At 37.0% G+C, this 144,179-nt stretch overlaps 2 protein-coding genes across 2 annotated transcripts; one reads left to right on the forward strand and one right to left on the reverse strand.

Annotated features, from left to right (window-relative positions):
- Nucleotides 1-10,323: 10,323 nt before the first annotated feature.
- LOC132426233 (large ribosomal subunit protein eL19-like) lies at nt 10,324-28,036 on the reverse strand. Its single transcript, XM_060013153.1, has 3 exons — nt 27,984-28,036; nt 10,717-10,859; nt 10,324-10,583 (listed from the first exon to the last, which is right to left on the reverse strand). Exons 1-3 carry the CDS (start codon nt 28,034-28,036, stop codon nt 10,324-10,326), a joined length of 456 nt encoding a protein of 151 aa, XP_059869136.1.
- On the forward strand, nt 22,892-71,299 carry RBM46 (RNA binding motif protein 46). The gene is made up of 5 exons (XM_060011655.1): nt 22,892-22,922; nt 40,027-40,188; nt 41,017-41,484; nt 41,996-42,778; nt 71,100-71,299. Exons 2-5 carry the CDS (start codon nt 40,038-40,040, stop codon nt 71,297-71,299), a joined length of 1,602 nt encoding a protein of 533 aa, XP_059867638.1. The 5' UTR covers nt 22,892-22,922; nt 40,027-40,037.
- Nucleotides 71,300-144,179: the final 72,880 nt, after the last annotated feature.

A 144,179-nucleotide genomic window follows, 5' to 3' on the forward strand; every position in this document is an offset into this window, starting at 1 on the left:
TTGTATGAAAACACAAAAGACCCTGAATAGCCAAAGCAATCTTGAGAATGAAAAATGGAGCTGGAGGAATCAGGCTCCCTGACTTCAGTCTATACTACAAAGCTACAGTAATCAAGAGAGTATGGTACTGGCACAAAAACAGAAAGATAGATCAATGGAACAGGATAGAAAGCCCAGAGATAAACCCACGCACATATGGTCACCTTATCTTTGATAAAGGAGGCAAGAATATACAGTGGAGAAAAGACAGCCTCTTCAATATGTAGTGCTGGGAAAACTGGACAGCTACATGTAAAATAATGAAATTGGAACACTCCCTAACACCATACACAAAAATAAGCTCAAAATGGATTCATGACCTAAATGTACGGCCAGATAGTATCAAACTCTTAGAAGTAAACATAGGCAGAACACTCTATGACATAAATCACAGCAAGATCCTTTGTGACCCACCTCCTAGAGAAATGGAAATAAAAACAAAAATAAACAAGTGGGACCTAATGAAACTTCAAACCTTTTTCACAGAAAAGGAAACCATAAACAAGACCAAAAGACAACCCTCAGAATGGGAGAAAATATTTGCTAATGAAGCAACTGACAAAGGATTAATCTCCAAGATTTACAAGCAGCTCTTGCAGCTCAATAACAAAAAAACAAGCAACCCAATCCAAAATGGGCAGAATATCCAAACAGACATTTATCCAAAGAAGATATACAGATTGCCAAGAAACACATGAAAAATGCTCAACATCATTAATAATTAGAGAAATGCAAATCAAAACTACAATGAGATATCATCTCACACTGGTCAGAATGGCCATCATCAAAAAATCTAGAAATAATAAATGCTGGAGATGGTGTGGAGAAAAGGGATCCCTCTTGCACTGTTGGTGGGAATGTAAATTGATACAGCCACTATGGAGAACAGTATGAAGTTTCCTTATAAAACTAAAAATAGAACTACCATACGACCCAGCTATCCCACTACTGGGCATATACCCTGAGAAAACCATAATTCAAAAAGAGTCATGTACCAAAATGTTCATTACAGCTCTATTTACAATAGCCAGGACATGGAAGCAACGTAAGTGTCCATCAGCAGATGAATGGATAAAGAAGATGTGGCACATATATACAATTGAATATTACTCAGCCTTAAAAAGAAATGAAATTGAGATATTTGTAGTGAGATGGATGGGCCTAGAGTCTGTCATACAGAGAGAAGTAAGTCAGAAAGAGAAAAACAAATACCGTATGCTAACACATATATATGGAATCTAAAAAAAAAAAAAAAAAAGTCATGAAGAACCTAGGGGTAAGATGGGAATAAAGACACAGACCTAGAGAATGGACTTGAGGATATGGGGAGTGGGAAGGGTAAGCTGTGACAAAGTGAGAGAGTGGCATGGACATATATTCACTACCAAACATAAAGTAGATAGCTAGTGGGAAGCAGCCACATAGCACAGGGAGATCAGCTCTGTGCTTTGTGACCACCTAGAGGGTGGGATAGGGAGGGTGGGAGGGAGGGAGATGCAAGAGGGAAGAGATATGGGAACATATGTATATGTATAAATGATTAACTTTGTTATAAAGCAGAAATTAACATATCATTGTAAAGCAATTATACTGCAATAAAGATGTTAAGAAAAAAAAAGAAAAGATGCTTGATATGATTTCAGTTTTTTAAAATTTATTGAGACTTGTTTTGTGGCCTAGCATGTGATATCTCCTGGAGAATGTTCCATATGCACTTGAAAAAATGTGTATTCCACTGCTTTCAGATGGAATGTTCTATATTTATCTATTAAGTCTATCTGCTCAAATGTGTCATTTAAGGCCAGTGTTTCCTTACTGATTTTTGTATCTGGATGATCTGTCCATTGATATAAGTTGGCTGTTAAGGTCCCCTACTATTATTGTATTACTGTCAACTTCTCCCTTTAGTTCTCTTAATATTTACTTTATGTATTTAGATGCTCCTATGTTGGGTGCATATATATTCTTCTTGGATTGATCCCTTGATCATTATATAATGTCCTTCTTTGTCTCTTGTTACAGCCTTTGTTTTCAAGTCTATTTTGTCTGACATACAGCTTTCTTTTGATTTCCTTTTGCATGAAGTACCTTTTTCCATTCCCTCACTTTAAGTCCGTGTGTGTGTTTAGATCTGAAGTGAGTCTCTAAGCAGCACATATATGTGTCTTATTTTTGTATCCATTCAGCTACTCTGTTTCATTTGGTTGGAGCATTTTGTCCATTTACATTTAAAGTAAATATTGATAGGTATGTACTTATTGCCATTTTGTTCACTGTTTTGGGGTTGTTTTGTAGTTTCTTTTTGTTCCTTTCTTCTTTTATTCTCCTCCCTTGAGGTTTAATGACTGTCTCTAGCATTGTTTACATTCCTTTATCATTTTGTGTCTATATCAATTATAGATTTTTGGTTTGTGGATACCATGAGGTTTATATATAGCAATCTATATATATTGCTCTATATCTATAAATATAGCTATGACTATTTTAAGTTGCTGATCTTTTAATTTCAAATGCATTTTAACCATTCTGCATTTTTACTCTCCTCTTATATCTTTTTTTGTGTGTATCTGCTTATTGTAGATATAGAAGATTTTACTACTTTTCTCTCTTAACCTTCCTACTTTCTTTGTGTGTGGCTTACTACCTTTACTGTATTTTGCCTTTACTAATGATCTTTTTTCCTTTTGTAATTTTCATGTTTCAAGTTGTGCCTTTTCTTTTCCTTAGAGACGTGTCTTTAATCTTTCTTGTAAAGCTGGTTTGGTGGTGCTGAACTCTTTCTGCTTTGACTTGTCTGTAGAACTTTTGTTCTCACTATCAAATCTGAATGAAATCCTTGCTGGATAGAGTATTCTTGGTTGTAAGTGTTTCCCTTTTATCATTTTAAATATATAATGCTACTCCCTCTCTCCTGCAGATTTCTGCTGAAAAGTCAGCTCACAGCCTGCTGGAATTCCCTTGTACATAACTTGTTGCTTTTCCCTTGCTGCTTTTAGTATTCTCTATTTTATTATTATTATATCATTATTATTATTATTGCCATCTTAAGTACAATGTGTCTTGGTGTTATTCTCTTTGGGTTGATCTTGTTTGGAATTCTCTTTTCTTCCTGGACCTGGAGGTCTTTTTCCTTTCCCATGTTAGGGACGTTTTCAGCTATTATATATTCAAATATAGTCTCTGCCCTTTTCTCTCTCTTTTCTCCTTCTAGGACCACTATGATGCAAATGTTGGTATGCTTGATGTTGTCCCAGAGGTCTCTTAAACTGTCCTCACTTCTTTTTATTCTTTTTTCTTTTTCTGTTCGGCTTCAGTGATTTCCACTGCCCTGTCTTCCAGATCACTGACCTGTTTCTCTGTATCATTTAATATATTGTTGACTCCTTCTAGTGTATTTTCGTTTCAGTTATTGTATTCTTCATCTCAGTTTGGTTCTTCTTTATATTTTTAAACTCTTTGTTAAAAACTTCTAACTTCTCACTCTATTCATCCAACCTTCTCCTGAGTTCTTTGAACATCTTTATGATCATTACCTTGAACTCCCTATCAGGTATCAGGAGACTGCCTATCTCCACTTCATTTAGCTCTTCTTCTGGGATTTTATCTTGTACCTTTGTTTTGAGCATACTCCTCTGTCACCTCATTTTGCCTAAGTTGGTGTTTTTATTTCCATGTATCTGGTAGGTTGGTTAAGTTTACCAATCTTGGAGAAGTGTACTTTTGTAGAAGACATCCTATGTATCCAGCAGTGTACTCCTCTCTGGTCATCAGAGCTATATGCACTAGTGTTTCCCTCTATGTTGGCTTCATGGGTCCTTCTGTTGTTGTGGGTTCATAGCTGTGGGAAGTCTGGAACGTGTGGCTGGCCCCTGGTCCAGTTGGTTGCCAGGTCCTATTTTATGTGGGGGCTGCTGGCCACTGGTTGGTGAGGCCAGGTCATGAAGTGGCTGACTCTGTAGACCTGGGGTTTCTTAGGGCCAGTGAAGGCCCACTGGTGGGTGGAACAAGCTTCTGGGGTAGGTGGTTGTGGGACTGGGGGTCCCAGATCTACTGTTGGCCTCCTTGTGAGGGGGACTGTATCCTGGGGCAGCTGGCTTATAGGTCTAATGTGTCTTAGAGACAGTATTGGCCTGCTGGTAAGCAGAGTCAGGACCCAGGGGATCGTGTGGCTAGTGCTGGCTCACTGGTGAGTGGAGCCATGTCTTGGGGTCTCTGATTGCAGTGCCCTGGGGATCCTGAAGCTGGTGTCAGCCCACTGGTAGATGAGTCCAGATCCCAGGGCTGCTGGCTGATGGGTTCAGTGTGTCCCAGAGCTGATATTGGCCTATTGGTGGGCAGGGCCAGGGCATGGGGGTCCTGGAACTGGTGCAGGCCTATTGGTTGACTGGCTGGGTCCTAACAAGGCAGGCTGTGAGGTTGCAGTGGTCCAAGGGCTTTTGTCTGCCCACTGTTGGGTGGACCTGTGGCCCAGGGGATCCTGGGTCTGGTGCCCACCCACTGGTGGTTGAAGCCAGGTCCTGGCACTAGTGCTGGACCGCTGGCAGGCAGAGCTGTGTCCTGGGGTCTCTGGATATAGGACCCAGGGTTCCCAGAGCTTGTGTCAGTCCACTGGTGGGTGGATCCAAGGCGCAAGGGGTCCTAAGGCTAGTGCTGGTTTACTGATGAGTGGTGCCAGGTCCCCAAATCTCTGGTTGCAGTGCCCTGGCTGTTGGCCTGCTGGTGGGCAGAACAGGTTTCTGACACAGCTCACTGTAGGGTCTGTGTTTTCCCAAAGCTTGTTTTTGACCAGCTGGTGAGTGGGCCAGATCCTAAGGTGGCTGGTTGAGGGGCCTAAGGTGTCTTAGAACTGGTATTGGCTTGCTGGTGGGTGGGGCTGGGTCCCGGTGCTAGTAAGCTAGATAGAGGATTCCAAAATGGCACTTGCCAGTAGCAGTGTCTATGTGGTAGAACAAGCTCCCCAAAATGGCTGCCACCAATGTCTGTGTCCCCAGACTGAGCTCCAGTTGCCTCCTGCCTCTCCAGGAGGCTCTCCAAGATCAGCAGGTGGGTCTGACCTTCTTCTGTGGGTCCTGGAGCATGTGAGATTTTGTGTACGCCCTTTAAGAGTGGAGTCTCTATTTCCCTCGGTCCTCTGGGTCTCCCAAAAGTAAGCCCTGCTGGCCTTCAAGGCCAAATACTCTGGGGGGTTTGTCTCCCCAATGGAGGACTTCTGGTCTGGGGAGCCCAACATGGGGCTTGAACCTCTCACTCCTTCGGGAGAACCTCTGAAACTGTAATTGCAGTAGCCCCCCTGCCCCAACCAGGGGTACTATATCACAACACTGCCCCTTCTACCTGTCTCTCAGTTCCTTCTTTATATCTTTAGTTGTAGAAGAAGATATTTTCTGATAGATTTCAGTCTTTTCATAGACAGTTGTTCTGTAAACAATTGTAAATTTGGTGTGCTCATAGAGGAAGTGAGCTCAGGGTCTTCCAACTCTGCCACCTTGACCACTCCCCACTCGTGGTTTTGATTTGCATTTCTCTGATGACTAATGACATTCAGCATCTTTTCATGTACCTGTTGGTCGTCTGTATGTCTTCTTTGGAAAAATGTCTATTCAGATCATCTGCAAATTGGACTTTTTTTTCTTTGCTATTGAGTTTATGAGTTCTTCATATATTTTGGGTATTAGCCCCTTATCAGATATATGATTTGCAGATATTTTCTCCCATTCAATAGGTTGCCTTTTCATTTTGTTGATGGTTTCCTTTGCTGTGCAGATGCTTTTTAGTTTGATATAGTCCCATTTGTGGGTTTTTTTTTTTTTTTGCTTTTGCTTTTGCTGCTTATGAATTTTTTAATAAAGGGGGAAAACTGAATCATTTCCCTCAAATTTAGTCATTTTCCACATCCTGCTTCTAACGTCTTCAAAATTAATAACAAAATGGCAACCTAATATTGCCTATGTTTGTCAGGTCAGTTTGTTGGGGCTAGGATCACAAGCCCAAATTCACGGCCAGCCAACTATAGCTGCTGTGACCGTTGCAATGAACATGAAGTTCCAAAGACTTTCTTTTTTAAATTTTTACAATTTTTTTAACATCTTTATTGGAGTATAATTGCTTTACAATGGTGTGTTTCTGCTTTATAACAAAGTGAATCAGCTATACATATACATATATCCCCATATCTCCTCCCTCTTGCATCTCCCTCCCACCCTCCCTATCCCACCCCTCTAGGTGGTCACAAAGCACCAAGCTGATCCCCCTGTGCTAAAAGTTCCAAAGACTTTCTTAACACAGAGGTAACCATAGACAGTTGCACACTCGTTATTACAAACCAGACTTTATCCCTAGTCTCCTATCTTGTGTTTAAAGTAGGTGAGTAGAATGACTCCTCTCATTCTAGCTGAAATCCTGGATTCCTGGACTAGTAGTCAGGCCAGAACTGGCAGCTCCATGCCTTTTATCACTTGGAACCCCACCATGTCAACTTCCTGGTCCTCCAGGATATCCCAGTTACATAACTGGGGAAAGAGAATTCAAAGAAAGAGTAACAGAAATGGCTACAGGAGCTCAGCTCCATTTATAAACCATTTACTTTAATCATTAAACTTCCTCAAAAGGGATGGAGCCATGAAGAAGGAAGCCTTGAGATCTTCCTATAGGCTGGTATATACCATGAACAATAAATTACAAAATAAACTTATTTGATTAAATAAATTTGAAGGGTAATCTTCATTGACATAACGGAATCTGAGTATTTCTATTATATAGAGAACATTTATTTTCCTTTTTCTGTTTTTAATTGATGACTTAATTCAGGCCTTCTGATTCCTCATAAGATGGTTAACTTGTATTGGCTGCAGGCATTTTCCCAGAACCAAACCCTGGAAATGTCATCATAGCAAAAGAGAGGATCTATAAAACTAAAAATAAAAATGTGAGAAACCCTGGAAAGACAGAAACTGTTTTGGGAAAAAAAAAAACAGTAACCCAGATGCAGCATACTTGAAGTCTTGGGAAGAGTTTGTTTGATATCATTTCATTTCCTCAAATGCTATTGGGTGGAAGAGTACCTTCTGCTTTGATACTGTGAGGCAGCAAAATGGCAGGACCACCAGGGCAGTGAGTGGGAGGGTCACACCAGGATGGTGCTGGTGTTGGTGAAGAGTAGATAACAGCAGGTCCTGGAGTTATCCCTTCTTCCTCCTTCACTCCGAGAGCACTGGGTGTGTATAACCAAAACATTAGGAGACTCTGGTCTATGCCCAGCTCTCAACTCCTTAAACTCACCAGGAAGGGTACAATACAGGGACTGGGCTCTCCCCTCCAACCCAAGTTCATATTACTAATGAAGACTGTGAATGTGACTGTGAGCTTACGGGGAACGCTAGATAACTGAGGAGCCCAACAGCTACAAAACAACTAAACAAGATATAGTGGATAACGTTTGATCTTATTTCATTAAGAAATAGATTACAAATTTAAGATAAGCATAATACATGTTCTCTAAGAAAGAAGAAAGCTAGTGGTAACATGAAATAAGAATTAGTAGTTATAAAGGAAAATAAAGAAGAAAAAGCTGAGTATGAAATACATGATTTAAAATAAATAGCAGAATAGAAACAACCAATAAATTAACAAGGAGGTGAAAAAACAGGTCAAAGAACTCCACCAGGAACACCAGGAATAAATAAAGGGAAATCATGTGACAAGTGTGGCTCAAATCTTAGCTCTGCCACTTACCAGCTGAATGACTTTAAGCAAGTCACTTAACTTAAGCGACTTAACTCCCAGCAACCATTTTACCACCTGTAAAATGGATATATTAATAGTACCTACTCTATACATTTATAGTGAGGATTAAATGAGCTAATATATGCAAAGTGCACAGAAGAGTCTTTGGTACCTAGCCAATACTATATACAATAAGCTATTATCATCATTAAGATATAGGATATATAAAAGAACAATTTGTAGGAGATGTAGGAGAGAAGCACACATGTCATCATTCAACTAGTAGGAGTCCTGGGAGAGAAAAACAATTGAGTGGAAAGAAGGTAATGTTTTGTTTTTTGTTTTTTTTTTTGCGGTACGTGGGCCTCTCACTGTTGTGGCCTCTCCCGTTGCAGAGCACAGGCTCTGGACACGTAGGCTCAGCGGCCATGGCTCACGGGCCCAGCTGCTCTGTGGCATGTGGGATCTTCCTGGACCGGGGCATGAACCCGTGTCCCCGGCATCGGCAGGCAGACTCTCAACCACTGCGCCACCAGGGAAGCCCGAAGGTAATGTTTGAAGAAAAGATTGCAAATATTCCAGAATTAAAGAAAGATGAAACATCTCTGATTGAAGGAGCTCACAGAGGAATAAACAAAATGGGTGAGAAAAAATCTATAGCTAGGCACATTATGATAAAGCTTAAGATCGAAGAGTGAGAGAAATTATAAATGATTCCAGAAAGAAAAAATAGAAAACCTTCAAAAGAACAATATTTGATTGACCTCAGACTTCTCCACAATAACATTGGATGCAAGAAGATAATGAAGTAATGTTTCAAGGTGTTGAAGTAAAACAAGTAAAAGAATTGGAAAAGTAGAACTTTGTATCCAGCAAAACTATTATTTAAATACGATGGAGCAAGAACGATGGTGTCAGGCATTCAAGGCTCAGAGGGTTTGTATCCAAAAGCCAACTTTGAAAAGACTATTGGAGGGAATATTCTAAGAAAAATGGAAATAAATTTAGGCAGTCACACTGAGATATATGGAAATAAGAGCTGAGTAAAGAACTTATTAAGTAATTTATAAGAATAATATGCCTGTGTATGTGTGTGTGTGTGTGATGTATGTGTGTGTGTATGGTGATGTGGAACTAAAATTCCATGTAATTGCAACCAAGAATGTGTGTGTAGTTTGGCTGCAGGAGCGGGTGAAAGAAAGAGGGAGCTGAGAGAGTTCTAAAGTCCTTGTCTTAGAGAGAAAATACAAATGTTGGTAAGTATAGGTCTTCATAAGTTAGGCATATAGAATATATAATTTTCACATCAGCAGAAAAATAATCTATCATAGAGGTGGGAAAGGGAAAAAATAAAAGAACCTCATCTTTTAGCTTCTCTCATGGTGTTAAATCCCTACTTCCTTTATTCTTAATTTTGTCATACACAGGTTGAGTTAACAATTGGCCACACACTCATTTGGCTTATTCCATTGTCACTATTAGAGACAGATAATATACTAGCTATAAATTATATACTAATATATCTAAAACCTCATTAATTCATAAGTAATTTGCTAAAATATTAACTTAATAAGTTATATTCTGTGACACGGCTGACAGAGATAGGTTGAGACTTAATTCCACAACAATTTAAGAAAATTAGGAGTGCACCAAGATTACAAGAGAGAATATTTAAATTACTCGAGACAACATTGTAAGGATCCCAAATATTTCCAAAGCAGCCATTTACTCACATCATTTACTTGCAAATATGCTCAGCTAAATCACTCTTATGTATTTATTCAATCTGTTCTCAATTCTTTCAGTCAGTATTTTATCACTCAATTTTCTGTTTAGAATAAATATTTATTATCAGTCTGGACATATAAAACATTTGAATTTTTCTTAAATTAAGACAAAAGCTTTCCTCCTTTTGATCTGAAGGAGTGGGGTAAGTTTCTACTGTAAGGAGAAATCTAGTGTTAAATCTTTACTAAGAGTGCAACACAACACTCGGGCCAACGTCACGTCAACCTTGGGTGGCAGTGTACACCCTCTAGGTAGGAAGCTGACCCATCCATGGGGATTCCAGTTTTCACAGTAAGCAGTATCGAAATTTTTTGTTGTTGTTGGGTTTTGGTTTTTGTTTTTTGTTTTTGGGGTACGCGGGCCTCTCACTGTTGTGACCTCTCCCGTTGCGGAGCACAGGCTCGGGACGCGCAGGCTCAGCGGCCGTGGCTCACGGGCCCAGCCGCTCCGCGGCATGTGGGATCTTCCCGGACCGGGGCACGAACCCGTGTCCCCTGCATCGGCAGGCGGACTCTCAACCACTGTGCCACCAGGGAAGCCCGAAATTTTTTTTTAAAAAAACTTTACACTTACATATACCATGCGGATGCGTTCAGACAAGATAACTGGTGCATAACCAAGTAACACATTCCTGGTTAAAACTACAACACATGTTTCTTTGGCTTATTACTATTATCTATCTTTTTTTTTTTTTTTTAATGGCAGAGAAGACTTGTTTTACTGAGTGGTTGGTCTTCACAATTGCTGAGGCCAAGGAGAGGAAGGGGGGAAGCTTTATTTCGTGGTCTCTGCCTCCTGGCCGGCCTCCAGGAGCTTGGCCTTGGCCAGGAGCAGCTCCCCAGGGCGCTGACGTGCTTCCCGTGTTCGCCCTGAGCTCTCGGCCCTGTCAGCCAGGAGCTCCCTGCGGGCGTTGTCCGTCTGCAGCTCTGATGTGTTCCGTGAGAATCCGCCCTCTCTGGGACACGCTCTCCTTCGCTTGCAGGTATCTGCTGTGATGCGGGCGGTGGTCGCTCGTCTTAGACCCGCGGTGTTCTCTGAGTAGTGGGCAAAGAGTTCTCATCCCCTTCGTCCAGGTTGCCTTCTTGGACATTCGAACGCCCTTTGCTTACTTGTACCCGTGTGCCTGCCCTTTTCCGGCATCCAGCCCGGGAAAGGACAGTCACAAGCTTGCGGCTTGTGATCGGCTCTGGATCTGCCAACGGGAGCCGGCAGTGGCTATTTCATTAGTCTTCTCAGAGTCCAGCCAGGCCTTCTCGACAGAGCGGAGGACGCTGGAGGCGAGCCTCTTTTGAGGCCTGACATTCTCATGGCTGCGGTCCAAGCGCCAAAGAAAAGTTAAGTTATCGGATTTTTTTTTCTCTTAAAAAATGTATTATCTTCTTACAAAATAATTATATTACAAATTCACTGTTGCAAAAACAATATCATCTGTAATCCTTTTGTTAATATTACATAAGAATATTTTACTTTTAATAAAAACAGGACTCTCCTTTTGCCATTAAAATCATAGTAAGGAGTGTTTCCCATGCCATGAATAATCTTCTGTAACAGAATTTTTAATGATTCCAAAGTACTCCACGGTATGGATGCTTTACAATTTATTTAATCAAGCCTGGAATGTTAAATATTTTTCTAGCTGTGCAACCTGTCTTTTCTGCATCTGTAAAATGAGGCCAGTACTCATGCCAGCTTTAAGGGTTGTTATGAGAATTAAATGAATTAACACATGCAAAGTCTTAGAACAGCACTGATTGATATTCCCTGTCTAAACTATGACCATCATCAAGGCAAGGACCATGTCTGCCTTGTTCAATATGGTATCTCTAGGATCTAACATCAACTTGGCACAGAGGAGGTGTTCAATAAATGGGAATCGTAGTGTTGGTTTTAACAGTACTGCTGGTAGAATTAAACTCTCAAGAAATATTTGTTGAATAAAGTAATTAACATTCTTTTACTTATATATTGATAGATAACTATTTTAAAACAATTAACTATACTAGGACACTCTGTAATAAATTCCAGGGTAAGTAACATTCCAGAGTAGCAAACATTTTGTTTTTAAATGCTAAGACCATTTTCGTTGCCAGCTGGAAATTCAGTGCAGTCTTAAATTCATTGGAGCAACATTTTCCAGGAAGTATTCAGTGGATGTTCCACAAGTAATTAATAGCTATTCTATGAATTTGTTGGGTGATTAAAGAAGTTTGTTAAACTTTGGGTTAAACAGAATTAAACAGTTATCTTTGCCACATCTCTGAACATTTTTTTTTTTTTTTTTTTGTGGTACGCGGGCCTCTCACTGTTGTGGCCTCTCCTGTTGCGGAGCACAGGCTCCAGACACGCAGGCTCAGCGACCATGGCTCACAAGCCCAGCGGCTCCGCGGCATGTGGGATCTTCCTGGACCGGGGCACAAACCTGTGTCCCCTGCATCGGCAGGCGGACTCTCAACCACTACGCCACCAGGGAAGCCCATCTCTGAACTTTTATAAAGCTACTGTGCACTGAGAATTTCTGAAAGGGATGTAGTATGTGGTGTTTCTCAAATTAATTTTATCACATAACTTTTTTTCATGGAGCATTTTCTGGTTTAAGTGTTGTACTGAACACAGTTTGGGAATTCAAGGATAATGTTTCTGAGATATAGATCTTTCCATTTTATAAACAAGAACACATATGGGGAGTAGGCTGGAGAGAGGAAAGGGACGAATGTGAAGTGGATGCTATGCTAGACACTTTACATGGAATGTCTGTGGTCATCACTGATGTTGCTTAGTAAACATGCAGGTGCCCACATTTTGGGTGCCGGTAGCATGGTACCTCCTAGACCCCTTTGTTGGTGGCAACCTCCTAGACACTTCTGTTGGTGTCACCATGTGACCAGTCCCAGCTAACGAACTGTGATTGGAAAGAACATGTGGCAATTTGGAACTTAGCATGTAATTGCCCATGTGAGATCACCCAGAGCTCTCCTGTCCCTCTGCCATGGCCACCTACAATGTGACAGGTGGCAGTGCTCTGTCAGTCTGTGCTCCTGAGTAAAGGGAGGAGGAATGGCTGCATGGGAGCAGACCCACAGCTACTGTAGCTCAAGAGAAAAATAAACCTTTGTTATTTTAAGCTGAGATTTGTGGGACTGTTTATTATTGCAGCCTAACCTGGTCTGCCCTGACTGATACAATATCTTATTTAATCTAGACAACCAACATACAAGACAGACAATATTGTTGTAAGTGTAAGTGATGTGAAAGTGGAGACTTTGAGAGCCTAAGTAATTTGTGTCTAAAGTTATGCTGCCAGTATTTGAACTGTCTTATTCCAAAGCCCATTTCATTTCCATCTTATCACTCTGCCTCAAAAAATGTGTTGAAATACAACTCTTAGATTTACTAAAGTACTTAGAAATAAGTAGGAGCTAGACAATTTTTATTGAACAATGTTGCTTATGCCCTTGAATTATTCTTTCACTGGGGTTAGTGAAAGGATGGAGTCCTGTGCAACGGTCCCCAACCTTTTTGGCACCAGAGACTGGTTTTGTGGAAGACAGTTTTTCCATGGATGTGGGGGGTGGGTGGGATGGTTCAGGCGGTAATGCAGGCGATGGGGGGGATGCAAGCAATGGTTTAGGCGGTAAGGCGAGCGATAAGGAGTGATGGGCAGCGACAGATGAAGCTTTCCTTGCTTGCCTGACACTCACCTCCTGCTGTGCGGCCCGGCTCCTAACAGGCCTCAGACCAGTAGTGGCTGGAGACCCCTGCTGTACTGTGCCAGCTAAGTACATTTCTAGAGGCTAAAGTGAAGGCTGGATGTAAAATTTCCTCTGGGGTCAGCAGAAATTTGATTCACCATAATTTCAAATCAAGGGATAAATCAACAGAGCAGCATAAATTGTCCAAAAGCTAATTTTGGAGTAATTTTCATCAGTTTCAAAATATGTTAGTTATAAGTTATCTAACCTTGGCATTATGAAAGCTATTCCATGCATATTTTGAAAATAAGTATTCTGCTTTTTCTATAGAAGCTGGAAGATGGGGATGATATCTTTTTATGTATCAGCAATTTTGAAAATCACATAAATTACACTTTTCTTTCACTAAGTCACTTCAATCATTAAACTTTGAGAGGGAAATAAGCTGCTCTAATTTTTAATCTCTTATTCATTGGTTGGACAAATAATTTTTGAGGGCACTGTGCTAGGCACTGAAGGTAGAGCAATGAATAAAGCAGACCAAAATCTCTGCAGTCTTGGATGCCATATTTTAGTAGGGGAAACAGATAATAACTAGATAATAAAATACAGTGTTAGATGGTGAGAAGCACTATGGAGAAAAATAAAGCAGAGATAGATATAGTTTGTATGTATGATATGGAAGAAGGATATAATTCACACAATAGGGCCTTGGAAGGTCTTACTGAGAAAGTGAAATTTCAAAAAAGCCCTAAAGAAGATAAAATAGCCATCTACCTGGCTTTGTGGAGGGAGCACATTCCAGGGTTATGGAATAGACAGAATAAGAGCTGTGATGCAGAAGTTTGCCTGGTATGGTCAAGAAGGCTGAAAGTCACTGTAGCTGGAGTAAAGTAAAGGGAAGGATTTTTTTAGTTTGGTTCATCATGAATACTGACCCTGGCAACTAGCACTGTACCTAGCACATAGTAGGCACTCCGTAAATGTGTGTTGAATAAATAAATCAACCAATGGGCAAAGGGTGTAAATGGGATTAGCACTGATGGCCAGAGGGATTCTAATTTTATCATATGTGTGCATGTATATACACATTTTTTTAATAAAAAAGGATTAAAGTAAATATGATCAGATCTTAATTAACCCAGTAGTCAATTCTGGGTTGTGAGAAAGTATAATGTAAGAGAAAGTACTCTTTAAATGTCTATTCAAAATTTCTAAAATTATAATAAACAACAAACAAACCATGGCAAACAATCCAAGAGATAATACCAAAAAATCACAAATCCCAAAGTGTCCAGTACAGGGCTTAGCGTTTTCACTTGCTATGTCATGTTATTCTACACACCTGTGAGAAACTTGGTATTATGTCCATTTTACAGCTGTGAAAACTAAAGCTCAGAGAGGTTATATGAGTTATATGAGTTGACCAAGCCTATGTACAACTGGGAAAGAGAAGAGCTGAAATTTTCATATAGGTTTTTATAATTCCAGTGCTTTTTTTTGAACACTATTCTGCATATAAAATATATGAAAATATCTTATATGCAGACATAAAAATATATGTATCTGTGTATAAAAATAGGCTTTCTACAAGTATACACTATAAGATATACTTAACCATTTGTCACATCTAGTAAAAATAAGTAGTAAGAAAAACAAAGGTGTAAAATTTTAATAAGATTTCCTGCTATTAATATTTGTTCATAAAGCAGTCATTCTGATTTTGCATCCTGTAGTCATTCTACTGACTACTCCCCTTCTTTCCTCTTACACCTCCAACTAATTGACATAGACACTACTCACCCACTTCCTAGAACTTAAACACATACTTCAGACTTACTCTATTTCCTAGTTATTCATAGAACTGAAGCCCTGTCTCTGGGTTACAGGGGGCTACTGGACTTAACCAGAGAAGTGGTTCTAATTCAGTCTGGTTAGCCTGCCCCATATTCACAGGACAGAATGAAAATCAGAATTACAGATTGTAGTTGTTTCAATTACATGTTGTATTTCTTTCAAGTTTCCATTTAAATACATTATTCCTACAGAAAAAGATTCCAGTGGTGCTAAGACACAGGTTGAGATGGAAATGTATCTCATTTATTAAGAATGAGAATTGGAATGGAATGACTAAAAGCTGGCAAAACATAAAAGGTCAGTGATTTCAGGGATGCCTTAGAGATTGTACATATAAGCGGATCAATGCAAATTAGAACAGATATAATAATTGCCTAGAAAGATCTGATGCTTTAATTTAAAATGCAAACTATTTCCTTAATTTCATTTTCTGATATTTCTTTGTTAGTGTATAGAAATGCAACATATTTCTGTGTATTAATCTTGTATCCTGCAACTTTAGCGAATTCATTAATGACCTCTAGTAGTTTTCTGGTAGTGTCTGTAGGATTTTCTATGTATACTATCATGTCATCTGCAAACAGTGACAGTTTTACTTCTTCCTTCTCAATTTGGACACCATTTATTTCTTTTTCTTCTCTGATTGCTGTAGCTAGGACTTCCAAAACTATGTTGAATGAAAGTGGCAAGAGTGGGCATCCTTGTCTTGTTCCTGATCTTAGAGGAAATGCTTTCAACTTTTCACCATTGAGAGTGATGTTAGCTGTGGGTTTGCCATATATAGGCTTTATTTTGCTGAGGTATGTCCCCTCTCTGCCCACTTTCTAGAGAGTTTTTTTTTTTAATCATAATTTGATGTGAAGTTTTATCAGAACTTTTTCTGCATCTATTGAGATAATCATATGATTTTTATTCTTCAATTTGTTAATGTGGTGTATCATATTGATTGATTTGCAGATACTGAAGAATGCTTGCATCCCTTGGATAAATCCCACTTGATTGTGGTGTGTGATCTTTTTAATGTATTGCTGAATTTGGTTTGTGAGTATTTTGTTGAGGATTTTTGTATCTATGTTCATCAATGATATTGGGCTGCAATTTTTCTTTATTGTGATATCTGGTTTTGGTATCAGGGTGATGGTGGCCTCATAGAATGAGTTTGGAAGTGTTCCGTCCTCTGCAATTTTTTGGAATAGTTACAGAATGTTAGGTGTTAACTTTTCTCTAAATGTTTGGTAGAATTCACTTGTGAAGCCATCTGGTCCTGGACTTTTATTTTGGGGAGTTTTTTTTTTTTTTTTTTTTTTTTACTGATTCAATTTTGTTACTGGTAATTGGTCTGTTCATATTTTCTATTTCTTCCTGGTTCAGTCTTGGGAAATTGTACCTTTCTAAGAATTTGTTCATTTCTTCTAGGTTGTCCATTTTATTGGCATATACTTACTTGTAGTAGTCTCTTATGATCCTTTCTATTTCAGTGGTGTCTGTTGTAACTTCCTTTTTCATTTCTGATTTTATTGATTTGGGCCCTCTCCCTGGTTTTTTGATGAGTCTGGCTAAAGGTTTATCAATTTTATTTATCTTTTCAAAGAGCCAGCTTCTAGTTTCATTGATCTTTTCTATGATTTTTTTAGTCTCTATTTTATTTCTTCTCTGATCTTTATGATTTCTTTCCTTCTACTAACTTTGGGTTTTGTTTGTTCTTCTTTTTCTAGTCACTTTTGTAAGGCTAGGTTGTTTATTTGAGATTTTTCTTGTTTCCTGATGAGCTTGAATCACTATAAACTTCCCTCTTATAACTGCTTTTGCTGCATCCCATAGGTTTTGGATTGTTGCGTTTTCATTTTCATTTGTCTCTAGGTATTTTTTGATTTCTCATTTGATTTCTTCAGTGATCCATTGGTTGTTTAGTAGCATATTGTTTAGCCTCCATGTGTTGGTGTTTTTTGCAGTTTTTGTCTTTTTGATTTGTAGCCTTATAGCACTGTGGTTGGAAAAGACACTTGATATGATTTCAATTTTCTTTAACTTACTGAGGCTTGCTTTGTGGCCCAGCATGTGATCTATCCTGCAGAGTATTCCATGAGCACTTGAAAAGAATGTGTATTCTGCTGCTTTTGGAAGGAATGCTCTTTAGCTATCAATTAAGTCCATATTGTCTAATGTGTTTTTTTTTGAATTTTATTTTATTTTTATTTTATACAGCAGGTTCTTATTAGTTACCTATTTTATACATATTAGCATATATATGTCAATTTCAATCTCCCAATTCACCCCACCACCAACCTCCCTCCAACCACTTTTCCCCCTTGGTGTCCATATGTTTGTTCTCTACATCTGTGTCTCTATTCCTGCCTTGCAAACTGATTCATTTATACCACTTGTCTAGGTTCCACATATATGTGTTGATATATGATATTTGTTTTTCTCTTTCTGACTTATTTCACTCTGTATGACACTCTCAAGGTCCATCCACATATCTACAAATGACCCAATTTCGTTCCCTTTTAAGGCTGAGTAATATTCCATTGTATATATGTGCCACATCTTCTTTATCCATTTGTCTGTCAGTGGGCATTTAGGTTGCTTCCATGACCTGGCTATTTTAAATAGTGCTGCAATGAACATTGGGGTGCATGTGTCTTTTTGAATTATGGCTTTCTCTGGGTATATGCCCAGTAGTGGGATTGCTGGGTCATGTGGTAATTCTATTTTTAGTTTTTTAAGGAACCTCCATACTGTTCTCCATAGTGGCTTCATCAATTTACATTCCCACTAACAGTGCAAGAGTATTCCCTTTTGTCCACACCCTCACCAGCATTTGTTGTTTGTAGATTTTCTGATGATGCCCATTCTAACTGGTGTGAGGTGATACCTCATTGTAGTTTTGGTTTGCATTTCTCTAATAATTAATGACGTTGAGCAGCTTTTCATACATTGGTTGGCCATCTGTATGTCTTCTTTGAAAAAATGTCTATACAAGTTTTCTGCCCATATTTTGATTGTTTTTTTTTAATATTGAGCTGCATGAGCTGTTTATATATTTTGGAGATTAATCCTTTGTCTGTTGATTCATTTACAAATATTTTCTCCCATTCTGAGGGAGAATTTCATCTTGTTTATATTTCCCTTTGCTGTGCAAAAAGCTCTGAAGTTTCATTAGGTCCCATTTGTTTATTTTTGTTTTTATTTTCATTACTCTAGGAGGTGGGTCAAAAAAAATCTTGCTGTGAATTATGTCAAAGAGTGCTCTTCCTACATTTTCCTATAAGAGTTTTATAGTGTCCGGTTTTACATTTAGATCTTTAATCCATTTTGAGTTTATTTTTGTGTATGGTGTTAGGGAGTGTCCTAATTCCATTCTTTTACATGTAGCTGTCTAGTTTTCCCAGCATCACTTACTGAAGAGACTGTCTTTATTCCATTGTATATCCTTGCCCCCTTTGTCATAGATTAGTTGACCATAGTTGCATGGGTTTGTCTCTGGGTTTTCTATCCAGTTCCATTGATCTATATTTCTGGTTTTTGCCAGTACCATATTGTCTTGATTACTGTAGCTTTGTAGTATAGTCTGAAGTCAGGGACTGTGATTCCTTGAGCTCCATTTTTTTCCCTCAGGATTGCTTTGGCTATTTGGGGTCTTTTTTGTCTCCATACAAGTTTTAAGATTTTTTGTTCTAGTTCTGTAAAAGATGCCATTGGTAATTTGATAGGGATTGCATTGAATCTGTAGATTGCTTTGGGTAATATAGTCATTTTTACAATATTGATTCTTCCAATCCAAGAACATGGTATATCTCTCCACCTGTTGGTATCATCTTTAATTTCTTTCATCAGTGTCTTGTAGTTTTCTGCATACAGATCTTTCTCTCCCTAGGTAGGTTTATTCCTAGGTATTTTATTCTTATTGCTGCAGTGGTGAATGGGATTGTTTTCTTAATTTCTCTTTCTTATTTTTCATTGTTAGTGTATAGGAATGCAAGAGATCTCTGTGCATTAATTTTGTATCCTGCAACTTTACCAAATTCATTGATTAGCACTAGTAGTTTTCCGGTGGCATCTTTAGGATTCTCTATGTATAGTATCATGTCATCTGCAAACATGACAGTTTTACTTCTTCTTTTCCAATTTGAATTCTTTTTATTTCTTTCTCTTCTCTAATTGCCGTGGCTAGGACTTCCAAAATTATGTTGAATCACAGTGGCGAGAGTGGGCATCCTTGTCTTGTTCCTGATCTTAGAGGAAATGCTTTCAGTGTTTCACCATTGAGAATGATGCTTGCTATGTGTTTGTTGTATATGGCCTTTATAATGTTGAGGTAGGTTCCCTCTATGCCCACTTTCTGGAGAGTTTTTATCATAAATGGATGTTGACTTTAGTCAAAATCTTTTTCTGCATCTATTGAAATGATTATATGGTTTTTATTCTTCAATTTGTTAATGTGGTGTATCATATTGATTGATTTGCGTATATTGAAGAATCCTTGTATCCCTGGGAAAAATCCTACTTAATCATGGTGTATGATCCTTTTAATGTGCTGTTAGATTCTGTTTGCTAGTATTTTGTTGAGGATTTTTGCATCTATATTCATCAGTGATATTGGTCTGTAATTTTCTTTTTCTGTAGTATCTTTGTCTGGTTTTGGTATCAGGGTGATGTTGGCCTCGTTAATGAGTTTGGGAGTGTCCCTTTCCCTGCAATTTTTTGGGAGAGTTTGAGAAGGATGGGTGTTAGCTCTGCTCTAAATGTTTGATAGAATTCACCTGTGAAGCCGTCTGGTCCTGGACTTTTGTTTGTTGGAAGATTTTTAATCATAGTTTCAATTTCATTACTTGTGATTATTCTGTTCATATTTTCTATTTCTTCGTGGTTCAGTCTTGGAAGTTTTCACTTTTCTAAGAATTTGTCCATTTCTTCCAGGTTGTCCATTTTATTGGCATAGGGTTTTTTGTAGTAGTCTCTTAGGATGCTTTGTATTTCTGCCATGTCAGTTGTTACTTCTCCTTTTTCATTTCTAATTCTGTTGATTTGTGTCTTCTCCCTTTTATTCTTGATGAGTCTGGCTAATGGTTATTCAATTTTGTTTATCTTCTCAAAGAACCAGCTTTTAGTTTTATCGATCTTTGCTACTGTTTTCTTTGTTTCTATTTCATTTATTTCTGCTCTGATCTCTATGATTTCTTTCCTTCTGCTAACTTTGAGTTTTGTTTGTTCTTCTTTCTCTAGTTCCTTTAGGTGTAAGGTTAGATTGTTTATTTGAGATATTTCTTGTTTCTTGAGGTAGGCTTGTATTGCTATAAACTTCCCACTTAGAACTGCTTTTGCTACATCCCATAGGTTTTGGATCATCATGTTTTCATTGTAATTTGTCTTTAGGTGTTTTTTGATTTGCTCTTTGATTTCTTCAGTGATCTCTTGGTTATTCAGTAACATATTGTTTAGCCTCCATGTGTTCATGTTTTTTATGTCTTCTTCTCTGTAATTTATTTCTAATCTCATAGTGTTGTGGTCAAAAAGGATGCTTGATATGATTTCAGTTTTCTTAAATTTACCAAGGTTTGATTTGTGACCCAAGATGTGATCTATACCGGAGACTGTTTTGTGTGCACTTGAGAAGAAAGTGTAATCTGCGGTTTTTGGATGGAATGTCCTATAAATATCAATTAAATCTATCTGGTCTATTGTCATTTAAAACTTGTGTTTCCTTACTAATTTTCTGTCTGGATGATCTGTCCATTAATGTAATGAGGTGTTAAAGCCCCTACTATTTTTGTGTTACTGTCAATTTCTCCTTTTATGTCTGTTCAAAGTTGCCTTATATATTGAGGTGCTCCTGTGTTGGGTGCATATATATTTACAATTGTTATATCTTCTTGTATTGATCCCTTGATTATTATGCAGTGTCCTGCTTTGTCTCTTATAACAGTTTCTATTTTAAAGTCTTTTTTGTCTGATATAAGTATTGCCACTCCAGCTTTCTTTTGATTTCCATTTGTTTGGAATGGGAATCCCCTCACTTTCAGTCTGTATGGAAACAATTCCATTTGCCATCATATCAAAAAGAATAAGATACATAGGAATAAACCTACCTGAGGAGGCAAAAGACCTGTAATTCAAAAACTACAAGATGCTAATGAAAGAAATTGAGGATGACACAAACAGATGTAAAGAAATACCATGTTCTTGGATTGGAAGAATCAATACTGTTAAAATGACTATACTATCCAAGGCAATCTACATATTCAGTGCAATCCCTATCCAATTACCAATGGCATTTTTCACAGAACTAGAACAAAAAATTTTTAAATTCATATGGAAACACAAAAAACCCGAATAGCCAAAATAATCTTGGGAAAGAAAAACAGTGCTGGCGGTATCACACTCCCTGATTTCAGACTATACTACAATGCTATAGTAATCAAAACAGTATGGGTCTGGCACAAAAGCAGACACATACATCAATGGAATAGGGTAGAAAGCCCGGAAATAAACTTGCACACTTATGGCAATTAATCTACAATAAAGGAGGTAAGAATATACAATGGAGAAAAGGCAGTCTCTTCAATAAGTGGTGCTGGGAAAACTGGACAGCTACATGTAAAAGAATGAAATTAGAACACTTTCTAACACCATACACAAAAATAAACTCAAAATGGATTAAAGACCTAAATGGAAGGCCAGACACTATAAAACTGTTAGAAGAAAACATAGACAGAACACTCTTTGACATAAATCACAGCAAGATCTTTTTTGACCCATGTCCTAGAGTAGTGAGAATAAAAACAAAAATAAACAAATGGGACCGAATTAAACTTAAAAGGTTTTGCACAGCAAAGGAAACCATAAACAGGACAAAAAGACAACCCTCAGAATGGGAGAAAATATTTGCAAATGAAGCAATTGACAAAGGATTAATCTGCAAAATTTACAAGCAGCTCATGAAGCTCAATATTAAAGAAACAAACAACCCAATCAAAAAATGCGCAGAATATCTAAATAGACATTTCTCCAAAGAAGACATACAGATGGCTAATAAACATAGGAAAAGCTGCTCAACATCACTAATTACTAGAGAAATGCAAATCAAACCACAGTGGGGTATTACCTCACCAGTCAGAATGGTCATCATCAAAAAATCTACAAGCAATAAATGCTGGAGAGGGTGTGGAGAAAAGGGAAACTTCTTGCACTGTTGGTGGGAATATAAATTGATACAGCCACTATGGAGAACAATATGGAGGTTCCTTAAGAAACTAAAAATAGAAGTACCATGGGACCCAGCAATCCCACTACTGGGCATATAGCCAGAGAAAATCATAATTCAGAAAGACACATGCACCGCAATATTCATTGCAGCACTATTTACAGCAGCCAGCACATGGAAACAACCTAAATGTCCATCAACAGAGGAATGGATAAAGAAGATGTGGTACATATATACGATGGAATATTAGTCAGACATAAAAAGGAACAAAATTGGGTCATTTGTAGAGACATGATCGATCTAGAGACTGTCATACAGAGTGAAGTTAGTCTGAAAGAGAAAAACAAATATCATATTTTAACGCATATATGTGGAATCTGGAAAAATTGGTATAGATGATCTTATTTACAAAGCAGAAATAGAGGTCCAGATGCAGAGTACAAAGGTATGAATATCAAGGGTGAAGGAGGGGTAGGATGAATTGGGAGACTGGGATTGACATATATACACTACTGATACTATGTATAAAATAGATTAACTAATGAGAACCTACTGTATAACACAGGGTACTCTACTCAATGCTCTGTGGTGACCTAAATGGGAAGGAAATGGAAGAAAAAGAGGTACATATATATATAGCTGATTTACTTTGCTGTACTGTAGAAACTAATACAACATTGTAAAGCAACTATACTCTAATAAAAATTAAAAATAAAATAAAATTACCAGAAAGCTAAAAAAATAAAATAAAAAATAAATAAAAAGAAATAATAAAGAAACCCCCCCAAACCCCAAATAAACAACAACAAAAAAATGCAGACTGCATTGTGGATTATAATGGCATTCTATTTTCCCCTTAGAATTCCATGGGCCCTGTATTCCCTGCATACAAGGAAATGCAAAATGTTCTTGGCACAAAGAAAGAGTCTCCTTCTGCTTCCTCTGATGTGACAAGTGACAGAGTTGGATAGTCAGAGCTATAGTCATCTCGGGAGGGCACCACCTATGGGGTGCAATAAAAGAAAAGTCATACCTGAGGTACTGCTTTGCTTCAGGAATCCTTCATGGCCAGGTGTATTAATGTCTCTGAGCCAAGCTGGCCTCAGCCAAAGTAATTTTCTTCATTGAATATATTTATCATGGCACTTTTAAAAAGTGCCATGATAAATATATAGAAGTTAAAGTCAAATTTAAAAGTTTCTGTGAGAGCTAGTACATAAGATTGGAAGTCAGAGGTGAGGAGTTGGGGATCCAGTATTGCCGCTGACTGGCTCTGTGACATGGGGCTGGCACTCCAGCCCCCAAGATGACTCTTAAGGTGTCAGTCAGCTCTGGTTCCATTGTACCTTGTTATCCAAGGAAGCATGCAACTACAGTAGTGAGATAACACAGGAAAGAGTTCATCATGCTCCCTCCCCAACCAAGTGTTTACGTTTCTAATCTTCACTATCAGAAAATTATTTTTTACATGTGTCAGTTTTCTCATGTTATGAGTTAGGTCAGGGGGGGAAAATATTTTTTTTCTGCATTACTTAACACTATTTCTAATATTGTAGTTGATTAAAAAATTAATTGGATGACTGGATTTTTTTAATTGCAAATGGGAAACCAAGGGCCAGATGATCAGCATAGCTCTACCATTATTGACAGATGATGTTACTGAAAGATGAGTTACTAGCATTCCATATTCTGAGGTTTACTGCAGTTTTTTTCTGTACTAGGAAGGCTACATCAAATTAATTTGGTGATTCTAGCATAATGGTTCTCCATTCTTTTTTTAAATTATTTTAATTTTTAAAATTGAGGTATAATTGATATAACACTATGTTAATTTCAAGTTACAACATAATGACTCAATATTTGTATATAATGCAAAATGATCACCACAATAAGTCTAGTTAACATCTACCAATATATATAGTTACACCTTTTTCCTTGTGATGAGCACTTTTAAGATCTGCTCTTAGCAACTTTCAAATATGCAGTACAGTATTATTGACTATAGTCATCATGCTGTACATTACATATTACATCCACATGACTTATTTATTCTATATTTGGAAGTTTGTACCTTTTGATCTCCTTCACCCGTTTGCCCTCTCCTCACTTCCTGCCTCTGAGAACCACTAATCTGTTCTCTGTACGTGCAAGCTTCTTTTTTTCTTTTCTTTTCTTTTTTCTTTTCTTCTTTCTTCCATTTCCCCTTTCCTCCTTCCTTCCTTCCACATAGTCACTAGCATTGCATATTCTGAGGTTTATTGCAGTTTTTAAAAGTGAGATCATACAATATTTGTCTTTCTCTGTGTGACTTATTCACTTAGGATAATGCCTTCAGGTTCCAACCATGTTGTCACAAATGGCAAGATTTTATTCTTTCTTATGGTTGAGTAATATTCCATTTTTTATATATATATATATATATATATATATATATATATATGCCACATATTCTTTATCCATTCACCCATTGATGAACAATTAGGTTGTTTATGTGTCTCCAGGCCTTAGCTATGGGTTTACTCCCTGTGTAGACCATTAACCTATGTATGAAGATCCCAAAGATTTGCTGCCTTGGAAAGCTAGGTTGCTAATCATGGGAGGTACACTGAATGAATGTAAAGATGGCTTGGTGTAACCTATCACCAAAACTGGAAAAAGCGCTATTCTACTTTATAATCATCTTGGTACTAGCATTCACATCCCAGAGTCATGAAAAATTCAAATTAATCTGTCAGGCAGAAAGCTGTTGCTCTCAGGGTGAGAAAGTAAAGGGCAGTGAATTGAATTAAACATATTTAATGTAAGTATGGAAAAAGCTCCTATACTTCTGAAAGGGTTTTGAGATATCATTTAGATTTGAGAGTCACCAAATTAAAGGAGGTTCTCTAGCTCCCAAGCTATATTCATTAGTTCTATAAACATGCAAGTAGTTGCCATGTTTTTGGTGGATCTGTGCCATCATGGCCAGATATGGATGAAGGAAGCTCCATCACATGGAAAACAAAGCAGACTGCTACACAAGTCTGTTCACTTTTTACTCCTTTTATTAGGACCAAGCTGGATTTTAAACATTTATAAGGACTTCTCATTGCTTTTATTTCCCTTTTGGGGTTTTGTATTTTATAGAAGGTATGTGAAGATAACTTAATCCAAAAAGCTTGCATTTAATATGGGGAAAAACACATTTACATGGTATCCAGATCCTTTATCCAACTATATTTTGCATACTCCTCCAGTTTTTTATTGGTAACTTTTTCTTTCCATGTTCCACAGTATTATTTATCTTTCTGGCATTTACAGAGCTCCCCTTCTATTTTCTCCCTCACCAATAAGTATCTTTCAACTTTTGGCTTCTTTTCAGTCAAAATCACCTCTACATAGCTTATCTTCTTTCTTCCATTCATTTGGATCACATTCCCCATAAACTTGCAAATAAACTTCTAATAAACCCTAATTTGGGATCTATTCCTGAAAAATAATTCAAGTTGGTATAAGTGTTTTAGCTTCTCTTTTCTAGGAACCTTGAGAAATAAAGTTAAACGTCATTCCTTCAATTTTACATGTAAAGAATATAGTTTTAATAGCATTTGAGAAATATACCTATTTATAGGCTATGGATAATAAAAGATTTAGAAGGAATATGACCAAAACGACATATAATATAAGCAGCAGAGGGGTCTTCAAGTAACACTGTCTTATCTAAAGCAAGTTCTTTGGTCTGACTCTAATGCCTATTGAGGAACTTTTCTTTATTTGGTTTCCTTTACACTTGGAGTAGAAGAAAAAGGAAAAAAGAAAACTGGAAATGTAAAACCACCCTTCAGTCTGCTTCCAAGAACATCTTGTGCAGCTCACAATATAACATCTCCACCTAGTGTCATTTTAAGGATCCTACAGCAACTCCTTAAAAATTGATTAAACTTTTCAGACTAATATGTCTAACACAATTTTAGTTAGTTTAACCTTAAACATGTGTTATTTAGAATTAATTAATTGGAATTGGGGAGGCATCAGCATGAAAATTAAGAATGTAAGGAGTCTTTCTTCAGAGAAATAAAAAGAGCAGCCACAAATAGTAATCAATATGATGGAACAATTATCCTTGTAGTTCCTGAAGTGGAGAAATGACATGTTTTAAAAAAAAAAAAAAAAGCTAAGTAGGTGTATCCCATCAGTCTAGGTTTTCTGGTTGCTGTACTTTGAATGCATGCAGCCTGTATAAATGAGATTGGTATTCATTGACTGAAAGGCAGAGAGTTTAGGGAAGAGTATTTGTTGAGCTTCTAGTATGCACTGGGTATTATGCCACTTGTTTCTGGACACACTTTGAGACAGTATAACATAGTGGTTTTGTCTGCAGGTTTCAGAGACAAACTGGGGCTACTTATTTGCTATATGACCTTGAGTAAACTACTTAAGCTCTGTGTGTCCCAGTTTCCTCAACTGAAACGTGGGGCTACAGGGGGCTAGCATGTTTGCCAAAGTTACTGGGAAAAATAAATGAACTAATATGTGAAAATCCCTTAAAGTTGTTTCTGGCACATAGTAAGTGCTCACTATTAACATCATCATTTAAACCTCATGAACCCCATTTTAAACTAGGGCTCAGAGAAGTTATTTCTCCAGGGTGTCATAATCACAAAATGGTAACATAGGGATTTGAGCCCAGATCTGTATGACTCCAAAGTTCTTGCTCATTCCTTACTGTTGGAGTATGTTAATATATATATGTATGTATGTATGTATATATATATATATATATATATATATATATATATATATATATACATACACGCACACACGACTTGTTAACTAAGGAAATTTAAGACATTCATTAGTGCCTCGAATATATGGAGACAACAAATTGAAATCACAAATTAGTGTAGAAGAAAGCAACACGAGGTTGGGAATTAGGGGGGGGCTGTGTTTACTGTGTTAACTCAGTGGATTATTCTGGGCATCAAGTTCCTCCTTTGTTAAAGGAGAAGCTACATGATCTAGGTTCTTTCCAGTTCTAATACTCCATGAATCTATGGAATTGGTTCCTAACGTCATCTTTTTCTTTCTTTGTCTGTCACATAAACCCAAGCTCTATTTTTAAAGGAGGCAAAATTCAGGGTTATGCGTGCAGAATGTGACACAACCGTATCCATGAAAGCTGCTTTTACACGAGTACAACCTGGTTCTTCAGCTCCGCCACGGCCAAATCACTCTCCCAACTGATTATAGCTGTACAGTCCGACCTATTACTACTAAGTCTCCGATTCAGCCCAACCTCTTGCGCACTTAAACCACTCAATCTTTACAAGTCTACTCTATTGCAAATCCTTCTTTTAGGCTTATATCTCCCCACCCCCACCCCCAAGTCCTTATTTAAAGAGGTTCATAGTATATATGACCGTCTTGGGTCAGACTAGCAGTTTAAGACTTGAAAACGCTGAGAAAAAGAACCTTTACAATGCATCCACATTCCCCCACAAGTAAGAGAAGTACGGAAGTTCAAATTACAGCCCTTGTTTTTAAACGCCTCAACAAAACACGCAGGACCCTTTTTCGGTATCAGTCTCTGCCCAACTGCGCCGACAACTGGCTCTCCTCGCTCCAATTGGCTAAAGCGTCTGTCACTCCAAAAGTTTTTTTCTCCCCTTCCAAGAGCCACCTTCGGATTTAAACCTTAGTCCCGCCCACTCCCCCGCCCCCCTCCCCAGAGCTGGTCACTGATTGGTCGAGGCGTCATTCCGCGTGGGCTGCCAAGGCCACCGAGCGCTGCGCCAGCTGGGAGACCAGGCTAGGCGCGAGGACGCCGCGAGCTCCTCCACGTGGGCTCCCCTCCCCCCTGTGGCGACCACCGCTCCGAGCGACTGGCCCCGAAACGGTGGCGGCGGTTTGTGGTCGTTGGTCCCAGGGATTTAGGACGAACATTTGAAGACCCGAGGGGTGAGGAAGGGATGGGGGCCGCAGGGACACTGGAGACCCTGCCTCCTGGCTGCAGAAAGCCCTGTCCGACTCCCTGCCCCGGCAGTTGAGCAGCGGGGACCCAAGCCCGGCGGGAGGCGGTGTTTGCGGGTTACTCAAGCCCGACGGGAGGCGGTGTTTGCGGGTTGCCCCAGCCCCGTCGAGCAGCGGAAGGGCAGGTGCCCTCGGCGTGGCTTCCCGCCCCAGGGGCATCTTTTGAGCAGACTGGGCCCGCCGTCGCTGCTTGCGCCGCGTGGCCTCGCAGGCAGTCCGCCCCCAGCCCCGCGGTCCTGTTGGGGCCCCTCTGCGGCTCCTTCCGTCCGCGGCGCCCTGCCCTCTCTCCGCCTTATTTCCGCTCTCCCCCGCTGCCTTCCGGCCGCTTCCCATCCGCTTCCCTCCATGTTCTTCTCCTAACGCTCTTCTGTCGATCGCCGCAGGTCCAGGCCGCCCGCCTGACCTCCCGGCCGTGCAGCCGTTGTCGCACCCGCGCGTCCCCTCTGGAGGCTTTGGGACGACGCCCTGGGCGTCCCACTGCTGGGTGAGATTTGGCAATTACGTCGTTCTTTTCATCGAGTTGTAACGGGGATGAGCCTCGAACTTTCTTCTCAGCCTTGGACTCTCTTCTGTTCCTCCCCAAGGGCTCTCTCGTGTGTCGGGTGTTGACAGTGGCGGGCTGCGGGTGTAGAGGGTGATAGTGACCCCTCTCCCCCGCGACAAGCGGCGTGCAGCCGTGGACTACTACACGCGTGAATACCCGCACAGTATCATCTTTGTTTCCTAACGTCACATGGTTTTAATTACTAATTAAATAAAAATATTTTGGGGGGGTACCAGAAAGACCGCTGAACCTGGAGTCAGGAGACATGAGGTTACATCCTTGCATTGGTTTGAATTCTGAGATACTTGTGAAGCTGCTTGGTTTATTTGGGCACCGTTGCTTCATATGTGAATTTAGTTTAGCTAATGTTGACGTTTCTTTCAGCTGTCTCTTTACATTCTTGATGAATACTCTATAGCCCTTATCGTATATGGTGATTCTAATATAGGCCAATATCATGGAACATCAGCAGGTGCTTTTAAAGACTTGCCTTCTTTTACACATCTGTACCACTTTGTGTTTGAGGATGATGCCATAGAACCAGGAAGCAGGATATGTTGCATGTATAAGTAGACTAACATATAAATAACATTCGCGTGTTGATAGAATTTTGCTTAGTTAAATAATTAGAAGGTATTTTCCTTTCACGAATCACTGCAGTGTATAGTAGAGGAGTTTGACAAACTTCCATTTAGAGCTTTTCAGAATTAAAGTTCATCATGGGCTCTCATGATATATTCCTTTCCAGAGTACACATTAAAAATATTCTATTTTAAGAATAGCTTGATTGCAATTATGTGCCATTAGAAACATAAAGATTAGTATTAGTGCTGCAGTTATTAAATATTAGCAGTGCCGTAATTAGCACTGCTTCAACTGCTAATTTTCACTTAAGAAGATGGAGTGTTCAACTTGAACATAATTACCTAAGATTATAATACATATCAACACTTGAAATATAAAGTGAAATGTAAAGTGTATCTTTTATTGAAAAATAAGATGTAGCATTACCAGATATATAATGAGGCAAAAATTATTAGTAACAAGAATATGCCCAATTTGTGGACAGAAATTAAGCCTTATATTTTTAAGGGTGTCATTTTTGTTGTTAGGAAACTTAGACATGCTAGTTTAAGGAGGGTTTGGTGTAAAATCTGTCCAGATTTGCATATTAATGCTGGTTGTTGTTTCTCATTTTATTACCTGAGAGTTGGTGAAGCAAGAAAATGAGGGAAGAAAATATGATCTCTGTGTTCAAATTGTAACAGATTTCAGGTGACAGATTATAGAAAACCTTATGTAATCAATAGTAATGCATAATTTTGTAGTAGTGTACAAGAATTTTGGTCCTATTGTGGATAGCTTTATCCGAAGTTCAAAGAGCATATTACACTTTTGTATTCAAAGCACTATTTTAAAAATTTATTTTTAGTTACAATTATTTTTTAAAGTAGTTCAATTTTTAAGTTTTTTCTGAATTTAAACCTGCCCTCCACAGTACTCCTAGAGGTTGTGAGACACCTAGTACTAAAACTTTTTATACTTTATTTATTTAACTTCTAGGAATAAAAATGTGCTCTCATTCTTTCATAAAAGTAATGGAATTGAACTGATCCATTTATACCCTTTTAATGTTAGACTTACACATCCATACATTTTTGACTAATCCTTCTCATTTTTCCAACCATGTTCCTGTAGTGCAGTCTGTCACTAAAATGAGTTGTTGCTAAAAAACCTCCATTGACTTGCTAACCATGTACCACACTCAGTAACAACTGAACAAATGAGAAACTTAATGCCATGTAATTTAAAGGATGCCTTAAAGATCTAATGTGCTTTCTATAAATGTATTTTGATATTTTTAAAATTAATACTTTTTCACTATTGCATTCAGTTTTTAAAAATCCAAATAAAATTTATAAAATGTTCATTTTCACAACTTCATAAATTTTTACAGTAATTCAGAAGATGAAGTTTCCATTTAAGTAGTTTGAACACAACTGACAAGTTCCTTTAGATGAATGATTAATTTTCATTTATATTTTGCTAAAATTGTGCTTGTTATTTTTTCATTAATATTATTTTCTATTTTGAAAGGGAGTAGGAATTTGAAATTTTATATTTTTGTTAACTTATTAAGATGTTTAATATTAATGAAGATATAGTTAGCATTTCAAGCTACAGGCTTGATTCAAATTGCTGCTTGAATATCTATCCTGTGATTGGCTATACTATCTCGGACTCCTGCTTTATAGCTTAGTGGATTTTTTGTTTTTCTTCTACTTTTGAAACTGAGATGGAGAGGAATCTTTGAAAGTCCAAAGTTTAGGAAAAAATATTTATCTGTGAAAGCTAGAGTTTATAGAGTACAACAACTTTTAATCTACCCTTCCTACTTTTTTTTTTTTTTTTTTTTTGCATAAACCATGTATGCCATTCTCATGCTCAGGACCCTCCTTCCTTTACTCAGATTCCTTGGGTCAGCAGGGTAGGAAGAAAGTTTGTAAAACACTTAGGGCTGTGAATACACAGCTGAAAGTGGCAGAGGACTAACTGAGCCTTGGAGGCTTCAGCTGGTATGTCAGCTTTGTCATAATGTATTGGACTGCTATGCTTCCTTGGAATTTTGGTAATTCTCAGATTGATTCTGGAACATTTTGGAATGAATATAAAGATATTGTATGCCTGTTTTAGATTTGATTTATAATTCTCTAGTTGAGGTTCCTGAATTCTGTCTCTTTTAGAAGTGTATTTTGGTTAAATTAAGTATGGTCTTCATGTTAGATATTTTTAAACTTTCTTAATTGTGACTTAGATATGTGTATATGTTACTTGTGTTTTGGAGACTTTAAGAACATACTCCTTTTTAAAGAGAGGGTAGGATTGGTGACTTTCCAGTGTATCTTATACTTCTGTAATTTCAAGTTTTTATATTTTGATTGAGATTTCTTGAAGTGTACTGAATATAACATACGTTTCTAGTATTTCTTTAGTGAAAAGAGTCTTTAATGTGGAGTCTGGCCTATTGGAGGCTTTAGATAATGTCTTCAAAAATATAACTTCAGTGACATGGATAAACCCAAAATATATGTCTATAAAGTAATTGGAGAGGTGGGGTGAGTTGAAGAAATCAGCCATTTAGAGCAGGCTATGCATTACAGTAAAAAAAAAAAAAAAAAAAAAAGTCCAAGACTTCTTTGGATAAAATGGAAGCAGAAGCTGTATTTATCTATTATGTTTATAGGCAGTAAATTTCATGTGTAAGGTAGCATATTAAACTAGAGTCTTTTTTTCCTCATCCTTTTTCCTGCAGCCTGTTTTAAAAACAGAAATGTCACACTTTGCTTTTCTCTACATTGTATCAATGTGATGTCTTTAGTGTATTGGGCCAGTATGATGTCCTGTGGGATGTTTATTCCATTAAGGTTCCTCTAGACTAAATGATAGAAGAGAGCCAGAGTTTATAAATCTCTGAGGGCTTGAGCCTCAGGTCTTTTCAGTTACTAGTTTTGTGACCTTAAGCAAATTTCCTTACCTTACCTACTCTTGATTTTCCAATGTATAAAATTGGAGGTGGTTTAGGGTCCACTTGCAATTATAATATTTTCTTACTGTAAAGTCTTCAGTGATGGTATAATGGCAAAACCTAAAATAAAAACCATCTTAAACAGAGAAAGGTAGTTATATCATTTAAAATGCTTTTGATTTTAAAGGAATGATAGTAGAAAAAAATTGTGTTTAAAGACAAAAGGTTGGTTAACTAATCTTTCTCTCATTAATGATTTTGATTGTCAAAGAGTAGCATCTCTTTTATAAGAATCTATTAATAATACATTGATTTATTTATTGGGATTTGATGTCACATTAATAAAATATATTCCTGAAGTATAGTATAAGGTACACAGTTAGCTGAATATACAGACTTAAGACTTTTCCCTTGATAAGACTTCTTTCCTACTTCTGCCATTTAGTAAATATATGAGGCCAGTAAATTAAAAGAATCTGAAAATTATATAAAGAGAAAGGAGACGTTACTAGCCATGATGAAATGAACATGGAAGGAGGAATTAAGGAAAAGCTGAACAGCTTTTTACCTTTTATGGAGATGGGCCTTTACAATGTAGCTTTATTATTTAAAACAAAAGTTCTTTAGGATATCACATATACCTGTTCTTCAAGTGTAAATACATTTTTAAAATGAATTATCAGTACCCAAATAATATTGATGGGTGGATATTCTGTTTTATTACAAGGATGACAGAATGTTGACTATTTAAGCCATTGTTGAATTCTGTTACTATTCACTGGTTAGACTAGGGCAGATTTAAGTTGTTTTTTTTTAATTATATTTGGAAAGATAGCTCTTAATTAAGCTTGCACATATGTAAAAGTTGTGTCTTGGAAGAGGGGGATAAGTTAGGTCATTTCATGTATGGAGCACCAGTTGGATTAGAGAGGAGGGTGGGAAGAACTGGTTGGTTAAACCTAAGAAGATGAAATTCAGTATGGCTCTAAAATCTAGTTACTTGATATAGGCTAGGACAGATTTGGGTTTTTTGGTTTTTGTTTGTTTTTTTGACAGTTTGCTTAATTTGAACTGTGAGTGTCATGCTGCTGTGTAAAACATGTAATCTTTCTCTGTACTGGTGGACTTTTCAGTCTTGGCCATCATGCTTTTAAAGGTAAAAGAGGATAGTGAGGGAACATGAAACTATACAAGAAGCAGTTAATACACCCATTTTCCAAATGGCTCTGTAGAAAGCTAATAGAGTTACTAAGGAAAATTAGGGTATCATATTGAAATGTTTGGAAAACACTGAGTTAAACAAAGCCGAAAGGTTTGTTTAACTAAAACTTTTTGTGGGCTTAAATATACTGGTTTTCCTTGTGATGCTCTTAAGAGGAAGGTATAGTGATTCTCAGATGTTTTTAGGCATTGAACACAATTTTGAGACCTGTTAATAGCTCCTGGAATAATCATTTTAGGGACATCAACTTAGAAGATGTTGGGTTAAAGAAACTGATAATGTTTAACCTGGAGAAGAGAAGAATCGTTTTTCAAATGCAGTTATATGAAAGAGATATGTTCAGTTTGGCCAGAAGAATAAAGTCAGAACCTATAGGTGAAAGTTACAAGGAAAGAGATTATGATCCATTAAAAGGAAGAACTTTCTTAAAGAGTTAGCCAAACTTAGATTGCTCTAGTGGATAGTGAGTTTGTTGTAAGAATTCAAGAATAAGATGGATGACTGCTCTGCAGCAATATTATAAAGAAGATGTAAACATCAGGTGGGTGGTTGAATTAGATGATTTTTAAGGTCTCTGATAAGTTTGAAATTATTTTATTAGGGGTTTTCCAAAAAGTTTTTGTTGATGGATTTTTTTTCCCTCTAAGTTTGTACAGTGTTGTGGTTTTTTTTTTTTAATTGTGTTGTAGTTTTTCAAAGAAGGCATGAATATGTGATTAGTTATTTTAACCTTTTTTTTTAAACTATTCTGAAAAAAGTCTGGATTCAGGTACTGGTATTGCAGTTTTTAAGTTATATGATCTCCGGCAAATTATATCACTCTTTGGAGATCTCAGATTATTAAATAACTAAAACGAGGGTAATATAAAGTAGGGGTTTAGGAGTCCAGTATTTAGGCAGACGGGTCTCTGATTTGCATATCTACCCTACAAGTGCTATAACTTTTGTCTCTCTTAGTCTTAGTTTATTTATTTTTAAAATGGAAAAGAAAACTTACCTCACAGGGTAAGTACTAAATGAGATAATGTGTATAAAGTGCCCGTCATCATGCAGAGTATATAATGTGGTAAATAAATGAATGCAGAAATAAGCATAAAATGGAATTTCAGAAATTAGTAAAGGTAAAAGTGTAAAGTGATTGGTCAAAGGTCTGTTGACTGAGAAGTAGAACCCAGGTCCATTACTTTTAGTTAAACCACAATGTCTCTCCCTGTCTCATTCATTGAGCATTAAACATATGCCAGGGAATGTACATTGTGGTAGAAATCTGGAAATAAAAGACTAGACCCTTCTAAAACTCTGTCGGGGTTTGGAGAGGAGGAGCGGTAGGGATTGACAGCCCAGCACTCTGAGATGGTAGCAGTACAAAGGAATACAGTACCTAATTTAGCGTTGAGAAGGGAGGGTCGACAAGGGTTTTTTGGGAAAATATTAAGAGTGGGAAAGGCAAAGAAAGTGAGGAAGGACTGTGGGAGCAGCCTATGCAAAGGCTGATATATGAGAACATGGCATATTTGTGAAATTGCAACTAGATAAGTGTTGTTGTTGACATATAGTAAGAAATGAAGTTGGAGAGGGGTAGGTAGGCCAGGTTAGGAAAGGACCTTTATGACTTTTCTAAAAAAGAGTTTAGATTTTATCTTTACGGAAGAGTGGGAAATCCCTGAAAGGGCTTTCTGCTTTTAATAAAAGTAGCATACTCTTGATATTCACAGAAAAGTGACAAATTAAGGTCCCTTAACTCCTCATTCCTACTTACCAATGATAACTACTGTTAAAGTTCCTTGTAAATTTTTCCAAAATTGTATGCCTTAATTTTTGTATTCACAAGCATCTGTGAGTGTATACATATATATCTTTAAACAAAACACACAGTTGATATATAGTAAAATGTATTGTTCTCCAACTTACTCTCATGTGATATTTCTTGAATATTTTTCCATATCAGCACACACAAATCTATGACATTCTTTAATAACTACATAACATTCCATTGTGTAGTTATACCATAATTTTTAAATCATTCCTCTATTGGTAGACAACTAGATAGTTTTTAGACTTTTTATTTTGCATACAATGTTTCAGTGAACATGCTTGTGCGTATATCTTTATATACTTGTGCAACTATACCTGTAGGTTAATTTCTTAGTAATTGAATAACTGAGTATATGTACATTTTAGATTTTTTTTTTTTTTTTTTTTTTTGCGGTACGCGGGCCTCTCACTGTTGTGGCCTCTCCCGTTGCGGAGCACAGGCTCCAGACGCGCAGGCTCAGCGGCTATGGCTCACGCTCTGCGGCATGTGGGATCTTCCCGGACCGGGGCTCGAACCAGTGTCCCCTGCATCGGCAGGCAGACTCTCAACCACTGCGCCACCAGGGAAGCCCTAGATTTTAATAAATATTAACAAATTTTCCTCAAAAAAATCATTCCAATTTAATGCACACCTGCCCAAAGTGTATGAAGTTATATTAAGGATTTTTTTGAATTTTCTGTTAGATTCTTCATCCAACAAATAATTACTGAGTACCTACTGTATACCAAGCACTGTGGTGGGTAACAGGGAAAGTGTTCAAGGCAGGTGGGATCTCTGCTCTTATGCAGCCCAGAGTTTAAACCACAGAAAGTCTGCAGGTATTTCGTTTGGTCTCTACAGTTTTTATTATTGTTTTTTTAATTGAACTTAATTTCCAGTTTTTTTTAAAACCCTGCAACATTTTGTTTTCAAGGAACTATGAATCTCTTGTAGAGATAATGCTCTCTGAAATGCAGGTTTAAAACAAAGAAGACACCTAACTGGATGATGATGATGATATTGCTCTTTCCTGGATTGTAAGTCCTTTTAAGGCAGGGTCTATGCGTGAACTCTCTTTGTACTAAATTTTGGAAGGAACATTAAAAGCCACGTGGTCCAGCAATGCACCCTTTGTTTGAATTTCTCCAGCATGTCCAACCTGTATTTGAATACTTCAGTTTGGCGGGAAGATACCTTCTGTTCAGCACTTTACAACTTTGTGCAGTTCTCTCTGCTTAGTAGAACAATACAATAGCCAGGTGTTCCTTTTTTTTGTTTTTTGTTTTTTTTTTTTTTTTTTTTTTTTGCTGTACGCGGGCCTCTCACTGTTGTGGCCTTTCCCGTTGCGGAGCACAGGCTCCGGACGCGCAGGCTTAGCGGCCATGGCTCACGGGCCCAGCCGCCCTGTAGCATGTGGGATCTTCCCGGACCGGGGCACGAACCTGTATCCCCTGCATCGGCAGGCGGACTCTCAACCACTGCGCCACCAGGGAAGCCCAGGTGTTCCTTTTAAAATGAAAGATCATATTACCCTTGTGCTCAAAATCTCCAGTGGCTCCTTATTTACTCAGAATAAACCGTGAAGTCCTTTGGCACCTGACTTACAAGGTCTGTGTGATGTGGCAGCTTGTTACCTTGCTGCCTTCATCTCCCACTGTTCTCCTCTTGGCTTTACCATACGGGTCCCCTTGCTGTACCTTATATGTGCCATGCATACTTCTACTCTTGGGCCTCTGTCCTCGTTTTTCCATTTGTGTTGAATGTTCTTCCCAAATAACTGCAATGGCTAGGTTCCTCAGTGTTACAGGGAGGCCTATGCTGCTTATCTGTTTAAAATTACACCCTGTCTTCTGCAAACCTCTTCGCCACCCATGTGCCCTATCTCTGTTCTTTTCCCCCCTACTGTTATCTTTTAACATATATTATTTACATATTACTTGTATTATCATTTGTTTTCCTTACTGGAGTATAAGCTATACAAGGGAGGAATTTTGGTCTTTTACTTACTGATGTATCCCAGACATAAGGAATAGTGCGTGGCACACAGTTGGTCCTTAATAAACATTTCTTGAGTAAATGAATGAATTAGAGTTTGCAGTCCCTGGTCAGCAGTTTGTTTTTTTATTGTTCTATTAATTTATTATACAACAGTATTATTTTATTAGAAATTACTATTAATTATATATTCTATTAATTAAATAGTAAATACATTTATAGTGCTTATATGCAAAATACTATTTTAAGCACTTTATGCTTAATGCTGACAATAACTCTATGAAGTAGAAACTGTTACTATCTATCTTTTAGAGACAAACTGAGGCCAAACTTGCCCAAAGTCATAGCTAGTAAAGGGGAGGAACCAGGGTTCACATTTAAGCAGTCGTTTAGGTACCTGAATTTGCTCTCAATTATGACACCATGCTGCTCTTCTTATTTGAAGGAAATTAGCCTTTTATTATGTTGTGTTGCAGATCATTTTTCCCTGTTTGTAATTTTCCATCTTAGTTTTGTGGTATTTTTTGCCTTCAAAATAGTTAATACTTAGGTAGTAAAAGTAATCTAGTAATATTTTTCTTTGAGGCTTTTTGTTTATTTTTTAGCAGGACCTTCTTGACTATAAGATTTTAAAAATAAGTTTACCCATTTTTTCCCTTAGCTCTGATTTGTAAGAGAAGCTTAAAGTAGTCATATACATATTTTATATCATCTTGACAGCATTGTGGAGATTTTGTTTGTAAGAGACAAGGCTAAAACCTGAAACAATGGTTAGGAACCTAGCATAGTTGGCCCTCCATATCCGCAGTTCCACAGCTGCAGAGTCAACCAATCTTTGATCGAAAACATTTGAAAAAAGAAATTCCAGAAAGTTCCCCAAACTTGAATTTGCCAGGAATGCTGGCAACTATTTATATATCATTTGCATTGCATTTACAACTGTTCATATACCATTTACATTTTATTAGGTGTTCTAGTAATCTAGAGATGATTTAAAGTATGTGGGAAGAGATGCATAGGTTATAGGCAACTACTATGCTATTTTATGAGACTTGAGCGTACGTGGGTTTTGGTATCTGTGGGAATCCCCTATGGATACTGAGTAATGAGGAAGGACTATGCTAATTCAAGTAAGAAATAATTGAGAACAGGCTGTGGGGATAGACAGGAAAAGATTGATTTCAAGAAATATTTAGGTGGACACAAAGCACCAAGCTCATCTCCCTGTGCTACGCATCTGCTTCCCACTAGCTAGCTATTTTACATTTGGTAGTGTGTATATGCTTGTAGTCTCTCTACGGCAGTTGCCTCTCGATGAGAACCAGTTCTTTCTGGTACATTTACCAAATGCATTTCATTTTTGAAAAGTAAAAATTAATTACGTGCTCCATGAGCTGAAGGAAGGGAGGTCAATTTATTTCGAAATGGTAGAATTTACATGGAAAAATTCAGCCAAAAGAAGTAAGAAATAGGTATTGTAGGGTTACATTCAAGGTCTACAGTTGGTTCTACACGGTGTTCATTTCTTTATTTTTACAGCATTCTTTTTTTTCAGATTTAAAAAATTTTATGTTGCACATAATAGAGTTATTTCAGAGTTATTGAGAACTGTTAGATGTGGTGATAAAAAATAAAAATTCTTTCCTTCAAAAGAAAAGAAAAAAAATATTTAGAAGGGAAAATATGCAGGTCTTTGTGACTGATAGCTGTGAGTCAAAGGAAGGACTTCAGGGTTTAGTCCCAAGTTTCTGGTTGTGACAGTTTGGAGAAGGAGTAATACATACTCCTTGTGGTGCCATTTATTGGTTGGATGGATGAATTGATGGAAGTCAGGTAAAACAGGAAGGAACACGTTTGGAAGATAAAATGACATTCAGTTCTGGATCTGTTGAATTCAGGATGCCAAATGAAAATCTCGTTCTCAGTGCTAGTTAGGCAAACTCAGTAGGCAGTTTGATAAATGACTTTAATAGTAGTTTAATAAAGTAGTAGTTTATTGTTACTTTAATAGTAGTTTAATAAAGAACACTGGGCTGCTAAATTTAAGGCAATGAGGTAGATGGCAGGTAGAAGCTGTATGGGTGCATGAGCTACTCTCCTGCCATGTTCAGAATTACATCATTGGATGCAATAGTATTGCTTGGAAAGAAATTTAAAGACTGTAAAAAGATTGGGTGTGATGTGTATGATATGGTTGTGTTTGTAGCTGTATTCCTCATCACTCAGAAAAACTCAGATATTTTAAAACAAGGAAGGACTTTTGGAGGTCACCTAATTTTAGCTCTATCAATTTATAATTTCTGAATACTTTGTTACTACTTCTGCTTGCTTTTTTCTCCTCTCCCTTTCAGTTACTTCTGTTTTCCCACTTTTGTTTTTGTTGTTGCCTTTCTCTTTTTCACTTTTGACTTCCTTTCTTTGTAGCTTAGGCCTTAAAAAGGTACTGCTTAATTGATCAGAGACATTAAAAGAGTTTTCCAGCTTCCACTGTAGGGAAGAACTTTGGGGGCAGGGCTACAGTGATAACCAAATGTAGCAGCCACAACTATCCTTGGTTTTTTGCTACTCAAAGAAATGCTTCATAGATTCCTCCTGGTGCTCCATGTCATAAACACTGCTTTTAAACTTTGCTTTAGGAACTGCAACCATGAATGAAGAAAATACAGATGGAACAAATGGATGCAGTAAAGTCCGAACTGGTACTCAGAATGAAGCAGCATTACTTGCTTTGATGGAAAAGACTGGATACAACATGGTTCAAGAAAATGGGCAAAGGAAGTTTGGTGGTCCACCTCCAGGTGTGAATTTGTTTATGTTCAAAAAATTGAATCTTTAATGTAGTCATTTACATCAGGTATATCTCCACAAGTATCCCAAACAATAACTCTTTCCTTGTAACCGCTTTAAGACGTCAGCAATCATTTTTACTGTTGGGAGGGAAAAGAGGTAGATTATATGGTTATGCATGTCTTTCCCTTACATTTTTTAACTCTCCACTTGGTTTAAGAAGCAGTTGAGAAAGAAGTCAGGATTAGGTCAGTCGGGAAAGGGTACTCTAGCTATGAAAGGGGAGGTCATTTGGGGAGGAATTTGAGAGTAGTGAGTAGAGGAGTGCTGTTTATACTAGATGCAAACAGGTTATTGGATATAATGTTTTGCCTTTCTACCAATACCAGTACAATTTCCTTGCTCAAACCCTCCAATTAACTTTCTGTCAGACTTAAAAGAAAATCTTGGCCTCTGACTGCATTGATGGCTACCATTTTACTCCTCCCTCAAGTATGCATTTCCTATACAGACCTGCATGCTCTGGTTGTTCTAATATAACTAATATAAAAAGCACTTGCTTTTCTTTTTTCTGATATATTCTCAAGGCTCATTCCCTCATTTCATTCAGGCTTTATTTTTCTCCATAGCACTTATTACTCATTGTCTCCTTTCTCTATTGAATATAAGCTTCATGAGGGAAGGGGGCTTCTAGTTTGTTCACTGTTGTATCCCCAACACCTGTAATAGTGCATAGCATATAAAAGGCTCACAGTAAATTTGTGGCATGAATTACTGAATAGTGAACATAAATATCTTATTAGAATTTATTTGTCTGTTTATTTATTTTTGTCTTTCAGGTTGGGAAGGTCCACCTCCACCTAGAGGCTGTGAAGTTTTTGTAGGAAAAATACCTCGTGATATGTATGAAGATGAGTTAGTTCCTGTATTTGAAAGAGCTGGGAAGATATATGAATTTCGACTTATGATGGAATTTAGTGGTGAAAATCGAGGTTATGCTTTTGTGATGTATACTACAAAAGAAGAAGCCCAGTTAGCCATCAGAATTCTTAATAATTATGAGATTCGACCAGGGAAGTTTATTGGTGTGTGTGTAAGCTTGGATAATTGCAGATTATTTATTGGAGCTATTCCAAAGGAAAAGAAGAAGGAAGAAATCTTGGATGAAATGAAGAAAGTTACAGAAGGAGTTGTAGATGTCATTGTTTACCCGAGCGCAACTGATAAGACCAAAAATCGCGGTTTTGCATTTGTTGAATATGAATCTCACAGAGCTGCTGCTATGGCTAGGAGAAAACTAATTCCAGGTAAACTTATCCTTTTTCAAAGGTTATTTTTCTGTGTTAACCTTACTATACATATGGACAGACGACAGTACCTCATAGATCAATTTATGAAAATATGTAGTGCCCTTAAAGAGGAATGGAGATTGTTTAAGGAAGTAAAATAAACCAAGTGATTCCAGAAGACATGAAGCTGATCTTATGAGTCATTAGTTATAATAATTTACTGATTTACTAAATGTATACATTTTAATTTAGCTGTTCATTGTTGTTTGATAAAAATACAAAGGACAGTACCTAATTCTTCTAATAAAGGTCCATCTTTGAAGTGTTTTTGTTCTTTTGACTCTTAAAATTAATTTCACCATAAGTTCTGGCTAGGTTTGCCTTAGTAAAAACTATTTTGTGAGTAGGAAACTAATGCTGACTACATATATTGACATGTATTTGAGTTTCTGCTTCTTTGGAGAAACAGATTTACTTAATTTTGACTTTTGTTTTAATTGTCTTCAAATTAATTTATTCTTTTTTACAGGAACCTTCCAACTATGGGGCCATACGATTCAGGTAGATTGGGCTGACCCAGAGAAAGAGGTTGATGAGGAAACCATGCAGAGAGTTAAAGTTCTCTATGTACGAAATTTAATGATCTCAACTGCAGAGGAAACAATTAAAGTAGAATTCAGTAAATTCAAACCTGGTGCAGTTGAACGAGTAAAGAAACTTAGAGATTATGCTTTTGTTCACTTTTTCAACCGAGAAGATGCAGTGGCTGCTATGTCTGTTATGAATGGAAAATGCATTGATGGAGCACGTATTGAGGTAACACTGGCAAAACCTGTAATTAAAGAAAACACTTGGAGACAGCATCTTAATGGTCAGATTAGCCCCAATTCGGAAAACCTGATTGTGTTTGCTAACAAAGAAGAGAGCTACCCCAAAATTCTAGGCAAGCCACCAACTCTTCCAGCTCGACTCAATGGCCAGCATAGCCCAGGCCTCCCTGAAATTGAAAGATGCACTTACCCACTTTTTCCTGGAACAAAGCTTACTCCAATTAGTATGTATTCTTTAAAATCCAGTCATTTCAATTCTGCAGTAATGCATTTGGATTATTACTGCAACAAAAATAATTGGGCACCACCAGAATATTATTTATATTCAACAACAAGTCAAGATGGGAAAGTACTCTTGATATATAAAATCGTTATTCCTGCTATTGCAAATGGATCCCAGAGTTACTTCATGCCAGACAAACTCTGTACTACTCTGGAAGATGCAAAGGAACTGGCAGCCCAGTTTACATTACTTCATTTGGGTAAGTTTAAAAGTACTTTAAACAATATTGTAGAATATGAAATTAGGAAGTATTATAGATTATTTATAAATTCATTTCTTTTGAACTCAACATTAGTGGTGAGTATTTAACATAAATTTTACCTCAATTTTGTGAATTCATGGTAAATTTTGTTGAGACTTTTCTTTTGTATAAACTTCCTATATTTAGCTATTTAAACATTACTTGGGGGGGATCATTTAGTTTTGATTTACTTTAGAGTTCATGATCCTGTTTCATCAATTTACTGTTTGTGTAATGACTAATCCTCATTTGAAATGATTTCTATATAAGTTACAAGATTTGTTACTTAAACCAATTTATAAGAGTGTTACTGCATCTTTGGTGAAGTCTACACAATAATCTTTTTTTGAGGGCAGGGATAGGGAGTTGGTAAAATCAGAGGCATTTCAGGTGGGTCATGTGTAGACACAACCTTATGCTCACCAATCTGGAAATCTGTCATTATTACTCATGAAAGACAAAAAGCATCATTAAGAGATGTTTATGACCATTCTCTTTAATTTCATGCTTTAAAAAAAGTAAGTTTCTCTAAAGCATTTGAGGGATAATTAAGACAAGCTTTGGGCCATATGCTAACTAAATATTTGGCATTGTGGAGGAGGAGATGTAATATCACTCTGGTATTTTCCTACTGCCTGTTTGTTACTGTGTTAACCTCTACCCTCCCCCCTCCCCCTACACCAGTTTGTCTCATTTTTTAATGCAGCTGTAGATTTCAGTTGGTTATTACTTCATGCTTAAAATAAAATTTATTAGAAGAATATTGGCTTATTGAAAAGTCCAATAGAAAGAAAAGGTCTCCTACTAAGGATTATAATTGTTCTTGATTATAATTTCAAAGCCATAGCTTAAATTAATATATAGTTGCAGAATCATACTACTGAAGCTTATATCTATTTAAAATTGATATTCTCAAATTTGGTAAGAAAAGGAAATTGAAAAGGAAAAACATTGTCAAAAGGGAGAGTAATTTTTATACACTGTATAGACTTGCTTATCCATCATGGCCACTCCCATGGTATTACGATGAATATTTTTAGGAGATTCTGATTAGGAGGTGGAGTCAGAATTTTAGACCTGAAGGGAGGGTTCCCTACAAGAAACTTTTCAGCAGTATCCTCAATTATTAGTTTGGAATTTGGGAACTTTACAATCATCTAAGTTAATAAAGTCTTAGGTATGATTTCTATTAAATTACAAAATAGAAATACTTCCATTTTTCTTTTAATAAAGACAACTGAGTTAAAGATAAATTAGGTGGATAGCAAATGATTAACAGAGTTCTTAGAGCAAATTGGATTAAATTATTCTTTTGGAGTGGAATATTAGGCATTTAGTTGCTGAGCAAGATAGTTGCGTCTGTTTTAACATGGTAATGCTGAAACATTTTATTTCTATATCCATTCATTTCCCTTACAAAGTTAACTTAAATTTCAAGATTCTTAAAACTGTTTTTAGTTTGTCAGATTTTCTATTTAAACATGGTTTACCCATCTGCTTTTTTTTTTTTTTTTTGCGGTACGCGGGCCTCTCACTGTTGTGGCCTCTCCCGCTGCGGAGCACAGGCTCCGGACACGCAGGCTCAGCGGCCATGGCTCACGGGCCCAGCCGCTCCGCAGCATGTGGGATCCTCCCAGACCGGGGCACGAACCCGTGTCCCCTGCATCAGCAGGTGGACTCTCAACCACTGCGCCACCAGGGAAGCCCTTACCCATCTGCTTTTAATTCGACTTTTAAGATGTTTTTTACTTGAGTCGTAGGGCCATAGTTAACTTCCTATTCACCTGTAGTTCCCAAAGAAAACCCCTGTTCAGTTATAGCATTTCCAACTTGATTATGTTCATTAGGGATACAGTTAGCTTCAAGAATTGAAATTCTTAGAGGGCACAGTTTGCTTTAGTCATTCTATTTCAGATTTTATAAACTTTATATCAAAATTGCTTATAACAAAAAATTGAACAATTTGTGTTTTATATATTTTTTCAGTTTTAGTTCATCATCAGAGGCAAAAGCTAAGATCCAAATATAAGCCAAAAATTTCAATTAAATACTAGGGCTTGTAAACACAAGGCTCGAGGCCTTGTCTACAGACAGTACCACAAAAATCCTTATTGTGATTGACTAGAAATATGAGTGAAGCTTGAGTTAAGAGGCAACTAAGCAGGAAAAGAGAGAATTCAAGGAAGTGGAAGAATCAGAGATCAGGGGTCTAGGAATCTTTGATAAGAAAGCAAATATCAGATCTTCAGAGGTCATTAAAGTAGGGGCAGGAGCTATAGACAGCCAGGAAGTCACATATTGCCACAGGGCAGGTTAAGAGTAGATTGAATATTGTTGGCAGTGTTCGGGCTTACTTTTTCCTTTTGTTAATATTGGATCCTCTGGGCTTTAAAAAGCTGATGCCTTTTTATGTGCAGTTTCCTTTAGATAAAGGTTGTAGGGTTTTGCTGGATGGCTCAGGGTTGAGATCATTTGGTGGTAGTGATGTGTTTTTAGAGGGGAAGGGATACTCTGTTACTGACATATCCTGCATGTTTCAAGCATTGGATTGTTTTGAGATCTTGAGAGGTTGCCACTGGTTCCTAGAGTCCCTTAAATGCACTTCCATTAGATCATCCTTTGCCTCTGTTTTCTTGAAGAATTTGAATCTAATTTTCTAGATAGTGAGTTTAACTGCTATTTTAAGATGTTTTCTTTGGGTATAGTATTTTTTTTTTAATTTGCTTTGACACTCTTCTATTACCCTTTCAGTTTTGATGCTATTTCGAGCATTACTATCAAATCTTACCTTAATGATCTTTTGCTATTATATGTGATATAAACAGTCATTTACATTTTTATTTCAGAGGTCTTTAAGAATGTGCTTTTACTATCCACATTGTTTTGGCATTACCACGCCTATTTTTCAAGTCTGAAAAATAAAAGAGAAAAAAATTAGACTTTATTTAGTTAAATGACAATCATTGGTGTTGAGTTTTTTCCAAGGGAGAGCAGGCATCTATATAAGTACTAAAGCCAGAGTACTTCTGGTGACCATTTAGTGCTCTTACTAGAATCCCAAATGTTCTCATTGCATAGTACCTTAAAATAAATTTTTAAAATATTTTGGGTTTTTTTTTTGGTTCCATTTATAGCGAGCTTTATTTTAAGCAAAATATTTTAAGAAAAGCTGAAAACTGGGGCTAATGACAAAATTACCCCCCCCCCACACACACACCTTTCTTTACTTCAAAGATAGAGACTGTCTCCATCTCCAAAATGTCAGAGAATAACCTCCCTAACCTCACTGGGAACTCAGCACCCAACCAGCAGGGTAAGAAATTATCTATCACCTGGTTATATTAGGAAGCTGTAATAAATAGGATACTTACTGGGTTTAATGGGTAGAGTACAGACTTGGAGTCTAGGTGATAGGTTCTATACTAAATATTTGATGTATGGAAACATCTTAGGTCATTCAGTATCACATCTTTTTCAATAAGCCTTTTCTGTCTCATAATTTTGTATCTGTTTAATAATGGATCAGACTATCAGTGTGAATAATCCTGCTTTTGCTAAAACTTTGCCTCTGTTTTGAATCTGGGCCTTCTAATATTGCCACTGCTTTCCCCTGGAGGATTCTTCACCATCTAGGAGATCAAAATCAAGGAGATAAAGGAAAGTCTTAGTTTTGAAGAAGAAAGTCTTGGAAAATATTTAGTGGAAGGAGTGAGGTAGCCTCAGTGTGTGTTCATAATTCATTTTATTAAATAATTTATTAACAAATAACTGTAGGCAAGGCATTTCTTGTCTCATTTCTGTGTTTGTGTAATCCTGATGCAAGTGGTAGTTTACTTGAATGACCAGCTAAAACTTTTAAAACAGAGGTGAAGAACCTCTGTCACAAACGAGCTTGTGCCATTGATTTAATTTCATCTGACTTTTGTACTGTTGTTTTGCCCATGACTGATAAAATTTAATTAAAGAACAAATGTGTTTTGAATGCCTCTCATGTGTTAATTGTACTTTCCTAAGTAATCTGGAGCTAAAGATAAATAAAACATTGTTTTGGCTCTTAAGGAGTCACAGTCTGCTGAAGAAGGCAGAGACACAAACGCTAAGCACAGGTTATTTGGGGAGTACAGAGGAAGGGGACGCCTCCCACCTGATCTTGGTTGTAAATCTTGAGGAGAGTTTATGGGCAGAAAGGGGCACAGTATGAGCAAACACCTATTAGAAAAACAGCGTGATGGTGACTTAATGGCAAACATTTCTGTATAGCATTTGCTTTGGTGATTTCAGTGAGATTTTAAGAATTAGAAATTGAGAAGATGTGGACTTTTAGTTAACTGAAATTTTATCAGTCCTGCTTTTTGAGACTTTGAAGATTTTTTTTTTTTTTAGTACAACTGTGTTGACTGTGCTTGCTTCTTCTCTAAGTAATTTTTTTCTTAGATGAATCCATTCTGATTTGTGTGGACCATTTTATATGTGAATATTCATCTTTTATATCTTCTGTACTTTCTTCAGTATTTATTTTGTGTCTGACTTGCATATTGCTTCTCATATTTTGACTTTGTAATAACAAACATCATCAGAAACTAATTTTTTTCTCATCATTGAGTGCTAAAATATTTAATATATATATATATTCTAAGCATGATAGCCATTGTGTTTGCTATCTCTTTAATATCATTTAAAGATTAGGGGATTAGGTTTTGATTTCTGTTATCACTTGTAAGTTGGTTGAAAGTTATTGAAATAGAAGACACAGCAGGATGAAGGTATACTATTCTGAGAAGCTTTAATCTGAAAAATAACTGGTGCTTTTTTCTTATGAGCTATCATTATTTACAGATTGATGGGCAGAAATGAAAAAATAAAATTTTGATTTAAAAAATTTGCCAATAAATTGCTTTGAAACAAAGAGAAACCTTCTCTAGTTTTTTTAAATTTAAGAAATAATTTTAGAAGACACTTAAGCTAAGTATAATATAATGGTTATATTATAGTGAAATTTTATTATAAATAATTAGAAGAAAAATAATAATACTTTTAGAAAGTTATTCTTTCCAGTTTTAATTATAGATCTAACTTTTATACTATTTCACACTTACATTTTAAAGAACAAAAATAATTTGCTGAATTTGCTTTAAAATTCACCTAGTTATGTAGGATGAGCACCAGCATTTTATACACTGATTTGTTTTCATATGACCAAGTGGTGAGATGAAAATTCCATTAACTCAACTATGTTTCTTTGACCCTCTGAGAGGGCCCAGTGTTCATGAAAATGTGTTTCTATTCCTCTTGAAACTTACAGTTTTTTTTCCTGAAAGATCATCATCCGGTATTACTCATAATTCTTATCTTACTAACACTTGTATTAACAGACCATAATTGTTACGGAGTTGCTGCTGTGAGAGGAGAAGCTTAACAGAGTAATGAGTAGTCAAGTAAAAGTAAAAGAAGCTGTAGTCTCAGCTGCCAACAAATTGTGACCTTGAAATGGGCAATGAATCATTTACTCTGTGGACCTCAGTGCCTTCATCTCTAGAGTATCAGGGTTTTAATTGGTGACCTCTAAGGACATTTTTATCCCCCAAATTATGGTTTTGTTTAAAATATGACAAAAATTCTATGAAGTACCAAAAATAATACTTGAGTTTTTTTTGTGTGTGTACTGAGATAGATATTTGAATTAAAAATAGTTTAAAATCAAGAGCTACTTTTGTAGGAATTAACTCTTCTCAGTTTAATATTCCTTTCTTTATATATAATAATTCAAAGCTTATATTTGTCCACTTCATAGCAGAACAACTAGATAAAAAAAATGAGTCAGTTACCTGTTTCCTTTTCATGATGACAGGTAATTACTTTTTATTTCTTTCCCTGAATTTGTCAATTAATTATAATCAAAACCAAGATTTTATAAAACAACCTAATTACTTAACAGTTTGGAAATTAGTTTTCTTTTTGTAACAGAAAATCTAGGAAAATAATGATATATATTAAAACATATCATGTGACCAGTATTTGTTCCATAGTTATGTTATTAACTGATGAATGTGATCATGTGATTTCATTTACTTTATACATTTATTTAGTCATGCTTGATCCTCTGTCCTACAGTTTCTTAGTATCTTTGGTTAATACATTCCTAAAATATTTGTTCTAATACACTAGCTTTAATAGTAGCTACAGCTATTTAATTTATAAATGTAATGTATGACATTTTTATTTAATATTTAAAAAAATCATGGTTTGTAAATTTTCGCCTGTTGTATCAAAGGCCACACAATAAATTTTGCATGTGCATTCTTAGATATCAGCAGCAATTCATAATTTTGCCGCATGATGTCCCCTAAAATATTTTTCAGTGTGGCTTTAAAAGGAATTTCAATGTTGTATTGATTTTTCTCTCCTCTAAGGCTTACTTATTTTGGAGGCGTTTAGAATAGTGAAAATCTATGTAGAGGTTGCACTATCATGCTTTTATTTCTGTTTCCTGTTTAATATTTAGTAGACAGTAATTGCTTGTGCTATAGAATGAATGGACTAGTGAATGGAGATGGAAAATGTTTTGGAAAAACGGTTTTACTGTGATGAATTTATTCAAGTGATCATCTGTGCTTTTAACCATTTTAAGATTATTCAATGTGAGTTGCTTCCAGGCCTTTTGGTTAAGATTAAATTAGTCTTAAGTATTGTTAATCTTACGTATGGTTAAGTATCTACTTTTATTAGTTAATTTCAGATATATTATCTATCCTAGAGCAATTCATCCTCTATCCTAGAAGGATACATCCTCTATCTAAGATCTGATAGTGCGTTACCTCTAAGAGGAATGCACGTCCCTCTGGAGATTCAAAACAAAAGCAAACAAAATTAAAAAAAAAAACTCTAATTAGAATCTCTAAATTGCCAAAATGTTAATAACAACTTGGATTTTCTTGCCCTTAAATTTGTAATATTTGGTTAAAGATCTATTAGTTACATGTGGGCCATTTCTTACAGCAAGTGACATTTGAGCTGTAAAAATGGCCTGTATATTGATTTTTATATATATATAATAATTGACATTTTAAGAAAATGATCTATTTGGCTAGCTGTATACCTTCCTGCATTGCTTTTACTAAATATAATCTACATACCACCCTGATAATGATTTCTACCATAAATGTATTTATAACTTTATGTTAAAAAGCATATAGGAATGCAGTCATTAGAAAACACGTCTGTTGTAATTGTATTGCCTGATAATTTGATGAGTATATTCTGAACTCCCTCATTTCTTACATGTTTAAACAGTATAGCTTGATTTTTATACACAGATTAATCAAGAATAAACGTGAATAAATAAACATTGTAAACTAGGATGTACAACTCCAGCTTCTTTTATACAGTAGTTATGGTGACCTTCACTTTTTCTTTTGCATATTTGATTTCCTTTCATTATATTTTCTAAGGATGTTATTTCTAGAGATACTTCACGCTTTTTTTTGTAATCCTGTTTTATAGGTGGATTGTTGTAAGACTACAAGCCCATGAAATTAATTTTTTTCTTGTTACCTTTGTTTCAACATACATGTTCCAGTCTGCTTGTTTACTGGCCAGATTAGGGGGTAAACAGATTTACAGCAGATGTGCCATATGTGTCTATGGCTTTTTTTTCTTCTGCTGCTATGTCAATTTTTGGTCCAAAGGTGACCGAATATGTAGTTACAGATTTGTGAAAGTGCAATTTCCCCCCACTATCCAAGTTAGAGCATTCCTGTGAAACATTTTGTAGGCTGAAATGGCAATAAAGCGAAGAAGCAGTTACCTTAGGACACATCTTGCTAACAGATGGACAAAATAAATCAAGGTAAAGCACAAACGCTCACAGACACAGTTCAAAGCTATGATGGCTTGATGTTGAGGCACTGATGTAGTTCTGGGGGAAGGATCTTGGCCATACCAGTCTGGGTGTTCAGGCTGCATGCTGCCTTTATAACGAAATTGCTACAAAACAAACCCTGAACGCTATTTTTGCTTTTTGCCTTTTTTCATAGAAGGGAAAATCCTCTTTGGATTTCTTTTGGTTAGCAAAAACAGATACTAATGTATGGTGTAAAGTGAACTTTTGAAAAGTGGGGGATACCTGTATTGGATAATTTGGGGCACAGAATTTAAAAGGTTCCAAGTGAGCCATTATGATTCTTTGAAAAACAGGTTTAAAATTGTATTCTGCACTATAAAGTTATAATTTTTACCAAAAGCAAAATAATTCAAACAGAGAAATGTTTACTCATTTAAATGTCTCACTTGTGTGTATTAGGTGTCTACATATATTTCTTTGAGAGATCACAAATCAAGTTTCCTTGAGGGATTCCTAGGTGTAAAATTTAGATATATCAAGTGTAGTAATAATGAAGATATCAAATCGTTGGAAAATTAATTTCTTTTCTCTTAAGAACTAGAGGGAAAGAGGAGATACTGAGCAAAAATAGGATTACTTACCCTGTGAAAGCACTCTTTTGGCTTCTGAGGGGGATTTACAAATATGATGAGATAGCTGTGTTTGTTTTTCCCTCTTTATTTCTTTAAGTCTATGATTTACTGACTTAAGATTTTTAAGTGCTTGTATTGAAATGCGTTTAGGATATCTGTGACTCTCTAGGATATCTGCTCTTTTTACAATCATCTATTTCTCATTTATGCACCAGTGTCCTTTTTAAACCTCACTTTTCCTGATTTTTAAAAATATTTGCACTTTATTTACTTGCTTATTTATTTTTATTTATTGTGGTTTATGCCACAAGCAGGGAGTGGCATGTTACTGAACATAACTTGGGAAGGAGGATGAACAACCTTTTTCCATCAGTCGTCTTAGGCTTTGGCAAGTAGACTGATATCAGCCAGTCTTTGATTTAAATTGGTAAATAAGGCAAATTTCATTGCCTTGAGATTTTATCTGAATTTTTAGGCAGTAATGATTATTTTCACTTCTTTTAGTCTGATGTTCTATTTTTAAAGTTTTTATATGAGAAGAAAATTTTCTATAGTCAACTAGCAAATATTTATGTTTACATATGAGGTATGAATAAATTGAAACTAAATAATTCAAATGTTGCCTCATTTATTTAATTATATTTATCCTGGGATGCTCTTTAAAGATGTAGTTCATTAATTCAGGGAATTTACATACATTCTAAAGCCCTATTATAAAATCCAGGTTAGGAGAAAGATTGAAAGATGTTCAACTTCCCCTCAGCTCAGTTTCTTTTTGGGGAGAGATAGCATTGTCTCATATCGATGGGGCAGGCTGACCTAAGCAGAATATTAATCTTACCTTTCTCTTTTTTTTTTTTTTTTACATGTGATGGGCTATCCACTGTAGTCCCTGCTTCACTCCCTGAAAGATATGAGGTGGCTTATTAAAAATAAATAAAATATGAAAAGATTCAAATCTTACATTGAAGGAATTGAGGCAATGCGAAATTATGAGTAGGAAAATAAAGCCAAGCAAAACTAAACAATATATTGTTTAGGGATGAAGGAATATATGACAAAACTATAAAGGAAAGCAAGAGAATGGTTAACACTTAAAAATTAGGATCATGATTACTTTAAGGACTAAAAGGAGAAGTTGGAAAGGATATAAGAGAGACTTCTAAGGTATTGATAATGTTCTGTTTCTACACCTGAGTGGTGAGTGCATGTTTTTATTTTTAAAATTATGTTGACTGTACATCTATATTTTATACATTCCTCTGTTTGTATAACATACTTTTATAATTAAAAAAATAAAGTGACAAAGAATGAAAGTCAGCCAACCAACCAATAGTAAAAACCTGAATTATTTTGTCAAAACCACAATGAGTCATTCTACTCTAGAGATTGTCAGATTATCATACATACCCTGGAAACAATATGGGTTTGAATTGTGCTGGTCTACTTATATGTGGAGTTTTTTCAGTAGTACGAGATCCAAGGTTGGTTGAATCTGCAGATGTGGCGGGCTGACTATAAGTTACATGCGAATTTTCAACTGCTCAGAGGCTCAGCACCCAACCTCTGCATTGTTCAAGGGTCAACTGTAACTCAAGGCAAAATTGGAAAGTTATATAGTATTCAGACCAAATAATTTTATTCTGCTCAGCCTATATCTGGAATGTTTTGTTTGCTTTTGGGCACCAGCATTTAATTAAACATTGGCAACTAAGGAAGACTTAGAAACTCTGTAATAAGAAGTTGGGACAGTGAACAACTGAAGTATGTAGATCTGTTTAGTCTGTAAATATTAATGCAGTATTTACGGGGGAATATGATTGCTGTCTTCAACAGCTTGAAGAGCTGTCACATAGAAGAGAGACTTCAATATGAAGCTCCAGGGGTTGGAATTAAGTCTAATAGAGGAAATTTTCAAGGAGGTAGATTATGATTGAATATAATGCAGAACCATGTAAGCTTTTAAACTACTAAAAGCTCTGTACAAAAGGAAAAAAAACTTTACTTTTTTAACATTTATTTTAAAATTTTAATTTTGTAATTGAAGTATAGTTGACTTACAATATTAGTTTCAGGTGTACAGCATACTAATTTGATATTTTTATAGATTATACTCCATGCTAAACTGTTATAAAATGCTACTATATTCCCTGTACTATACATTACACTTTTTTAAACTTATTTGTTTTATACTTAGTAGTTTGCGCCTCTTAAACCTGTTTACAGTGTTAAGTAAATGTATGGAGGCAAAGCAAGATTCTTTACTAGACTATTTTAACTCAGAATTATCTACTTTAACACCACGTGGAGTGTATTAGCCTTGCTATTTTGATGCCCTCTGAAAAATTTGCCCTTTTTCACACTTCGATTTAAGAAAGTTTATTTTTAGAATCCTTATTCTTATCATATGTTTTTGTTATTTTTGTTTTTATTCAGTTTTTGTTATTATTCAGTCCTGTAGGCTTAATTATTTTCATTTGCAGTTTATTAGCTGGCTGATGGTTAATCCTTGTTAATATATATGTTCATGCAACAAATATATATTGAACACTGTGCTTTATATGAAGTCCTGAGGATCACTGTAGTGAATCAGACACAGTTGCTGCCTTCATAGAGTTTACATTGTATTGAAGGAGACAGTTATTCAGTTACATGTTCTGATAAACACTCTAAAGAAGTATGGGGTGTTATGAGAAAATATAATTGCATGACCTGACCTAATCTGAGATGAGAGGGTCAGGAAATAGTACATTGCATTTTAGAAAGAATTACAGCAAAAGGAAGTTCAGTACTTTAAATTTAGTATAGCATACAGGCCACATTGAATAAAAGAGCATGGCATTCAGAGCCAGATTTCCTGGATTCACATCCCAGCTTCATTACCTACTTGGAAAAGTTACTTTAACCTGTCAGTACTTCAGTTTCCTCATCTGAATGTTAACAGTATTTATCTCATAGGGTAATTATATATATTAAATGAGTTAAAATTGTAAAGGGCCTACAGCAGTACCTTTTATATTGAAATATGCTATATAAGAATAATACTTAGAAAACAAATCCAAGACAACAGATTTTTCCAATTATTTATAATAATGAATTTTATTAGTAATAATAATAGTTAAGCTTCTTTGAGCACTTACTGTATGTTAGGTACTGTGCTTAATGCCTTTACATGATACTACATTATTCTGTCAATTCTTTGAGGTACTATAGATATTATTTTAATGTCTTCACTTTCTTTTTTCTAACAAATGAAGAAACCAAGGCTTCAGTAGATTGAATAATTTGCCCAGGATCCCCCAGTTGGCTAAGAGGCTGTGCTCTTAACTGCTGTTCTTTGTTAACTTCACATGATCCCAGTGAAAAACTAATGTCTAATGTTAAACTTTTGATAACAGGCTGTGAACTCGTGGAATATTATTGGCAAGTTATTCTTCTAAAACTTAAAATATAGTGTAATGGGCTTTTGTTTCATACTTTATCTCCTTTTCAGAGACAATTTTATCTCTACTAGTCCAACAAACCCATATACCAGACCACTCCATGTAGTGTGGACCTAGGACATCTTTCTGAATCCTGGAAGAATCATTCTGAGCTGCAAAGATCTTGTGAACATAGCTTGTTTACATTGTAGCTTTGAGATTTTTAAGTTTACTCTAGGATAAGCATTGCCAGCTGATGGTATATGTGTCAAGGTGGCAGAAGATATGTGTTTTTTTCCTCCATTAGATGCTAGGCAGAATTTCAAATAGGCAAAGTTTGTCTACGTCTATTTCATGGTCTCTTGTTGCTTGGTATTCTCATTTTGCTTTCTGATTATACTCCAAACGTCTCATTTTGTAATTCAGCAACATAATTTATCACTCCAGTTAGGTCTGATTATTCTTTTTCATCATTATTTCCTTGCTCAGGAACCTACAGTGGCTTGCCATTGTAATGTAATAAAGTCCTCTGAACTCCACATTCTCCTGTTCAGGATGCTCTGTTGTTTGGCCCCATCTTACCTAACCATAGATAATACCTCTTGCTTTGATTATCTGAACTTGCCATGCTCATTGGTGTTTCCAAGCTTTTCCTAGTGCTGCTTACTCTGCTTGGAATATTATTCTACTTTTATCTGCTTTATCTGTTATACAAAGCTTTTCTTGGACATTGTAACTGAGAATGATTTGTTCTTTATAATATTACTCAACAGTTTAGTAATTTTTATATTACTGTTTATTTACTATTATAAAGTTTTGATCCATTAGGATTATAAAGCCAGGGGACTTTGTACATATATTTTTTTAAATTGTTGTTTTTATGTCCTTCATTTATTATAGGTCAGTACTATCTCCTCCTTTAATACTCAGCATGTGGTGCTTTTCAAATAATTGAAAGTGATCTACATTCTGTAAGATTAAAAGATAAAATTCCGAGGAAAGATAAAGTTTGGCTGTGCTTTGAGCAGAAAGAAGAAAGGATTAAAAAAGAAATTTCTGAGATATAGAGTTGGTAGGTGCAGACACACAATCAGATTATGAATGGTGTTTAACAGGATGATATATATGTATATTTCACTGAAGTAGAAATGAACAGTAAATAATTTTTAGAAGACTGATAAAGTGTTTTAAAATAGTGAAACCTTTGAAATATAGACTGAGTCGTGGGTTATTTTATATTGAATATATAGATATGTATTGTGTGTGTCTGTATGTATATATATGAATGAAATTTGGATATTGGAAGAACAGGAGAGTATGGTTGTAGTAGTTGCTTTTAAATTATCTGAGAAAAACTTCATGTTTTTATCTCTGTCAACAAAATGTAGTGTAGAATATAATGGATTGTATTACGTACAATATTATTATTTTAATGAACATTATGATAGCTTCGTAAGTTCATTATGTAATCTACAGTTCTATTTAGTGCCATTTGTTAGGACTTCACAAGTGGAAAATAATTGGCAATAGCTTATTGTGTATTATTTCTAAACTTAGTTTATATTAGCATTGCATTTCTTCATTCTTCTACACAGGTATAGACCTAGGCGATGGAGTTGTTTCAGTTTAGTTTCCTAAAGGCAGGAAAAGCCCTGAAAATTCAGGATGCTGATATAGCAGTCTTATTTGGAATATACTGGAATCCTGTGCATTTAGTCATTTTCTATTTTCAGAAGAAGAAATAGCAGTATGACACATCCGAGAGTCTGAAAAACAGCTTTTCATCTTCATACCATTTACTATAAAATGTATATGGAAATCTTCTTCAAACTGAAACCAGTAAAATCTTCAAAGATACAGAATATACTTGTAACATTTAGTTTTAAGTGACTTTTAAAACTTTTCATCACATCTTTACAGAACAAGTCATAGTTCTACAGTGTCGTGTCTTCATGAGTATAATGAAAATTAGAATCCTAATTAGTGGAAATTATACATAGTTTATCATTCTTTTGGCTCTTATTCCTACATAGCAGAAGAGTAAAATAACATATCCAATGATTTCAGTTTTCAGAAAACAAGATCCTGTCTCTGACCTTTGAAGTTTAATGTATCCTATTCTTATTCTTGACTTTCAATATACCTTTTCTTTTCCTGGCCTCTTCCTGTATCTTGATTACTGAATAATCTCATTCAAAATAATTTATCGGAATATATGTCTTTTTTTAAAGGAACAACACTAATAAATGGCAAATTAAACTGGACTAAAGCACCAGTAGTAACCTTGTGTTTGATATTAAACTGAGGTTCTGCTGATAGGTTTTCACCATCTCTTCTGTATATTTATTAACAGAAATGTAATTGTCCTATATCAGTAATTGAACCCAGCATTTTTTTCCTGTTGAATTTGATTTCATTCAACTTAAAGATTAACAGAAAACTAATTCTTAAAACCCCAGGTCCAGGTGGTAGTCTGTGAAGGCATTTTGGAAGGAAGACTTGTTCCATATTTAATAGTAATTCCATTTAGCATCTCTACTGAAAATCAATCACCATTATAGTTTTTTAAAGTTACTTTGAATCATTTTTCTTTTATATCTTATTTTGTATTGATAGTAACTTTATTAAGTGGTTTAATTTTTTATAATTATAAATGATCAACTTCTCATGTGTATGTTCTAATTCCTCCTTTTTATAATTTATTACATTACATACAAACAGAAAAGTGCACAATTCATAACTGAAAACTTTGTGAATTGCCACAGAGGGACCACATCAGTGTAACCACTAGGTGAAGATATAAAATATCAATCAATACCCTAGAAGCCTCCTTTGTACCCCCACTCAGATATTACTCTCTCTGTTCCCAAGGAAACCAGTCTTCTGACTACTTCTGTTGTTGAAATTTGTACAAAATTTTGTAAACTTTTGTCTGGCTTATTTTGACATTATGTTTATGAGATTGGCCCATGTTGTTGCATGTAGCAGTACTGTTCATTCACTCTCATCAATGTAAGGATTCAATCGAAATCATAGAATTTATTTGCTGTTTCTGTTAGAAATTTGAGTGCTTTCAGTTTGGGCTGTTTGAGAGAATGATGCTGTGAAGATTCTTGTACATGGTGTTCTTGCATGTATTTCTGTTGAATACATAGGAGTGAAAGTGGTAGGTCATAGTTTTAAAACTTGAGTAGATAATGCCAAACAGTTTTCCAAAGTGATTATACCAATTTACACTTTATTAGCAGCACATGGGTTTCAGTTGTTCCATACATATCCCTGTCAATACCTTGGGTATTATCAGTCTTTTAATATCGAATATTCTGGTTAGTATATATTGCTGTCTCGTTGAGATTATAACTTCTATATCACTATTTAGTAATATTAGTGAGCATCTTTTAATAGGGTTATAGGGCATTCAGATATCCTCTTGATGAAGTGTCTCTTGATTTAAGTCTCTTGTCCCTTTATTGTACTGGGTCATCTGTTTTTTTTCTTTATTACTTAAGATACAAGCCCTTTGTTGGCGATAATACTTTAACAGATACCTTCTTCCACTTGTGGCTTACCTTTTACTCTCTTCATGATACTCTTTGAAAATAACAGAAGTTCTTAATTTTAGTGTGGTTCAATTTATCAGTCTTTAAAGCTAGTGCTGTTTGTACCCTGCTTAAGAAATCTTTGCTTACCTTGAAGTGATAAAATAGTCTCCTGTATTATCTTCTGGAAACTTTTTTTTTATCTTTCAAATTTAGTGAGGTTGTGAAGTATGTATTGTATGTATGTGTGTGTACACACATACACATACTTATATACACATACATATATATATGTCTTACTATACATTCTGTATTCTCTTCCACTGATTGATTTTATTACAGTGTGTTAATTATGAAAATCTTAATATTTGGTAGAGAATATCTTCCCAACTTTTTTCTCCATAATTATCTTGACTCATCACAGCCCTTATATTTCCACATGAATTTTAGAATCAGATTATAAATTTTTACCAAAAAAATCCTACTGGGAATTTGATTGGAATTGAATTGAACCTGTGGCTCAATTTGTGAAGAAATGACATTTTCATAGTATTGGGCCTTCTGATCCATGAAAATTATAGATCTATCCATTTATTTAGACTTTCTTTAATTTCTCTAAACATACATATTTGTTTAAATATCTCCTACATTTTTTATTAGATTTATTCCTAGGTATTTAATGTTTTGCAATGCCGTTGTAAAAGGGGCCTTTTCTATTTCTGATTGTTCCTGTTTATATAAACAATTTATTTTTTATGTATTGAATAAAACATTTGAGTATAATGGTTTGTTTTGGCTCTACATTATTTAAAATGTTTCTGTATACACAGTCATGTCAATTGCAAATAATGAGAAATTTTGTCTTCCTTTCTATCCTTATACTTTTCTTTTTTCTCTTGCCTTATTGCACTGGCTAGAACCACTTGTCCAGTCTTGAATACAAATAATGATAGAAGGCATCCTTGTATACTTTCAATATTTCTCCATTAAGGTATGATGTTTGCTGTGGTTTTTATTATAGAAGCCCTGTATCACAGTAAGAATAGTCCCTTCAAGTCCCTTCCTAGTTTGTTAAGAGATTTTATCACAAATGGGTGATGAATTTTTTCTGTATCTATTTAGATAACTATATCATTTTGTCTATTATTCTTTTAATGTGGTGAACTGCATTGATTGATGTTTGAATGTGACATCAGTCTTGCATTTCTGAAATAAACCCAGTTTGGTCATGGTACATTATCCTTTTTATGTATTGATGAATTTGATTTTTGATACTTTCTTTAGGATTTTGTATCTATGTTCATTCATAAGATTGGCCCATAATTTTCCTCATAAAAACATTAGGAAGTTTTTTCTCTTTTACCATTCTGTGGGAGAGTTTGTTTAAGATTGGTGTTGTTTATTTTTTGGATATGTGGAATATCATTTAAGAAGCCATCTTAGTTTAGAGTTTTCAGCCTTTCTTTTATTACACTGTATGCATTTCCAGGCTACAAATTGACCTTTTAAGTGTGGTTATAGCTGCATCACATATGTTTTGATGTACTTTATTTTTATCATCATCTTTTTGAAAATATTTTGATTTCCTTTCACGAGTATAAATTTCTAAACATATGACGATTTTTTAGTTATATTGTTTTTATTTTACTATGATTGGAAAGTATATTATGTATCATTTCAGTCCTTTGTCTTTCGTTTTTTAATGACCAATTAAAGTAAATATTTCATGCCTGCTTAAAAAGAATGTGTTTCCAGTTGTTAATTGCTGTGTATTAGTTTGCTAGGGTTGCTGTGACAAAGTACCACAATCTGGATGGCTTCAGCAACAGAAATTTATTCTCCAACAGTTCTGGAGGCTAGAAATCAGAAATCAAGGTGTTGTTGGAGCCATGTTCCCTCTGAAGCTGGTAGGGGAGAATTTCCTTGCCACTTTTAGCTTCCAGTGTTTGCCAGTAGTCCTTTAGTTCATTGGCTTATAGATGTATTACTCCAATCTCTGCCTGTGTTGGATATGGTTATTTTCTCCCTGTGTGTCCCTGTGTCTTTACGTGGCATTCTCCTCTCTGTGTTTCTCTATTCCTATAAGGTTATCAATCATAGTAGATTAAGGGTCCACCCTACTCCAGTATGACCTCATCTTAACTAATTACATTTGCAGTTACCCTATTTCCAAATAAGGTCACATTCTGAGGTACTAGGGGTTAGGACTTCAATGTATCTTTTTTGGGCACACAGTTCAACTCATAAATTAGGCCAAGTTTACTAATTATATGTATAAATTTATTTATCTTTCATGTTTTTTTGGCCTGCTTATTCTATTACTATGAGAGGGTCATGAAAATCACCTACTATGACTACAAATTTATCTTTTCCTCCTTTTGTTTCTGTCAGTTTTTGCTTTTTATATTTTGAGGTTGTGTATTAGGTGCATAGAAATCTAGAATTGTTATATTTTTCTGGTGAAGTGTACCTTTTATTATTATACTGTGTCATTCTGTCTCTATCACGCATCCCTGCCTTAAAGAATACGTTTTCTGATATTAACATAGCCTTACAAGCTTTCTTTTGATTAGGGTTGCATGTGTATTTTTTTCTATATTTTAACTTTTACTTTCCCTGAATCTTAGTCTTAAGATGAGCCCAATATATGGTTAGGTTTTGTTGTTGTTGTCGCTGAAGTTTGTTTTTGTTGAAAGTCTGTGTTTTGAGTTTGCTCAGCTTGAACTGAATATACTTATTGAAATGCTTAGAATTAAGTCTGTTGTCTTGCCATTTGCTTTCTATTCCTTGTTCTGTGTCCCTATTCTATTTCCCTTTTCTCCTTTCTTGCCTTCTTTTGATGGATTATTTATTTGCCCTTTTCTCTCTTCTTCTTTTAGCTGTATTAGTCATAGAGTCTTTATTATCCTTTTAGTTATTACCCTGTAGTCTCCAACATGTATTCTTAACTCACTGAAATCTAATATTAATTACTGCTTTTATTCCATTCCAGACAATGCAAGGACCTTAGTACACTCTTAACTTTTAAAATTTTCTCTTCCAGTTTTGTGTAGTGTCTTGATATTTCTGTATGTCTTTAACTTATATGTTTTAACTCCCCACCTACCAAATTATAATAGTGTTAATATAGATTAGTATTCATTTACCATTTATATATCATTTCCTTTGCTCTTTATTTCCTCCTATGTGTCAACTATGATTATTTCTTTATTCTGCTCAAAGAACATTTCATTTGTGTTTTCTTTGGTATGAATATACCTATGACAGGTTACCTCAGTTTTGTTTGCCTGAATATGTCTTTAATTCACCTGCCTTTTGAAAGGGTATTTTTTACTAGATCAGCAGTTACTTTCCTTTAATTCTCTGAGCTTATTAATTCCACTCACTGTCTTCTGGCTTCTGTTGTTTCTGTTGAGAAGTCAGCTATAATTTGCTTATTACTCCTTTATTGTAAACCTCCCCACCCCCCCAGCTACTTTAATATTTTCTCTTGTGATTTTCACAAGTGTTACTGTGATAGACTTACGTGTAGCTTTCTTAGTTTTTATCTTAAATGGCACTTTCACCACTTCTAAAATCTGTGGATCAGTGTTTTTCACTTGTTTTAGAAAGTTCTAAGTGATTCTCTTTTCATGTATTGCTTTTGTCCCATTTTGTCTATCCTTTCTATTCTTCCAGTTATACATTTCTTCCAGTTATACATTTCTTAGACCATTTTACTGTATCCCATTTATCTACTATGTTCTTTCTGTTCTTTTCCATTCTTTTGTATGTTTAGTTTTTTATATTTTCTTCAGACCTATCTTTTGGTTCATGAATTCTTTTTTTCATCTGTGTCTAGCATAATAAAACCATTATTTGAATTTATTTCTCAGTTCTAAAATTTCACTTGACATTTTTTTATGATTTACACTTTCCCTCCAAAATTTTCAGGTTTTTTTATTTCCTTGAGTATATTAGTCATAATTATTTTAATATCTAGTTCTGAAAACTTTATCTACATTTCCTGTAGATCTGTTACTGTTGACTTTTGTTTCTTGTGCTTTTAGGTCACATTGTATCTCTTTATTTGATTGGTTCTTTTCGATTGAATTCCAGATATTGTATATGAAAAAAGTGAACGTGCTGTTAACTTTATTCAGAGAGGATTTATTTTTGCTTCAGAAAGGTGACCAAAGGACTGGCAATCCCACATTGTCTTAATCCAGGCAGGGATTGAGAAGATTTGAATTTAGTCATCATTAAAGTTGGTCTACTTATGGTTCAGTTTTATTCACGGTTCCAGACTTGCCTCATCAGTAGCTCCTCAGTTCCAGTTTTTGTCCTCTTGTCCTCAGAAATTTGTCTGTCTCTTGCCATCTTCCCTTGCCTTTCAGATTCTTTAAAATTGGCCAATCCTCCTAGGCAAAACACACCTCCAGAAGACGTGCGCACCTCTTTGGGTTTCTTGTCTAAGATCACAGTCCCACAATTCTTCAGTCTTGGCCATTCTCAGTGCTTTCATCTAGGTAGTTTTGCTTTTAATAATTGTCTAGGTGTTATAGTTCTCACTGGGTGGGGGGTTGATTAAATTACCTATTTCATTATGTAAAACTCAGAAAATACTGTGACTGTTTTTTCTGCTGAGTTACCTTCAAGATGGGTATTTAAAAATCTATAGTTTTATGTGGATCATCAAACATTTTTCATTTGTTCATACTCTAATGCAGTTTCTTAGCATAGCTTTGGATATACATTCCTATGAAGAGAGATCCACCAAAATGGATGGATGTCCAGAGTTGTACTATATATGGCTAAACTAGGCTTCTAAAGTTTAGCTGTTAATAACCCAGATATTTTTTATGGTATTATTTTGGCCATTTATTTCTTTTTAAGATGGAAAGAAAGGATATTGATATTTTTCAAATTCACTTAGATTCTTTGGCTATCCGCTTATCAAAAATTGGGCAATCTCAGTTGTTTTTAAAATCCTTTTCTTATTTTATTGGTAGAGTAGTACTTCTTGGAGAAACCAACTAATAAGGACTTAATTTGTATAGAAAGATATGTTTTTTCTGTTAATGTATTAACTCATAATTTTCATTCCAAAATCAAAATACTGTTCTCTTTGTTCATCTTTGTAGAACTTCAGAAATAACTATCACTTTTTTCTTTTCCTCTAAATTTATTTTCATATTTACTGATCAAATACTTTTAACCTAAAGTTATCAAGGATTCCATGCACTTCCAAGATAAGGGGTAACATCAATCTAAAGACTCAATTCTTTTCTGTCTTCACTGCTTACAGACAGGGAACACAGTCTCTTCAGCCTGGACTTATGTAGAAGAATTTGGAGAAAATAAACAGGTAAGAAAAAGTCTCTTAGGAATATTAAGTGATATATTTAGTTTCCAGAAAGCCAGTTATAAATTATTCTTCTTATGGTTTTAAGAAGAAATAGTTAAAATTGTTCAGTGAAACCTTGTGAAAATATTTAATTATTATAGTTTTGTTAATTATAGATGCATTAAGCAAAGTTTTAAAGAGTTAAACTGACTTCTATATTTCAGGTCTTCTGAAAACTTTTAACATGCTAGTGTGTACATTGTGAACCACCAGGATGGCAAACAGTATTAAGGTGGATGTAGTTGGAATGAGTGTATTATAAAGTAGATTACCCAGAATTTCTCAAACTTATTTGAAAATGGAACTCTAGTTTTTTCAAACTTACTAAACCAAAATTATTATTGATACAATTTAGAATAAAAGTTATGTTTATTAGGATTCACTGTTTAGTTTTTCCAACATGGTACTGAGAAGGATAAGTTTTAGTAGGAAGCTAAAGGTAGTTTATAATAAGTTTGAGTAAAGATTATTACTATCCAAACTCCTTTTTACATGTAGAGGCAAAAAGAATGTTGTAGTTCCCTGGGTAGTAATCCGTATGTTCTTGAGTAGGTTACAATCCTAGTTTGCTATAGCTTGGATCATAATTTTCCCTCTCATAGGCTGCTCTTTTATTCCTCTTTTTCCAAAATGGTATAGAAACTAGCATGGAAAGGAATTTGATGTTAATTCAATCTCTTAATACAAAAGTAGCAAACTGGAAGCTCTTGATATGATTTGTTTGGTCTCTTCAGTTTTTTGAAAGGAAAGCAGCTGGGTTTCATTTCAGTACAAATAGCTGGACAGCATTTGTTTTATATCTGTTCCTTTTTGAGTTCTTCTTTTGTTTGTTACATCTTGGACTCTGAAGGCATTTGAGTTTGTAATTGCTGTGTTTAATGTATTTTAAGAATTTTTCTGATTTGTTTTTAATGTTTTCCCATTATATAGTATCCCTATTAAAAGTTCTTCCCAAACTGATTTGCCAAGTTGTTGAGTGAAATAACTGTTTCTATGGTCAAGTTTGGGAAGAACCATGTACTATGTATACTCCCCTTGGAAATCATAATGCATGTTAGCATCCTGAATAATTGCAGTAGCAATTTGTTTAGCTGTTAAACCCATCTTTCCTAAAATTTTCCCAATGTTTTTTGGCCTAAGGGATTCTTGTTTTGACAAGGTACTTGAATTGTGTGGGATGTAGTTTGAGAAACATTTAAACTAACCTAGAGAAACACTTGGGATTTCTTTATAACTTTTTTGAGGTATAATTGAAATACAATAAAATGGACATATTTAAAGTGTACACTTTGGTCAGTTTTGCTTTATGTATAAGTCTGTGAAATGACACCAAAATCAAGAAAATAAACATTTCTATCACCTCTACTATAATCCATTCCTCCTACTCTCTTTCCTAGGCAACCACTGAACTGATTGCTGTCACTATAGTGACATTAGTTTGCATTTTCTAGGATTTCAAACCCTTGTTTTTGAAGTTTAAATTATAATCTTTAGAGATAATTTAGAATGAAATGGCTGTAATTTCTTAAAAATAAAAGTACTGATATCTGACAAAGTATATGTTTATGATTGTTATACAATATTGAAGTTTCAGAGTAAGAATTTAAAATCCAAATCACTCTTTCAAAATTATATGGGAAAATACGTTGTAAATTAAAAAACTAATTTAGTTGAAAACAGAAATAGATGATTTTTCCCCCAAAATTGAATCTGAAAAATATAATCATCTAGTAAAATCAGAGAACTAATTAACTAGAACCTTATAAGGAAACAGTTATAGACAATAATTTTCTTATCCAGCCACCTGTTGCTAAGATTATCATACTCAAACCCTCCTATAAATCATCTTAAAACAGAAATAGTGGCCTGAGTTACCCTGTGGGCCTAGTCTTAGAAAAAATGTTGGTCATTGCCCATCTACTTTTTGCCCTTTGCTGTCAGTCACCTGATAGGAAAAATTAAGTAGACAATAAAAATACTTTTTAAAAATTGAAGTAGGGAAAGTAAATGAAGTAAAAATGCCAGTAAATTTGATAATACTAGTGTATTCCAGCCAAAAGTATCACTTAAAAATTTATAGTTAATGATTTTTAAATATTTCCTAGGTTATAAGTTGCTTAATAAGTACCAATACTGAAAATTCTTTCCTCTGCCTTATAGTTAGCTCTTGGTCTTCAGTACTGGGAGAAAGTACAAAATAATAAATGATAAATGTTAATAATATTCTAATACAGATGATTTTTGTAAATCTCTGTGTTTGAACCCAGCTGTATTTTATATTCTGGATATGTATAATAAATACTGTTACCAAAAACTTGTTTTGCAGATGAAATTCAGTGGTTCAGTAAAAGAAAGTTATTGAGTTATAGTTATGACTCTTGGAATGTTAGAAATTGAAATAATAAAATGGTAAAATGAAATTTTTTCCAAAATTTTTATAAAGATCTCATAGAAATCTAAAGAAATACTTAAAATATGTATTAAGGTGGGAAATGTATTTCATAGGTTAAAATATCAGGTGCTTCAAACCTTATACATTGCTGTTGGAAGTGTTAAAATGGTACAGCTGCCTTGGAAAATATTTGGCAATACCTCAGAAAGTTAAACGTAGAGTTTACCATATGACCCAGCAATTCCATTCCTAGTTATTTACTCAAGAGAATTGAAGACATATGTCCACACAAAATCTTGTGCATATTATTCCTTAGCGGCATTATTCCTAATGGCCAAAAGGTGGAAGCAACCTGGATGTCCATTGACTAATGAATAGATAAACAAAATGCAGTATCTCCAGACAGTGGTTATAAAAAGGAATGAAGTTCTGATACATACTACACGGATGAACCTTGAAAATATTATGCTAAGAAGCCAGTTCAAAAAGACCACATAAATTATATGATTCCACTTATATGAAAAATCCAGAATAGGCAAATCTATAGAAACAGAAAAATTAGTGGTTGCTGGGTCTGGTGGAGAGGGAATGGGGGGCGACTGCTAGTAAGTACAGAGTTTCTGTTGAGGGTGATGAAAATTTCTGGATAGTGGAGTTTGGTTGCACAACTTTGTGAATATACTAAAAACCACTGAATTGTACACTTTAAAAAGGTGCATCAAAAAGAGAGGGGGTGGGTGGTGAAGGTAGAACTCAGAGCTAACAAGGAAAAGAAAAAAACCAATTATGAAGAATTTACTTTCTAATGGAAAATTAGTTTAAAGAATATATGGTCAGAAACAAACTAAAAGAAAAAGATTAGTATGAGAAAATGGTTTCAACTGAACTCACTTTAAGGTCTCTATTAAGGGTTTCCCCCTCTTCATATGAAACAAAAGCAGCTAGAGGATCTGTGATGTTCGGTCAAGAGGTGTAAGAGAATTAGAAATAAAAAAGGGACACACAAGAAGAGAGTAAATCAGTATATATCTATTGCTTAGTTTTCACTGAGGAACATATTGGTGGTATTCATCTCTTGTGCTGGACAGAGAAAGGTAGGAGACCAAATTATAATCGCTGCAGAGGCGGGACTGGCAAGCAGATGATGAATGTGCTGCCAGGCTCTGCTCTTGTGCCCATGTCAGATGTGGCGCTACAGTTACTACTCACTTTCTTGCTCATTCCAGACACAGCTTCAGAATCCCTTGGAATCCAGGGTCCTTTTAGCGATTACTGCTTGATTCGAATTGGCACTTAAGGTTAAGCCTATTTACTAGTCTTAATATAGGTCAAAGTTATTCTGTAAAAATGTGTCCATTCAACATATAAATATGAAATTTTAGAGGATTTGATCAAAATGTTATCTCTAATAATTATATTAAAGCGTTAAAAGGGCCTTTTCTTCAAATGAAGTGTTACATAAAAGTTCAGCATATAAAGCAAGGGAATGCAGAGCTGTGTGAATTTAAGTGGGAAGTGTGGGCGTGGGCAGGCTCAAGCAGAAGCCAGGTAGCTTAGAGCACCCTCTACTTTATTTCTCTCCCCCTACGCACAACAACCTTTTGAAACGCTTTCTCTCAACCCAGTTTTGAGAAGATTGCCAGAGTAAAATGCTTGATCAAGTGGAAATAATACTTTCCTAGGAACTGGGAAGCCTAATTTTTAATTTGTTTTTTTCTCCATTTAACTGTGGGAATATGGAACAGTCACTTAATCAACCATCTTTTGTCTGTAATATTCTTCAGTGAAAGAGGTGGTTTGAATTAGAGACTTCCGAGGACTCAACCTATTGCTATTTAATATTTTGATTTAAAGAATCTAATTAGTCAAAAATTTTATTGATCTCAGTGGTAAAAAGGCAAAACCAATAAGAATGATCAAAAGGCTTGAACAGATACTTTACTAAAGAAGATGTTCAAGTGGTCACTGAACACGTTATTAGTCATAAGGGAAATCCAAATTAAAGCTAAAATGAGATACCATTCATGTCACTGGAAGAGCAATGATTAAAAACACTGGCAATAACAAATGTTGGTGAGGGTTTGGAGCAACTGGACCTCTCATATTTTATTGACGTGAGTGTAAAAATGATCACAATGCACTGTTCGGCAGTATCTATCTCTAACCTACCACCCAGCAATTCTACTCTTAGTTATTTACCCCAAAGAAATGAAAATATGTATCCACAAAAGGACTTGTATAAGAATGTGCATAACAGCTTTATCTGTAATAGTCAAAATTTAGAAACAACCCAAATCTTTATCAACAGGTGAGTGTGAGTGGATAAAGAAATTGTAGTATATTCATTCAATGGAATACTACTGAACAATAAAAAGGAAGCTACTGCTACATACAATATGAGTGAATCTTAGAAATTATGTTGAGAGAAGACATAAAAAAATACTTTAAGAATACATTTTATATGAAGTCCAAGAACAGTCAAAACTAAGCTATAATGATAGAAATCATAAAGTGGTTGCCTCCAAAGAGCTCTTGACTGGAATGGATGACGGGAACTTCTAGATTGATGGACATGTTTTATAACTTGTTTTGGGTGTTGGTCACATAGCTTTATACAGTTTTCAGAACTCATTGAAATGAACACATAGGATGTATGCATTTTATTGTATGTAAATTGTACCTCAGTTTAAAAAGTGTTAATTAAGACAGTTGAATAATTCTCAGTGTAAAACTTAAATTCTGAAATTGGCTCTGTATCGTTCCCTTAAGAAGAGGGGGGAAGGGGAGTAATATCCCAGTCTGAGGCAGAAACAGTGGGATTGAAGAGCTAAGGATGTTCATTGGGAAGAAAAAGCAGGGGTGGGCAAGTAAGTATATGTTAGGAATTTTAATTCATTTGTTAATTTGTGAATCAGTGATGTTTTCTGATTTTTATTGTCTGTGATATATAAGTTGTATGTTAGGGGAAAACATGGTTCATCTAGGTTTATCTCACAGTTATTGTCTCAAGTTTGACATGTATTATATTTTCTAATCACCCAGATGTTTTCCCGAATATATTTAGATTCTTAACTTGTAAAAAAAATATTTTTGAAATGCTTATAAACATCTGAAGTTTTTCGTTTCCTAATCTTTGTAGTATTAGGGGGAAATTTTTTTCTTGATTTATCCTCTGTGAATAAAGTTATCAAAGTGAACTTTTAATTCTATACTTTAATTTAGTCTCCTTAAAAATGTGAGAATAAAACAGTCCATTAGGGTATTTGTAAATTGAAGGTTTACATCAGGGGAATATCAGAAATACAAATTTTCAGACCTGATAAGCACTCTGCTAGTAGCCAGTTGTCTGTCTATCTTCTTTGTGAAATCTTCTCCTGAAGATCTCTTTTTTATCCACATTTCATGAGTAGGCTGCATTAGATCTTGAATGAATATAAACCCAAAGTGAAAGTGATTTCTCTGAAAACTACATTTCCCCACATACAGAAGTGTAAATATTTAAAGATCTGTTCTTCTAAATCATGTTGTCTGTACCACACTGTTAAAATTTGAAAGAGCTAGTTATATATACATGCTTAATAAGGAATTTATTGTATTTGTGTGATAACGTTTAGAAGAAGAGTATCAGAACTTTTTTTTTTTCAGCAATTATTTGAATTATCAGGAACACTAAGGTTTTTGTTTATACTCAATGCCATAACGCTTCAGGCAAAGTGGATCCTTGAAGAGAAGAAAAAAAGTTCTCTAATGCCTAGAGTTATCCTACTTTGGGATATTAGAAAAGCAAATGGTGTCAAAGTCATTCCTTATCCAGTTTCAAAATACTGAAAATATTTTGAACTGTATGCCTTGAATGTATTTATGTTTTCTTGGAACAAACTGCTTGTATTGATCTTATGGTACCATTAATAAAAATAAAAAGGTTATAAAATTATTCTAATTAGAGTTTTACAGTGCTAGAAATTAAACCTATATTTAACTGATTTTTTTTTTTTTTTCTTAACTAGGTCCTTTCTGATGTTGCTTGAGCTTATTCTCCTGCAGTTGATCTCGTTCCTGTTGGCTTAATATTAAGTCCCATGACAATACTAAGTTAATATTCATTTTTAGGCCTCATTTATAGCACCAGGAAAATATAGAAAAAACTTTACCTGTGCATTAGATGACCTAATTTCTTCTGTTCTTAGAAACACCATACCTTTTATAAATAATCACTTCATAGTCATTTTCACACCCTTGGCTTACTCTACACCAAAGAACATAGTTGAGTTTTTGGAAAGTACAGGATTTGCAAATTTGGTCTTTAGTACTCACACACATCTATAAACATTATAACTAATGAAGCAGGAAATTATTCATACATAAGATGAATGTTTATTGTGGAATAGTAGTATTTCAAATGTTGGTTTCTAAAGAAATAATTTGGTTTAATTTTTGGATTTTTCTGTACTGTAAGTTGATAATGGTTTCTTGAAGTTTATTTTATAAAGATGATTCATTTTACTGTTTTATGGTACCAGTAGGATTCTAATGTTAAATTGGTTTGTGGGGTTATATAAATGTTTACATTAGTATTTAAATAATGAAATATTAGACAATTTTTGCAGTCCAGGGGTAAATGTGTCTGCTGGTTTGATACCTAATACAGTTTCAAAAAAGAAGCAAATATGAATTCACTGTTTTATATCTTTTCTTCTTGGACAATCCCTTAGTGTCAGTACCAAATTTAAAAGGAGTTTCCTTGTGGATAGAGCAAGAGAAATCAGAGGTTCTCTTTTTCGGTGATCATAAAGACACAAAACAATTAATAGATATCCAAGAATGCATTCTAGTAAGATCTCTGAAGTATTGTGTCAGTGAAAGTTTACGTAATACTGACTGATGAAACTATCAGGATTTGCAGTGCAGTGAATGCTGAAACAGTCTTTACCAGCAATATAAGATTATCAGGATTTTGAATGTTAGAACATTATGTTAAACTGTGATTATAGTTTTAATGCTTTGTCTCTTTGAATTAAATTTGTAACCATAAAGATGTGAAGCATAATTGTTATGTATTTATTTACAGACTACAATTTCCGTCGCAGCTCAATAAATAGTCTTTCCCCTGTTAGTGCTACCCTCTCTTCTTGGCCTCCCAGCCTGCTTCCTTACACTTCAAGGCCTTATTCTTATCCAGGCTATCCCTTGTCACCAACAGTATCACTTGCTAATGGCAGCCATGTTGGACAGCGGCTATATATCTCCAATCAAGCCTCATTCTTCTGAAGAAAATATTATAAATAGGAGTATGAAAGTTTCCTTGTAAAACATGCAAATTAAAATACTGTTTTATTTTAGAATCGGGTTTGTACATTTGGTTTTAAAATGATAATTATATATTTATTTCAACACAGTAAATATCAGTCACAATTCAGAATAACCTACCATTGTAAAACTTTTAAAAATGCTAAGTTTAAAAAGTTACTTAGTGATTTCTCTTGATAAAGTTATAACAAACTGCTGTTCTTTTTAAACTTTTGGGATTTTAAATAACTTCTGATTCCTGAGTGGTCAGTAGAACCCAGAAGTTTTCATTGTAACTTTGCTAAATAGAGTTTCTCAAGTATTAAAGCACTTGCAGACAATGGTTACACTAGATTTGATTACCAAGGATCACTATCTGTATTAGCGATTAGAACAATTATATAAACAGAAGCATCTATTATGTAGAAAGAAATGAAGGGCAAAAAGATTAACATGCAGATTTTATGCAGTACTAAAGAAAAAGCAATCTACCATTGTGGTCCTTGAAAATAACTATAAATATTTTAGTTAATTGTTTGTTGTAGAAATACATTATAATTTTGCTGTTAATGTATTTAAGGTTTTTATAGTTATGCTCCATTTGTGTTTTTGATATTCACTGTATAGTTCTTTGAGTAATAAGTGTTACGGTTTTTAATGTTGAAATCATGTGTTAATTTTTGTACTTGAATTCAAATTCTTTGACATTAAATATACAATGCTTCTAACATGCACGTGTTTCACTTTTGTTTATTGGTATGCACAAAAAAATTAGCTCTCACAACCGCTTTGACCTTCTGAGAACAATTTCCCCTACTTGGTATACATAGGCTCAGTGTCTTCATTGGGACCAAAGCAAAGGATACTGCAGAAAGAAAATTAATAGTTTTGTGAAACATAACAAAAGTCCTTTTCAGGGGCCAATAGAAATACTATTTTCATGAACCCAGTGACGTTTCCTCCATTTTTTTATGAATAATTAATGAATCCAGGTTATTTGGACTGTTTAATAGTTTAGCAGTATACATCTGTAATCAGTTTCTAATGATGGTTTGCATAATTTGTAGGGACAAAAATCTTTCCTCTTAGAATACCAGACATTAACTTTGTTGATCAACTCATTGTATGGGGTATAGGGTTTTCATTAATAGAATATGAAATAGTTGCATATATTTCTTCTACTAAAGTTTTTTCCAGCAGAAGTTATTGGAGAGTAAACTAGTTTCTTTTTTCATAGAGTAATCATGGTTGTAGGTTTTTCCCTTTCATCACTTTAAGTATATCTTGCCACTCCCTTGTGGCCTGTAGAGTTTCTGTTGAAAGGTCAGTTTATAACCTTGTGGGGATTCCCTTGTATGTTATTTGTTGCTTTTCTCTTGCTTTTAATATTTTTTCTTTGTGTTTAATTTTTGTTAGTTTGATAAATACGTGTCTCTGCATGTTTCTCCTTGGGTTTATACTGTATGGGACTCTTTGAGCTTCCTGGACTTGATTGACTATTTTCTTTCCCATGTTAGGGGAAGTTTTCAACTATAATCTCTTCAAATATTTTCTCAGACACTTTCTTTTTTTCTTATCCTTCTGGGATGCCTATAATTCGAGTGTCAGTGTGCTTAATGTTGTCACAGAGGTCTCTGATATTGTCCTCCATTCTTCTCATTCTTTTTTCTTTATTCTGCTCTGAAGCAGTTATTTCCACCATTCTATCTTTCAGCTCTTATCCATTGTTCTGCCTCAGTTATTCTGCTATTGATTCCTTCTAGAGTATTTTTAATTTCAGTTATTGTGTTGTTCATTACTGTTTGTTTGCTCTTTAGTTCTTCTTGGTTCCTGTTAAACGTTTCTTGTATTTTCTCCATTCTATTTCTGAGATTTTGGATCATCTTTACTATCAATACTCTGAATTCTTTTTCAGGTGGTTTGCCTATTTCCTCTTCATTTATTTTGTCTTGTGTTTTTTATCTTGCTCCTTTACCTGCAAGATATTTCTCTGTCTTCTCATTTTGTCTAATTTACAGTATTTGAGGTCTCCTTTCCCTAGGTATTGGGGTCATAGTTCCTCTTGCTTCTGTTCTCTGCCCTCGGTGGTGAGGTTTGTCCAGTGGATTGCATAGGCTTCCTGATGGGAGAGACTGGTGCCTGCGTTCTGTTGGGTGGAGCTGAGTCTCCACTCTGCACTCCACTCCATCAGTCTCCACTCTGATGAGCAGGGCCATTTCAGGTGGTGTGTTTTGGGGTGTCTGTGAGCTTAGTATGACTTTATGTAGTCTGTGTGCTGATGGGTTGTTTTGTGTTCCTGTCTTGTTTGTCATTTGGTGTGAGGCGTCCAGCACTGGGAGTGGCTGGCAGTTGGGTGGAGTCAGGTCTTGGATTCAGGAAGAGGCCTTTGTGAGAGCTCTCAGTGATTAACCTTCCCTTGGGCCAGGAATTCTCTAGTGGTCTAGCATCTTGGACTCGGTGCTCCCACCCCAGAGCCTCAGGCTCGATTTCCTGTCAAGGAACCAAGACCCCAAGAGTTGTTCATCCCAGCAGTAAAGGGGATTAAAAAAAAAAAAGTCTAACAAAACCCCAGAAAAATGGTAAAATGTAAAATCAAACAAACAAAAACAGAAACAAGGAAACACACACAGAAGAAACAAAAACGGAACCAAATAAAACAAAAATCAAGAAAACAACCAGATAAAGAACCCCAGAACAAAATCAAACAATTAAAAAGAAAACTGACAGAAACACAAAACCGAAAAACAAAATCAAAGCAGAGTGCCAACTGAAGAATGAAGCAAAGAAACAAAACAAACCAACAAAAATGATTTAAAAAGAGAAAGAAAAAGAGGGGAAAGAAGACATAACAGAAAAGCAATGTAGAAAGAGAAATATAAAAAAATAAAATAGAAAATATATTAAAGAAAAATACAAGACAAAACCCCAGAGAAATGGTAAAAACAAAATCAAACAAACAGAAACAAGGAAACACACACACATGCAAAAGAAACAAAAACACAACAAAATAAAACAAAAAGCAAGAGAACAACAAGACAAATTGAAGAACTCAAAAATGATATCAAATAATTAGGATCAAAACTAACAAATATACAAAACCTAAAAACAAAACCAAAGCAGTGTGCCAACTGAAGAATAAAGCAAGGAAACAGAACAAACCAATAAAAACGATTTAAAAGAATAATAGTAAAATAAAATAAAAAGGGAAAAAACAGGACAACAGAAGAGCAAAGTAGAAATGGAAATATATATTAAAAAAAAGATATATTAAAGAAAAAGAAGAAAAAAATAAGGAAAAGAACACAACAACAGAAAAGCAAAGTAAAAATTGAAAGATAAAAAAATAAAAATAAAAAATTTGTTATAAAACACGAAGATCCCAAAAGACTAAAAAAAGACTAAAACAACTACAAACAAACGAAAGAAAAAAAAAAACAAGCCAGAACGAATGACAGAATGAATCAGAACATAATAAAATTAATAGTAATAATTATGTTTCCCTTGGGGTCTCAGTTGTAAGTGTCCTGGCACATGCTATGAGCCACAGCCCCCCTCCACCTCCCCAAGAGCCCCTCCTCTGCCTCTGGGCTGGTTTCTGGACCTGTTGTGGCCATTGTGGGGACCACTCAGACTCTGATCTGGCCCAATTCCTGCATGTGTTTGCCCCCAAAGTCCACAGCTGCCAGAGCTAGACTGTTTTCATTTGTGGGAACACAAATGAGTACATTGTCTACTCAGATATTCCATAGATGCAGGGTATTGTGAGGATTAAATCTGCAGCTTGTACAGCTTCTGGAAAGATTTTTGATCTCCTTCCTTAGTCGCCCCATCCCTGGGGTTCTGCTTGGTTTTATCCCCACCTCTGCATGTGGTCCACCCACAGGGGTCTGGTCCTGAGGCTGCCTTGGAGCTCTTGGGTCTGCCTCAGTGAGGACTGGGTGCAGAGGTGGTATGACTGCTTGGATTGCAGCAACCTTGCTGGCACCAAATGCGCAGGGAATCTGGCGGCCAGGGGTGCAAGAGATATGGCCTTAGTGAGGGCCTTTTCTGGTGCCTGACATATGGTGCGTGAGGGCCGGACCTGGGAGGGCGTTTTTTTAAATTGCCCTGCAGCCAGCGTGTGAGCGCCAGCCCTGAGGGGGCTTTTTTTTATTGCTCGTCAGCCAGCACACAAGAGCCTGCCCTGAGATGGCTTCTTGTATTGTCTGTCAGCAGGCACCGGCATGTGGAGAAAGAGAGGCTACAATAGTGGTTCCTCCCCCTGCATGTGACTCAGCAATAGTGCCCTGCTTCCACGGCTGTCTGGTCTTCCTCTGTAGGCATCCCCTGCTGCAGGTTTCCTCCCTCCCATCCCCTCAGTCCATCTTCCCACAGCCAACAGCAGTTCTTGCTCCGGGCCTGTTCTCCAATCTCCACACTACAACTCCCAGCCCCCTTGCACACCTGTGAACACACGTCCCAGTCTGGGGCATGTACAGCCGCAGTACGGACCGTCTGTGTATTTCTCACTCTGTCCCGTCTGCGATAGATCGGCCACTTAACCCTCTTCCGACAGCCTCAAATGCTTCCCTTCTGTCCCCAGAGAGGGTGTTTCCCCTTCAGAGAGGGGTTTTCCCCAAATTCGGGAATCTCTCCTCTGCTTCAGCTCCCCCACGCCAGGGTTCAGGTCCTGTCCTGCTTCCTCTCCTCCTTATCCCTTTTTTTTTTTTTTTGTCCTACCCAGTTATGCAGGGATGTTTATAGTCCTTTCTGGTGTCCAAGGTCTTCTGCTAGTTTTCAGCCAGTGTCCTGTGAGAATTGTTGCATCTATAGATGTACTCCTGATGCATCCGTGGAGAGAGATGACCTCCACGTCCTCCTACTCCTCCACCATCTTAACTCCTCTGACTTATTTATTTTATAGCTGGAATTTTGTATTCGTTTACCCCCTTTACCCATTTTGCCAACTCCCAGCCCCTTGGATTTGCACTCTGTACCTATGAGTTCAGATTTTTTGTTTTTTTCTCTTAGGTTGCACACATGAGATCATATGGTATTTGTCTTTCTCTGTTTAACTTACTTCACTTAGCATAATGCCCTCAATGTCCATCAATGTGGTCACAAATGGCAAATTTTCCTTTTTCATGGCTGAATAACTTTCCATCGTATATATATACCACATTTCTTGTCCATTCATCCATCATAGGACACTTAGGGTATTTTTCTGTCTTGGCTTTTTAAATAATGCTACAGTGAACATAGGGTGCAGATATCTTTTTCAGATAGTGATTTTATTTCCTTCAGATAAATACCCAGAAGTGGAATTGCTGGATCATATGGTAGTGCTATTTTTAATTTTTTGAGGAACCTCCATACTGTGTTGCATAGTGGCTGCATCAATCTACACTCCCACCAGCAATGCACAAGTGTTTCCTTTTCTCCACATCCTTACCAACATTTGTTATTTCTTGTCTTTTTGATAATAGCCATTTTAACAGGAATGAGGTGATACTTCATTGTGCTTTTCATTTGTGCTTCCCTGATGATTGGTTATATTAAACATCGTTTCATGTGCTTGTTGAAAATATGTATGTGTTCCTTGGGAAAAATGGCTATTTTGCCCATTTTTAATTGGATTGTTTCTTTGCAGTTGAGTTATGTGAGTTCTTTATATATTTTGGATATTAACCACTTATCAGATATATGATTTGCAAATATTTTCTCCCATTTTGTAGGTTGCTTTTTCAGTTTGTTGATGATTTCCTTTGCTGTGCAGATGCTTTTTAGTTTGATGTAATCCCACTGTTTATTTTTGCTTTTGTTGCCTTTGCTTTTTAAACAGTCATCACCAAGACTGATATCAAGAAGCTTACTGCCTATAATTCCTTCTAGGGGTTTTAGAGTTTCAGGTCTTACATTCAAGTCTTTAATTCATTTTGATTTAATTTTTTTGTATGGTGTAAGATAGGGTCCAGTTTTATTATTTTGCATGTAGCTCTCCAGTTTTCCCAACAACACTTATTGAAGAGACTGTCCTTCCCGCATTGTATATTCTTGGCTCTTCTGTTGTAAATTGATTGTCCATATATTTGTGAGTTTATTTCCAGGCTCTCTATTCTGTTCCGTTGGTCTACATGTCTATTTTATGCCAGTGCCATATTGTTTTGATCATTATAGTTTTGTAATATAGTTTGAAATCAGGAAGCCTGATGCCTCCAGCTTTGTTCTTCCAGTAGAGTTATTTTTTGAGTTCTTGATGCAAACCTTTGTGGAGGACAAGGGATGTGTTAAGGGGTCTAGAAAACTGTAGAAAAGGAAGTGGGAGTAGAAAGCTTAATGTAAGCTAACAGTCCACCTCAACTGTGAAAATAGTGGGGAAAAAGTCCTGGTATATACAAGCAATCTCTTCTTGGAGAAGAAGGTCAAAAGGTACTGGGACATGCCCTTTGGATTCTGGACAGTGAAGGGGAAAAAATGCAAAAGGTGAAATTCAGGATTCTTCAAGACAAATGAGAACCACAAGAGAAAAGGGAGCATACAACCCCTATCACCCACAAAAAAAAATCCATTTAAAAAATTGTACTTTACTACACTGAGAGCAGAGGACATTTTTGAACATGGAACCTTATGAACCATTCCAAATTGCCAAGCCTATCTGGTGAAATGAGTAGACAAAATCAGTCTACTTCTTTACAAAGCCACTATAAAAAGAAGACAGTAATGAGAACACATCTCAACTGATGAAAATTTCCTGAAAAAAAAAAGCACTAAATAGCAGAAAACAATGACACAATATACTAAACTGAAATATCCTCAAACAAGAATTTGGCAATGTGAGAAAAAACAAAACCAAAAAGCACCTTAGGCACTTGTGAAATATCCTTCTGAGGCTTCTTGAGGAATTTACTAAAGAGTGATCTTTCAACAAAGATATGACTAAGGAAACTTTAGGAAAAGAAATGATGGTGAGCATTTCACTAATTGTAGATCTAAGACTAAAAGGTGGGGCTAAGGGTGGGAATATACATAACTGTTGTTATAACAAAGTAGAAATAATGCAACTAAAAATGGGAGAAGGGAAAGATGAAGGTGGAATAAGCTCTTTGTTTTGTAATTGGTTGGTAGCACTAGGAGGATTCCTTTAATGACTGACAAACCAGATTGTAAAATGTCAAATAAGAAAACAGGGACTAAAAAGCTTTATAAAAGATATAAGTAAAAAGGTTACCACCAAGGGACTGGCCAAGATAGAAGCTCAACTCCCTGAGCTCAACTCCCCTCATAAGCACACCAAAATCACAACTATTTGCAGGACAACCATAGATGAAAAAGACAAGAACCTAACAGAAAAGATCTTCTACAACTAAAGACATAAAGAAGGAACCACAATGAGACCAGTAGGCAGGGTGGACCCGTGATATAGTCAAGTCTCATAACCCTGGGTGGGTGACCCAAAAACTAGAGAACAATTATATTGTAGAGGCTCTCCCACAGGAGTGAGAGTTCTGGATCCCACGTCAGGCTTCCCAGACTGGGGATCCAGCACTGAGTAGATGAACCCTCAGACATTTGGCTTTGAAGGCCAGTGGGGCTTAATTTCAAGAGTTCCACAGGACTGGAGGAAATAGAGACTTCACTCTTAAAGGTACACACAAAATCTCACATGCTCTGGGACCCAGGTCAAAAGCAATAATTTGATAGGAGGCTGGGCCAGACCTACCTGCTGGTCTTGGAGAGTCTCCAAGAGAGGTCGGGGTGACTGCAGCTTACTCCAAGGACACAGACATTGACAGCAGCCATTCACAGGAGTTCCTTGTGCTGTGTGGATGATGGTGCAGGTGGGTGTCATTGCAGAATCCTCCCTCTAGCTCATTAACTCCACCCAATGGCCTGTAGGCACCAGTGCTGGGATACCTCAGGCCAAGCAACTAACTGGGTGAGGACACAGCCCCACCCATCAGCATACAGGCTGTCTTAAGACCACATGAGGCCACAGCTGCCTCTGGACGTGGCCCTACCAGCCAGAGAGCCCAGGACCTAGCTCCACCCATCAGGGGGCAGACACCAGATACAAGGAAACCAAAAGCCCACAGCAGGTGAGACCCTGCCCTGGGGCCAACTGGGCCCCAGCCCTGCCCACTAGCAGGCCAACACAAGCTTCAGGACACCCTGGATGCTGTACCCAATGGTGTCAGGAATGGTCCCCCAACCAACCAGTGATCTGACACCAGGTCTGGGATTCCTAGGCCCTGGAGCCAGACTCCATGATCCTGTTCTGCCTGCCAGTAGTCCAGCACTAATCCTGGGGTCCCCTGGGGTTCTGCAGTCTGCTGCCTTGTGACCCAGCCCCACCAAAAAGCACCTGACAGCTTCTGCACAAAACAGGGTCTGGCAGTCAACCAGACCAGGGACCAGTCAAGCCTACAAGACTGCCCACATAGTCAGCCTGCCACAGCAGAAAAACCCACTTAGCCCTCATAAGGGAAACTCCTAAAGCATATAGCTTCGGTGACAAGAGGGGAGTGTGCTGCTGGGTTGCATAGGATGTCTCCTACAGAAGACCACTTTTCTGGAGTTGGGAAACATAACTAACCTACCAGATACATAAAACTACAAACACCAACTTAGGCAAAATAAGGCAACAGAGGAATATGTTCCAGGTGAAGGAACAAGATAAAACCTTAGAAGAAGAACTAAGTGAAGTGGAAATAGGCAATCTACCTAAGTAGAGTTCAGTTTAGTGATCATAAAGATGATCAAAGGACTCATGAGAAGAGTGGATGCACAGAGCAAGAAGTTAGCAGTTTTTAACAAAGAATTAGAAAATATAAAGAACAACCAAACAGAGATGAAGAATACAATTAGTGAAATGAAAAATACACAAGAAGGAATCAACAGTAGACTAAATGATTATAGAGGAATGGATCAGCAAACTGGAAGACTGAGTAGTGGAAATCACTGATGCTGGACAGAAAAAAAAGGAAAAAGAATGAGAACAGTTTAAGAGACCTCTGGGACAACATCAAGCTCACTGATATTCACATTATAGGGGTCCCAGGAGCAGAGAGAGAGAAAAGGCCTGATCAAAAGAAAGAAAGGGCCTGATCAAAATCAAAAGAAAACTGGAGTAGCAATACTTATATCAGACAAAACAGACTTTAAAATGAAGACTGTTACAAGAGACAAAGAAGGACACTACATAATGATCAAGGGGTCAATCCAAGAAGATATAACAATTGCAAATATATATGCACCCAACATAGGAGCACTGAAATACATAAATAAAATATTAACAGATATAAGGGGAGAAACCAACAGTAACACAATAAGAGTAGGAGAATTTAACACCCCACTTAAATCAATGGACAGATCATCCAGAGAGAAAATTAATAAGGAAACACTGACCTTCAATGACACATTAGACTAGATGGACTTGATATTTGTAGAGCATTCCATCTGAAAGCAGCAGAATAATCATTCTTTTCAAGTGCACATGGAACATTCTCTAGGTGAGATCACATACTGGGCCACAAAACAAGCCTCAGTCAATTTAAGAAGACTGAAATCATATCAAGCATCTTTCTTGACCACAACACCATGAGGCTAGAAATCAGCTATTAAAAAAAAACAACCTGCAAAAAACACAAACATGTGGAGGCTAAACAATATGCTACTAAACAACCAATGGCTCATTGAAGAAATCAAAGAGCAAATCAAAAAATACCTAGAGACAAATGAAACCAAAAACACTATGATCTAAATAAAACCTATGGGATTTATTCTCTATCCCCTTAACCCCTAATATTTCTTCATAGCAGTTATCACCACCTAACATTTTATTTATTTGTTTGTTCAACTGCCTTTCTGTCCCCATGAAAATGTGAGCTTCATGATAGCATCATTTTTTTCTATTTTGTTCCCTATTTATCTGAAGTATCTAAAATAGTTCCTGGCATATGTTCACTCTCAACATATCTTTTACTGGATTTAATGATTAAATTCACAAAAGTAGGAAACACTGAAAGAAAAAACACAAAAGTGGTCTAAAAAAACCCACACTTGCCTCTATTTCTAACACTTTAGTTCAGATGCTCCTTTGTTTTTCAGTCAATGAAAATATAAGACATACAGAAAGGTGCACAAATCAGACATGTATAGCTCAATGAATTATAACAAAATGAATATACCATGTTACCAGCACGCAGGGCAAGAAATAGAACATCATCAGAGTCCCCAACATGGCCCTCCCAATCACTCACCCCCTTCTTCCTCCCCAAAGGTAACCAGGAAACTGACTTCTAACCCCATCAGTAGTTTTACCGGTTCTTGAGCTATGCATAAATGGAATAATTTCATTTGTATTCTTTGTGTCTTGCCCCTTTCACTTAATATTAGATTTGTGAGATTCATCCATGTTGTTATATGGAGCAACACTTCCTTCTTTTTTGTAGCTGTATGGGATTCCACTTTATGAATGGTCTACAACTTACTTTCTACTGTTGATGAACATCTGGGTGTTTCCAATTTGGAGCCATTACTACTGACACTGTTATGAACATTCCAGTATATACCTTTAGGTGAACATATGTATTTGGGAGGGTGGGCTATATATCTAGGAAAATAATTGCTGAGTCATAGAGTATGTATATGTTCAATTTTAATAAATACTACCACAAAGTTTTCAAAAACCAAAACCTATGGGATGCAACAAAAGCAGTTCTAACAGGGAAATTTATAGCAATACAATCTTACCTCAGGAAACAAGAAAAATCTTAAATAAACAACATAACCTTACAGCTAAAGTAACTAGAGAAAGAAGAACAAACAAAACATGAAGTTAGTAGAAGGTAAGAAATCATAAAGATCAGAGAAGAAGTAAAAGAGAGACTACAAAAAAAAAAGAGAAAAGTTCAATGAAACCGAAGGCTGGTTCTTTGAAAAGATAAACAGAATTAATAAACCTTTAGTCAGACTCATTAAAAGAAAAAAACAGGAGAGGGCCCAAATCAGAAATGACAAAGAAGTTACAACCAACACCACAGAAATAGAAAAGCTCATAAGAGACCACTACAAACAATAAAATAGACTACCTAGAAAAAAAGGGCAAATTATTAGAAATGTACAATCTACCAAGACTGAACTGGAAAGAAATAGAAAATATGAACAGACCAATTACCAGTACTGAAATTGAATCTGTGATTAAACAACTTCCAACAAACAAAAGTCCAGGACCAGATGGCTTCACAGATGAATTCCACCAAACATTTAGAGAAGAGTTAATGCATATACTTCTCAAATTATTCCAAAAAAACTGCAGATAAAGGAATCCTTCTGAACTCATTCTATGAGGCCACCATCACCATGATATCAAAAGCAGACAAAGATATCACAAAAAAGAACATTACAGGCCAATATCACTGATGAACATAGACACAAAAATCCTCAACAAAATACTAGCAAACCGAATTCAACAATACATTAAAAGGATCATACACAATGATCAAATGTGATTTATCTCAGGGATGCAAGCATTTTTCAATATCTGCAAATCAGTCAATTAACAAATCAAAGAATAAAAACTATATGATCATCTCAACAGATGCAGAAAAATCTGACAAAATTCAACATCCATTTATGATAAAAAAAAAAAACCCTCCAGAAAATGGGCATAGAGGAAACATAACTCAGCATAATAAAGGCCGTATATGACAAACCCACGGCTAACATCACACTCAACGGTGTAAAACTGAAAGCCTTTACTCTAAGATCAGGAATAAGATAAGGATGCCCACTGTTTCCACTTTTATTCAGCATAGTATTGCTGATAGCCACAGCAATCAGACAAAATAAATAGATAGATAGATAAATAAATAAATAAATAAATGGACTCCAAATTGGGAAGGAAGAAGAAAAACTGTCATTGTTTTCAGGTGACATAATACTATACATAGAAAATCCTAAAGGAGCCACCAGAAAACTAGTAGAGCTTATCAATCAATTTAGTAAAGTTGCAGGGTGCAAAATTAATATGCAGAAATCAGATGAATTTCTATACAACAACAACAAATTTTCAGAAAAAAAAATTAAGGCAACAATCCCATTTATCATTGTATCAAAAAGAATAAAATATGTAGAAATAGACCTACCTAAGGAGGTAAAAATCTGTATTCAGAAAAATATAAGACACTGATGAAAGAAATTGAAGACCACACAAACAGATGGAAAAATAGATCATATTCTTGGACTGGAAGAATTAATATTGTTAAAATAACCATACTACCCAAGGCAATCTACAGATTCAATGCAATACCTGTCAAAATACCAATGGCATTTTTCACAGAACTAAAACAAATAATTTTAAAATTTGTATAGAAACACAAAAGACCCTGAATAGCCAAAACAATCTTGAGAAAGAAGAACAGAACTGGAGGAATCATGCTCCCTGACTTCAGACTATATTACAAAGCTACAGTAATCAAAACAGTATGGTACTGGCACAAAAACAACACCAACATCAATGGAACAGAATAGAGTGGCCAAAAATATACCCACACACTAAAGGTCAGTTAATCTATGGCAAAGGAGGGAAGAATATACAATGGAGAAAAGACAGTCTCTTCGGTAAGTGGTGCTGTGAAAACTGTACAACTACATGTCAAAGAATGCAATTAGAACATTCTCTAACATCATATACAAAAATAAACTCAAAATGGATTAAAGACCAAAATGTAAGACAGGATTTCATAAAACTCTTAGAAGAAAACTCAGGCAGCATATTCTTTGACATAAATCATAGCAATATTTTTTTGAATCTATCCCCTAAAGCAAAGGAAATAAAAGTAAAAATAAACAAATGAGACCTAACTAAGCTTAAAAGCTTTTGCATAGCAAAGGAAACCATTGACAAATCAAAAAGACAACCTACTGAATGGCAGAAAATATTTGCAAATGATATAACCAATAAGGAGTTAATATCCAAAATATAGAAACAGCTCATACAACTCGACATCAAATAAACAAACAATCCAATCAAAAAAGGGCAGAAGACTTGAATAGATATTTCTCCAAAGAGAATACCCAGATGGCAAACAGGCACTGAAAATATGCGCAACATTGCTAATCATTAGGGAAATGCAAATAAAACCACAATGAGATATCACCTCACATCTGTCAGAATGACTATCATCAAAAAGAACACAAATGACAAATGTCAGCGAGGATGTGGTGAAAAGGGAATCCTTGTACACTGTTGGTTGAATGTAAGTTGGTGCCACCATTGTTGAAAACAGTATGCAAGTTTCTCAAAAAACTAAAAATAGAACTACTATATGACCCAACCATTCTACTCCTGGGTATATATCAATTAAAAACCCCACTAATTAGAAAAGAAATATGCACCCCAATGTTCATAGCAGCATTATTTACAGTAGACAAGCTGTGGAAGCAACCTAAGTGTCCATCAACAGAAGGATGTGTAAAAAAAAATGTGTATATGGATATATATACCAATAAAATGCACAGCTCTAAAAAAATGAAATTTTGCCATTTGCAACAACATGGATGCAACTGGAGGGCATTATGCTAAGTGAAATAAGTCAGACTGGGAAAGACAAATAATGTATGATATCATTTATATGTGGAATCTAAAAAATACAACAAACTAGTGAATATAGCAAAAAAGAACAGACTCACAGATATAGAGATCAAACTAACGGGTACCAGTGGGGAGAGGCAAGAGGGGAGGTGCCAAACAGGGGTAGGGGATTAACAGGTACAAACTAGTATGTATAAAATAAGCTACAAAGATATGTTGCACAACACAGGGAATATGGCCTATATTTTATAATATATATAAATGAAGTATAACCTTTAAAAATTGTGAATCACTATATTATATACCTGTAACATATAATATTGTACATCAGCTGTACTTCAATAAAAAAATGTGACTGACATTTGTGCCAGAGCACAAATGCAAGCCTTCTACGATATTAAAAGAATCAAAAAAGAAGGAAAAGCTACCTGTAGAGAAAAAAAATAAATATAACTTAATACACATAGTAATTATATCATAAAATAATAAGGTAGTTGTGAATGGGTTTGCTTCAGATTGGCTCACAAAACAGGTTTCAACTCTATGATCTATATAAGAGATAGACATAAAACAAAGCAATTACAAAGGCAGAATACAAAGGGATGGCAAGTGTATACCAGGCAAATGGAAATAAAAGTACATATGTACAACTCTATTCATTGCAGCACAATTTGTAATCGCAAAATGTGGCAAACAACTTAAATAGTCATAATGAGAAATTGGTTGAATACATTGACACTTCCACACCATGGAGTACTATGCAATTATAAAGAAAGAAAAAATTCTATGAACTGATATGGAGTGATTTCCAGGATCTACTGTAGGTGAAATAAACAAATTATAAGAGTATAACATGTGCTACATTTTGAGGATGATGAAAGAAATGACCCCTATGTGAACCAGTGAGTCATATCCACACCTGAATTCACTTTCTGTAAGCATTTCAGCCCCAGCTCCTGCTTAGCCAAGACATGGTGTTACATAAGGTTGGAGAGAATTATACCAAGGTCAAAGCCAAGCCAGGTAATCACCAGCTGTGTCAAGTCCTTAGGCCAAAAAAGGCTGTTACAGATAAAACACAAATTTCAGTTGCTTCATTATTTCAGTAATATAGAGGCCTCATGACTAGCTGGAAAGAGGATCACCAGGGATAATAACCCAGAGAGAATTATTTATATTCAATTAAACAAACATTTATGGAACACATCCTGTGTGCTGAATTCTAGAAAGATGCACATGAATATTGTCCCTGACCTGAAGGAAATCACAATATTGTAGGGGAGATAAACATATAAAGAAATAAAATATGACATGGTGTGGCCAGATAATTTTAAGAAGCATCTGGATAGATGTTACTGGAACTGAATTCTAGGGTCATGTAGTAAAAACACAAGGTTAGTCTGGTGTCCAGAATCTTAGGAAACTTTATGGGTCTTCTGTTGTCCAATATGTCATAGGTGTAGGTGATAAGGTATTTCAGATCAACATAAAGTTTAAAAAATGTTTATATAGCTGAGTCTCTCCACATTTAAACATTTTTCACAATCACCTTTTATACCATGATACTGACATTCCAAACTAATAGAAGCCATTCTCAGGAAAGACTGGAGCAGTAGGCCTCAAGTCACCTTTCACCTCTAATTTGAGGATCTCATGTATTCAATATGTAGACCCTTTATATTCATTCATTCAGCAGCTGTTTATTTTATGCCTACTTTTTCCTGTTGTAATTAGTGTTGGGTTTACAGTAATTACTTGTACATTGTCCCTCTTCTCTTGGAGCTGATATAATTAGGCAGTACTGATCAACCAAATATATGAAAGCCCCCTCTAGGTCAAAGCTTCCAGATTACTTGATAACAGAGATATTACTAAGGACCACAAGTGTACACACCGATATTCAGTCCTCAATAAATAAAACAAACATCGGGATGTCATGAAATCCTGGAAAGCACAAATGTTAAGGTAAAACACCTCAGCTCTGATTATGTAACCATGGACAATACAAAAGGGCTCTTCAGAATGTTCTTCAACAATAGGTAATGCTTAAAAGGCAACATTCATAGGCTCCTCAAGGAAAGGGTGGCTTGCCTTTTGCCACTTCTCCAGGATTCAGAAAGGGCTTGGCTCACAACAGGCAATAGATTGACAAAAAAATGACTTAAAGAAAACCAACGGTGAAAAAAATTTAAAAAACTATACTTGATGTAAGCAGACAGGGAGGCAGAGACTGCTGGATTTTGTTTAAGAACTCAAACATACCGAAAGGCTTGTAGCAATGTCCATTTACTATTTTGAAAAAAAATAATTACAAAATCTTATGTAAAGTTCTAAGGATGAGCATACTGTTTGGTCATGATCAGTTGTGAGATACATTGCAAGTCATTTGTTATTACTAATAAAGTAATGAAGTAAATAGTTCTTCAAAAAAAAGGCAACATTCAGACAACTTTGGAGAGAGGAATGCAAACCAAATTGTCCACTGAAGGCTCTTTGACTTTTGAACTGGTATCTTATGCCATTTTCTCTTGAGTTGCTGCTCTCTGGCCTTTTAAATTCTCCAATACAATCACTGAAATAGTACATAATGATTAATGATCTTGGGTGCCACACAGATAATTCTGGATAATATGCTGTGTGAACTAAGGAAAATTGTTCTCTACGCAGAGAAGAGGGCACGATCTTCCAGGGAGAAAAATAATATACACAAAAATGCATTGTGAGGCAGCATTACGCATGTAGAGGATTTCCTGTATTAAATTCCTTTTCACTTGAAATATCTAGAATGGTTTCTATGTCCTGCACTGGCAGGATGGGGAGTATATCTCTTGCTGTCTTTAGTATGGAGCACCCATTTCTACTAAGTTGCTGGTTACCTTAATCACTTAGTATCTGAAATTTTAATTTTGGGGGAGGAGTAAGCTGTCAGATTGAAACCTGCATAGGTCAATGTAGATGAAATGTCAAATATATCTAGGAAAAATGCTTAAAAATTTGGAAAAGAAATATCATTAGATCCTACCTCACATTATTCATAAAACAAAAAGCTCAGTGGATGAACAAATAAAATGTTAAAAGTTGAATACATAAACAGGTTCACTCTGATATGGGAGAATAACCCCAGGCATAAAATGTTCCTCAAATCATCACGGCATCATATGAATCACTCATAAGCTACCTCACCTTTTCAGCCATCTCCTTAGATAGTCCTGCTCTGTAACAATCAGAGAATCCACGGCTATTCTAAGGGCAGAACAGAACGGGGAAATGTTATACTCTGTGCTTCTTTTTGTTTGAGGTGTATGGGCAGGAGTAAACAAATAAGCACGTCCTCCTCACCCACATTTGTCAAAATTTATGCAAAAGAATGCGCTTCGGTAGCTATTTCCTCCAAACTGCCTTTTCTCAGTAGCTCTTTTCAGGTGGGGTCTACATTTTCTCCCAACCAAAATAATGACTGTTCCAGATGTATCTTTCTGTAACAGTTTGTGAACTTACCTGAATTTTCCTGCAGGGGGAAACATCCTCCAGTTTATGGGGAAAAAAAAAAATTAAAACCTGTAATAACAGCAAACTGGCTTTAGTAAAGATTGTAAGTTCTTTTTAAAAATAAAAGTTGAAAATGTGTCTGCTTGATTCCTGTTCTATTTTCCTTGGGTGAATGATAATTCTATTCTCATATTTTTTAATAAAAAAAGAAGGACTTTAAAAGAATGTGTGCTATCTTAAATAAATCTTAGCTGACCATATTTACTGCATATACAGTTCTTAGATGGTCCACGTAATCTAAAAGCATACCTGTCCACCTATTCTATTTAGTTTGTTTATGTGCAAAGCTAGAAAAGGCTGCCAGGTCACAGGTAAAAGCTAAAGGAACAAGTGAGATATTCAGGAATGAATAGAATGGGGACTGCCACTCCCTCAATTTACTGACAGCCTTTCTTGTATGAGACACTGTGCTATGTGCTAGGGATACAAAAGTGAAAACAGTCATGTTTTTGAGTTTGAGTTCAACGAGAAAAAACATAACTTTTGGTACTAAGCATTTGAAGAATTTTTTCAATCTGATTTTTAAGATATTTATTTTTCAGGGACATAAATAAGGCATATTGTTGTCATCTTGCTTTATCTTTTGACCTAGAGAGAAGTTACTTTTACTTTCTATTTTTCACCCTGTCCTCAACCAGCTAATGGCAGCACCCAGAGGCCTTTGCCAGATCCTCACTTTCTTTGACTTTCCTGCATCATTTGATGCCGTTTCTTAGAAAGCTTTACTTGTATGTGATTTGGCAAGTACTCTCACACATACTATTTTCTTTAATCCTCCTTCAAACCCTGTAATGTTAGTGGTGCAATGAAGCTGAGCTACAGTGAAATTAAGTGAATTGATAAGGATCTTTCCTTTCTCCCCAAACCTAAGTGTATAACCACTTATGTTTATTATCATTATTATTATTTAGATATTCTTTTTCTTTATAATCTCCCTCTAGATATCCTGTGCATATCTAAAATTCAACATACCTGTAATCCAATTAACCAGATCTCTTATTTCCTAAGCCAATTACAGTACTCTTTTTCCAGACTTCTTTATTACCATGGAATTACTTTCATTCTTTAGGTCACTGAGGTTTAAAATACTGATCCCCTTACTCCCATCAGATACAAAGTCTTCCCTTTGTATTTCCAAATGTATCTTGCTTTATTTCTATCCTGCTCACCTGCCACCAACACTCCCTAGAGCCTGAATGATTTTTTTTTGTTTGGACTGTTGCAGTAGCCTTCAAGTCAAGCTTTGTATTAAAGACTTTCTCCCGCTGACAAAGTTTGTCACTATATATTATCAGCACTTGTATTTGTTTGTTGTCTATTTCCTTGAGAACAAGGACCCAATTATGTACAACACTTAGAATAATATATTGAAGTTTCTAAATAACTGTTAATTGAATAAATGTTGGATTGATGATGATGCTGTAATGATCATCCCAGAGCTCACTCTGATTATATCATCCTTGTTGCACGGCTTCCATGGTACACCCAGGTCTAAACTCCACTGTAACTGTCTGGCTTATACCTATTTTCCCAATTGTCTTTTACAGGGTTCCTTTGCTTACAAGACAATTAAATTTGTGAAAACAAGCTTATATAAAAAAAGGATATTTATTTTGGAAGAATACAGGTGTATGCATCTCACAGAATGCAAGGGCATATAATACAATCTGGCCTCATGAGGGATTATAACCAGCAGTAAAGAGCCCATCCCAAATCAAGTACCATCTCTCGTTCTCATGGTCCCTCATCTATGCTTTACTTTCATATCTAATTCATTCCTTACCTTCTCTGTGGACTGGCTTTCATTAGTTAATAAATTCAGTAAATTCTTATAGAGTGATACTATATGTGTGCTGGGTATTGTTCTACAGTGTTCTAGATATAGGTAAATGGCAAACATCTCTGCCCTCCTGCAGCTTATGTTCTAGCTGGGGAGAGAGATCATTAACAACAATACAAATGTAGTGCTTGGTAAGTGCTATGAAGGAAAAAGAGATAAGGGAAAGTGACTGATGGCCTTTTTTTGGGTGGGTGAGGAGCCATGGTGACGTGGGATCTTAGTTCCCCCACCAGGGATTGAACGTAGGCCCTGGGCAGTGAAAGTGCAGAGTCCTAACCACTGGACTGACAGAAAATTCCCCAGATGGGCCATTTTATATAGGGAGGAGAGTGACATCCGAGAAGATAATTGACATTGCAGACACGTGCTGCCCTGACCCACCCCTCAGCTTCCCCGGCTTGGCCCGGGCCCCCAGGCTCTAACCCTGTGCGCTTCCCACCTCGCCAGGAATCCCTCAACTCCTCCAGCTCATCTTTTGGTCTGTACAACCTCTGGGTCATTATGCCTGTTATCACTTTGGTTTTGTCAGCTAAAAATAGAGGCCCAATGCTCAGCTTTAACAACGGCCTCACGGGTACAGGGAACAGGTCTGCCGTTTCCACACCCCATCCACAATTCCTTAACACATGCTATTAAAAGGTTATCTAATTAATAAATGTTATCTAGAAAAATATATATTAAACACATGATATAAATGTATAATATAAATTCTATCTCTTAAGGCTCAAGTCAGGTATCACTTTCTTCAGAAGCCCTTCCTGATTCCAAGTGGAATCGATTGCTCTCTTGTTTTCATTGTGTGCATGTCTGTTTCACTGCTGAACTTTTCCTATTGGTGGTGTGGAGCCAGCTGTGAACACGCCAGTCTTCTCCACTGGATTGTAAACAGGAATCACCTTATAAAGCTGTGCGTCTTCCATTGCTGAGCACAGCCCCTAACGCCTAGAAAGTGCTCAAGAGGGATTTGTTAATTTAGCTGGAAAGTGACTCAAATCCCAGGCTGAAGAATGAGGGTAATTAACAGGTAGTCTGGAGAGCAGACTCGGGGTCCCTCTTAGTGCTTCGTGGAGCACTGGCTAACCCGACCATACACTTTTCAGGCCAGTTATTTCTGTCTGCATGACTGCCTTTTCCTCCTGGCCTTGATTTTCTATTTTTATTTTTATCTTATCAGATTGTAATAAATCTATTTTTGGTAAATTTTCTCAACCTTCGTGGGACAAGGTAAAATACAAATAAATTTTGAAAAAATATCTACTTACAATAAGTAATATGCACAACTTTTCTGTTAAATATGTAGCACTGTGAAAAGGGCCATTATGAATGAAAATGATTGATACTAGATTCTCCACGTTATAGGAATAGGCTCTCAGTGTTCAGAATGGGCCTTGAGACATCTTCAGAAGAAAAGAAAGCCTGCTGTATACGTTTTGAAGTTTGGGAAACTGTGAGGATGGCGCTAAGCAGCATTTGGCAGAACCCTTCTTTCGTGTTTATGCTGCTTAAGTTTCAGAATATGTCATCCTGAGACTTTTCTTCTTAGATATGTGGATGGGAAAGAAACCCATGAATCCAATACAGACAAGCGATGAAGGAATTAAACTCAACTGATTTCCATAACAAGTAAAACTAAAGTTAATCTAAGCAAAAGAATAGATATTTAAGGAGGTTCAAGTTCGCATATAAGTTTAGTGATGGTATCGGGCTTCCGTAGGCATAAAAATTTTCATTGAATTGACATTTGATCAACATGTGTTTCTTTCATACATCTTCTTCAGTTGAATTTTTCTTCAAGAAAGCAGAAGAAATCCTGACAGTTGGTCTGAAATTGCAAACCAACAGCTGTTTTTCACAGATATGAGTGAAGCTTTAGTTACCTAATGGTAATTAATGTTAATTCAAGCAGATGCTTGGCTTCAGAGAAAATCATGCTCTCGCCAGCTCATGTTTGTGCATATGCAATTTCAAAAATCGACTTTACGGTGTGGTTTTTCAGTAAAATCTGCTTTGGTGAACTTCTCACTCTTCAAAACATTTAACTTGTAAATATATAGCTGCACTGATTCTTTTTACTGAAGGTGTGTATATAAGCAGGTCTCCAAAGCACAGTGTCAAAACTGTGACAATAAAGTCATGAGTGATTATTGTAAACAAATATTTTTAAAGTTTTATTCGTATCTGAAAAGGACATACAAGAAAAATTAATCTCATTATTTTAGTCACTTCTTGTTTCAGCCTCAACATGCTATTCAAATTTGTTCAACATATCCACTCCATTGCTTCCAAATGACTTTTGGATTTTTAAAAAATTGCATCCCTTCTCAGTGGATTAATGCCATCACTGAGACTACCTTGAAGACTGACTCTGTTTCTAACTCGTCTTGTTGTACAATATATTGTCTGGTTTATGGTAGATGCTCAACAAGTGAATAACTGTGCATCTGAAGAAATTCCTCAGGAATTCCTAAACTTCTTCAGTGCAGGGAACTTATCTCCAATTTCTGAGATGTCACATAACTCAGTACTTATGCCCCACAACTGAATATTATACCCAAGAAACCACATTCCATTTTGAGCTGGAAAGGAAAACCCATTTATGGAAGTCTTCCTACCACATGTGGAAAATTTAGGTGGAAACGAGTCATAGTCAAAGCAGTAAAACACCAAAACTTTTTCAGTACTACAGTAATTTTTACTGTTCCAAGTTCTTTAAAAGACATTATTTTATTTTGTGTAATTCATATTGCATTATCCTCATCACAGTCATGTCAATCAAACAAAAAGTTCAAACATAGAAGAATCCAGGTTTTATGATGAAGACTGAAGTTAATGTAATTTGTAGGATGCTTAATAAGAAAAAGAACATAAAATTATATAAGAAAGAATATTTATTTGGAATGAAGAAAGAAATCACAGTAAGTTACAAACTTAAAAAGATGATAAATACCCTAATCATCCACAAAATCCAGAAAAATAATTATATTTTATAATATAAAAATATAGTTTATTACTATCTGATAGTTTATTACTATCTGACACATATCTGTATGACATTTTCCCTATATTTCTGACAGTATAATCTTTGATTGCCTATTCATATGACAACAATTTAATGTAATTTTATAGAGGTATGGGAAAGATAATTCAATCTTTCTTTTAGCCTGTTTGATTATTGTCTTTTATGATGGTAGTTGGGAGGTATAAAACATGTGACTTCACCCACAGTTGCATTCATGACTTGCAGACTGCGACAGGACTGTGCCCTAAAAACCCAAGAATTCTGACAAATTCTATTTTGCATGATTCTTAACATGAAAAATATTTATGGCTCATTGATAATTATATACATTGGATTATAGAATAAATTCCTAAAATATTACTATATTTTATAGTAACTAAAGCCATTTAAATACAGTTATTCTGGAAATTACACATAAGTTAAACATTAAAGACTTCACATCACATAAAGATATAGAATTTGAGTGACTATTTAACTTTTATACATCTTTCTTCATTCTAAAGAAAAGATAGCCCTTATTTATACAGACAGTCCACTCTTATGACATACACTTTAAATAGATAAGAAAATGAGGCAAAGGGAAGTTAAGGTTATGTGGAAGCCAAATGAGATCAAGCAGTGACTACAAAGAAGGATGATATACTAAATCTAGGCCTAGGACACTTGAATATTTTATTAGCTGAGCAAGTTACTCAATCCCTCTGAGTCTTTGTTTTCTTATCTGTAAAATGAGGACATTAGTAATATCTACCCATAGAGGTTTTTGTGGGGGGATTGAATCACTTATATGTGAGGTCCTTAACACATAATTAGTGCTTCATAGTTTTAGGCAATATTGTTTCTTAGATTATGAACTTCAAATGTTATTAAAGTTTATTATTAGTTACTCCTTAAAATAATGATCAGCAGACAACTGATTTTTTACAGTGTAATTTATTCTTCTCTAATATTTGAGTTTCTTCAGAATAGTAGAACCAGAACAAACTACCACAGTGATAATTTTTCTTTGTGCTGCAGCAATAACTATGTGATATCTTTTTGAAATTAGCTGGAGGATTTGATTTAGTTTGAGGCTGAGTTCTGTCCTATATCAGCAAATACTTTAAAATATACTCTTTAATGGTTACCTGAATTCATAGCCAAATTTCAGAGACAAGGGAGAAAGTAGAGAGAGACATAGAGGGAAAAATGTGTGTCGGTGTCTGTCTTATTCATTATTGTTATGGAGTCACTGTCTTACTGGTTATTGTTTCCTAGGACCTCTTACAATGTCTAGTACAAGCAATAGTATAGGCCTGCAATAAATGTTTGTTAGTCTTGCATTTAGTGGTTGAGAATGTAAAACAAGAAAATGCTTGAACAGTTGGCTTAGTTTTAAAAAATCTATTTCCAACGATCTTTTCCTAGACAGCTGAACACTTTATTACCTTCTAATGGAGATACTGAAATAGGAAATTTCACAATTAATTTTTAAACTCTTATTTTATTGACTGATAATAAAATGTCTTTTCCAAAAGGTGTTTATGCTAAGGGAGTAGATACGATATCACTTGTATGTGGAATCTAAAATATGACACAAATGAACTTATCTATGAAACAGAAACAGACTCACAGACATAGAGAACAGACTTGTGGTTGCAAAGGGGAAGGAGGATGGGGGAGGGATGCAGTGAAAGTTTGGGGTGAGAAGATGCAAACTATTATATATAGGATGGATAAACAACAAGGTCCTACTATATAGCACAGGGAGCTATATTCAATATCTTGGGATAAACCATAATGGAAAAGAATATAAAAAAGAATGTATATATATGTATAACTGAATCACTTTGCTGTACAGCAGAAATTAACACAGCATTGTAAATCAACTACATTTTGATTTAAAAAAAAAAGAATAGGTCAAGTTTCTGCCAGTTGCCCTGCCACTCTCAATCATCATCTTCATCTGCTGGTTCAAAACTGGATTGCTGGTGTATCTGCCTTCTAGTTTGCAGGAAAGAATAAAGAGCCAAGGTCCTGGAAAGGCAGCTTGTCCATAAAAAGGAGATACCTGGAAGTTCTCCACCTTCCTTTCCCTCTCTTCCCACTGGCCCACTGAGTCACGTGGCCTCACCTGGCTGCAAAGGAGGTTCAGAACTGTCATCCTTAGCTGGGCAGACATGTAAGAGGGAACAAGGAAGAATAGACTTTGAAGGGATATTTAGTACAGTCTGTCACATTACTTATGGCCATTTTAAGCAGTGATTTTTGTGTTGGAATTCCTCAAAACACTATTACACTTCTTCTCTTCCTTAGGTAGTAAAGCTTTAGTGTGTTCAAAAGAATCTCAAGTGAATGATGACATAGAACAGAGCACCCCTGTGAGAGTAGACAGACAGACTGCTATGTAAGAAAGAAAGGAACCATCTCATTTCAACTATGTGTCCAGGGATATCTTTGTTAGAATAGTTTAACAAATTCAGAAATAGGTACCTGGAGATGGTGTCCTGTCATAACAAAAAATGATGATGTGTTGCATACTATGTGTTGTGTAAGTGGCTTGTGATGAGAAAGATATTGCAGGTTGGAATGCCCTTGAACATTTGTCATCACATAATAAAACATTTGGTAAAATGGTCTATTTATCTCTTAGCAAACTAAGAATAGAGAGAAGGTAGAATTCTTATTTTCCAAAATAACTATAGCTAACATCACACTTAATGGTGAGATGTTGAGTTCTTTCCCTTCATGATCAAGAAAAGGACAAGCATGTTCACTATCACCACTTCCACCCAACACTTTACTCAAGGTTTCAGTGAGCTCAATAAGGTGAGAAAAAGAAATTAAAGGTACAAGGATTAGAAGGAAGAAACACAGCTATCATTATTTACAGAAAGTCTTGCAAGAGTTTGCAAAGACAACATACATAAATTAAATTGTACAAAGATACCATTCACAAAAGTGTTAAAAATATGAAGCATTTTAGAATAAATCCAAAATATGTGGCAGGCTTCTAAGATTATTTAAATAACTTAAAAATATTTTTATTGAAAGGATGCTACAAAAATGGAGAGAGATGCACTACATTCACAAATTGGAAGACTAAGCACTATCTGTGCCAATTCATTTAGAGTCAATGCCATTGAAATCCCCAGAGTGCTTTGTGTGTGGCTTAGCAAGCTGAGTCTAAACTGTATACAGTATACAAAAGGCCAAGCTCACCCTGAAGAAGAGCAAGCTGGGAAGATTTGCTCACTCGCTATCAAAACTTATTTTGACAATATAGTAACTAAGGCATCTTGTATTGGTGTGGAGAGAAACAAGCCATTGGAATGGACTAGGGAGCCCAGAATCATATCCACACAAGTATGGGTACTTGATATTTGAAAGAGACAGCACTACAGGTCAGGGGAGAAGAAATGTAATATTATTTGTAATAGATCGTGCTGAGACAATTGTATCCATGTGGAAAAATATGAAAATTGATCCTACTTCATCTCATACAAAAAAAACAATTCCAAATGGATTAACTCTTTCCATATGATTCTAAAAGGCATATTTAAACATTCAAATATCTCTGAAATCAGAATGTTTTAACAATCAATGACATACCATAGTTTACCTAGCAATAGTCTTTCTTTTCGTATGTTGAAAAAGTTGATGGTAGGTCTTATATTTGATGATGACTTAGGTTTGATGAAATATGGCATAACAGTTTGGGTTTGCTTAGGAAAATAAAAGTCAAAATTCCAAGAATAAAACATTTTAATACAGGAAATTAGAAGCTTCCACAACTAATGGAACGACTAAGGGCGTGAAGAGCAGAGAAGTTGCCATTGCTGATCTTACCAGTCAGTGCTTGGGAGCTCACCTGTAGGTAGCTGTAGATCTCAGGAACCTCCAAGAAGCTACTGACAACTCCCTCAGCTCAGGAAGCCACTCCCAGTGATCTCAGAGACCTAGAGCACCCAAACTGCTTAATTTGAAGATTTGCTTTCCTATGACCCTTTGACACTGTTAGCAAAGTGTTATAAGGAAGTAATATGCTCAGGCTAGTATTTGGTCCTCATTTGTGTGTTATGTGTCTACTGGGAAGTATGTAGATACATATCTAACCTGCTTTCTAGGTTATACATTTTCTGGGCTTGAGGAGCCACACTGGACAAGATGGAGAAGCTTCTCATCACTCAGGCATCCTGAATTTTGAGCTGGCTGCAGTAAACAGATGGAATTTTCAGTATTTTCCCTTGGGAGAAGGGTGGTGTGTTGTATTGCAGGTAGAATGGTGTGTAGGATACTTGGGTGGACAGAGGGGAAGACTATAGCCAACTGCAAGTTGCCTCTTTCTTCCTGGTAGAGACAATCTAGGTAGAGACAATATTTCCCATTCTTCATTGCAATTAGGTGTGGCCATGTGACTAACCCTGGACCAGGTAGACATGAGGGGTAGTGATGTATTCAACTTACATCTGTTCTCCAACTTAAAGACTAGTCACTTTTCTCAGACTAAGTTCTTTTCCTCTTGCAGGAACTGGAATACAGATGTGCCAGAGGCCTGGCCATAACCATGAAGACAAGGATTATGCCTTTGGGCATGGCCAAAAACAAGGTGGAGACACGTGTGTCTCAAAATGTCCATGTGGGGTAGAAAGGCCCTGCCAATATTTACTCTATTTCACTAAAGGATTTATTGCTGTTTTCCGCCTGCTGTGTCAGTGTTAATTTACTTTTTAAATCCTTCATCAGAGATGGTGTGGTATGGAGGAGTATATTAATTAGATTTAATCCACATTGGCAGCGGTGAGTTGCCTGAGGAGGGAATATACACCACAGGGGTGGTGCTGTGGTATTTAATCAAAAGGGCCCTGGAGAGAGTTCCTGTGAGCTCTCCAACTACTTTTAGCTCTAATCAACAGTAGTTGCTTTGTTGATTAGCAAAATGAAGGTTAGAAATTAGTTTTTGCTGGTGAAATTAATTGTGTTGAAGACATGTGGATTGGCCAGAAATATAGAGTATAAGAGTCGAGCAGACCAGTAGTCTGTACCCTGTAGTATGGTGCCTATTCTGAATTCTTTTTCAGGTAGACTGCCTATTTCCTCTTCATTTGTTTAGTCTGGTGGGTTTTTTCTTTGCTCCTTCATCTGCTGCATTTTCTCTGTCTTTTCATTTTGTTTAACTTACTGTGTTTGGGGTTTCCTTTTTGCAGGCTGCAGGTTTGTAGTTCCTGTTGTTTTTGGTGTCTGCCCACAGTGGCTAAGTTTGGTTCAGTGGGTTGTGTAAGCTTCCTGGTGGAGCGGACTGGTGCCTGTGTTCTGGTGGGTTGGGCTGGATCTTGTCTTTCTGGTGGGCAGGGCCGCATCCAGTGGTGTGTTTTGGGGTGTCTGTGAACTTAGTATGGTTTTAGGCAGCCTCTCTGCTAGTGGGTGGGGCTTTGTTCCTGTCTGACTAGTAGTTCGGCATGGGGCATCCAGCACTGCACCTGACCATTGGGTGGAGCTTGGTCTTAGTGTTGAGACGGAGATCTCTGGGGAATTTTCGCCAATTGATATTATGTGGGCCAGGATGTCTCTGGGGGTCCAATGTCCTGGACTCAGCTCTCCCACCTTGGAGGCTCAGGCCTGACACCCCGCTGGAGCACCAAGATCCTGTCAGCCACACAGCTCAGAAGAAAATGAAGAAAAAAAATTTTTAATTGAACAAATAATAAAATCAAAAAGGAAGAGAGCAACAAGACCAATAAACAAATCCACAAATGATAACAAGCACTAAAAACTAAACTAAGATAAACTTAAAAATCAGAAACAAATCAGTTGCAGACAGCAAACCCCAAGTCTACAGTTGCTCCCAAAGTCCACTGCCTCAATTTTGGGAACATTCGTTGTGTATTCAGGTATTCCACAGATGCAGGGTTCATCAAGTTGATTGTGGGGATTTAATACACTATTCCTGAGGCTGCACTGAGATATTTCCCTTTCTCTTCTTTATTCGCACAGCTCCTGGGGTTCATCTTTGGTTTTGGCCCCTCCTCTGCATGTAGGTCGCCCTCAGGTGTCTGTTCCCCGCCGAGAGAGGAGGAGGTTAAAGCAGTGTCTGATCAGGGCTCTCTTGCTTTCAGTCTGGGGAGAGGGAGGAGTACACTAGTCATAATTGGAATGCGGGGTAAGCCTGCAGTGGCAGAGGCTGGCATGACATTTCAACAGCCTGAGGTGCACTGTGTGTTCTCCCGGGGAAGTTTTCCTTGGATCTTGGGACCCTGGCAGTGGCGTGCAGCACAGGCTCCCAGGGGGTGCGGTGGGTGTAGTGACCTGTGCTTGCGCACAGGATTCTTGGTAGTAGCGACAGCAGTGTTAGCTTTTCATGCCCGTCTCTGGTGTCTGAGGTGATAGCCATGGCTTGTGCCTGTCTCTGGAGCTTGCTTAGGCAGTGCTCTGCTTTCTGTGGGCACACAGGGAAGGAATGCCCTCTCCTCATGCACCCTGAAATGATGGTCTCTTGCCTCTTAGGCAGGTCCAGACATTTTCCCAGACTCCCTCTCGGCTAGCTGTGGCACACTAGCCCCATTTAGGCTGTGTTCATGCAGCCAACCTCAGTCCTCTCCCTGGGATCCGACTTCTAAAGCCTGAGCCTCAGCTCCCAGTCCCCACCCATCCCAGCAGGTGAGCAGACAAGCCTCTCAGACTGGTGAGTGCTGGTCAGCACCAATCCTCTGTGCGGGAATCTCTCAGCTTTCCCCTCTGCACCGCTGTTGCTGCGCTCTCCTCCACGGCTCTGAAGCTTCCCCCTCACCCACCCCCCCCCGTTTCCGCCATTGAAAGAGTTTCCTAGTGTGTGGAAACCTTTCCTCCTTCACAGCTCCCTCCCAGAAGTGCAGGTCCCATCCCTATTCTTTTGGCTCTGTTTTCTCCAAGTATGTGAGGATTTTCTTGTCTTGTGGGGAGTCTGAGGTCTTCTGCCAGCATTCAGTATGTGTTCTGTAGGAGCTGTTCCATACATAGATGTATTTTTGATGTATTTGTGGGGAGGAAGGTGATCTCCACATCTTACTCCTCCACCATCTTGAACGTCCCCCTAATAATTCATTAATTTTTAACAACTCCAGGACAATATGTATCTGTTTGGCAGTACTATTTACAGACTTTTTCTTTTCTGTAGTTATTTAGGTAGATAATCAGAAAACTGAAGTACAGCAATTCATAGGAAGGCTTTTCTGTGGAATTTGTTAACTGTATCTGCATAGATGAAGACATTTCCATTTTTAGCAAGCTTTAGTTACTCAATATATTTCACAGTCTGAATAGCAAAAACAAACAAAAAACTCTGGTTTCTGTTGCTTCCATATTTTCTCAGAGGAATTCTTACATCCTAACACATATGTAGCTATAATGTCAATGTAAATCATTCATTCACTTATCTTTCTATTCATTCTGGCCTGGGAATATAAAAGATGAGTAAGAGAGGGTCCTTGCTCTTAAAGCATTTTGGAATTAGTCTTTGCATTTCAAAACTAATTTGCCCAAGCCATTGGGCAAATACTACTCACAGCATAAATGGGATGGTTGATTTGGATAAATCCAGAATAGAATTATCCCAATGAGGTACACATTTGAATTCCACTATAAAGCAGTAAGAACCTATAGAATATTTCCTTAATTTCCAGGTTCATCATACGAGACACCCTGATTATCTGTCTCACTGTAACCAACTGAAAATACTGGGTGATATATTTTAAAATCATCCTTTCTTGTGCATCAGTGAGCTGGTTACCAAAAGGAATTTGTAAAAGTAAAGACCAACTGAAGCAGGAGTACAGAAAGATATACATTGAAGTTACACAACCTTAAACTTTTGTTTTGATGGGGTTTTTTTCTTTTTATTAAGGTGTAATTGACATGTAAAATTATGCTAGTTTCTGATGTACAACATAATGATTCAATATTTGTATACACTGCAAAATAATCACCACCATAAATGTAGCTACCATTCATCATCATAAAAGTTACATATTTTTTTTCTTGTGATGAGAACTTTTAAGACTTAATCTCTTGGCAACATTTAAACTTTAAAATACAATATTATTGACTATAGTCACCATGCTGTACATTCCGTCCACATGACTTATTTATTTTATAACTGGAAGTTTGTACCTCTTGACCTATTTTGCTCACCCCTAACACCCACCCTTCTGGCAGTCATCATTCTGTTCTATGGGTTTTGTTTTGTTTTATTTGGGTTTTTCATTTGTTTTTTTTTAGAGTCCATGTATAAGAGAAATCATATGGTATTGGTCTTTCTCTGTCTGACTTATTTTACTTCTCACGATACCCTCAAGGTCCATCCATGTCATCACAAAAGGCAAGATTTTATTCTGTTTTATGGCTGAGTAGTATTCCATTGTGTATATATACCACATCTTCTTTATCCATTGATGTACACTTAGGCTGTTTTCATATCTTCACTATTATAAGAAATGCTGCTGTGAACATAGGAGTGTATATACCATTTCAAGCTTTAGCATTTTCATTTTCTGGTTAAATTCCCAGAAGTGGAATTCCTGGATCATTTGGTAGTTCTATTTTTTTTGTGGGGGGGGGCACCTCTATGTAGTGGCTCACTAATTTACATTCCCACCAGCAAAGCATGAGGGTTCCTTTTTCTTCACGCTTTTGCCAGCACTTGTTATTTGTTGCCTTTTTGAGGATAGCCATTCTGACAGGTGTGAGGTGATATTGTGGTTTTGATTTGCATTTCCCTGATGATTAGTGATGTTAGCATCTGTTCATGTGCCTGTTGGCCATATGTATGTCTTTGGAAAAATGTCTATTCAGATCCTCTGTACATTTTTTATTAGGATTGTCAGTTTGTTTACTATTGAGTGAATATTAATCCCTTATCAAATATATGATATGCAAATATTTTCTTCCATTCGGTAAGTTGCCTTTTCATTTTTCTGATGGTTTTCTCTGCTGCATAGAGCTTTTTAGTTTGATGTGGTCCCACATGTTTACTTTTGCTTTAGGAGTAAGATCCAAAAAATCATTGCCGAGACCAGTGTCAAGGAGCTTGATCCTTATGTTTTCTTCTAGAAGTTTTATTGTTTCAGGTCTTACACTCAAGTTTTTAATCCATTTTGAGTTAATTTTTGTGTATGGTGTAACATACTAGTCTAATTTCTTTCTTTTGCGTGTGGCTAATTTTCCCAACATCATTTTTTGAAGAGACTGTTTTTTCCCATTGTATATTTTTGGCTCCTTTCTTGTAAATTAATTGACTATGTATTTGTGGATTTATTTCTGGGCTTTCTATTCTGTTTTAATAATCTATGTGTCTGTTTTATGCCAATATCATACAGTTTTATTTATTAGAGCTTTGTAGTATAGTTTGAAATCAGGAAGCATGATGCCTCCAGCTTTGTTCTTCTTTCTCAAGATTGCTTTAGGTATTCAGGGTCTTCTGTGGTTCCATATAAATTTTAGGGTTGTTTGTTCTATTTCTGTGAAAAATGCCGTTGGAATTTCGGCAGGGATTGCATTGAATATGTACATTGCTTTGGATAATATGGACATTGTAATGATAATAATTTTTCCAATCCATGAGCATAGTATATTTTTCCATTTATTAATGTCTTCTTCAATTTCTTTCATCAACGTCTTATAGTTTTCAGTGTACAGATATTTTACCTTCTTGGTTAAACCTATTTGTAGTTATTTTATTCTTTCTAATGCAACTGTAAATGGGGTTGTTCTCTTAATTTCTTTTTCTGTTAGTTCATGGTTAGTGCATAAAAAAACAACAAAATTTTGAATATTGCTTTTATACCCTGCAACTTTATTAGTTCTAACAGATTTTTGGTAGAGTCTTTAGGGTTTTCTATATATAAAATCATGTCATCCACAAATAGTGACAGTTTTACTTCTTTCCTCCCAATTTCAATGCTTTTTATTCCTTTTTCTTGTCTGATTGCTGTGGCTAGGATTTCCAGTACTATGTTGAGTAAAAGTGGCAAAAGTGGGCATTCTTGTTTTGTTTCTGATCTTAGAAAAGCTTTCAGCTTTTCACTGTTGAGTATATTGTTAGCTATGGGCTGGCATACATGACCTTTATTATGTTGAGGTACATTGCCAGTATACCCACTTTGTTGAGAGTTTTTATCATACATGGATGTTGAATTTTGTTAAATGCTTTTCCTGCACCTATTGAGATGATCATATGATTTTCATCCTTCATTTTGTTAATGTAGTGTATCACATTGATTGATTTGTAGATGTTGAACTATCCTTGCATCTGTGGAATAAATCCCACTTGAACATGGTGTATGATCCTTTTAATGAATTGTTCAATTCAATTTGCTAATATTTTGTTTAAGATTTTTTTGCATCTATGTTCATCAGGGGTATCAGCTTGTAATTTTCTATTTGTGATGACCTTGACTGGTTTTAATATCAGAGTAATGTTGGCCTGGTATAATAAGTTTGAAAGCAGTCCCTCCTCTTTAACATTTTGGAAGAGTATGAGAGAGGTATTAAATCTTTGAATGTTTGGTAGAATTCACAAGTGAAGCCATCTGGTCTTGGACTCTTGTTTACTGAGAGGTTTTATTACTGATTTAATCTCTTTACTAGTAATCCATCTATTCATATTTTCTATTTCTTCATCAGTCAGTCTTGGAAGGTTGTATTTTTCTGGGAATTTATCCATTTCTTCCAGGTCATCCAATTTGTTGGCATAAATTGTTCATAGTAGTATCTTATGATACTTTGTGGTATTAGTTGTAACTTCTCTTTCATTTCTGATTTTATTTATTTGAATAGTCTTTCTATTTTTCTTGATAAATCTAGCCAAACGTTTGTCAATTTTGAGTATCTTTTCAAAGGAGCAGCTAATAGTTTTTTCATTCTTTTCTATTGTCTTGTTAGTCCCTCTTTTATTTATTTCTGCTCTGACATTTTTAATTTCCTTTTTTCTATTAGCTTTGGGCTTTATTTGTTCTTTATTTTCTAGTTCCTTTAGGTGCAAAGTTAAATTTATTTAATTTGGTATTTTTCTTGATTCTTGAGGTTGGCCTGTATTACTATGAACTTCCCTCTTAGAACTGCTTTTGCTGTATCCTTTAATTTTTGGTATGTTGTATCTACATTTTCATTTGTCTCTAGGCATTTTGTGATTTCTCCTTTGATTTTTTTTAACCCTTAGTTTTTCAGTAGCATGTTGTTTAATGTTTACATATTTGTGATATTTCCAGTTTTCTTCTTGTAATTGATTTCTGGTTTTCCACCATTGTGGTTGGAAAAGATGCTTGATATGGTTTCATTCTTCTTAAATTGACTGAGACTTGTTTTGTGGCCTAACATATGACCCATTTTGGAGACTTTTCCATGGACACTTGAGAAGAATGTGTATTCCACTGCTTGGATGGATGTTCTCTATATGTTAAGTTTGTCTGGTATAACATGTCATTTAAGGTCAAAGTTTCCTTATTGATATTCCATGTGGATGATCTATCCATTGATGTAAGTGGGGTATTTAAGTCCCATACTATTATTATATTGCTGTCAATTTCTCCCTTTAGGTCTATTAATTTTGCTTTATATATTTAGATGCTGTTATGTTGGGTGCATAATGTTTACAATTGTTATATATTCTTGCTGGATTTATCCCTTTATTATTATGTAATGTTCTTTTTTTGCTTTTGTTACAGTCTTTGTTTTAAAGTCTATTTTGTCTAAGTGGAAAGCTACCCAGCTTTCTTTTGGTTTCCATTTGCAAGGAACATATTTTCCTACCCTTTTACTTTCAGTCTGTGTATTTCTTTATATCTAAATTGAGTCTTTTCTAGGCAGCATGTAGATGGGTCATTTTAATTTTTTTAAATTTACTCAGCCACTCTATTTCTTTTAATTGGAGAATTTAGTCCCTTTACATTTAAAGTCATTATTGATAGGTATGTACTTATTGACATTTTGTTAATTATTTTCTAGTGTTTTATAGTTCCTATTGGTTCCTTTGTTCTTCTCTTGCTCTCTTCCCTTGTGATTTGATGACTTTCTTTAGTGTTATGCTTAGATTCTTTTCTCTTTTTCTGTTGTGTAATTACTACAAGTTTCTGCCTTGTTGTTACCATGAGGCTCACATGTAACAGGCTATATATAAAACAGTCCATTTTAAGTGGATAGCAACTTACATTTGAACACTTTCTAATACTCTACATTTTTACTCCTCCCCTCATGTTTTATGTTTTTGATGTCACATTTTATATATTTATATTTTGTGTGTACCTTGACAAATTATTGTAGTTATGGTATTTTTCACAACTTTCGCCTTTTAACCTTCAAACTAGCTTTATAAGTGATTAATCTACTACCTTTATGATATATGACTTTACTTAGTGAGATTCATACTTTCATATTTTTTCTTGTTACTAATTAGTGCCTTTTCTTTTCAGCTTAAAGAAGTCCCTTTAACATTTCTCATAAAGCTGGTTTTAGCAGTGCTGAACTCCTTTAGCTTTGGCTTTGCAAGACATGCAGGAAAAGAAATGCCTTGAGAACAGACTTTAACCAATGGCCAAACAGGAGTTTGTTGATAAGAATTCTAGCTTCCCCACCCTCTGGTGGGACAACTCTGAGGTAGGTTTTATCTATTTTCCAGAGGTCTCCCATAACAGTAACCTGCTCCTGAATGCATCTTGTACTGGCTTCCCCCTTTATCAGTCTCACTTCCTAGTGTTTCTTGCATAACCTCATGTAAAGTACTTCTTCCAGGTGTTCCTGTGGGGAATACTAAGACGTATTTAAATGGCTCCCTGCAGCTATTTTTCATAAAAGCCATATTTTTGCCATTCATTTGGTTGCCTTGACATCTGGATTTTAAATCTGAAAATATAAATTCAACCAGCCATACTGATTTTTACTTAAGTGTCAGTAAGGAAGTCATAAAATCAATGGACAAAGAAAAACTCCATATGGTCAAAATATCCCTTAAAAAATCATTTTGGACTCTAGTTCAGTGTTTTTCAGTTAAAAAATTCTCTCTCTCCAATCTTGATGGTCTAGACTGAATGTGGCCATGTTCTGTGCCATGATGTGGGGTGGTTGGGTGAGCAGATGGGGATGGTGTATAACTCTGCCAGAAGGCCACCTCTCTAGGCTCTGTCTGTGTAACTAGAGATCAGCTCACCATTTCTGAGTGAGTCTTCTACCAACTTCCTGTTGGACCAGACTGCTGCATCTTTGGGCAGACAACAGAGGTAGTAATTGTATATGTGTGTAGTGAAAACGAGGTATAAAAATACCTGTCTTTAAACAAACATTAGCTTCCCATTCAGTGAGGAGTATTGCTCATTCCACAAGAGGCCTGGAGGGGCCTGGGACTGAGGGAGGGCAGGGAACATGTCCTGTTTTCTGCTCAGTCTGGTGCACATCCTCACTGAGCATATTGGCAAGCTAATGGCCCACACTTCTGTACTTTCTCATTTGGCTGAATTATACCTGTTGAACTTAGAACATTAAATATGTCCAAGCTGTAATTCCATCATACTTGAGTTCTCTGAGCTTCATTTTCCTTGCCTCTATAATGGAAATGACAGTCTCAATTTGTCTCGTGAAGTTTTGGGGGAGACTCAGATAATATGTGAAAGCCCTTTGTGAAGTACATAGTTCTATACAAAGGTAAGGATTTATTTTTATTAAGGCTGAGTAAATCATTATAGACTTAATATTCATTTGGTTGCTCATTTAAGGTTGCTGCCTATCTGTGGATGGTGATGGAATTCTCAAACTACATCTTCATACTATTTGGCAGCCTATGGAGGCTATATCAATCAAACACAGTTCCTATTTTATTTTTGCACCATTGTGTTCCAGGTCCTGTGGAGGAAGGAGCTTCACATGGGAACTCTGGCCTTAGAGTTAGGAGATCTTTGTTGATAATAACCGACTGATTTTGGCAAGCACTGAAACATTTTGTGCTTCAGTTTTATCATGTGTAAAACAAGCCAAATAACTTTACAGGATGATCTCTAACATCCCTAAAACTTCAAGTTCACAAGTCAAAACAAATATTTCTCAAAGTGTGGTCTAAAGGCAAATCAGCTTCATTGGAAGTTTCCAGAGAGTTTGTGAATCAGAGTCTGCCATGTTGGGGGTCCCAGTATTTGCATTTTTATTAAGTATGGAAAAAGAATATTTCAAGCCCTATATTTTTTACTTCAGCTTTGACTATAAAATATAATTGGAGCCAGCCTTAATGAGCCATTTAATCAGAAAACTTGTAAGGTATGTGCATGTTCTTGACACTGGTTCTTTGGAAGGCAAAACCATGGCTAGCTATTATCTTGTTAGATGGATATGGAAAAGATCAGCGAATTTTTACATACCGTTTACTATAAAAGTATACTTCTTCTATATCATATCATAATAAAATGGATATTTTCTCTATAAACCTTTGTGAAAAAGGGCTAATAGTCTTTCTTTAATAGGTTCATGGGCTATTGGCATGTCACCTTGGAAGTAAAAGTTCAAAAAAAAATACAATGCATACGAACTAAAAATTTACCCCAAAGAACAAAATCCCTTCATTTGCCAAAAACCCACTGGCCCTGTCCTTACTGTCCCCTGCCTCCATCTCAGTGAATCATCGTCCTTTCTTCTCATCAATTGTTTTCCAGAGACAATTTCTGTTTTCTGCTCCCAGATCAACCTACACTTGCACTCATCTCTCACATTTGCCTCTCCTCATTGTAGTGATGATCAGGGAGAGAGGAAGATGCATTTTCAGTTGCTCTGTCAATTGGAACAACTGTAAACAAGTCCTGTTGGTCACCAGTGCTCCACTCTCTGGCACTGCTTTTTTCTGTGAAGTATTGAGTGGGTGAATTCTGATCACATTTGTCTAGAACAAGAAGCAAGGGCATCACAAAGAGCATCACAGGCCCAGATCTGATGTTCCAATCAACCTCTAATCATCTCCAAGTCTCACTTTCCATCCCTGATCTTTTAGTTAAGTTTGAATTCTCTATTTTCAACTACGTATTGAAAAGCATTTTTGTGAGAGAAAACAGTATTTGTTCACTTAAGCTATAGACCATGTATGTGTAGGAAATATGGTTTTACCCAATGAACTTGACTTAACTAACTCACCGTCTCTGGCCTTATTGACCTAGTTAGATAGCCTCTTTTGTATATATGTGGCTTGACTTCACATGTTAGTTGGAATGACTCAAGATCCTTGAGAAATTATTAAACTTGATGATGAAAATTAATTTTGAAATACATGTGAGTATAAATATATCATTGATTCATTGATTCAACCAACAGTTATTTAATTTTCAGTATATTCTAAGTCCTATAGCAAGTACTGGTGATACAAGACTAATGCTATTTTGACCTTTAGTATGTAAATCATATTAAGACCTTCTTTTATACTTTTCTGGAGAAGGAGAGAAGTGTTATAAAAAGCAAGAAGGAGTAAATTAAGGTAAATTAAAAGACTCTGGGTATTCACTGATACTAATGATCAGTGAAATTTCCTTTTCAGGAATAACAAAATTAACATTCTTCTTCTCAATGTTAGCCTGGGACATCTATGTGAGGAAGTAAGTATGAGGAAGAAACTAGTTGTTTGTTTATCTCGAAGTTCCACTAGTGCCTTTGGGCAGGATATTAACAAAAAATAATGAGGGTATTTGCCAAATATCTGTAAGAAGGTAGTACAAATTTTTGGAAAAGAACTGCAAATCATATAATCTCCAGGGTGCCAGGATCATTTATCCACCTACTTACTCTATATCTCCACTTAGCTATTTAATAACGCACTAAAACTTAGAACATTCAGAGTGGAATTCTTGATTTTCCTCATCCTCAAATTTGCTGCTTCTCAGTAAGTGACACCACCATTCACTCCGTTGTTAGGCCCAAACCCCCTACATGTATCCCACACACAGAATTATAAATATTCCAAATCTGATCACTCCTCAGCATGCCCATTATTTCTACCCAAATCCAAGCCAGCATCTGAGTATAACTTCCTAATTGCTTCTATTCCTACTTTTCCCTCAATCTATTCTCTCTCCATACAACATTCAAAGTGCTCTTTTAAAACAGTATGTAGATTACATATACTCTGTTTAAAATTTTTAGTGGTCCCTGGTTTTAATTAGAATAAAACAGAAATTTATTACTTCGACCAACATGGGGCCATGCATAACCTTGTCTCTCCATGCTCCTCAAAATCTATCTCCTTAATTCTCCTTCTCACCCTGTGCCAGCTACACTGACTCCCTTCCCAGTCCTTGAACCCTCCAGGTTTTACCTGACTGAAGACTTTTGCATTTGCTGTTCCCCCAATCTGGAATTGCTTTCCTCCCAGAGTGTTTCTTTGTTGCTCTTCTTGTCTGACTTTAGACTGACTTTCTCCTTGACTTCCCTATTTATAATAACTATCAGCCAATCACTCGCCCTTCCATCACCCTTCTTAATTTTCTCCATAGTGTTGGTTACGATGAAATTGTTCTTTTTATTCATTTGCTTGCTTATTTTGTTTCCCTCAAGTAGAATGTGAGCTTCATAAGAACTGTGATTTTCTGTGTACTATTCTCTACCATACCCTGCTATCTAGAACAGAACAGGACATATAATGGGGTTTTCAGTAAATACTTATTGGATAATCTCAGCATATTAAAAATAGGAAAAAATAGTATTGGTTCTGGGGTAATACATATAATGATGCAAATAGAGTATTTCACCATTACTGCATTGTATTCATTAACCAAATTATGTGCTTTAATTTTATTTTTATGTAGGCTTATCATACATGAGAAATATTTTTTTAAATATGATAGGAGAAAATATGGGAATAAGAAAGTATATTTTGAATGGCTTATTTTCCCTTTCTGTATTTTTTATAATTAAATATTTAAGCAATCACTCTATGGATCATTCATCTATAAAGCAGGTGATTAGTGTGGAAAATATCTTATAGATTTTTTTCTGGCAAAGTAGTGTTTTACTGATCCACTGTTAGCCCTCTGTATCTGCCAGTTCTGCATCCACTGATTCAAGTAACTGTAGATAGAAAATATTCAGCAAAAAATTCCAGAAAGTTCCAAAAAGTAAAACTTGAATTTGCTGTATGCCAGCAACTATTTACATAGCATTTATATTGTATTTATAATGATTTACATAGCATTTACATTGTGTTAGGTATTATAAGTAATCTGAGATGATTTAAAGTATACCGGAGGACGTGCTTAGGTTACATGCAAATCAACAGCATTTTATACAAGGATCTTGAGCATCTATAGTTTGTGATATCTTCAGGGGTCCTGGAACAAATCCCCCATGGATACCAAGGGAAGACTATATTCCTTTCTTTTCAGAAGGCTATAAATCATCAAATCAAATCTACACAAATTTAATGCTATTGGAAGCATTGGTTTAAAACATACTTTTAATAGCCAAAGCAATCTTGAGAACAAAAAATGAAGCTGGAGGAATCAGGCTCCCTGACTTCAGACTATACTACAAAGCTACAGTAATCAAGACAGTATGGTACTGGCACAAAAAGAGAAAGAGATCAATGGAACAGGATAGAAAGCCCAGAGATAAACCCACACACATATGGTCACCTTATCTTTGATAAAGGAGGCAGGAATGTACAGTGGAGAAAGGACAGCCTCTTCAATAAGTGGTGCTGGGAAAACTGGACAGGTACATGTAAAAGTATGAGATTAGATCACTCCCTAACACCATACACAAAAATAAGCTCAAAATGGATTAAAGACCTAAATGTAAGGCCAGAAACTATCAAACTCTTAGAGGAAAACATAGGCAGGACACTCTATGACATAAATCACAGCAAGATCCTTTTTGACCCACCTCCTAGACAAATGGAAATAAAAACAAAAATAAACAAATGGGACCTAATGAAACTTCAAAGCTTTTGCACAGCAAAGGAAACCATAAACAAGACCAAAAGACAGCCCTCAGAATGGGAGAAAATATTTGCAAATGAAGCAACTGACAAAGGATTAATCTCCTAAATTTATAAGCAGCTCATACAGCTTAATAACAAAAAAACAAACAACCCAATCCAAAAATGGGCAGAAGACCTAAATAGAAATTTCTCCAAAGAAGATATACAGACTGCCAACAAACACATGAAAGAATGCTCAACATCACTAATCATTAGAGAAATGCAAATCAAAACTACAATGAGATATCATCTCACACCAGTCAGAATGGCCATCATCAAAAAATCTAGAAACAATAAATGCTGGAGAGGGTGTGGAGAAAAGGGAACACTCTTGCACTGTTGGTGGGAATGTAAATTGATACAGCCACTGTGGAGAACAGTATGGAGGTTCCTTAAAAAACTACAAATAGAACTATTATATGACCCAGCAATCCCACTACTGGGCATATACCCTGAGAAAACCAGAATTCAAAAAGAGTCATGTACCAAAATGTTCATTGCAGCTCTATTTACAATAGCCCGGAGATGGAAACAACCTAAGTGTCCATCATCGGATGAATGGATAAAGAAGATGTGGCACATATATACAATGGAATATTACTCAGCCATAAAGAGAAAGGAAATTGAGCTATTTGTAATGAGGTGGATAGACCTACAGTCTGTCATACAGAGTGAAGTAAGTCAGAAAGAGAAAGACAAATACCGTATGCTAACACATATATATGGAATTTAAGAAAAAAAAATGTCATGAAGAACCTAGGGGTAAGACAGGAATAAAGACACAGACCTACTAGAGAATGGGCTTGAGGATATGGGGAGGGGGAAGGGTAAGCTGTGACAAAGCAAGAGAGAGGCATGGACATATATACACTACCAAACGTAAGGTAGATAGCTAGTGGGAAGTAGCCGCATAGCACAGGGAGATCAGCTCGGTGCTTTGTGATCAACTGGAGGGGTGGGATAGGGAGGGTGGGAGGGAGGGAGACGCAAGAGGGAAGAGATATTGGAACATATGTATATATATAACTGATTCATTTTGTTGTAAAGCAGAAACTAACACACCATTGTAAAGCAATTATACTCCAATAAAGATGTTAAAAAAAACAAAAACATACTTTTAAGACTATTCTAGTTAATTTAAGGGAACAGAAGAAGATAACATAACATCTAATAAACATTTGACATTCAGCTGTGCTGCAGGTTCTGTAGACCAGTGTTACATTTACCAAATAGGTCACCTTAACATCAATCAAATAAAATAAAATTCAGTGGTAAGACATCTATTTATAATTTTAAAAATTGACAAGTCCTTCCCAGTTTTAGCAAGTGATGTTTTGGTTGACATTTCATTTTATAAATGTACAATGTTATTAAAAGTTAATCAAGGCTCTGATCAGTCATATGCTTGTGATGTTGAGTTCCTTTTTGGCAGTGTTTTGCCCATAGGGAAGTTGTAGGGCAGAGGAGGGGGAAAACAATAGCAAAAATAAGCCTTCATCTTGACCTGAGGATAAAATATGACAGCAATAACAATAATCCAAGGGAACAAATGGTGCCCATCACAAAATGAGTATGGAAATGTTCCACGAGATTTCAGAGAAGGGGATTTCATTTTTAGCTGTGGGAAGGAGAAGGAATCTAAGAGACTAACAGGAAAGGCAATTTGTAATTTGTTCCTTCAGAGACAGAGGAGAGGGAAATTCTAGGTGAGAAGAGCTATAGCCTCAGGTGTTTGCAAAGAAGGTGAGCTGTTTCAGGAGTGGGCTGTTTCAGGGGTGTACTGAGGCCAAACAGTGGAGGAACTTGACGATTGCAAAGGACTGTGAATGTTGATAGTTTGTGAGGGACAGTGGAAGGTGAGTGGCATGATCGAAATTTTGCTTTGGGAAGATGATTATGGCAGCAGGATGAAAGAAGAAAAGAACTGTGGGGGTGGACTGTTAGAAAAGTGTGTGATAGTCCAGGTGATGTGCAGTGCAGTTAGAAATAATAGAGCATTGAGGGGCTGGAGAGGGGAGGAAAGGCTCAAGATATGTGCAAAGCTTGAAGTCGAAGATGGGAAAACTAATTTGATGTGGAGAAGGAAAGTAAGTTCCATTTTTTTTTTTTTTTTTTTTTTTAATTTTTGGCTGTGTTGGGTCTTTGTTGCTGCGTGCAGGCTTTCTGTAGTTGTGACGAGCAGGGGCCGTGTGGGCTTCTCATTGTGGTGGCTTCTCTTGTTGTGGAGTGTGGGCTTTAGTTGTGGCACATGGGCTTTGTTGCTCCATGGCACGTGGGATCTTCGCGGACCAGGGATCGAACCCATGTCCCTTGCATTGGCAGGCCCATTCTTAACCACTGTGCCACCAGGGAAGTCCCAGTAAGTTCTGTTTTAGAAGTGTTGAATTTGAGGGCTCTGAAGGATCCCTAAGTGAAATCGTCGAATGGACAGTTGGAACTATAGAGTTCAGACTTGCCTGAAAATTCAGAGGTAGAAAGGGAGTCTTAGGGGGTGATTCAAGAGATCTGGGTTCTTGAGGTTTCAGATTCACCCACAACAATTCTTCACATTGCTCCATTAAAACTTCAGCCACCTCCATAGAGGAAGCCCCATCCCAAGCCAAATAGCAGGATCCACCCTTGCTCCCTTTTTGCAAAGGCCAACTCTGAGGCCTTCATTCTGGAGAACACATAGGGCTCTAAGCTGCTAATAATAAAAGAAAGAGAAAGCTCTTCATATGAAAAAACATGCAAAGCTTACATTTGGATCTGCTACTTCTTGTAACTGCCTCAGAGCTGCTACACACTCTGAAAGGGACACAGGAAAACAAAGACACCAGTGCCTAGAAACAGCACAAAAACATGTCTCTCCTGCAGGACAAGGCCACATGGCTTGAACCAGTGCATTCATCCACTGAGACAAAATGCAGAATTAAAGTCAGGATTGTGAATGTCAAAAGGACCTAGAGAGCATCTGGTTAATGTCCACTATTTTATGGTGAAAGAAACTGAGACCTACAAAGAGTAAGTGACTTGCTCAAGGTCACAGAGGTAGCTATTGGCACACATGGGACTACAACACTCATTGGGTTTCTCTTAGAGCGCTGGGCTTTTATTGTTTTGCAATGAAAAAAAATGAAGATATGCCCACAAAGCAAGAACTCACGTGACGTGCTTGCTTTTATTTTTTCAGCATTAATTGCATTATTAAGACAAAGACCAGCGTACAAATATGGTAGAGGTGTGCAGTAGTGTAAGCCTTTCACACACTCCTCTCTATTAGAGAGAGAAATAAAGGCCATATGATTTTCATGAAAACCTATAGATTTGGTTATTTCAGAGTAAACTGGGATTTTTCAAAGCACTAACAGTTAAAAGGAACTTAAAAGCATATATTTTCCTTCTACAGATGGCCTGGTACCACCTGTACCTGATCAGATAAAAATGCTGTTTCTGCAGTCTCCATCACTGTTCAGGCCAGAACTGAGGATAATGGGCAGTTCTCGAAAAATTAGATATTTTATTTCAAATGGAGGGTTGTTCCACAGTTCAATAGTCCTATCTGAGAAACTGGACTGAAATTTTGGAAAGGACAAACTTTCTGATAAGGTGCCCAGTGCCATTTACTTCTTTCATGGAGCACAGTCACTGCCCCTGGGGTGATAGATAAGTTTTCCACTCATTCCAGCTTCCCAGGAGAAGTGGTTCAAAAGGTGTGGCACTCTCAGCTCTATGTGCAATGTTTTCTATGGCAAACCGCTATTTTTTTTCTTCTGAAATGAATTCATGTCAGTGTGACCCCCCAAATCTTTGAGTATTGTTAGACTTTGAGTCTCCTTTAAGAATGAGAGTATTAAATAAAACAAATTCTATCCCCCATACTATTCCATTCATGTATTTATTAACAACCTCAGAAGTATTTTATTGGAATTTAGGCAGGAGATTCACATTCTGAATCTTTTTTCTCTCCCAAAATAATTTCTATGTTTACAAGTTTTCAAATACATTCCATTTCTAAGGAAGGCAAGTGCGATAGATAATTTTTTTAAAAATAACAGGTTAATTGAGATAAAAGCCACTTTTTGGGGTGTGCAATTCAGGGATTTTAGTGTAACAAATTGTGCATACATCGTCACTATCTAAATTCTAGAACATTTCATCACACCAAAAAGAAATCCTGTACCCATCACCACTCAGTCCCCTTTCCTCCCTCCAGCCCCTGGCAACCACTAATCCACTTTCTGTCTTTATATTTTTGCCTATTCTGGACATTTCATATAAATAATATAGCATATGTGACCTTCTGTGTCTGGCTTCTTTCACCTAGCATGTTTTCAAGGTTTATCGATGTAACGTTTGTAAAAACTTCATTTCTTTTTATAACAGAATAATATTCCATTGTGTGAATGTATTACATTTGGCTTATCCATTAATCAGTTGATGAACATTTGAGTTTTCTTACCTTTTGGATGTTATAAATAATGCTGTTGTGAACATTCATGTACAAGTCTTTGGACGTACGCTTTCTATTCTTCACCTGGGAGTGGATTGCTTTTTAATGGTACTAGTCATTCTCTGGCACAGTTGATTTGCAGAGTAACCAAAAATTGGTTGCAGATACTTTATTTCTAAAAGGGACATATGCTCTTTTATTTTCTTAGAAATGAAATCCATTCTAATGGCATTTAGTTCTTCTGTATTGAAACAGGTAAATGTTTTATGGTGGACATGAATGTAAATCTTAATATGTGAAAGTGACTCAAGTGTGTTAGGTGTGTTAGTTTTTATATGCTAAGGGGGTTGAGAAAAAAATTAATTAGGTCAATAAACCAAGGATAACTAAAATACTGATTACCAGCTATAATTTCTTTATCACAACTATGCCTGGTTGAATACCGTAATGGTTAGTTTTACATGTCAACCTGACTGGGCCACAGGTTGCCAGATATCTGGTCAAACATTATTCTGGATGAGGGTATCTCAGGTTGGGGTTAACATTTCCATTCGTAGACTAAGTAAAGCAAGTTGCCCTCTCTAATGTGGGTGGGCCTCATCCAATCAGCTGAAGGCCTGAACAGAACAAAATGCTGACCTGCACCCAAGTAAGGGAGAATTCCTTGTGCCTGACTGCCTTTGAACTGCCTTTGAACATCAGCTTTTTCTGGCATTTAGACTCAAACTGAAACAATGGCTTTTCCTGGGTCTTGAGCCTGCCATTCCTCGGAATGGAACTATACCACTGGCCTTCCTGATTCTCCAGCTGCCCACTTGCCCTGAAGACTTGTCAGCCACTGTAATCAAGTGAGCCAATTCCTTAAAATAAATCTCTCTCTTTATATACATATATCTATAGCAATATCAATATCTATCTATCATATATCTTATATATATAAAATGGAATTTTGGGGTCTGTTTCCTAGAGAACTCTGAGGAATACAAATACCTGGATATCTTCCCCACCAACTTCCCTCTCATTGCCAGGCCAGCAGAGAGCGGACACGAGGAGCGAAGAGTGAGATATTATTGTACCTCTCTTTGGTCTCCTGTTGTTTCTCCCTACTTTGTGGCTCTTTGATGTTAACATGAGGTGGAGGCTGGTGTGAGGTGGAGATATATGTTGGCCAAAAGGTATTGGATAGAGAAATTTAGCAGGGGGAGATGTCTCAAGTTTATCGGTGCCTGTATAGAAAGTTGATTATCAGATTATCTTTGTGTTTCATTTGTTAATTTCTCAGGTTAAAAAGTTTAACTTGTAGGCTTTGTATAGTTGCTATAAGATTGTTTCATTATTACTTACCATACTTTTTTTATACCAAAATTTAGATGATAGATAAAAATAAAGCCAACACTGTCTTCTGTCTGCCTTTAGGACTTATTTCTTATTAACACTTATTACCCCCTTTTTTTTTTTTTTTTTTTGCGGTACGCGGGCCTCTCACTGTTGTGGCCTCTGCCGTTGTGGAGCACAGGCTCTGGATGTGCAGGCTCAGTGGCCACGGCTCACGGGCCCAGCTGCTCCACGGCATGTGGGATCTTCCCGGACCAGGGCACGAACCCATGTCCCCTGCATCGGCAGGCGGACTCTCAACCACTGCGCCACCAGGGAAGCCCCTTATTACCCCTTTTTACTGGGAGTGAAGTATTCCTGAGAGACTCCCAGGCAGAGGACAGCCAGCTCTAGCTCTGCTGACCCTGAAACTTGTCTTCTTTCTCCCTCCAAAAGATGACTCAGTCACTCTGACTGGTCCTTGGTCTTCATCCTCTCAGTTTTGTTCAGCTAAATAAATATTTGTTGGGCATCTGCTATTCATTAGGCACAGAGCTAGCTTTTAGAAGTTCACCTCCTAGTGGGGGAGACAAACTCGTGAGCAAGAACAGTTGAGTAAATGTTGGTCAGCACTCTGATAGATGCGTGCACGGACAGGTCTACCCGTGACACTTGTGGGGCCCAGGGCAAGAATGAGACCATGTTCCACATGTCTAAAGATTGGAAATTTGTAAATCTAACTACCAGAGCATTGCCAAATAAGGTATGTGCTATCCTCCTCCCTTGATAAATATACCTATATGACCAGATTTGAATCTAGAAATATGGCTTCTTGGAGTTCTACACAGAAACATGGCATTGAAGGAAAGCCAGTCCCTGACCTATAACCCAAACCCTTCCCTTCCCAGTCCTGGTTACCACTCGCTGTGGGGGGCCTTGCAAACATGCGTATGGACACCTTAGCCTAAATGTGCAGAGTGCATCCATGTGGACATTAACAGCTGGCCTTTGGCTACCTCTCAGCCTAAGGGTGCACACCCCAAGGCCTTGGAAGTCGGCTCTGGACCATTTGTACAGAGAATTCTGTGCCCAGGGAACCTAAAGCAAAATCTGAAAGGGATGGGTGGGGCTCTGGGTAAGCATCTCCACTTGACCCTGAGGAGTCCTTAGAGGATCAGAGCCCTGGGAAGCTTGGACCTGTGGTGGGGGTTTCTTGGCATAGAACACAGGTGAGCACAGATACTGTCACAAGGTACAATAGGAGTGTCGAGGAGTACACTTAGCAGAAGAAAAAGAGTCAGGGAAGACTTCTGAGAGGAAATAATATCTGAGCCAAAATATTGAAGGGGAAGGTAGCCAGATAAACAAAGGTGGACAGGCCATGATAAGCGAACAATCAGCAGGGGCTCATTTGTAGAGACGTGACAGGGCACAATGTCTCCATGTGAGGAACTAGGAGGGCAGCACATTCGTCCTTTCCAATGGGAGTCTGTAGGAGCAAACACTTAGCAATCGTGTGGTATTTGAATTTATAAATTTCAAGTCTTTAGACATGGGCTTCATTCTTGTCCCCAAACTCACCTAGAGCTTGAGTTTAATCTGCAGGTTGTAGGGATCCTGACAAGTCTTCACTTCTGGACCTGCCTGTGGTTTATACTGTGATCTCTTCAGTAACTTTGGGCCCCAAAGCGTCATCCACTCAGGGTTTCTGCTCTAGGCCACTGTTCTGGCTCCAGAGCACTCGGGAGCTCTCTTGAAGTCAGAGCTCTGGCAGCGAACTTCTGTTGCCAGTCTTGGCAGTAGCCATAGTTTCACTCTTTGGTTCTACCTGAACCTTTTTGCAACATGTTGTGCTATTGTTATATTTCCTCCTCTCTTCTTTCTTTCCAAGATATTTCTGGCACAATCTATCCATCCATCACCTATCCTATCAGGTGTTTAACAGCGATCATATGCTCACATTGCCTTTACTGAAACACCACCGGCATGTAAATTCAAGAATTGTAAGCAGGGTTTCCCTGGTGGCACAGTGGTTAAGAAACCACCTGCTAATTCAGGGGACATGGGTTTGAGCTCTAGTCTGGGAAGATCCCACATGCAGTGGAGCAACTAAGCCCGTGCGCCACAACTACTGAGCCTGCACTCTAGAGCCCGCGTGCCACAATTACTGAGCCTGAGTGCCACAACTACTGAAGCCCACATGCCTACAACCTGTGCTCTGCAACAAGAGAAGCCACTGCAATGAGAAGCCCATGAGCACCGCAACGAAGAGTAGCCCCTGCTCGCCGCAACTAGAGAAAGCCCTGTGCAGCAATGAAGACCCAATGCAGCCAAAAATAAACAAAACAAAACAAACAAACAAAGAAGTGTATGCATTTGGATTTTTATCAGTTTTGGTCACTGATATATTCCAAGCCATTAGAGCAAAGCTTTGCACTTGGATGAAGAGCAAATGATGAAATGCCTTTCTTCTTCTTTGCCTGACTTGACAGTTTTTAATTAGGCTTTAAAACCTGTGTGTGGACTTCACATCCAGAAGACTCCCATTCTGCTTTGGCCCAGAACTTTGCACACACCTCAGTCCTTAGCATTTGTCTTCAGGTTGACTTTTTGAATCTTCTGCTCTGTTTTAGGCCCCTAAGCTCTGAGTTTTTTTGCTTATCTCTGTACCTTCAGTTCTTATTATCACAGCTCTCAGAACATACTGAGTAAATAACAAATGTTTGTGAATGGATGTCTTACCATGATATCTCCTCTGAACTTCAAGCCAAATACCCAAGTAAAATCAACTATGGGTGTTTCAAAGACACCCCAGTGTCATGTTCTTTCCCTAGATTTTCATGTGGCTCACTCTACCCAATGTCATTTCCTATCACCCTGTCAATAAATAGCACCTCTTCTAATTACTTTCTCTGTTTTATTGCAGTTAGCCTGACATAAAATTTTATTGAATTCTGAGTGTCTAAAAATGACCCTGGCATATAATTGATATTCAGTAAGTATTGGTAAATCAATGAATACCAAATCACAGCTCTCTACAAACCTGGTTATTGCTTCCATTGTTTCCCATCAGAGTAAATGTCACCAACCTTCACCAAGTTACTCAAATCAGAAAGCCAGCAGTCATTCTTTCTTATGGTTTATTTTTAAAATTTAAGACATAACTAACATTTTATAGAATACACAGCCATTATATGTTCAGTTTTATGAGTTTTGGCAGTTATTTACCCATATAACAATTACCCAAAACAAGATAGAGGACATTTCCATCACTTAGAAATGTCTGTTGTGCTCTTTTCCAGTCAACCCATTCCCCAGAACCAATGAGTTTCTGACTTCTGACACCATAGATTCACTCTGCCTACGTTTTTTAACTTCATATAAATGAAATCATACAGTATGCACTCTTTTGTGTCTGGATTCTTTTGCTTAACATATTTTTTTCTTAACACATTATAGTGAGTGTTACTATATTCATCAGCAATTTGTTCATTTTTATTGTTGAGCAGTATTCCATTCCATGAATATATCATAATTTGTTTATCCATTCCCTATGACTGGTACTGAGATTGTCTCCAGTTTTGGGTTATTATGAGTAAGACTTCTGTGAACATTCTTATGCAGTCTTTTGGGAGGGACATGTTCTTATTTCTTTTGGGTAAATACCTAAGAATGTGCAGGTTTCGGGGTCCCCAAGACCACCCTCAGGTTCAATAATTCACTAGAAGGACACACAGAACTCAGCAAACTATTATGCGCATGGTTATGGTTTATTGTGGTTTAAAGATTAAAATTAGCAATGGGAAAAGACTGAGAGAGCAGAGTCCAGGAGAGACCAGGTGTGAGCGTCCAGTTGTTTTTTCTCAGTGGAATCAAATGACAGTGTTTAGGCATCAATGTGTGATAATATGTACAGGGTATTTCCAACCAGGAAAGCTCACCTGATCCTTGGTGTCAGGTTTTTTATTAGTGGTTGGCCATGTAGACACAGATGACTGTTCACATGGTGACTTTGGTTTCCAGCCCCTCCAGAGGGCAAGCTGTGTAACCCCCATAAATCACACTGCCCCACACATAAATCACTATGTGGCATGGTTCAAGGCAAACAAAGACACTCCTACCAGACAGGATATTCCAAAGGCTAAAAGATTACCACCCAGAGTTGGGGGCAAAGAGCCAAACCTGTCTTTGGGCTAGATTAATCCCTTACTGCACAGAGTGTAACTGCTAGGTCATAGTAGGTTTGTGTTCAACTTTATAAGAAACTAGAAAATAGTTCTCCAAGTGGCTGTACCTTTTTACATTCCCCCCAGCAGTCCAGTTGTTTCACATCCGTACCAACATTTGGTATTGTTGCTCTTTTTATTTTAGCCATTGTTAGTGGTTGTGAATAGACTTTCATTGTGGTTTTCATTTTCATTTTCCCTGATGATTAATAATGTGGATACCTTTTAATGTTCACATCTTTTAGTACAAATCATTGGACATTTTTGTATATCTTCTCAGAAGTCATTCTTGACACTTCTCTTGCCTTTACAGTCTATATCCAATCCTTTATCAAGCCTTCTTGATTTTATCTCCCAAATAGCTCTCAAAACTCTGCTTTTCTCCATCTCTACCACCACCACCCTAAACTGAACCCCTTGGATCTCTATCCTGGGCTCCTGTGGTGGCTCTTTAGTGCTTTACCTACATCCACAGTGACCACCCTCTGATCCATTCTCTATTACAGCTGGAATGATCCATTGAAAAGTTAATTCCTATTATTTTATAATCCTTCCTAAACACACCAAAATAAGCAAAAACAAACAAACAATACGAACTTCATTGCCTACCCATTTCTCTTAGGACAAAGCATTTCTTAGCATGATGGATAAAACCTTGCAATCTCAAGCCCTCTTATACTCTCCAGCCTTCTTTTCCATCCTTCTCACCATTGCTTTCTATACTGCAATCATATTGGCCTTCTTTCTATCCCTTGTTTTCACCTCTGGCTCTCCCTTACCATAGAGTTTATATTTTTACTGTTACTTAATGCCTGGAGATTCTCCTTCCCTCTCTTTTACAGTAAGTTAACTTCTTCTCATCTCATAGTTCAACTGAAGTCTCACTCACTCAGAGAAGCCTTCCACAACCTCCATAACTAGGTCGAATTCCTCAGTGATAGGTACTCCTGGCTCTCTATGTAGCTCTTCTGAGGAAGATTTATCACAGCTACAATTTTAAATTTATTTGTATGATTTTTTATTAGTCTCTCTCTCTCTCTGAAGTAGAGAAGGACTCTCAGTGGCGTGCTGGAACCTACTCTAAGAACCTGTTGTGGGCATCTTTTCCCAACTCCACTATCAGAGGCAGCACATCGATAGCTTGAAGTTAACCAGCGTGCATGTATTTACACCACAGAAATTGGCAAGTGCTATAGACTAAGGTTTTTTTCCCCTTCCTGGAGAGCGGGTAGTTTAAATGTTTACCAGCACACTACTGGAAGAATCAAGTACTTTTTTTCTCCATCACTGTATCCTCACCAGAAGAAAGTCTTTGGCCACAATGATTTATCAATCAATATTTGTTAAATAAGTGAATAATTCAGTACCCTGGGCTCTCCAACCCCCTTGGGATTGCTTTTTGGCTCTTTCTCATCTAACTCTCCTAAATATTTTGAAAGGTGGGGCATTGGACAGTGGTCTGTTTACTATTGAATATTTTTGACTGGGTTGCAGCAATAAAAATATTAATTTTGTATTTATAATTGTTAGTTATTTTCTGGATGGCCTATGGAATAGGTTTTCTCTCTTCTCCCATGCTCCAAATTTGCTGGCTCTTCAAAGGCCACCTTGTTTATTCAGGCAGATTAAAAGACCCAGCATGAGACAAATGGGACCTAACAGGAGACAGTGCATATACACCAACAGAGAGAATACATAAAAATTTACATGGAGTGTACCATGTAATAGAAACCACTTAAAATTCCATTTCTGCTCTTCTGATTCAAGCCCTTCTGGAGTATTTTCTTTGGCATGTGTAGAGAACATGGAGAACATTTCAGGGAGAACAGTTCAGGGCTCAGTTTAAGCTGTTAACCAAGTTAATTGCTGCCTGTGGGGATGCAACATGATATTGCGCTAGTTTTTTCACGTTTTAGTCATTCCATTCTACTGTTTTAATTTTTGCCATGACATCATGTGGTAACAAGCCAATTGTATTACTGTTTGTAATATTTCATATTTTTCTTTAAATTGAGCAACTTTTAAACACATACATTTATTTATTGATTGATTGCGGTATGCGGACCTCTCACTGTTGTGGCCTTTCCCATTGCAGAGCACAGGCTCCGGACCCGCAGGCTCAGCGGCCATGGCTCACGGGCCTAGCCGCTCCGCAGCATGTGGGATCTTCCTGGACCGGGGCACAAACCCGTGTCCCCTGCATTGACAGGTAGACTCTCAACCACTGCGCCACCAGGGAAGCCCCATAAATTTATTTTTAAAGGCATTTTGTATCATGCTTTTAAATGTTTTATTCCCCCAAGTTCACATTAAACTAACACATAGAAGATGTACACCAGAAAGTCATCTCATGTACTGCCAGTAGTATCCCTAGCACACTTTGGGAAAAAAATAATAACATAGAACATGGATTTTTGGAGTTATCTACATTTGTTTTGGTATCTTAGATCTCCAAGAAGGTCAAATTACCTCTCTGGAACTTAGATTATTTATCTGTAAATGCAGCCCCCTGACTTCCAGGGGAGGATAGTAAGTAAGATGATGTACAGAACCGGATGACCAAGGGGTGGAACTCATAGGAGATGCTCCATAGATTAATTTCTTTTTCCATTTACTACTCGACTATATTGCTGGTTCAATCATCTCTTTCTGGCTCTTACTAAAGCATACTTTTACTGGGATGCAATTTTTACATAACAAAATGCATAAATCATAGGTGTATACATATCAGTATTTGTTCATTATTGGTTCTAGATTTACTGTTTGAACTGAATGTCTGAACATTTGACCTCTGGTATCAGATCTGGTATTTGCCAAATGTTTGATTTTAGAAGCATCATGACTTCTTTATTCATACAAAGAATGCTGTATGAATCTGACTTAAGAGTACTGAGTATTTACAATTGTGAAGTACAGCTCAAGCATTCTTGTTAGTAATATTCTTTCCGTTATTCTTTGTTTTTAATTTTAATTTAATTTATTTTTTTATACAGCAGGTCCTTATTAGTCATCAATTTTATACATGTCAGTGTGTACATGTCAATCCCAATCACCCAGTTCATCACACCACCCCACCCACCCCCCGCTGCTTTCCCCCCTTGGGGTCCATAAGTTTGTTCTCTACATCTGTGTCTCAATTTTGCCCTGCAAACCGGTTCATTTGTACCATTTTTCTAGGTTCCACATATATACGTTAATATACGATATTTGTTCTTCTCCTTCTGACTTACTTCACTCTGTATGACAGTCTCCAGATCCATCCACATCTCTACAAATGACCCAATTTCGTTCTTTTCTATGGCTGAATAATATTCCATTGTATATATGTACCACATCTTCTTTATTCATTCCTCTCTCGATGGGCATTAAGGTTGCTTCCATAAGGTTGCTTCCATAAGATTGCTTCCACTATTGTAAATAGTGCTGCAATTAACATTGGAGTGCATGTGTCTTTTTGAATTATGGTTTTCTCAGGGTATATGCCCAGTAGTGGGATTGCTGGGTCATATGATAATTCTATTTTTAGTTCTTTAAGGAACATCTATACTGTTCTCCATAATGGCTGTATCAATTTACATTCCCACAAAGAGTGCAAGAGTGTTCTCTTTTCTCCACACCCTATCCAGCATTTGTTGTTTGTGGATTTTCTGATGATGCCCATTCTAACTGGTGTGAGATGATACCTCATTGTAGTTTTGATTTGCGTTCCTCTAACAATTAGTGATGTTGAGCAGGTTTTCATGTGCTTCTTGGCCATCTGTATGTCTTCGTTGGAGAAATGTCTATTTAGGTCTTCTGCCCATTTTTAGATTAAGTTGTTTGTTTTTTTTTAATATTGAGCTGCATGAGCTGTTTATATATTTTGGAGATTAATCCTTTGTCCGTTGATTCATTTGCAAATATTTCCTTCCATACTGAGGGTTGTCTTTTCGTCTTGTTTATGGTTTCCTTTGCTGTGCAAAAGCTTTGAAGTTTCATTAGGTCCCATTTGTTTATTTTTGTTTTTATTTCCATTACTCAAGGAGGTGGGTCAAAAAAGATCTTGCTGTGATTTATGTCAAAGAGTGTTCTTCCTATATTTTCCTCTAGGAGTTTTATAGTGCCCGGTCTTACATTTAGGTCTCTAATCCATTTTCAATTTATTTTTGTGTATGGTGTTAGGCAGTGTTCTAATTTCATTCTTTTACATGGAGCTGTCCAGTTTTCCCAGCACCACTTACTGAAGAGACTGTCTTTCTCCATTGTATATCCTTGCCTCCTTTGTCATGGATTAGTTGACCATAGGTGTGTGAGTTTATCTCTGGGCTTTCTATTTTGTTCCATTGATCTATGTTTCTGTTTTTGTGCCAGTACCATATTGTCTTGATTACTGTAGCTTTGTAGTATAGTCTGAAGTCAGGGAGTCTGATTCCTCCAGCTCCATTTTTATCCCTCAAGAATGCTTTGGCTATTCGGTGTCTTTTGTGTCTACATACAAATTTTAAGATTTTTTGTGTTAGTTCTGTAAAAAATGCCATTGGTAATTTGATAGGGATTGCATTGGATCTGTAGATTGCTTTGGGTAGTATAGTCATTTTTACAATATTGATTCTTCCAATCCAAGAACATGGTATATCTCTCCACCTGTTGCTATCATCTTTAATTTCTTTCATCAGTGTCTTATAGTTTTCTGCATACAGGTTGTTCTCTCCCTAGGTAGGTTTATTCCTAGGTATTTTATTCTCTTTGTTGCAATGGTAAATGGGAGTGTTTCCTTAATTTCTCTTTCAGATTATTCATCGTTAGTGTATAGGAATGCAAGAGATTTCTGTGCATTAATTTTGTATCCTGCAACTTTACCAAATTCATTCATTAGCTCTAGTAATTTTCTGGTGACATCTTTAGGATTCTCTATTTATGGAAGCATGTCATCTGCAAACAGTGACAGTTTTACTTCTTCTGTTCCAATTTGTATTCCTTTTATTTCTTTTTCTTCTCTGATTGCTGTGGCTAGGACTTCCAAAACTATGTGAAATAATAGTGGTGAGACTGGACATCCTTGTCTTGCTCCTGATCTTAGAGGAAATGGTTTCAGTTTTTCACTATTGAGAATGATGTTTGCTGTGGGTTTGTTGTACATGGCCTTTATTATGTTGAGGTAGGTTCCCTGTTTGCCCACCTTCTGGAGAGTTTTATCATGAATGGCTGTTGAATTTTGTCAAAACTTTTTCTGCATCTATTGAGATGATCATATGGTTTTTATTCTTCAATTTGTTAATATGGTTTATCGTATTGACTGATTTATGTATATCGAAGAATCCTTGCATCCCTTGGATAAATCCCACTTGATCATGGTGTATGATGCTTTTAATGTGTTCTTGGATTCTGTTTGCTAGTATTTTGCTGAGGATTTTTGCATCTATGTTCATCAGTGATATTGGTCTGTAATTTTCTTTTTTTTTTGTAGTATCTTTGTCTGGTTCAGGTATCAGGGTGATGGTGGCCTCGTAGAATGAGTTTGGGGGTGTTCTTTTCTCTGCTGTTTTTTGGAAGAGTTTGAGAAGGATGGGTGTTAGTTCTTTCCTAAATGTTTGGTAGAATTCACCTGTGAAGCCATCTGGTCCTGGACTTTTGTTTCTTGGAAGATTTTTCATCACAGTTTCAATTTCATTACTTGGAATTGGTCTCTTCATATTTTCTGTTTCTTCATGGTTCAGTCTAGGAAGGTTATACCTTTCTAAGAATTTCTCCATTTCTTCCAGGTTGTCCATTTTATTAGCATAGAATTGCTTGTAGTAGTCTCTTAGGATGCTTTGTATTTCTGCGGTGTCTGTTGTAACTTCTCTTTTTTCATTTCTAATTTTATTGACTTGAGTCCTCTCTCTATTTTTCTTGATGAATCTGACTAATGGTTTATCAATTTTGTTTATCTTCTCAAAGAACCAGCTTTTAGTTTTATTGATGTTTGCTATTGTTTTCTTTGTCTCTATTTCATTTATTTCTGCTCTGATATTTATGATTTCTTTCCTTCTACTAATTTTGGGTTTTGTTTCTTCTTCTTTCTCTAGTTCCTTTAGGTGTAAGGTTAGATTGTTTATTTGAGATTTTTCTTTTTTCTTGAGGTAGGCTTGTATAGCTATAAACTTCCCTCTTAGAACTGCTTTTCTGCATCCCATAGGATTTGGATCATCATGTTTTCATTGTAATTTGTCTTTAGGTATTTTATTTTTCCTCTTTGATTTCTTCAGTGATATCTCAGTTATTTAGCAACATATTGTTTAGCCTCCATGTGTTTGTGGTTTTTACATTTTTTTCCCTGTAATTCATTTCTAATCTCATAGTGTTGTGGTTAGAAAATATGCTTGATTTGATTTCAATTTTCTTAATTTTACTGAGGCTTGATTTGTGACCCAAGATGTGATCTATGCTGGAGAATTTTCCATGTGCACTTGAGAAAAAGTGTAATCTGCTGTTTTTGGTAGGAATATCCTATAAATATCAATTAAATCTATCTGGTCTACTGTGTCATTTAAAGCTTCTGTTTCCTTATTTATTTTCATTTTGGATGATCTGTCGTTTGGTGTAAGTGAGGTTTTAAAGTCCCTCACTATTATTGTGTTACTGTCGATTTCCTCTTTTATAGCTGTTAGCAGGTGCCTTATGTGTTGGTGTGCTCCTATGTTGGGTGCATATATATTTATAATTGTTATATCTTCTTCTTGGATTGATCCCTTGATTGTTATGTAGTGTCTTTCCTTGTCTCTTGTAACATTCTTTATTTTAAAGTCTGTTTTATCTGATATGAGTATTGCTACTCCAGTTTTTTTAAAATTTCCTTTTGCATGGAATATCTTTTTCCATTCCCTCACTTTCAGTCTGTATGTGTCCTTAGGTCTGAAGTGGGTCTCTTTTAGACAGCATATAGATGGGTCTTGTTTTTGTATCCATTCAGTAAGCCTGTGTCTTTTGGTTGGAACATTTAATCCATTCATGTTTAAGGTAATTATTGATATGTATGTTCCTATTACCATTTTCTTAATTGTTTTGGGTTTGGTTTTGTACGTCCTTTTCTCCTCTTGTGTTTCCCGCTTAGAGAAGTTCCTTTAGCATTTGTTGTAGAGCTGTTTTGGTGGTGCTGAATCCTCCTAGCTTTTGATTGTCTGTAAAGCTTTTGATTTCTGCATCAAAGCTGAATGAGATCATTGCAAGGTAGAGTAATCTTGGTTGTAGGTTCTTTCCTTTCATCACTTTAAGCATATCATGCCACTCCCTTCTGGCTTGTACAGTTTCTGCTGAGAAATCAGCTGTTAACCTTATGGGAGTTCCCTTGTATGTTATTTGTCATTTTTCCCTTGCTGCTTTCAATAATTTTTCTTTGTCTTTAATTTTTGCCAGTTCGATTACTATGTGTCTCAGCGTGTTTCTCCTTGGGTTTATCCTCTATGGGACTCTCTGCACTTCCTGGACTTGGGTGGCTATTTCCTTTCCCATGTTAGGGAAGTTTTTGAGTATAATCTCTTCAAATATTTTCTTGGGTCCCTTCTCTCTCTCTTCTCCTTCTGGAACTCCTATAATGTGAATGTTGTTGCATTCAATGTTTTCCCAGAGGTCTCTTAGGCTGTCTTCATTTGTTTTCATTCATTTTTCTTTATTCTGTCCCACAGCAGTGAATTCCACCATTTTGTCTTCCCGGTCACTTATCCATTCTTCTGCCTCAGTTATTCTGCTATTGATTCCTTCTAGTGTAGTTTTCATTTCAGTTATTGTATTGTTAATCTCTGTTTGTTTGTTCTTTAATTCTTCTAGGTCTTTGTTAAACATTTCTTGCATCTTCTCCATCTTTGCCTGCATTGTTTTTCCGAGGTCCTGGATCATCTTCAGTATCATTATTCTGAATTCTTTTTCTGGAAGATTGCCTATCTCCACTTCATTTAGTTGTTTTTCTGGGGTTTTATCTTGTTCCTTCATCTGGTATATGGCCCTCTGCCTTTTCATCTTGTCTATCTTTCTGCAGGCTGCAGGATTGTAGTTCTTCTTGCTTCTGCTGTCTTCCCTCTGGTGGATGAGGCTATCTAAGAGGCTTGTGCAAGTTTCCTGATGGGAGCGACTGGTGGTGAGTAGAGCTGACTGTTGCTCTGGTGGGTAGAGCTCAGTAAAACTTTAATCCACTTGACTGCTGATGGGTGGGGCTGTGTTCCCTCCCTGTTTGTTGTTTGGCTTGAGGCAACCTAACACTGGAGCCTACGTGGACCCTTTGGTAGGGCTAATTTCTGTCTCTGGGAGGGCTCAAGCCAAGGAGTACTTCCCAGAACTTCTGCTGTCAGTGTCTTTGTCCCCACGGTTAACCACAGCCACCACCTGCCTCTGCAGGATACCTTCCAACACTAGCAGGTAGGTCTGGTTCAGTTTCCCCTGGGGTCACTGCTCCTTCCCCTGGGTCCCAATACACAAACTACTTTGTGTGTGCCCTCCAAGAGTGTAGTCTCTGTTTCCCCCAGTCCTGTCTAAGTCCTGCAATCAACTCCCACTCCCATTAGCCTTCAAAGTCTGATTCTCTAGGAATTCCTCCTCCCATTGCTGGACCCCCAGGTTGGGAACCTGACGTGGGGCTCAGAACCTTCACTCCAGTGGGTGGACTACTGTGGTATAAGTGGTCTCCAGTCTATGAGTCACTCACCCAGCAATTATGGGATTTGATTTTACTATGATTGTGCCCCTCCTACCATCTCACTGTGGCTTGTCCTTTGTCTTTGGATGTGGGGTATCTTTTTGGTGAGTTCCAGTGTCTTCCTTTCAATGATTGTCCAGCAGCTAGTTGTGATTCTGGTGTTCTCGCAAGAGGGAGTGAGAGCACGTCCTTCTACTCCACCATATTGGTTCCTAATCCTCTTTCTGTTATTCTTATCATCAACATGAAGACTGGGGTTTTCCAATGTGGACAAATCTGTAAGTTGTTATCCATACTTTGCTCAGAATGCATAGCAGCCTTGCTCCATGTGAAACACTTAACCATCGGCAACTTGCAATTCAGAATCAGCAGCTCTCTGGAGGCAGATTCAGACGTGTAAAATAATCATGCAAGGGTTGTTGATTTGTGTTTCTGCCTCAAGCTGCAAGAAATTAGCAATTAGCCACCTTTGGGATACTTCCACAGCTGCATCTTGATTCATGATCAGTCAAAAGCAGAAATCAAGAATTATGATAAAAGGAACCATGCTTAGATACCAGGTTGCCTAAAACCAGCTCAATCCATCCATCAACAAAATGCATTGTTTGCCTACTGTGAACTTGGTCATTCTGGTACCGCCTCTGCCAAAACCCTCCCTGACCATACCAGTCCTCACAGACCTCTCTCCTCTTAGTCCTACATTCGTGGACTTGCTGGTCTGTTAACCCCACCACAATGAACTCTTCTCATGGGACCACGTCCTTCATGAGGGCAGTGTGTAACCTCAGGAAACACCGTATCTTTGGTACTATTTTGTGAGGGGGCATGTCTTGTTTTCATAAGTTCTACCCCTTAATGGCCACATAGAATCATGACCAATTCAGTGGAAGTTTGGGGGGAAAATATCCTGCTTAACAAAAGAAGAACTTTCTTACAGGCAGAAAAATCTATCAGTTAGATGGCTGCCCCCAAGAGGGTGAGTATCCTCCAAATGGGTACTGTTCAAGCAAATACTACACAGTCATCTGACAGTGAGGATGTAGACAGAGAATTGAAAAGTTTGGAAGGGCAGTTAGACTGGTTGAGCTCCAATTCCCTTTATATATAGATTCTATAATTCTATACATTCCAAAGTACACTGAATGCTTACCAGCACAAGGGATAAACAGTAGATCTGGAGAAACAAGATCTACAAACCTAAATAATTAGTAAATAGGTTCTTGTAAAAAACAGCATTCTTCACTGACATACTAATAAAGCATAAAGTTAACTATTTTATTAGCTATTCACTTAAAAATACTTCAATATAGAGAGTGGGACATTATGGCTGTCATTATTAGTCAGGTTAAGCCACAACACAAGTCGTCCTGGTATATTCACTGGATCAGCTAGCATTTCCAGTCAGGAAGCCCATATTCCAGAGGTAACATCTATAAATGCTTCTTTTGTCCAGAGGGGCAGAGGATTTGTGGAGACTGTGAACCCTGGAATCAGACTGCCTCCATTGGAATCCTGGCTCTTTTATTTACTAGTTATAAAATCTCAGGAATTTAACTTACCTGCACTTCAGTTTCTGAATCTGTAAAATGGGAATAATACTAGTGGCTGCCTTATAGTCTGCTAAGAGGATTAAATGAATTAATATGGATATCATTTTTAGAGTAGTATATGCCACGTAGTAAATGCTGTATAAGTGTTAAACAAATAAAATCAGTTGACATCAGATATCTTGCTTAATAACATGCTAAATGTCAGAAATGGGTTCTCACTGGTGAAATTAAAGGTATTCAAATTGTGTAGATTGGTTAGCATAACCTAAAGACACGCTCTGTCCTTCTACCCTTGCATGAACAGGATATAAGAGCAAGGCTAGCAGGCATGACATTCAAGATTTAATCCTTAATTATTCTGGGTCCAGCAATTAAGTCAAAGGATTCTGGTTTCCTGATGCCAACTGTAAAGGAAACAGAATTCTGCCTTGAAATATTATCATTTTGCCTTGATTAGACATTTAATGTATGAAGGTAATTAGAACAGTAAAAACATAAAGAACTGGAATTCATGGAGCTTCCAACAGATTATATGAACATTTGTTTGCCTACCTGCTAATGAATATTTATGTAATAATTATATTTATATGAGAGAATTTGTTCTGAGACTTGCTTTTATTATAGCCCAGTGGAGAGGTTGTGGGGGAGAAGCTAACTCTCCATATCAAATAAAACTTTGTAGGATTACCTACAAACATGGTCTATCCTAAGAAGTGCATATGGTCAAACTAAATTAGGTTCACGTCACAAGAAAAGGATAATAGACTAGGGTATATGAAGGTGCAGTGGTTCAGTATGATCCACTGAACCCAGTAATTCAGAAGGATCTGAGACACTAGCAGAGAGGGCGAAACTTGAGCCTCTGTAAATGGATGAAACATAGGTAATATTAGTAATAAAGATAGGAAGGAAAGTGTGAGAGTGACTGAGATTCTGAGTTAATGAGGAGTAGGAAAAAAAAAGTTGGATAAAAGGGGTAATGTCAAAATATGGAGAGATTACAGGTTAGGCAAGTGGTTTTTGGCTGGGTGGTCAATACACAGCTTCCTAATATGGCTTCTCTCAGTGCTTTACAGAAATGCTCTCCTGCACATCATCAATGATCTCCTAGATCCCAAAGTGTTATCTCAGTTCTTCCCTTTGTCCACCTTTCTGCAGTGTTTGACCTGTGACGTACCTTCCCTTCTGGAAGATGACAAGCACAAAGTTGGAAATGCTGGCCTTGGGCCCTTGAGAGAGTTGGGGCTGGAGATCCAGATTTGCAAAAGTGGAAGTGTTGATGCTGTGGCAAGGGGTAAGGGGCCACTGTGCTGGGGTACCCAGATGCCAAGAACTGTGACGGAACCTTGTAGGGTGATGGCATTGAGAGGGCAGGGAGAGAGATGGACAGGGAAGCAGCAATAGAAAACAGGAAGGGAATCAGGAAGCTCAGAGAGAGAAGCCAAAGGATGATGTGGGTGCTCAGTGATGCATTCCTGTTGTGGGTGGCTCTGGGAGTTGCTAGGGCTGAGGGTGTGTCTCCATATTTGCAGAGAGGATAGGGAGGACAGTGAATACATCAGAACTGCCTACCAGTTTATTAACTCCATGGATGCATCCACCTAGAAAATATCGATGATTCAGTGAGATAATGATTTTCCTTTTTATCTCTTCCTGTAGTTCCTCTTCCCTGCTTCATTGGTAAATTAAATCACAAAATGAGGGAACCTATGTGTCTCTTCTTGGCAAAGCATAGGCCCTGTTGCCATGGGACTCCCTGCAGTTTTCCACTATGAGAATTATTATAAAGATATGTGCACAAGAAGAACAGGTGAAAGGACTCATCAAAATGAATGTGTAATTACATTTTTTACAACACTGTCTTCTAATCAATGGGGAATGTTTGCATTTAAAGCATTTGGAATTAAAAGTAATTGGTTTAATCTATGCTGTGTTTCTTTCTGCAGGCTCTGGACACCCCATATCAATAAACTTCCTTCAATTTTTTTAATAGAATATAAAGGACAATACTCTAATGAACGGAGTCGTTCATCCATCCAACAGATATTTACCGAAAGCCTCTCATGTGCTGGCGAGTGTCCCAGGCACTAGAGATACAGAAATGAATAGTAAAAAATGCTCCTGCCCTCAGGGAGCTTGCATTCTGGAAAGGTCACACAGACAACAAATTTTAATTTATTTTGTCAGATTTTTAAAAAATTATTAATTAACTTATTTATTTTGGCTGCATTGGGTCTTTGTTTCTGTGCGAGGGCTTTCTCTAGTTGCAGTGAGCGGGGGCCACTCTTCATCGCGGTGCGCAGGCCTCTCACTATCGCGGCCTCTCGTGTTGCGGAGCACAGGCTCCAGACGCGCAGGCTCAGTAGTTGTGGCTCACGGGCCTAGTTGCTCCGCGGCATGTGGGATTTTCCCAGACCAGGGCTTGAACCCGTGTCCCCTGCATTAGCAGGAGGACTCTCAACCACTGCGCCACCAGGGAAGCCCTTGTCAGCTGTTTTGCTTAAATAAGTTTTTAAATCTGTCTGCTTCACTTTTCTTATCTACTAAAAAAAAAATTAGAACACAGTTAAATACTCAACAAATGTGTTAAATTCAGGGGATGATGTATGCAGAAAACTAGAAAGCAACATACCTAATTAATTCAGAAATCATCATGGGTTGGACCTCCTTGGAGGTCAATTGGCCTGTGACTTTTACAGTGCTGCTTGCTCTTGGAGGAGGGACAATCATGTTTGATGGATAAACTCCTCTCTGTTTCTGGTGCCACTGCTGGGTATTCATTGGCATTACAAATCCCACCTCCAGGAGCCTCACCCATTGGGAGCTTATTTGGTTTACTTGGTTTATACTCAGCATAAATTGTCTGAGTGAACTTTTAAACTCTTGACTGTGCCCTATATAATGCTTATGAAAAGTTAAAATTCCTTTTTAACATTAGTAAAAAGCTTTTGTTATCATTATATTTAGTTCTCTCTGTTAGAACAAAATAAATGGAGCTTTTCTGCCACCTTGCTCTGCAAAGCTAACCAGGTCCTGGTTAACTTACGACCACTGGAATGTGCATGCTTAGCTGAGGTCCTCAAGATCTATAGAACAATAGAACAATAAGAGGGAGGTCATCATTACATTGTTCTGTTATGAGCTTAGTAAGGGGTAGGAGAGGTAGATATCAGGCCTGCTTTTGGCAGAATGATCACTTAGGGGCAGCAATGTCTGGGAAAACATTTACATGATTCTTTCCAGTCTCTGTGAATAACATTCACATAAGCTCTAATGAATATGTTGGTTTCCATAGCGAAATTAAGTCCAAACAAATGATAAGGTGAAGCTTGAATAAGATGTGCAGAAGGCAGTGTAACATTGTAGTCACATGGCCAGTGGAAAATCAGCATCAACATTAGCATCATTGGCCCACATCTTCCTGTGGGAAGAAAATATGGGAAGCATATATATCCAAAAGGTATATATTTGAAAAACATAAAAACACTAATTAGAAAAGATACATGTACCCCAATATTCATAGCAGTATTATTTACAATTGATAAAATATGGTAGCAACCTAAGTGTCCATCAACAGATAAATGGATAAAGAAGATGTGGTACATATATACACAATGGAATATTACTCAGCCATAAAAAAAGAATGAAATTTTGCCATTTGCAGCAATATGGATGGGCTTAGAGGGCATTATGCTAAATGAAATAAGTCAGAGAGAGAAAGACAAATACTGTATGATATCACTTATATGTGGAATTTAAAAAATACAACTAACTAGTGAATAAAACAGAAAAGAAGCAGACTCACAGATATAGAGAACAAACTAGTGGTTACCAGTGGGGAGAGGGAAGAGGGGAGGGGCAATATAGGGGTGGGGGGTTAAGAAGTATAAACTATTAGGTATAAAATAAGCTACAAATATATATTGTTCAACATGGGGAATATAGCCAATATTTTATAATAACTGTAAATGGAGTATAACCTTTAAAAATTATTAATTACTATAATGTACACCTGTAACTTATATAATATTGTAAATCAACTATACTTCAATAAAAATAATAGAAAAATAAAATATGGAAAGCAGCCCACTATTCAGGACTTTTTTTTTATGAGTCTAGTGTAAGGAATCTGTGGCCTGGTGGTTTACTATAAAATTAAAAAAAATTTTTTTTTGTAATATTAACAGATTTTTAATACTGTAAAGTTGAAAAAAATTTACAGTGTAAGGAAGAAAATGAAAGCCATGTAAATTAAAGTTCCACCACCCTGAGATAACTACCATTAACATTTTATACCTACATAACACATAGCTTAAATTTTTACTTAAATGATATATGAAACATGCTGTTTTTGAATGTGACATCTTAAATCTTTTATTTTTTATGTCCTCTCTCCACCTTGTCTTTTTTAACTGCCAAGTGTGCATCTCCCCATACCTTTCCCAGGGCATATAATCATATATAAACACACATTATAGGGAAATTTTTAAGTCATTGTTTTACAAAAGTAGAATTCATTATATATACATCTCTCCCTATTGCTTTTGTAAGTCAACAATAAGTTGTAGAAGTTCCTTCAGGTTCATTGGCATGGATTGAAATCATTCTTTAAAAAAGCTGCATACTTTTTCATGTCATAGATAAGCCACAGTATATTCATTCATTCTCCCACTGATGAATATTCCTTTTGTTTACAGGTTTTGCCCCTATAAAAAAGGCTGCAATCCATTTTTCTTGTTCATATATCTTTACATTTGGTGCTTTTCTGTCCAGGGAAAGATTCCCAGAGGTGAGATTGGCTGTGCCACTAAGAAGTTGGATGGAAAGGTAACTCAGCAAAATGGAATTTGCTTTCTGGAAGAGGGGTACGATGGATAAAACTAGAGACAAAAAAGGTCAAGCAAATATTAGATGGTCGCTGTCATGCTCTGAACATCAGATGTGCTCTAAAAATGCATGTTGATTAAAGGAATGAATGAGTGAAGGAATAATTACAGAATTCCTTCTGTCCCCTTATTGTTGTAAATCCTTAGTGAAGTGATAAGAACAGATTGCTCTTGTTCTTCTGTTGTATAAACCCCATTCCATTTGCCTCTGGAATTTAGTGATCTGGGGATGACCAGCCCATTAATTCATGGCTATTTCTTGTTACACTTTATGTACCTAAGATTTATTCATGTTGTGATAACCTGCCTGAATTCCTCAGGAGGCCAAGATGTCCAAGTCCCCCCAGACACTGCATCCTCAAGGCATTAGCATTCTCTCAGTCACTTCTACTCAAGACACCTGTCATACCGTGTTAGTGCTGTTTAGTGATACATTTTCCCAAAGGTTCTTTTCCTTTTACTTCTCTCATGTTCTAGTCCAGTTTTGATTGTAAATTTTCCAGACAGCTACCAGATGTCAGCACATTGAAGGCTTTAGTTATCTGATGGCCACTTTCCACATTTTCACTTCAAATATTTGCATTTTTATATCAATACATAAATCTCTCCCTGGGTATTTATATACCAAATCCAGATTTGGATTAATTAATTTGTATGTATTACTCATAAAATGAAAGGACATGCTAGTTCTAGAATGAAACACTTACATTTAGATTATTACAGTTGAGAAAGTCAAGGCTCATTATTTCACTCACTTGCTAATTTCTAATGGCCCCTTGGTGTGCAAACTAGAAAACTTGAACAACTTAATCACCCATGAATTAGTTGACACAAAAAGCAGCAGAATTTCATTTCAAAAATACATCAATATTAGGATACATTGTCCATAATATTTTAAAATATTCATGAATGACATTTTTTAACTGTGACCAAATTTGGTAAATTTGTCTATGCGTTCTGTGAGTGTATGAATAACAGTGTACCAAGATTACAGTTTGAAAACATTTTTAAGTTTTTCCTGAGGTGTTTTTTAGATTGTTTTTTTTTTGGTGCTTCAGGAAATGACGAGACCACTACCTCTGCATAACCCAAGAGGAGGCCCCTCTTTTGCTCTGTCTTCAGTTAACCCTCAAGCACCCCTCAGAGTCTGTAAGTCACGGATCTCCTGTCTAAAGCTGGAACTGAGAGCCCTTAGGGACATGAAGGAAATAAGGTTTAAACGGCAAAACAGGGGAGGCTTCCTTTTAAATGCTAGAGAGTGCAAAAGAGAAGATGAAAAAGAAAACAGGAGAACAACTACAAATAATGAGAACAACTAATATCTATTGAGTGCTTACTAATTGATAGCAATTTACATGCCTATTGTATGTATCTGTATTTGAAGTTTGCAAGTATTACCATTTCCAGGAGGAAACGGAGACTCTGACACATAAATTTCCCAGGTTACTCAATTGGTGAATTAAAGCCGTGGACTGGAACCCGGGTGTGTCTGCCCCAAAAGTCCTTTATACAGTCAGACCTCCACTTGCCGCGGTTCCGCCCCATCTCGGTTCCGCCTCCCAGGTAGGAGGGCCGACTGTGTTACTCCATTTTATACAACAGACTCGAGAGGGCGCCTGTTCTGGTGTGGACCGGGATCTTGGAACCAGTCCTCAATGGATACTGTATCACCATTTCCCTCCTCAGGGCCTGTGACCTTTGGGAAACTTGAGTGCTGCAGCAGGTAGAAGCCCTCTGTTTCTGTGGCCCATCATCTGCCCTTACCTCTTGCCCGCCCCCCCTCATTTCTAGTATCCAGATACCTAGCAGGGCTGCCTGCTGGAGCGGCCTCGGTTGGCTCTGGCCAATTCTTACGCTGTTTTTACCCTTGTCATGCCCTGCCTGGCCTCACTTTGCTCCAGTCCTCCCCACACCCTGCCCAGGAGTCATGCCCCTCACCATATCCTCATCTCAAAGATTCATTTGATCGCAGGGTTCCTTAAAGCTTGTTGGCCAGCTTGTGGGATGGAGGAAGTCAAGGGGAAGTGTCAATCAGTGCAGGAGACCCAACCCCTGCAACACTTGGCCCGCCGGTCCAGGTACCTCGGCGGCCCTGCTTCATGCACACCGGGAAGCACTTAATCTGCAGGTATAAGTCAGGACCACAGGCTGGCCCCCCAGCTCCAGAACTGAATATTTATCTTCCTAATCTAATTTAAATATGGGACATAAATACAAGGTTTGATGATTCCTGACTCCTGTATTGTCTGCTGCTTATTTGAAAGTATTGAGGACAAATATCACAGCCTGCCTACTGTTTCAATAAACAAAGGATACTGCCACTGTAAAGCCATCAGCCACTGCAGGCACCGCTGATGGTGCACCCTGAGGGGATTCAGGATGGGGAAAAACTGGATACTGGCCCTAGATAGTTAAGATGTATATGCAAGGAATGATTCAGTAAGCCCAGGCTCTTGTATCTTCCCATGCAGAGAAAAGCACTAAAATAGTTAACTTGAAATGACTGATTTTTGTGATTGGCAGTAATCCCTTGATGTTCGACTACATTTTTTTTCCTCAGCAAATCTCCTAAGTATCCCGATTCCTCCCTTCGGTCTTCAGAACAGTCCCTCAGAGCTCTCTGGGAGGCTGCCATCCCGGGCTACAGCTGAAAGCTGTCAGTTAACTGCATTCTGAACTTTCTGCAAATGAGCCAGGAGGTAAGACCAGATTCTGATGTTACTCCGACAGCATTCTATTTCCCTCCCAGAAGGCCTGTTTTGGAAGCACCAAACCTAAGAACAAATAAACACTACTCTTTTGGGACAATGACCTATAGCTCCTATTCCCTTTACAATTAAAGTTTTCAAGTTAAGCTTTGTTCATTCAGTGGCTGTCCTGTTGCTGCCGTTTGCCTATGACTGTGCACTGGACCATCTGCTCCATGTCCTGGTGATGCTCCCTAGTGGCAAACATGGTGAAGGTGCTTCAAGGACTTGGGAATGAGAAACCTTGCCTGCCATATCAGTAAACAAAAGATGTTGCAGCCATCAAGCCATCATCCCCGCTGGTGAGCCCTGAGGAAACTCAGGATGGAAACAGGATATCTGCCATCAAGCAGTCAAACACTGCGGGCATCCCCAATAGTGCATTCTGAGGAGACTCAGGATGAAAGAGCACAGGGTACTGGCCCTAACTAGCTGAACTGAATATCAAAGGAATGATTTTAATGAGTCCAGACTTTTGCATCTTCCCATACATAGAAAAGCACTGAATTCATTAATTGAGATATCTGGTTTTCTTTAATTAACAATAATTTTTTTGGCGTTCTGACTTTCCTGGTCTTTGTTGCAAAAACTACATATCCTGGTTCCTCCCCTCCCTCTTGGGAGCCATCCCTCAGAGTGATCCCCGAGCCTGCCTCCCGGGCTTGAAGTCCTCAGAAAGTCTGCTAAATAAAACGTAATTCTCAACTTTTACATTGTGCTAGATTGAGTTTCTAAATTCAGTCCTAGATTGATTTTCTAAATTATGTGAAATATATTTTATAACTGAAAATAATAAATTTATTTTTTAAATTGAAAAACATGGGTAGGATTTTTTTAATGTTTATTCTAATATTTACTGCTTGATGAAAATTATTTTACAGAGGTTTGTCTAAACATGGGAAAATTCACTCACTATAATTTCTAATTATGACCAAACTTGAAAGGCAATGGCCTTTCAACATCCACATCTTCTTATTGTTCAATATTCTTGAAAATAGAAGGCCCCACTAGTCCTTGTGGGCACAGCGCTATCAGCTAACCAACCTCTTAATGGCACAGGGAACAAAACGCTTCACCATTACAGAACTCAAAGGATACAAACCAGAGTTGGTTCAAAACGTCTCTTCACTGTTCCAGCTCTATCCCAACTTGGAGGGTGGGAAATCACAATTTGTGAACCCAGGCTAGTGAAGGACACATTTCCCCATGGACCAAATGTTTGATATTTTGCTTAGGAAGAGTAATGAATACACAAGGGAAAATGGAGAGTTTCATTGTAAAATGCCATACCACTGCTTTCGTTTAGATAATTACTTTTACCTTGTCTTTTCTTAGTAAATGGCTTTCAGAGTTGGTTGTTTCAGAACATCACATCAGAACAAAGTGTTTTTTCTGTTTCTGTTTTATTTTTATTGAATTTAAAATATCTTTGTTGTCAACCATTAGGCTGTCAATTTTTGTTCATCTGTTTTTAAAAATTGTCCAGAGTTCAGTGGGCAGGACCCCCTTTCCAGGAATGGGTGTGCCCTAAGCAAGGACTTGTGACACTCAGTTCCATGTGGCTGGCTTCCTCTCCACCAGGGGCCTCATCTGATGGGTCATTCCTGGTTCTTACATATTTGGAACAGCTCCCCTTCCCTAAATCAGCCCTCAACCTCTCTGGTCCCTGAGGCAGACTGCTCCTTGTTATGGAGATGATGTATCAATTTCTCACAGACAGATGTGCTTAAATATATTTATTAATAATATATTTTGCTATTTTAAGTGTCTGCATTTGGTTCTGACACCTAAGCTTGCATTTTCTCAGAGCTGACAGAAGAAAACAAAGATGACGTTTTCTTAGCTTTCAGGTGTTAAAAGTTGAAGCCTCAGCATAGGACAAACATAATTAGAAAAAAAATTACTGACTGAGCATAATCCTCCTTCCAGGCGTGAATCAAGAAGAGCCTCTGATGGGAAAGGCAGAATTGGAGAGGGAACAAGAGTCAGACCTTTGTAAGGGCTGCTACACTCGGGCTTGACTGGGTAGGTAGACGAGGGAGTGGAGGCAGTGTTTGATAGAACTCTCTAGGTTAACTTTGGGAAACCCAGGAGTAGAATAACTTGTGTACTGCTTTCTGCCTGGAGATCTGAGAGATGGTTAGCCCCACCCTGAGCTCCTGTGCCACTAGGACCCCGGAAAGAGAGTGGAGGTGTGTATACGGGGCTGCCAGGAGTAGCAGACCAGGCTAAGGCATCCTCAGAGAGAACCCCGCCCCACAGCAAGCACCCTCCTGTGTGGCTGAGAGAGGGCCCACCGGCCTCCCCTGACAGAGGCCCGCAAGCATGAGCGGGCCTTGCCTGTGTCAGAGAGAGGGATGGATTCAGGGATTTCAGGTTCAGAACAAGAAAGAGTTCTGTGACAGACACCCATGGAGCTGTGGTCAACCAGCACGCACCAGGGAAGAGAAGTGACACCATCCAGGGACTGAAAGGGACAACATCTCAGCAGATGTCAAGGACCAACCATTTGCCCTGGAGTTAAGTCCACCCTGTGTAATCGAGAGAGGGAAAATACTGAATTTCACTGAGACTATTCCTAAAAACAAGTTTGTACTTAAGACTGGCAATTCCAAATCAACTTAGCTATTTTAGGACTCATACTGGAAAAATACGGTACCAAACAGAGGTTCAGGGGAGCTGTAGGAGTGTAAAGTTATATTTTGCACACCCAAGTTTGTGACCTGGGTACGTCTACTAGTCATTGGATTATAAATTGACTTCCGGGGATGTTTCCTTAAATGTGCCAGCCGGTTGAAGTGTCTGCTTTCTTTGACAGCCATATTTATTGGCATAGCTAAATCCATGGCTGTTTTAGCTTGTCTGACTTTTAATGAGCTTTATTTGTCTAAGTCCAAGCTGGAGAGATGCACCCACTCTCAGGGTACTGGCAACCATGAAAGGCAGAATCTGCAGAGCTGAGGACAGAATCTGACATGGTGACATGTCTCAGATGAGGCTCTCCTGGGGTCCCATTAATGTGAGCACTTGGATGGAAGCCCTGAAACCGAGAGCATAGAGGCTCCGTCTTACTTATATTTTCATCAAGTATCCAGATTGGTTCGTGAGGACATAAGTTCTCAATAAATGTTGAAAAAACGGAGCCAAACTCAATGTATTTTCCCTCTTTTTGATTCCTAATGTCTTTCCCAACCTTGCTAACTTAGCCCTTTCCTCCCAGACAGCATTTTCCTCTCTGGAGAGGGTGGCGCCCCCACGAGGGCTTGCTGTGCTGCTGCTTCGAGAAGCACAACGTCAGGCACCCAAGTTCTCAAGTCCACTCCCGCCCAGGTCAGAGACTGAGGACACAGGAGGCGAACAATGGAGGAGGGGAGAGGCAGGAAAGACCAAATGGGACCACACAGCCCAACTGCTGAGCAAGTCATTTGGCAGGGGCTTATTTTAAACTTCACATCTCAGTGACTCTCTGTGGAAGAGAAAAAATTCATCTATCTTGCATATAGCTCTCCACAAAGAGGAGTCTGTGTCTCAGTGGCAGAATGCAGGAGGACGTTCTCATTGGATCATCTCAAACCCATCTGCTGTCCCTGAGCATGTGGGCATCAGAAGCTGACTCAGTTGTTCTTAACAGTGGACAACTTGGCCCTAGGGGACATCCGGCCATGTCTGGAGACATTTTGGCTGTCACAGCTGTGGGGAAAAATGCTACTGGCCTCTAGTGTGTAGAGACAGAGGATACTGCTAAACATGTTTGACCCCAGCAAAGAATAATCTGGTCCAACATGTCAATAGTGTTGCTGTTAAGAAACCCTGGGTTAGCATTTTAATTCAAATTGTAATAAAAATGTAAATATTCAAAAAACAATTTACTGGTATGTGTTAGTTACACCTCAGGCACGACAGCCATAGCAAGATTACCACACTGAATGGACAATATTTAAAACATCACTTGATAAGTAATTGACAAAATATGACCCTTGCCTTTGTCAGAAGTTTGTGGAAGTGGTAATAGAGAGGATAAGCAGTGATCTTGGCACCCACCAAGTGCAAACGCCCTGCATATTGCGACTGGCTGCTTTGCTGGTGAAGCCTGTAGAGTCTGTTGCACTGCAAGGGATGCCTTGGTACATGGGCCACACCTCCCCCTTGGGGAGTGAAACACTTTGAGAGGCTGCGCTGAACACTCTCAGCTGAGCCTCTCCCTAAACACTGCCCTCAGCTGGGGTGAGCAGCCTTGCCCAAAGTCACCTCAGGCACCTCCTCAGTCAGCTTGAGGCTAATGACTTGTCTGAGAAGGAATGTAATGGATTCGAGGCTCTGCCGAGGGGCCCTCCTAGCCCCTGAGCTCCCAGTGGGATCACCTGAGGCTTTTGTGTGTGCAGTGCGGTCGCTCCTCCCTCTGCCCAGTCCTCAGCCCTCCCTCCCCCTCACCACCCCTTGGTGCTGAGAGTCCTCCCCAGTGAACCTTCTCAGAGTTTGTTTCCCAGGGAACCCACATTGGGACATGCACAGATATAATAATTTTGGGCAAATTCAACAATGCCATGTAAAGATCTCTTTAGGACACATTAAGGTTTCAGAACAGTACAGAACAAACCAGGTGATAATTCATATGAGAACATTTTGTGTTCCTGTAGCTCAAGAGGGTTGGAGGGATAGTGAAAGAGAAAGTACTTTCAATGGATACAAAGCTACTCCTTGAAATGATGTATGATGACTGACTGGAAGTAGAACGTGGGTAAACAATGTGATGTCACTGGACCAGTCCCTTTCTTATTTAAAAGTTTCAGTTTCTGGTTTCTGGTTTTTTTTTTTGCTTGTTTGTTTGTTTGTTTTCCTACAAATATCCACATGCCGTTTATTGAAACTGACTAGGTGGGCTATGACATGGGAAGGACTCTGTAGTAAGTACAGCCTGCCCACTCACCTTACAATTCTGTGTTCGAAGAAGCCCGTCGCTTCTCCTTCATTTGATTTATCATCTTTAGTAGCAATATATGCTTAGGGAAAAATAGAGAACTTTTTTTCTACTTCAATATGTATTTCTAATGGGGGGAAAGAGTTTAGCCAAGGCCTTTCAGCTTTCCACATAGGAATCTGCATTTTTATGTAAATTATATTTATATAATGGG

This window comes from Delphinus delphis, chromosome 5, assembly GCF_949987515.2.
Source record: "Delphinus delphis chromosome 5, mDelDel1.2, whole genome shotgun sequence".
Taxonomy (NCBI): domain Eukaryota; kingdom Metazoa; phylum Chordata; class Mammalia; order Artiodactyla; family Delphinidae; genus Delphinus; species Delphinus delphis.

Excerpts from the sequence above, each read along its gene's own strand:
- LOC132426233 (XM_060013153.1), bottom strand. The coding sequence starts at position 28,036 with ATGACGCCTCGACCAATCAGTGACCAGCTCTGGGGAGGGGGGCGGGGG. Across the intron at positions 10,860-27,983 it reads GGAGGGGGGCGGGGGAGTGG|CCATGAGAATGTCAGGCCTC; the intron begins GCGGGACTAAGG and ends CTTGGACCGCAG. Across the intron at positions 10,584-10,716 it reads GAGCCGATCACAAGCCGCAA|AGAACACCGCGGGTCTAAGA; the intron begins GCTTGTGACTGT and ends CCCACTACTCAG.
- RBM46 (XM_060011655.1), top strand. The coding sequence starts at position 40,038 with ATGAATGAAGAAAATACAGATGGAACAAATGGATGCAGTAAAGTCCGA. Across the intron at positions 41,485-41,995 it reads TAGGAGAAAACTAATTCCAG|GAACCTTCCAACTATGGGGC; the intron begins GTAAACTTATCC and ends TCTTTTTTACAG. Across the intron at positions 42,779-71,099 it reads GTTTACATTACTTCATTTGG|ACTACAATTTCCGTCGCAGC; the intron begins GTAAGTTTAAAA and ends ATTTATTTACAG.